General features: G+C 46.9%; 1 protein-coding gene across 1 annotated transcript; it reads right to left on the bottom strand.

Moving 5' to 3' along the window:
* Nucleotides 1–42464: 42464 nt before the first annotated feature.
* Nucleotides 42465–124449, bottom strand: LOC146177593 (uncharacterized). Its single transcript, XM_084581596.1, has 2 exons — nucleotides 123742–124449; nucleotides 42465–43542 (listed from the first exon to the last, which is right to left on the bottom strand). Exons 1-2 carry the CDS (start codon nucleotides 123888–123890, stop codon nucleotides 42465–42467), a joined length of 1227 nt encoding a protein of 408 aa, XP_084437722.1. The 5' UTR covers nucleotides 123891–124449.
* Nucleotides 124450–144179: the final 19730 nt, after the last annotated feature.

The following is a 144179-nucleotide window of genomic DNA, read 5'->3' as shown; positions in this document are numbered from 1 at the left end:
AAGTATGGACAGGTAAGTAAATGACTTCACTGAACCGATCATTTATGAAGAGAGAGATGAGAATCATGGCAGCGACGCTTGCATATCGGGTAATGCACGCTTATTCCCAGTGCTTGCGGAAAGACTGCATCCATAGCTACGTGCTGCTGCTTTTCAGAAGGAGACCTTTTTTTAGTTGGATTGAGGAGGTATTCCTGCACAAGATGGTGTTTGCATCGGCTTGTGTATTGCCCCTGCATTCAGTGATATTTACCTTGCGAGTCTCGACAGGTGACTGCCCAATAGTCATATTGGTGCGTGAGTCATTGGAACCTTCACATTTTGACATGACTACTTAGGAGTTCTTTCTAAGAGCCATAGTGACGTTTCTGTGATAGCCGCAAACACTATTTTTACCTCACCGAGTGCCTGCACCTTTTGAAGATTACCCATGAGCTTCCTGTTCAGGGCACCATTCGGTACCCTGACTTGGTTTCTATGAAGCGCGTTTGCTAATGTACGAGCCTAGAGCTGAGAAAACCTTATTGCCCGTTTCGTCAGTGCATACGGACCTAGTCAAGAGAAGAGCTGTGAATGCGTGCCTTTCAAATGCAGTTAGCAAGTCTTGTACATGCGTGATGAAAATTAGTTTTGACAAACAGGCTGCAGGATTCCCGAAACATTTACTCCTCCCTGTCTCTGCACCAGCAGGAAAGGGCCACGAGGAGTGAAATAGAAGGCGAAAAGGTAACAAGATAGTTGCCGTGCCATTATCCGCAAGCTTTCACAGTACCTGAAAAATTTCGCACAAAAATTGTGAGTAAAGGTGTGTATCTCTGCACCTGAAATACTGTCCCGCATATGCAAGGCCACCTGTCCTGAAAGAGGGGTTCAGAATAATTGCACGGTTCGGCATAGAAACGTCTTTGCGCGGTGCACCGAGGAAATAGTCTACAACATGTGCAACACAACGCGCAGGCACAGAGCAGCACAAAATAGTCAGTCATATGTCAGAATGTAAAACAAACACAAACCAGGAGTAAAGCACATAAAATGCAATCTTTAACATACATCAAGGTAACAGTGTCAACAGTAATTGGTATTACACCACGGAAATAAAAAACAAATAGTCAGGTATGTTCCAAAACGAACATGTTAATTTTTTTTACGTTAACAACGAGGATGAATATTCAAGTAGATAAAATATGTCAGGATAACAGTTCAAGAGGTTAGGGATTTGCCAGTAATTAACTGCATTCCATACCCGGTCCTTAAGCGAGCATTTATAAAGTGTTCCCATTTCTAAAGACGTAATATTGATCTGTGTTCATAAACGTACTTAAAAACGCATTACTGTCAGTGATGTATTGTCGGTATATACATTCGGATAGTCGGTGTTTATAGAGGGCTGTAATACTTAATATATTACGTATTGTAAGGTATGGAGACGCAGAATCATATCTAGACAGATTGTAAATAAACCAAAGGCCTTTCTTTTGCAAAAAAATTTGGAGGACGCTTAAGCTTTGCCTTCAAGAGTGGAACGCGATAGCGTTATTGCCCCTCGTCGAGAAAACTTACTAAACGCAAGGGTATTGGGGCATCCTCGCGCCGGTACCCGCGCGGCCCGAAGGGGAGAAGCGGGTGAGCGAAGATAGTGATCTAAAGAAAGGAAAGACGCTTGATATTACAACCTGTGAGGGTGCACGGCGAAACATCAGGGGCGAGTGGCGCGCCACGTGTCGGGGCAGCGCCGCACATTGCGAGGAGGGGTTCTTCTGTGTTTGCCGCAAGATGGCTCTGCATGTGCGCAGAGCGCAGAAGAAATGTAGCGGAAACGTACTTCGCTACTCGTGTAACTGCGACTTCTGTAAGTGACATGCTCATAATTACCGATATACACTGCAGTATAACGTTCTACGGCATGTTTCTAAGGCAACACCGCATTCACTAGAAGCGCTTTTGTACCGCTTTCAAGCATCTAACTCGTGGCTGAGTGGTAGCGTCTCCGTCTCACACTCCGGAGACCCTGGTTCGATTCCCACCCAGCCCATCTTGAAGCTTGCTTTTTATTTATGAAGTGCATGCCGGGATTTATCGCTCACTGGACGCCGACGACACCGGCTTTCCTGCGACACGAGCTCCTTAACGCTACCGCGTTAAAATTTGGAGGACGCTTAAGCTTCGCCTTCAAGAGTGGAACGCGATAGCGTTATTGCATCTCGTTCGCACCGCCCACGCATTCGCACGGTATGCTCTTGAGTCACACAGCGTTCAACGCGGCAACGAAGCGTGCGCCTGAGCAAGCGGAATGAACCAAAGAACTCAGTGTCTCGGAGGGAGAAAGCCGGGCAGCGACGCGCCATGAAGGCGGACGCAATGATGGGGCTGACGCCTTGATTGGATCGTCCTCTATCTCGCTTGGGAGCACCACGCAGAAGCATGATTCCTCGGAAGCAGCTCGGCACACATCGCAGGGGACGCTTTCCCAGCAGAAGCGCTACGGCGCAGCGATCACGTCAGTGGCGTCCGGCATCAGACGCTGCACCTAGCAATCGCGCTGTGAGCGGAAAGAGGAGCCGCGTCGCCTAAACACCAGTGTTCGAGGGACGCACGCTGGATGTTGGAAGGGGAGAGAGCGAGAAAACTTATTAAACGCAAGGGCATTGGGGCATCCTCGCACCGGTACCCGCGCGGCCCGAAGGGGAGAAGCGGGTGAGCGAAGATAGTGATCTAAAGAAAGGAAAGACGCTTGATTCTACAACCCGTGAGGGTGCACGGCGAAACGTCAGGGGCGAGTGGCGCGCCACGTGTCAGGGCAGCGCCGCATATTGCGAGGAGGGGTTCTTCTGTGTTTGCCGCAAGATGGCTCTGCATGTGCGCAAATAAATGTAGCGGAAACTTACTTCGCTACTCGTGTAACATGCTCATAATTACCGATATACACCGCAGTATAACATTCTACGGCACGTTTATAAGGCAACATCGCATTCACTAGAAGCGCTTTTGTACCGCTTTCAAGCATCTAACTCGTGGCTGAGTGGTAGCGTCTCCGTCTCACACTCCGGAGACCCTGGTTCGATTCCCATCCAGCACATCTTGGAAGTTGCTTTTTATTTATGAAGTGCATGCATGAAGTGCATGCCGGGATTTATCGCTCACGGCCAACGCCGCCGACGACACCGGCTTTTCTGCGACAGGAGCTCCTTAACGCTACCGCGTTAATATAAATCTTTTCCATATTGGTCTTTGTACCCACTCCCCCTACCAACAGGCAGCACTGAACGCGAGACTGGACAGTGGAAAGATATAGTTGCTTCCTCAAGTGCATTGGCAGAAGCGGGCGAAATTTATTCAGTATACCTATGTATCGGGCTGTTTTGCTGGATACAAAGTCTACATGATAACACCAGCGGAGGTTTTCGTGAAATAGAACACCTAAATGCTTGTGCACTGAAACACGTTCTCAGGAGATAGATTGGAACGAAAGGGTGATAATTTTATTTATTAGTTTATTGACAGTTGAAAAAATTATATATTTCGTTTTATTAGCATTTAACATCAGCTGGTTTGCAAAAAACCATCTCGACAGATCATCAAGCCATTTGTTAGCTGCAGACACTAGAGAAGGTAAGCTTGGCGAGGAAACGAAGGCGCTCGTGTCATCAGCATAGAGCAATATATTGGAAGTTCCAGGGATAGGAATGATATTTATATATATAAGAAATATTAAAGGGCCTTGGATGGAACCTTGAGGAACACCGTACTTCGTGAATTCAGGATCCGAGGCAAAATTATTTATACCGACAAACTGAGAACGGTTTAACAAGTAGCTTTGGAGCAGTTGAAGTGCAACGCCTCTTATTCCGTAGTGTGGCAGCTTTTCAAAAAGTAGTTCATGCTTAATTCAGTCGAAAGCTTTGTTGGAATCCAGAAGAAATCCATTAGTACACACCTGCATGTCTGTATTATGTGCTATTTTATCTTTAATGAATAATAGAGCAGATTCAGTTGACTTACCTCTCTGGAAACCATACTGGGCTACAGAGAGCAAGGCATTTTCAGTCAAGTGCTTAGTTAGCCTTAGATTAATTACTTTTTCTAATATCGTGGAAAACAGTGGGAGGACTGATATTGGGCGATAGTTACCGATACAATCGATGGCACCCCCTTTGTGTAGAACTATGACTAACAATTTTCATTTTATATGGAAATATTCCTATAGATAACACCTGATTAGTAAATGGCCATTACACTTCAGATAGAATATCAGAAACTGCTTTGATTGGTGCCGCCATAATACCATCGAAACCACATAAACTGTTATTTTTAAAGTCATTAACTAGGTGAACAATTTCGGTTTCTGTGACTGGATAAAGAAACATGGACTTAGGTTACACTGAATATAATTATTGAAATCATAAGCACCAGAAGTATAAAAAATCCAAAAGGTAAAAAATGTCTATTGAACACATTACTGAGAGCCACACCACCATACATTTGGTTATCAATCTTTTATCCGGCAGGTAAACCTGTATGGTGTTTACCAAGTAAGCTTTTTACAACACGCCATGTCTTTTGAGGATCATAATAAATGTCAGCAAATTTGTTGGCATAGTAGTGGACACGTGCTTTTTTATATCATTACCTGACTTGTTACGAATCTTTTTGTTTTCCTGAAATAATGTCTCTCTGCACGATAGGAACTTATAAAAGAAAGCGTTTCGCGCTTTTATTCTTATCACTAAGTTGCATGTAACCCAAGGTTTCCTAGCCCTTTTGCTCTTCTTCATTGTGACGGTAGGGAATACCATATTACACAATTCAATTATTTTTTCGAGGAATCGTTCGTATAAATAATTGGGGTTTACGACTGATAGAGGCTCGTGCCACTCAACAGCGGCTATAAAAAATCGGGATTGTGCAATGTTGACATTTGTTATCATTCGTGTAGTGTGTGTTCTGCCTGTGCAACGAAAAACTTTAGACCGCCCTCTTGGTATAAAGCAGAAAGAGACAAATGCTCACTGACGTCGCTAGCAAGGCCTCCAGACATCGTGTTATCGAGAACGAAGCTTATAAAGGTCTAATAAAGATTCAGTATTACCAGGGACGCGGGTAGGGGTTTTGATAACATTGCAGAAGCCATAAGAAGACAAAATGTCTAAGAAAGTGTTTCATACATGAGAGCGTCGAAGCAGATTGATATTAAAATCACCCATAATGATAATAGGAAGTCCTAATACAGAGAGTTTGTCCAACTTAAAATCAAGAATCCGAAAGAATTCTTCGTTAGAGCTTGACGGCGGTCTGTAAATAATGCCATACATGAATGCCCTAGTTTTGACAAAAAGCGATTCAATGTTCTTGTTCAAAACAGTAGAGTCAGATACGACTTCATAGGAAAGGCTTTGCCTAATGTATACTGCAACACCCCCGCCTATTTTATCTTTTCTGCATAAAGCTTCCCATTCATAACCTTTAAAATATACTATATCATCAAAATTCCTGAACCAGGTTTCTGAAAATCCCCCGCAAAAAACACTCGTGCTGAAAGAAAAAAAAAGTGCTACCTTCATCCTTGTAGCGCAAATATTGCGCATTCAGGTGATAAAAGGAAAAGTACTTCGCCTGCTTATTGTTTAATGAAGGAATGCTACGAAAAGATTCTATGTTATGATAAACAAAACCAGATTCGACACCTGCCATTCTTGTGAAGAACGGGCCGCAACAGAAAATGCTTGCCCCTTATCATTACAGTTTATCCAGATCACGCTCGTCGTAGATCCTAAGAACTTTATCGCCTTCTACCTTTCGAGCAAAGATGCGTCCGTCTTTCTGCCACACAAAAGCATAGTTAAGTTCGGTTCCCTTCAAGCGGCCTAGCCATTGCAACCGTTTGTTTTCCGGAGTTAACTTGTCACGAAGCTTCACGTCTGAGTCTTTTTCCTAGAGAAGAGCATGGCATTCCGTCCATTTCTGTTTTAGGGATACCGGACGAAATCGAGCAATGATGACTGCTTTCTTATCAGACTTTGGTGGCAAGCGATGGAGAGCTTCAAGATCCGAGTCTTTTAGCGTTGGGAGTTGTAGGGAAGCCGCTCATTTGCTCAAGAAGGTTTTCATGCTGTTCTTGAACAACACCATGCACTTCCATGTTCAGTCTGCGGTTGTATTGCTCCAGTTCATTCATCTGAAGCCTTATTTGTATGTTCACAGGGGATTTCACAGTTTCAATGTTTCTTGCCCTTTTACTAAAGGCAGTCATGTCATTCGTTTCTTTCTCAAACGAATAACATGACTGCCCTTAATAAAAGGGCAAGAAACATTGAAACTGTAAAATCCCCTGTGACCAGACAAATAAGGCTTCAGATGAATGAACTGGAGCAATACAACCGCAGACTGAACATGGAAGGGCATGGTGTTGTTCAAGAATGGCATGAAAACCTTCTTGAGCAAATGAGCGGCTTCCCTACAACTAGGCATCGACGGGTGCAACGAAGACCGCGGTGAGCGTCCGGACTCGAGAAGCGCAGCGGGCGGAGGAGGTGGCCATCGCCTTGGCCGTTTCCGACCCCGGATGCGCTACAGTGTTGTGTGACTCTAGAACGGCAGTGAAGAACTACGCCAAGGGTAGGGTATGTAGTGAGGCCGCGCGCATACTGCGCAAGGCCGAAGACATCGGACGCAAAAGTCCTGTGGTGATCAAGTGGTTTCCGGCCCACATGGGCAGTGACGTGTCGGAACGCGGAAACGTTAACCACAACGAGACGGCCAACTCGGCCGCGCGAGGACTAACCAACCGCGCGGCTGCAAGCACGGCCGACTCGGAGTCTTGGCCGCGGCGCAGTGCCAAGGACAAGATGACCACCTTCAACGAAAAAGTGAAATGGTACAGACTGAACAGACAGACTATGCCGCCACCTCACCCGGGGCTTACCCGGAAGGAGGCAGTGCTATACAGACAGTTACAGACGGGGTCCCTGCTCACCCCAGTGCTAGCTAAGCACATGTGTCCGAGTGTGCACGCGAGCGACATGTGTAGACTGTGCGCGAAGGAGAGAGCCACCGCGGCTCACATCCTTTGGGACTGTAGCGTAAATCCGCGCGATGCCAGCGAGAAGACGACGATCCCGCCGCAGCTAGAGGCTGCAACGAGGAGCTGTGATGAAGAGACACAACTCAAGGCCGTCCAGCAGGTCTCGGCAGCTCTAGAGAGGCAGCGACCGAGCGAAACCGAGGAGAGGGGGGCAGCACACCCAAGAAGGGGGCGGCGGCCCTCTCGAACCCGCGGAAGTAGCGAGGGACGTAACAAGACCTCAAGGAGCACAATGCACGAGACTGACTTAGTGGCCGCGTCGCGGTAAAAGTTTGTCCTCCCTGCTTGGAGAGAGCCTAACCGATTCTGCAGGCATTTTAAATAAAAGTTGTTCTCTCTCTCTCTTCTTTCTCAAGACTTTCTCGCGGAGTGTCATACTGGTCGGAAACTAGTTTAATTGAACTTTCAATACCGTCAACTTTAGCAACGAGTTCACTGAATGCGTAAACCATGGCAACGAGGGGAAGCAATGAAAATTTGTCATTCAGGTCCTTTAGCAGGCGTTCAACATTTGCATTTTCAGCTGTTGAAGGAACACTCCCCCCCCCCCCCACGGTAACCCCAACTTTTGTTCATTGCTGACTCACAAGTTGCGCATTTCCAGGTTGACCTTGAAGGCCTCGCGTTCAAAAAACGGGTCCGCGAGCCATGGTCTCGCCCGACGAGTGACAAATCAAGTCTCTCAAGAACACCGGTTTATTCCGGATAAACAAAAAGCAAAACAAAGAAACATAATGCGCTACTGCGCTGAGACTAGGCTGTTCATGTGCGCGACAACTGAACACCAACGGAAAGCGGGAAGAATGCCAGTGTCTTAACGGGGCGAAAGAAAACACACTGCGTAGCGAGAAAAAACGAGCAATGGAGCCAAAGCGCTAACGGCGACACAAGAAACCTTGCTCCTCGCGGCACAGCAACTCACAGGAATACGCCTAGGCTGTTCCTGCAGGCACTGCTTCCATCTTCGCGTCGGCGATCTTCTTTCGGCCGTCTGTGCACACCCTGGTGACTCATGACGCTCGCTGGTTACCCCGCGCCGGCCTTTCCGCCGCGCGAAAAAGGCCCGCGCCTCGCTTCTGACGTGCTTATCTACCCTCGTCTGTCGCCGCTAACATCACGCCCCCCAAGATCATCTGCTTGCTCATGCGCACTCGCGCTGCCCGTGCAAACACAATACAAATAGAAAGACGCGCGCGCGGTTTAAAACACCTAAAGGGGCTGCGGAGCCCCACAACCTAAAAGAGTCACCATTGTTACGAAAGCTCGACGCAGACACACCGGAACACTTTCCAAGGTGGTAAGAATAGTTACAATTGGAGCATACTAACATCATTTCATCATCAGCCACATTGTCATGATAGGCCAAACACTGCGACATGTTCTCAAAATGGGGGTTCTTTGAAGAAACAGCAGGAAATATAAAAAATAAAAAATTGATAAAACAATGGCAGCAGCAGGGGCCGCAACAGCAGTTACCCAAACGACGTTTTAAAAAGATATGCTAAAACCACCAACCTGCAAGAATATTGCGTAGTAGTTAGAGCAGATCACCGGAGCAGGTTACCGCGTGCTGCCTGCCACCGCTGCTGTGTGCAAATGTCAGCGCAGCCGGTGGATCCCGCCTTTCAAGCACGGCAAGAGCACTTCGATATTCTGCAAATCCACAGTCGTGTAGTGAAAGTGAGTAGTCCCTATCAGAGGAATGATGGGAAAATCAGACGAGAGCAAGGTAGGCATTTTCTGCAAGAATATTGCATAGTAGTTAGAGCAGATCACCGGAGCAGGTTACCGCGCACCGCTTGCCGCAGCTGCTGTGTGCAAATGTCAGCGCAGCCGGTGGATTCCGCCTTTTAAGCACAGCAAGGGCACTTCGATATTCCGGAAGTCCACAGTCGTGTAGCCAAGTGAGTAGTCCTTATCAGGGGATTGATGGGAAAATCAGACGAGGGTAGGCATTTCTGCAAGGATATTGCATAGTAGTTAGAGCAGATCACCTGAGCAGGTTACCGCGTACTGCCTGCCGCCGCTGCTGTGTGCAAATGTCAGCGCAGCCGGTGGATCCCGCCTTTCAAGAACGGCAAGGGCACTTCGATATTCCGGAAGTCCACAGTCGTGTAGCCAAGTGAGTAGTCCTTATCAGGGGAATGACGGGAAAATCAGACGAGAGCAAGGTATGCATTTTCTGCAAGAATATTGCATAGTAGTTAGAGCAGATCACCGCAGCAGGTTCCGCGTACTGCCTGCCACCGCTACTGTGTGCAAATGTCAGCGCAGCCGGTGGATCCCGCCTTTCAAGCACGGCAAGGGCACTTCGATATTCCGGAAGTCCACGGTCGTGTAGCCAAGTGAGTAGTCCTTATTAGGGGAATGATGGGAAAATCAGACGAGAGCAAGGTAGGCATTTTCTGCAAGAATATTGCATAGTATTTAGAGCAGATCACCGGAGCAGGTTACCGCGTACTGCCTGCCGCCGCTGCTGTGTGCAAATGTCAGCGCAGCCGGTGGATCCCGCCTTTCAAGCATGGCAACGGCACTTCGATATTCCGGAAGTCCACAGTCGTGTAGCCAAGTGAGTAGTCCTTATCAGGGGAATGAAGGGAAAATCAGACGAGAGCAAGGTAGGCATTTTCTGAAAGAATTTTGCATAGTATTTAGAGCAGATCACCAGAGCAGGTTACCGCGTACTGCCTGCCGCCGCTTCTGTGTGGAAATGTCAGCGCAGCCGGTGGATCCCGCCTTTCAAGCACGGCAACGGCAGTTCGATATTCCGGAAGTCCACAGTCGTGTAGCCAAGTGAGTACTCCTTATCAGGGGAATGATGGGAAAATCAGACGAGAGCAAGTTAGGCATTTTCTGCAAGAATATTGCATAGTATTTAGAGCAGATCACCGGAGCAGGTTACCGCCTACTGCCTGCCGCCGCTGCTGTGTGCAAATGTCAGCGCAGCCGGTGGATTCCGCTTTTTAAGCACGGCCAGGACACTTCGATGTTTCTGAAGTCGACAGTTGTGTAGCCAAGTGAGTAGTCCTTGTCAGGGGAATGATGGCAAAATCAAGTTAATCCAGATAGGCGGAGACGAGAGCAAGGTAGGCATTTTCTGCAAGAATATTGCATAGCAGTTAGAGCAGATCACCGGAGCAGGTTACCGCGTACTGCCTGCCGCCGCTGCTGTGCGCAAATGTCAGAGCAGCCGGTGGATCCCGCCTTTCAAGCACGGCAAGGGCACTTCGATATTCCGGAAGTCCACAGTCGTGTAGCCATGTGAGTAGTCCTTATCAGAGGATTGATGGGAAAATCAGACGAGAGCAAGGTAGGCATTTTCTGCAAGAATATTGCATAGTATTTAGAGCAGATCACCGGAGGAGGTTACCGCGTACTGCCTGCCGCCGCTGCTGTGTGCAAATGTCAGCGCAGCCGGTGGATCCCGCCTTTCAAGCACGGCAAGGGCACTTCGATATTCCGGAAGTCCACGGTCGTGTAGCCAAGTGAGTAGTCCTTATCAGGGGAATGATGGGAAAATCAGACGAGAGCAAGGTAGGCATTTTCTGCAAGAATATTGCATAGTAGTTAGAGCAGATCACCGGAGCAGGTTACTGCGTACTGCCTGCCGCCGCTGCTGTGTGCAAATGTCAGCGCAGCCGGTGGATCCCGCCTTTCAAGCACGGCAAGGGCACTTCGATATTCCGGAAGTCCTTAGTCGTGTAGCCATGTGAGTAGTCCTTATCAGAGGAATGATGGGAAAATCAGACGAGAGCAAGGTAGGCATTTTCTGCAAGAATATTGCATAGTATTTAGAGCAGATCACCGGAGGAGGTTACCGCGTACTGCCTGCCGCCGCTGCTGTGTGCAAATGTCAGCGCAGCCGGTGGATCCCTCCTTTTGAAGCACGGCAAGGGCACTTAGATATTCCGGAAGTCCACAGTCGTGTAGCCATGTGAGTAGTCCTTATCAGAGGAATGATGGGAAAATCAGAAGAGAGCAAGGTAGGCATTTTCTGCAAGAATATTGCATAGTATTTAAAGCAGATCACCGGAGGAGGTTACCACATACTGCCTGCCACCGCTACTGTGTGCAAATGTCAGCGCAGCTGGTGGATCCCGCCTTTCAAGCACGGCAAGGGCACTTCGATATTCCGGAAGTGCACGGTCGTGTAGCCAAGTGAGTAGTCCTTATCAGGGGAATGATGGGAAAATCAGACGAGAGCAAGGTAGGCATTTTCTGCAAGAATATTGCATAGTATTTAGAGCAGATCACCGGAGCAGGTTACCGCGTACTGCCTGCCGCCGCTGCTGTGTGCAAATGTCAGCGCAGCCGGTGGATCCCGCCTTTCAAGCACGGCAAGGGCACTTTGATATTCCGGCAGTCCACAGTCGTGTAGCCAAGTGAGTCGTCCTATCAGGTGAATGATGAGAAAATCAGACGAGAGCAAGGTAGGCATTTTCTGCAAGAATATTGCATAGTAGTTAGAGCAGCTCACCGGAGCAGGTTACCGCGTACTGCCTGCCGCCGCTGCTATGTGCAAATGTCAGCGCAGCCGGTGGATCCCGCCTTTCAAGCACGGCAAGAGCACTTCGATATTCCGGAAGTCCACAGTCATGTAGCCATGTGAGTAGTCCTTATCAGAGGAATGGTGGGAAAATCAGACGAGAGCAAGGTAGGCATTTTCTGCAAGAATATTGCATAGTATTTAGAGCAGATCACCGGAGGAGGTTACCGCGTACTGCCTGCCGCCGCTGCTGTGTGCAAATGTCAGCGCAGCCGGTGGATCCCGCCTTTCAAGCACGGCAAGGGCACTTCGATATTCCGGAAGTCCACGGTCGTGTAGCCAAGTGAGTAGTCCTTATCAGGGGAATGATAGGAAAATCAGACGAGAGCAAGGTAGGCATTTTCTGCAAGAATATTGCATAGTAGTTAGAGCAGATCACCGGAGCAGGTTACCGCGTACTGCCTGCCGCCGCTGCTGTGTGCAAATTGTCAGCGCAGCCGGTGGATCCCGTCTTTCAAGCACGGCAAGGGCACTTCGATATTCCGGAAGTCCACAGTCGTGTAGCCATGTGAGTAGTCCTTATCAGAGGATTGATGGGAAAATCAGACGAGAGCAAGGTAGGCATTTTCTGCAAGAATATTGCATAGTATTTAGAGCAGATCACCGGAGGAGGTTACCGCGTACTGCCTGCCACCGCTGCTGTGTGCAAATGTCAGCGCAGCCGGTGGATCCCGCCTTTCAAGCGCGGCAAGAGCACTTCGATATTGCGGAAGTCAACGGTCGTGTAGCCAAGTGAGTAGTATTTATCAGGAGAATGATGGGAAAATCAGACGAGAGCAAGGTAGGCATTTTCTGCAAGAATATTGCATAGTATTTAGAGCAGATCACCGGAGCCGGTTACTGCGTACTGCCTGCCGCCGCTGCTGTGTGCAAATGTCAGCGCAGCCGGTGGATCCCGCCTTTCAAGCACGGCAAGGGCACTTTGATATTCCGGCAGTCCACAGTCGTGTAGCCAAGTGAGTCGTCCTATCAGGTGAATGATGAGAAAATCAGACGAGAGCAAGGTAGGCATTTTCTGCAAGAATATTGCATAGTAGTTAGAGCAGCTCACCGGAGCAGGTTACCGCGTACTGCCTGCCGCCGCTGCTATGTGCAAATGTCAGCGCAGCCGGTGGATCCAGCCTTTCAAGCACGGCAAGAGCACTTTGATATTCCGGAAGTCCACAGTCATGTAGCCATGTGAGTAGTCCTTATCAGAGGAATGGTGGGAAAATCAGACGAGAGCAAGGTAGGCATTTTCTGCAAGAATATTGCATAGTATTTAGAGCAGATCACCGGAGGAGGTTACCGCGTACTGCCTGCCGCCGCTGCTGTGTGCAAATGTCAGCGCAGCCGGTGGATCCCGCCTTTCAAGCACGGCAAGGGCACTTCGATATTCCGGAAGTCCACGGTCGTGTAGCCAAGTGAGTAGTCCTTATCAGGGGAATGATGGGAAAATCAGACGAGAGCAAGGTAGGCATTTTCTGCAAGAATATTGCATAGTAGTTAGAGCAGATCACCGGAGCAGGTTACCGCGTACTGCCTGCCGCCGCTGCTGTGTGCAAATTGTCAGCGCAGCCGGTGGATCCCGTCTTTCAAGCACGGCAAGGGCACTTCGATATTCCGGAAGTCCACAGTCGTGTAGCCATGTGAGTAGTCCTTATCAGAGGATTGATGGGAAAATCAGACGAGAGCAAGGTAGGCATTTTCTGCAAGAATATTGCATAGTATTTAGAGCAGATCACCGGAGGAGGTTACCGCGTACTGCCTGCCACAGCTGCTGTGTGCAAATGTCAGCGCAGCCGGTGGATCCCGCCTTTCAAGCGCGGCAAGAGCACTTCGATATTGCGGAAGTCAACGGTCGTGTAGCCAAGTGAGTAGTATTTATCAGGAGAATGATGGGAAAATCAGACGAGAGCAATTTAGGCATTTTCTGCAAGAATATTGCATAGCAGTTAGAGCAGATCACCGGAGCAGGTTACTGCGTACTGCCTGCCGCCACTGCTGTGTGCAAATGTCAGCGCAGTCGGTGGATCCCGCATTTCAAGCACGGGAAGGGCACTTTGATATTCCGGAAGTCCACAGTCGTGTAGCCAAGTGAGTAGTCCTTATCAGGTGAATGATGAGAAAATCAGACGAGAGCAAGGTAGGCATTTTCTGCAAGAATATTGCATAGTAGTTAGAGCAGATCACCGGAGCAGGTTACCGCGTACTGCCTGCCACAGCTGCTGTGTGCAAATGTCAGCGCAGCCGGTGGATCCCGCCTTTCAAGCGCGGCAAGAGCACTTCGATATTGCGGAAGTCAACGGTCGTGTAGCCAACTGAGTAGTATTTATCAGGAGAATGATGGGAAAATCAGACGAGAGCAATTTAGGCATTTTCTGCAAGAATATTGCATAGCAGTTAGAGCAGATCACCGGAGCAGGTTACTGCGTACTGCCTGCCGCCGCTGCTGTGTGCAAATGTCAGCGCAGCCGGTGGATCCCGCCTTTCAAGCGCGGCAAGAGCACTTCGATATTGCGGAAGTCAACGGTCGTGTAGCCAAGTGAGTAGTATTTATCAGGAGAATGATGGGAAAATCAGACGAGAGCAATTTAGGCATTTTCTGCAAGAATATTGCATAGCAGTTAGAGCAGATCACCGGAGCAGGTTACTGCGTACTGCCTGCCGCCGCTGCTGTGTGCAAATGTCAGCGCAGTCGGTGGATCCCGCATTTCAAGCACGGGAAGGGCACTTTGATATTCCGGAAGTCCACAGTCGTGTAGCCAAGTGAGTAGTCCTTATCAGGTGAATGATGAGAAAATCAGACGAGAGCAAGGTAGGCATTTTCTGCAAGAATATTGCATAGTAGTTAGAGCAGATCACCGGAGCAGGTTACCGCGTACTGCCTGCCGCCGCTGCTGTGTGCAAATGTCAGCGCAGCCGGTGGATCACGCCTTTCAAGCATGGCAAGGGCACTTCGATATTCCAGAAGTCCACAGTCGTGTAGCCAAGTGAGTAGTCCTTATCAGGGGAATGATGGGAAAATCAGATGAGAGCAAGGTAGGCATTTTCTGCAAGAATATTGCATAGTATTTAGAGCAGATCACCGGAGCAGGTTACCGCGTACTGCCTGCCACAGCTGCTGTGTGCTAATGTCAGCGCAGCCGGTGGATCCCGCCTTTCAAGCACGGCAAGGGCACTTCGCTATTCTGGAAATCCACAGTCGTGTAGCCAAGTGAGTAGTCCTTATCAGGGGAATGATGGAAAAATCAAGTTAATCCAGGTAGGCGTTTTCTGCAACAATATTGCGTAGTAGTTAGAGCAGATCACTGGAGTAGGTTACCGCGTGCTGCCTGCCACCGCTGCTGTGTGCACAAATGGTGCCGAAGGCTTAGTCAGTTGACTTGTACGTCACATTTAGCCTCGTTCCACGGCAAAAACTGTATTTTGCTACAAACTACAATAAGTCAAATCAAAGGTAACGCTTTCGTGCGAAAAGGCTTACATAAGGCAGTGAGGCCGATGTCTTAATGATCGTTTAAGAGAGACCAGTCAGAGATGGCGGTTCCAGCAGTTTGGCGCAGCACTGCCGTGGTCATAAATGCTAGCCTTGTTTTAAAGTGTGCGAGGTGATTGGCAAAAATTCAGATAGAGTAACGAAAAATAATTAACGAGGCAGCGTCAATTGAAACAGCTGGACCTGAAAATTTTGTCAGTAGTCCGTCATGGTCGCTGACAAAAGGTGTGCCAACCGGTGAAACGCGTTATGTATATAAGGTTTACTTTTTCTTGACAAAGTACGTTGTCTAATCTCAGATGTACTGTTTTATGTTTATTTATAGATTTTGCGAATGACAAATAAAGCGTTAGTGGAAATTTAACGCTTGTGTTTGTCCCTTGTGCTCTTGCTGCGCTATGGAACATAACTCATTTTGGAAGCTGATACCTACCGCACATAAAACGTTCCTTCCATCTTTTTATCTTCTTCAATCTTCGGTTTTGCAGAATGCGCCGGTAATATTAGTTGACCAGGCATTCTATTTCTAACCTTCTATTCGTAACATATAGACGTGATCCGGCTGTCAAGAAGCGAACATGGTGGCCTGAGCTGCTTTCGTAGGTGACGGTGCAGATTGCTGTGCACGGAGAGTAGTGCACTTGAAAGGACAAGAAAACTGTCTGATCTCTCTTGCACAGGCGAAATATGATAAGCCTGGCATCTGTGTTCCCCTTGCAGTGTAGAGTCTAAATCGGTTGCATGTCAGCATTGCATAAGATGGCCGATATGCAAAATAGAATTGTTTTACAAGGGGTACGGATGGGCAGCTTGATGAGCTTTCCACATTGGACCGAAGCTTGCTTCAGTCACTTAGTCCACATTGGACTCATATCGGCTGCCCATATCTAATAAACGGGGCCCCTGTCTTTACGCTCCCTTCTTGCTTGTCGTAAGAACGAGATGATTTACCTGAAATGTTTTCTGTTAATTGCAAACATGAAATGCGAATGTAACCGAGACCCGTTCAGGAAAATAGGCATTGCGTCGAGGGTACAAAGGCGGACATTCAGAAGTGTTAACAAACCTGCTTTTCACTTTTTCTTCCCTCGGGTGAAAAGACGATGCTTCAGTACCGCGGTCTGAGCTCTTGTGTCGGAGCATTATTATTTTCTGATAGTCCAACCGCACTGTTCAAATAAAATGGGGAAAAAAACAGGAAAGTTCGCCGTCTGCCTTTTGATTGTGCTGCTTTGTCCGCATCAGTCTGTGGTTCTGAGCCATGACACGACGTCCCGCAGAATATGACCGAGACTCCCATGCCATTTGTTCAATACTATGATACGGTCACCCTATACAGTTTTGCATTTACAAGCCAGAGAACACGGCAAGAAAGCGAACGTGGCAACATTCGGTGAGGTAATAAGAGGCTGTCAAAAGACATTCGACAATGTTTTCTACTTGCTGTCGCTAATGATTGCACATTACGAAATCAGTGAAAATAACAACTATGTTTCTAAAGCCGGATTCAGAGTGTCGATGGCTAGTAGCAAGAAAAATGTTTTCGTTGCACATCGTTGCGCATGCTCGTCCACTCTCAAGCGAAGTAGCGTCACTTCGAATTTGCTGGAAAATCATACGCTTGTATTACCATTGGGGTGCTTCTAGAGGAAAGGCTTTGCGTTCAGAATGTCCTTTTTCAAGCTCTCTGCAGGGTGCCAAGCGGCGCATTGTCTATATGGTCCTTACCTTCACACCTTCTGTGTCAAGGGCTCCGACCAGCTCCATGGCATAGAGGTACCCCAGGCCGCCGTACAGCATTGCCCTCGTTCCACTGCTGTAGTAGAGCGGTGGTGCAAGGGCTCCCAGGGAGATGGAGACCTCGTTCAGCACATGCAGATATTCGAAGTACGGCTCTGCGATGCCGTCGCGGATTCGAAACTCTTCCACGCCAAGGGCAGAGTCAGCGAGGCGTCGCAGGCTGCGTCGGGTCTCTATCCAGAAATCGGCGAAAGAGGCGGCGGTCTCAGCGAAATTGGAGTAGTACTCATCGAGGCCTTGCGCCGTGAGAAAGTTCTCTGCGGGCCACAGGATGGTACGGACATCCATCAGTTTCTCAACGGCGGTGTTCGTAGTGGTATTGTCAATCCAGGTTGCTGCCCCAGTTTTCTCGACGGCCATCTGGGAGAAGGTGGCGCTTTCACTATAATACTCTCGGACACTACGGTAAGTGTAAAAAAATGACTGCTTATAATGACGCTTCTAGCTTTCGGTCATGTCGCCGGAAAGCCATTTTTCCGTCTCTACTAAATGCGATAGGGACACATCGGAAGTTATATTTTTCTGCCTACTGCGGTGTTTCTGCAAAATACGAGCCTTACTATTATCTATACTTCCTAGGGGCTCTCTTAATTTACTCCAGCAACAAACAGCCAAACGGATGAGCTATGAGCGAATCAGAAATTGCCTGAGGCCTCTCCCTGCCGATAATGCTAAACATTCTCAAGAGTAGACTAAGTTCAAGTTTCCTCACTGCATCAGCTGAGAAATCTTTCTCATGTCTAATAATATATTAACAATTGATTGTACAAGCATAGTGCAATTCGGTAAAATAGTGTTTTAAATTCTCAATACATTTCACTTTAATCTCGCCAAACTCGTCTTGGGAGGTTTGGAAGGCATATGCGAAGCAAAATAAACTTTAATTGCAAGCCAACGTCACCTTCATATACAACCCAATCTTCGTGGTTTTATTACAAAGAAAAGTGAATTAGGCTCAGTAGATTAGCTCGACAACGTGGTAATACAACAATATATTCTGAGTGCACATATTTTTCAAGAAGTATTTGCTGTGAATTTATTGAAACCGAGAAGTATAAAAGCTAGCGCTAAGTAGCACATTCAGCTATAGCCTTTATACGCTTCTCAGTTTACAAATATTCGCCATGATTATTAACTTCTGAACTTCAGGTCGTGAGTTCAGTAAACGCCGCTGCGGGTGATTTCAAAACAAGGCAAAAACCGAGGCGCCTAAGTACTCTGCTATCTGTGTGCCTTTAAAGATACCTAGGAAGAGGATTTCCCGCTGCATGCCATTACGGTGTCCATAGCTTGATTTGGTTCAGCCAGCTGAACTAGTTAGACCGTACAAACACCACAAAGCAATGCGCGATCCCTCTTACGTCGCGCTGGGGAAGGTGTCCCTCACATAGCAAGCGTGTGGCAGCTGCCGACACAGCCACTAAAAAGGCACGCCCCTACGCGGCTTTAAGGCGAAAGCCTTTAATGCCTCATCGTTGTGAGCAGCAGCTGTCGGCAGAGGTTGTCCCACTTTCGAGGGAGATAGTTAAATAAATAAATCTTGTTTCTACTGGGAAGCGAAACTCCACCCCTTGAATCCCCAGCCGAGCGCTTTACCAACTGCGCCACATCCCGGATCATGAAACGTTCATCATAATTCCCGTGTGCCGTGAAGATAGCGGGAATCCGCGAGTGACAGATACTACGCCTTTAATTTCCTGTAAGCAAACTATAGAACGCCGGTGAACTTTCATTCTTTCCTGCAACTGGGCATCCATAACACATGGGATGAGATCGTGGAAGTAGTGCGCACTTCACAGGTAGAACGGCTCCGCCTAACCGCCGCAGGCAGATCCATTCTAGAAAAACTGGGCATCGACACTTGGAGAGGCGCTCAGACAAAATCTGAAATAGACATGGCTGTACGGGACAGGCTATGGATACCTCCGCTGCCAAAAAACATGCATCGCGAACACCATACGGAGCGTCGGGAAAAAAGAGCTCAAATGCTCAGTAAGAAATTTAGCCGCTTGCCGCCGAAGGAAGTAGCGTTTGTAGATGCTACCGGAGGGGCAAGCCCCTTTATGGTTGCAGCTGTAACAAATTGGTCTGGTAGACCGATCACCGTGGTCACCCTGAAAACTAGATCTCCTAAGGAAGCTGAGGAAGTGGCTGCAGCTCTAGCCTGCGCCCAGACAAAGTCGCGTTTCGTGATCTGCGACAGTAAAATTGCCATACGAAATTACAGTCGTGGGTTGATTAAAAGTTAAATTGGTTCACAGGAAGGGAAAGGCGCAGTAACTGTCACACTTGCTCTGTGGACACCCGAACCGCGCCGTAAGGGAAGGGAGGAAGGTGGGAATGAAAGTGGAAAGAGAGAAAGAGGAGCCGTAGTGGAGGGCTACGGAGTAATTTCGACCACCTGGGGATCTTTAACGTGCGCTGACATCGCACAGCACACGACGCCTCTTCGTTTCGCCTCCATCGAAACGCAGCCGCCGCGGTCGGGTTCGAACCCGGGAACTCCGGCACAGTAGTCGGGCGTCTTACCACTGCACCACCCCGGCGGGGCAAGGGGTTGATTGCTCCCCAGGCAATTCGAATATTACAGCAATCACCAATCTCGCGAACTATACAGCTGATTTGGACTCCAGCGCACACTGGCGTTCCCGGCAACGAATCCGCCCATGCCATGGCTCGAGTGCTCTACCACCGAGCCGGCGGCAGAGAGGGGGGGGCTTGCAGCGGAGAGCATAGTGTGCCAAATCTTACACAGAAATTCTGCAAAATATAGACTCAGTAGACTGGTGGCTGCTGCGCCAGCCCCTACCCTAAATTGCAGGCAGGCCGTCGCCTGGCGTCGCCTTCAGACTGGGACATTCCCACACCCGCTCCTGGTGAGCCATATGCTCCCAGGAGAAAGATCTGAATTCTGTGCAAACTGTGACTCGAGATGGACCCTCGAACACATCCTGTGGGACTGCCCTTTTTCTCCCGGGAGGGGTCTAAATCTGACGCCGCAACTTTGGGAGACCCTGCTGCGCTGCTCGGACCCTGGGCTCCAGCTAGCCGCCATCCAGCTGGCCTGGGACGCCGCCGGCCAACAACGTCTGCCGGCCTGCTTCCGAGGCGGGGCACCCGCCATCCATCCCAAGCGACGGAGGGCCGGAGCCTCTGCATCCGCTGGAATAAATAAAAAGTTCTGCTCTCTCTTCATTCTTTCAATGGAATGCTGGTGTTGTTGTTACTGTGGCCGTAGGAAGAAGGAAAAGAAAATGCACGGGCCTCCTACTGGCTCTGTAGCTGATTGATTTATAGGAAGGGAAAGGCGAGGTAACTGTCTCACTTGTTTTCTGTGGGCACCTCAACCGCGCCGTAAGGGAAGGAAAGAAGGTGGGAGTGAAAGTGGAAAGGAAAGAAAGAGGAGCCGTAGCAGAGGGCTACGGAGGAATTGCGAACACCTGGGGATCTTTAACGTGCGCTGACCTCGCACAGTACACGGACGCGGAAGCGTGTGTCTCTGACACATCTGAACATCGATTGATCTGGCTCTGTAGCTGAGCCACCTCCGCTGCCTCATGCGCAAGAGAGAGAAAGAAAAAATCGGTCTGGCTTAGCTTATTGTTAAGCCTAGGATGCGAAGCATACTAGCCTAAAAAATTAAATATTACCTGGCTATACCTGGTTAGCCATTCATAGATAAAACATTATCTGGCTATACCTGGTTAGCCATTTCATAGACAAGAACAACTCATGTGTTACTCTGCTTCTTTATTTTTCTCAAACCAATAAATACACTATGACGATCAGTAAAGTAATGGCTCTTTGTTTAAACATCGCTTATATCATATTTTCTTGAAACGGACGCCACTTCGTTTCGCTAGGGGGCCAGATGGAGCATGCGCTCGACACGACCTCCTGCTTCGACGCCGTGTTTTACCCGGAAAACATCAACGTTACAGAAAGTGGGATACTCCATCGGCTTCCACTAATCAAGCTGAATCTGCTGATAACAAATTTTCATCTGTAAGTCCAGATTTCACCATCTTCTGGCCGTTCGCAGATCCGAAGCGGAGAACGCCACGCTAAGCCTAGCAGCTTCGGGCCATCGTTCCGACGAAACGCTGCTCAAGCTCACGCGGGAGTCTCTAAGGATGGCTGCTGACAACGCAGCGGCATCGAACGGAGCCACGACACCGACTCAAGAGACAAAACACGACGAGAACGCTACCAACGACTCATAGAAGACACTCGACAGCGGAGGATGGTTCGTCGCAAAATACCACAAATCGAGGCTGACTGCCGTTCCGGAGGCCGGGACCGAAGCGGCAGGCAAACCACCACCGAGCCAGCCCAAACAACAGGAAAATCTTATTCGCCAAGGCAAACTACCTCCACTGCCGAAAGCAGACTTCAAAATCATTATTAGGTTCGACATCAGCCAGCTGAGCCCGCATCAGATGGCCAGGGCTATAACTAAAGCATGTGGACACCCAGCCATCTGCAACGAAGGCAGCCTACTTATACGGCTGCACAACGGATCTAACATCGCCATAATCAGCAGCCAAGCAAGGAGACTGCCAACGTTGTTCAGAACATTCCGAGACTACGCTTCGGTGCAAAAGACTACGCTGTGACGGCTTACGTTGCCGCGCCGGACAATTCATGCAAAAAAGTGATCCACGGACTGGATGTCGGTACAACACCTACCGAATTGCTGTCTCATCTTAAGGTACGCACCCAAGGAGTGAAAATCCTTTATGCACGAGTGCTTGGAAAATCTCAAAGCGCTGTTATAACATTCGAAGGCAAGATCGTTCCCCGCTACGTTTATTACTAGGCGGTGAGACGCGTTGCTACCTCTACCGATCATCGCGCCAAGTTTGCTATATATGCTTCAAGCCTGGTCATAGGGCGAACGCATGCCCGACACCTGACGCCGTTGTGTGCTCGAACTGCGGTGAACCAGTCATCGAGGACGGTCATTCGTGTGAGCCCAGGTGTGCGCTGTGCAAGGAAGCGCATCCCACAGGTGCAAAGGAGTGCAAGCAACGCCTAAGAAAACCGAGGAGTCCACGGACCAGAACGAAAGAGGAAACCGACAGCGCAGCAAAGGGCGATGGCGGCACGGGCGGACGCGGCCGGGCTCGGAAACACTGGTTCAGCTCGGATGCTACTTCGCCATCCAGGTCCAGGTCGGCGTCGCGCTCGAGATCAAGGACCAGGGAGCCACCAGAAACAAAAAAGGGGCAGCAGCAGAAGAAGATAAAAAAGGAGGAACAGAGTAAGTTGAGCTGGGCAGCGCAGCTTTTCTCTACTTCTCCCACTGTTCCAAAGAACACGAAAGCGCAGGTACAATTCAGTAAAAACACTAGTGGACAACTTAACGAAGTGCAAGAACTAAGACAAACCATAAAGACACTCAGGGCGGAAAATGCTGAACTGAGACAGAAACTTAACGACCTTATAGAAGAGCTCAAAGCCCAGAGAACAGGGCAGACCGACACAAACACGCGAACAGATGAAACTCAGCCAGCCACCATAGGGTGGCAAGAATTCGCAACTGCCATGGCAGCCATGAACAACTCACAAGCTAATCTTAGTAATCTCATTTCTAACATCCAAGCAGAGGCGCAAAGAGATAGAGAACGCCTAGTACAATTCACGAGCATGAAATCTAGAGGCAAACCCTATAATAGGCCATTGACCGAGCATGGCGAGACACCGTAAAAGCTCGGTCAAGTTGGAAGCCCTTGAAATATGGCAATGGAACTGCCGAGGGATCAGCAAAAAGCGGGGTCTTTTTAAACAACATATCACAAATTGCACGGTACCGCCAGACATAATCGCCCTATAGGGAACCGGCTGCTCACCCACTCTCCCGGGTTACTCAGCATATGAGGGGCAGGGGGAAAGCAAGGTCACCACGCTGGTTGCCAAAACTATCACCGCAATCAGACTCGACATCGACGGAACGGACATTGACCACGTTCTTATCAAAGTCATTACCCAAAAGAGAAGCCAAGAAAGTATCTTCCTGCTTAACGTATACAGCCCGCCCAGCCAAAAGAAAGCTAGCTTCAGCTACCTGCTGGGCAAGGCAGAACAAGCAGCAGGCAAGAGGGGTCTTCTCATCCTTGGGGACTTAAATGCCTGGCATAAAAGCTGGGGCTATGTCAGAGAAACTCCGAAAGGCAAGGATCTAGCGAGAGAAGCTGATCGCAGGAGCCTCAGCCTAATCACAGATCACACCCAGCCTACGCGAGTGGGAAATAGCATCAACCGCGATTCGTGCCCAGACTTAGCGTTCGTCAAAGGAATAAGGCAGGCAAGATGGGAAAACGACGGGGAGACGCTAGGCGGTGACCACTGCATCTTGCGCATCCAGATAGAAACTCTTCCGATCAGGAAAAATTATGGCCAAGCTAGACTCACACAGTGGAAAGCCTATAGAAAGACCAGGGCGGAGTCCGAGGATACAGAGATCAAGGACATTAAGGATTGGGTAGAGGGTATCAAATCCGACTGGGAAAAAGTCACTAAGAAGGTCACTCTCACCAACAAAACGCCCAACGTGGATAAACATCTCTTACACCTCTGGGATGCTAGACAGGGGTTGCTAAAGAGATGGAAAAGGCAGAAGCACAACAGAAAGCTCAAGCTAAAGATCGCCGAGGTCAGAAAACAAACCGAAGAATATGCGATGGAGCTCTCAAAACGGGACTGGGACCAAAAATGCAACGATCTACAGGAGATTCTAGGTTTGGCCAAGACGTGGGCATTGCTAAGGGCTCTCATAGACCGAACTAAGACCAAATGTAAAAACCATAGGACAATCCAAAGGATCGCGCACCAATACCAAGGTACAGACCGGGAACTGCTAGAAAACATCAAGCAGCGATAGATCGGTGACGAAACGGGCGCCGACTACAGCTCGCCATACACGGGAGAAGCAAATCCCATTCTTGACGAACCCATTATTATAGAAGTCAGACACGCTATTATGTCTGAAACAAAAAACACCACCCCAAGCAAGGATGGCATTACCAACGCCATGATTGGGAACTTGGACGAGAATTCAATCTACAGATTTACTGAATTCATCAACACACAGTGGGAGCAGGGGACCATCCCGAAAGACTGGTCTCATGCGGAAATAGCAATGATTCCTAAATCCGGAAAAACCCCCAGCCTGGAAAATCTACGACCCATTTCATTGACGTCATGTTTGGGAAAGGTATACGAAAAATTGTGCTTCAGAGTTTGTAGACCCACCTGGAGGACAGTGACCTCATGCCGCACACTATGTTCGGATTCCGAAAACATCTATCAATACAGGACCTCCTCCTGCAGATCAAGGAGGAGGTGCTTAACACGGTCTCGAAATACGGAGAAAACATCTTCCTCGCACTCGACCTCAAAGCGGCATTCGACAATGTCAGTCACCGAGCAGTGCTAGACGGGCTCTGCAACTTAGAGTGCGGGCAGAGAATACACAGCTACGTGAAAGCCTTCTTGAGTAACAGAACCGCTACCATTGGAATAGGCGGCATCAGGACAGACACCTTCCCGACCCCCAAAAAGGTAACACCGCAAGGCTCAGTGATATCCCCTATGCTCTTTAACATTGTTATGATCGGCTTAGCAAAAAAACTCGAAGAAACTGAAGGAGCCAGACATGCTATCTATGCTGATGACATCAAGATCTGGGTGAGCAGTGGATCCTTAGGAGAAAAGCAAGACTGTCTGCAGAGAGCAGCAGACAATATCAACGCATACGCTCGACATTGCGGCCTTGACTGTTCTCCGGAGAAATCTGAGGTGCTCAGAGTCCACAGAAGAGGGTACGATCTGCACAACTCCATAGATATCTATATAGGGGAAAAGAAGATCCCGGAAGTGTCGCAAATAAAAATCCTAGACATGCGCATACAAAGCAACTGCTATTTAGATCAAAAACTCAGGCAGCTAGCAAGTACCATCGCGCAGATCACGCGAATGATAGCAAGAATCTCCAACAGAAGACGAGGCATGTCCGAGGAGGGCACATGTAGGCTAGTACAGGCCCTCGTTGTAAGCCGAATTGTATATGGCGTCCCCTACCAAATTCCACTCGAACAGGAAAAAGAACAACTGGAGGCAATCCTGAGGAAAGCCTACAAATGCGCTCTTGGACTACCTGTCAACACCACGACCGAAAAATTCAATAAACTGGGCATAAACAACACAGTGCAAAAGCACATCGAGGCCCACCTTCTCGCGCAGAACATAAGACTCATGCAGACGCAAACGGGAAGGAACACGCTAAATATACTGAGCATGAGAGATGCTTGCAGAGAAATAAACAGAACGGGCAGCATACCGAAAGAAATAAGAGAGATCATTAAGGTCAACCCGATTCCGAAAAACATGCATCCGAAAATACACAAGGCCAGAAGAGAGGCAAGATCCGAGGCACACGAAAGAAGCCTCGCAGGAAAAAAAACACATATTGTACGTCCACGCGACCACATACAAAACCTTTCTTGAACCAACATTTTTGGTTCATGGCCCCTTTACCCAAGCATTTCACCCCAGAAGAGCCGAGCACCAGGCCGGGGGAAATCTTGTACCCATTGGAAACCGTGGGTACCCGGCGGTACTGGGGATCGAACCCCGTACCTCCCGAATGCGAGGCGGATGCTCTACCACAAGGCCACCGCTTGAAGATTCAAGTGAGGAGGAGGAGGACGTCGTCGCCGTTTTATGTGCGCTGCGGCCGCGCGAGCAGTTGCAGCGCACTCGGCGCAGAAACAGTGACGACGGCCCTGGAAAAACTCTTTTTGAGCGCTATAAGCGCCACCTGCCTCATGCATGTTCACCTGGGTAGCCAGTGTGCTTGATCACCAGCTCAAAGAAGTCAACTGCGCCTCGATCAAGAGCAATAACATTCTCGAGGCAGAGGAAGCGGCAATCGCTCTCGCTATCACCCACTAGGGTGAGGAGGCTACCACAAAAATAATTACGGACTCGCAAGAAGCATGCAGAAGGTATAGCAGCGGACGCATATCCACTGTGGCCATCCGCATACTCAAGGCAAGAAAAATCTGCTTTTCGAGATGCTTCCTAACGTGGACACCAGGCCATGAGACTGTCAAAGGTAACCAACGTGCCGACGCCAATGCCCGAGCATACGCCAACCGGGGAGCGCACAACGACGGGGAACCGGGCGCTGTCACTAGGCGCTATGGAGCCATCCTTGAACATCAAAGAGCCTTAAGGAGGATCTATCCACCTCCCCACGAAGACCTCAATAGAGAGCAGTCGGTTGCCTGGAGACAGCTACAGACTAACACATACCCCAATCCGAGTCTACTCAATAAAATCCACCCCACTACATATGAAAATAAATGCCCACTATGCGGAGAACCCCTTACACTCTACCATGTTACATGGGTCTATCCACTTTCACTCCCACCTTCATCCCTTCCCTTACGGCGCGGTTCAGGTGTCCACAGAGCAAGTGTGACAGATACTGCGCCTTTCCCTTCCTATGAACCAACCAACCAACCAACCTGCCAAGAAACACAGGTAGCACCAATAAACACCACACCAACACCGGAGCAGTGGGAGGCTGCGCTGTCCTGCTCGACGCCTGACGACCAGCTCAAGCTGATTGACAGAGCGCGCAAGACGGCAAAGGCCACTGGGGCCCTGGACTGAGGGCCCCACCAACGCCGGGAGAATTCCCTTTGTGTAAATAAAGTTTTTCATTCATTCATTCATCATATTTTCTTCTCCTGTTTCCGTGGCTGTTTGTAACTTGCGCTTTGCGGTCTGGCGAGCCGCCCTCTCCCTGGCCGACATCTCGCTGCTCAACTGACTCTACGAGTGCGTGACGTCAGTATCTCCTAGCGGTAGTAGCGGGAGTTAGGCCGCCGGCGGAAGCTACGCGTCCGCAAGCGAGCGCACGAGTTGAGCCCGAGCTTTCACAGCTGTTGTGACGTCATATCACGTGGTGCGCCGATGTAGGTCAAGTGGTAGCTACGCGGCCGCGCGCGGCGCAGCAAGGAAGAGCTCGGTTGTGCGGCTAGTAGGCTTCGCATAAAAGAAGAGGGAGAGAAAGACACGCGCCGCAACAGCCGTCGTCCATCACCTGAGTGGTGGCGGGTGCAACAACGGCCTACAACAGATAAAATTCGGCGGCTGGCTAGCCCTCGCAGCGAGCGGGGTTGCCCTACCGTCCCAGCCCCGTAGGGCCAGAAACGGCCACTCTTCACCTCCTCCGCCCGGGTTGTGTTCGACAACGGCCGCGCCATGTACCGTCACAACTGGTCATGACGTCATCAGGCGATTCATGCATAGACGAAGCTGACCGCACCGGGCGTGCGGTCCAGGGGTACGTGTGGCGCCTTTCATTTGGCGCTTCCTCAAACGCCGCATCACACAGCAAACAGAAGCAAGCCCAGATGTCTAGGAGCCGTTAGTAGAAAAGGCACCAGCGGCATTTCAAATTGATTTGCAGAATAGAAAAGGCGTCGTATCCCAGACTGCCACTGACGTCCGACGGACAACCGAACTCGGCCGCAACTCGGCGGCCGATTTCGGACGTCCGCCGGAATTCCGGCGTACGTACGAAAGCGGATGGTCGAATCCGTTCGCCCAGCGGACAGCCGCCGTACGTCCAACACTGGATTTGCTTTTACACATCTATGATATAGTTTGTAGTCGTCGTGCTCGTCTGAACTGCGTATAAATCAGTAATGCCGTCAAGTCTGCATTATATGATGCCAGAGCGAATCGATGCGATAGAAAGCGTTTCCATTAAACAGTTTTTTTTTTATTTTCCGCATGTTTCATCGTTGAATTCTTCCATCAAAAATTTTTGATTAAAAGTTAAATGACCATTAGACATTTTTCTATCATGATACTTAGGTGAAATTTTAATCAGTGGCTGAATAGACGCAGCGAGCAGCAAGCTCAAAAAGAACGAAACCGAACCTATCCTATAAAAAACCTGAAATGAGCCAATCCAATCCACCTGACAAGTTGAAGTTTAGTCATGGAAGATGGCTTCACGTTTCCGTGTTCTGCATTTTCTGCGCAGTTACAAATACCTACGGCTGTAATGCACTGCTAGCATTGTTTTTGCTGTGGCTTGGTGCGGCTGGTACACTTTGCTCACCCGCCGATTCCAAAGTATTTCACCGAACTTTTGCTTCTTTAGTGGAACTTTTCGATGCACCGATGATGCTGATCTTTTGGGTAAGGAAACAGCTATGTACAGCAGCCGAACGGTCGAGGGTTTTAGGCGAGACTGACAGGATGGCTCCGCGCCGACTGCACTGCGAGTGCAGCCTCAAGTCTGAGGGCCATCTTTCTCGGCATTACTGGACGCTGCGCCAGTAGGCCGCGCAACTTCTCTGTCTCTGATAAAAGAGTGCCTGCCTGAGTTTTTAAGGAGTTAATTTGTTAACCATGCACAACGTGCTGAGTTGTAAAAACTATACGAGAAAACTTTTGCACTCGAGCCTATCGTGTAACATGCCTACACTTGTGAAAACGTCGCGAGTTTTTTTGTTTTTTTTAATAGACAGCCGCTGATCTTTCTCTCTTGATTGAGCTTTACGGCAACTAGTTTCTAGAAGGAACGGCTGTAGCTACTAAATAACTAAAGGTTTAGTACTCTCCTTCAGCTTTGACAAACCAGGACAGCACCTTGCGCATGTTGGTTATGCATGTGGGACCGAACCGCGCAGAACAACCGCACAAGGAGATGAGAGAAAAAAAAAGTCAGCACTTGTATTTTTCTTGACCCGTTGTTCTGTGCTGTTCAGGCACGAATTCGACATACCGCCGCCGCGATACAGTTTGGCTGTGAGCTCTGGTGCCTGCAACGCCTTCTTTTATGCAAAACAGGCATACTGGGAGGCCATGCAAGCCGCGGGCTCAAAAGTGAGATGAAAACAAAATTGTTGTTGCTTTATCCTTACAGATATTCAAAGGCTCCTCAGAACTTCACTGCATTATTGACAGCGAGATAATGCCAAAGCTACACTAGAGCCATGCAGCACCTTATAGTGCATGATACTGAGCTTATGTCTCGCACTGAAAGCTCTTACCATGTTCTTAGATTATCATATTAAAGTAGCTTTAAACCCATGCTTGTTAATACAGTGATAGCCATAAATTGAATCTAGGGCATCATGCTCACATACAAGGCTTCTAATAACCTCTGGTCACATGATGTGGGCTATAGCAGAAACCTGTACCTGGTCATCTTACAAGCATTTGTGTAATTGATGCTTTTAATGTGTTGTAAAAGTTTTTGTGTTCTGTTTCTGTATGGGAATGCTTTCTTTATTGAAGACTAACATTTGCCTTGCTACAGCAAAACCTGTACCCAGTCATCCTAAATACCGCACCGCAGTTGGTGCTTTTAGTGTGTTGTAAAAGTATTTGTGTTCTGCTTCTGTATGGCAATGCTTTTCTCGTTGAAGACTAGCATGAGGTTTCCAAAAATTTTTCAGATGCCATTTGCAATAGCCGATTTCGCAGGCCACCAGGAAGCAGCACTTTGAGCATGGAAAACTGTCATCCACGGGGAAAAAACAGCAACACCCCTTTTTGCATTCTCATTTCTTTGGGATGGCTAAAAGTGAGTATTGTATCATTATCTATATTATTAATATTGAATCATGATTGTGAGTGTTGAAGTTCTTTGAGCGTGATGATTTTAAACACACAGGGCATCTCTTAAACACACAGGGCATCTCTTCGACAGTAATGTTTTTAGCTTGTTTACATGTAGGATGTAGAACTGGTTTCAACAAACTTTATGCAGCAAATTCTTTTTACATTGTCCACCATGTTACTTTTTGTCATTGTCCATTGAAGTAAATAACCAGTATTTTACGTTTACACAGTCGTCCACTGTTAGCTTGAATAGGAATGTGTGGCATGCAGTTTGCAAAATAGCAATGTATCCATCACAGCCATGCATCAAGGCTAAGTGGCTTGTGCGTAGAGGGACCAGCCGCTCCAGCTTCACGTCATCTGCCTCTTTACTCCGGTGTGCAGACGTGCATTGAGGCAAAGTGGTTTATGTGTAGAGAAACCAGGAGCTTCTTTGTCACATCTGGCTGTTTGTTACGGTGTGCAGATGCGCCTCGAGGCAAAATGGCTGATGTGTGGAGGGACCAGGAGCTGCTGCTTAAGACCCTTCGCCTCTTTACTACAGTGCACAGCCGTGCATTGATGCTAAGTTGCTTGTGCATGGAGGGCCCAGGAGCTGCAGCTTCACGTCTGCATCTCCGCTCAGGTACGCAGGTGCGTATTGAGGCAAAATGGCTTATGCATAGAGGGACCAGGAGCTGCTGTGTGGCGTAGTCTGTATATTTGCTATGGTGCGTATCGAAGTACAGTGGGGGGGCTCATGTGTAAAGGCACCATGAGCTGCTGCGTCATGTCGTCTGCCTCTTTGCTATGGTGCGCAGGCATGCATCAAGGCAAAGTGGCTTATGAGTAGAAGGATCAGGAGCTGTTGCTTCACATCTGCTATGATGCGCAGATGCGTATTGTGGGTGGTGGTGGAAAACATTTCCATCAGATAAAAATACAGGAGGTTACTCACTAGCTGACCCTGAGGGGGCCTGTCCTGACAAAAACAAGGGGTCCCTAGTTTGGGACCCCAGTGGTGGTAGAGGGACTAGAGGCTGGTACTTCACGCTGTCTGCCTCTTCGCTACAGTGTGCGGCTGCGATGGATGCAGTGGCATCTCAAAAAGTGCATGCCACGCACTCGCATGTTCAGCCTGAGTGGACGAATGTGTGCCTGCTATAGCTTTGTTATTCATAGAATAAAGCTAGGCAAAGTTGGATAAACTATAGCTCACCTCATATGTTGTCAGCAAAGAAAAGCCACTCCAGAAAATCTGATGCGTTTACTGTCATAGGATTCTTATTCATATACTTGCTACTGATAAGTCAGATTCTTCACCCTCAGATATGCCAGAAAAACAACCAATTGTGCGTCTGTAATAGTCTAGCTTGCTCTTTCTCTGCAGAACTTGAGTCAGATGTGTGTTGCATTGCTGTGGGTGGGACAGGTGTGAATCTTTGATGTTAAGCTTGCAACAAGTATGTTATAGTAGTTTAAAGGCAAAACGGTACTAATAATCGTAGCCCCCGTGGCCTTTATCCCCTTTTATTAGTGTTGCTAGACACTGAATTATTAGTTTACTCTGCACTGTTTCTGTCTAGTTAATGTGCGGAGATGTACATATATTGCCGCGAAACCTTCAAAACAGTATTTGTTGTTTTTTAACAGCCGCCGGCATACAGGCTTATCACTCTGATTCTGGACCGCGTATCAGTTCCGTAATCTTTGTTTGTTAATGCTCGATGTCGCGAGTCACACCTTTATCAGTTTTGTTGTAGCGCAAGATGCACCGAGATCTGTCTCGAAGGTTCCGGCCACTTGGGTGTCTTTCCACAATGTTCCAGCCCGTGCTGGTAGCTGTTTGCGACGTTATCTAGATTGTTCTGTGCAGCCTTTAAATTGAGCGTTGCCGAGTGTGACCAGCATTCTTGTTCGACGACCGACGAGCGCGTTTGTTGCTATCGCCGCCGCCGAGTTACTTAGTTCTTTTGAGGGCGCAAGTCAGCCCAAATAAAGGTTTGTTTAGTCCAATCATCGACCCCTTGATTTGTGTCGTCGACCTCGTCACCACTACGTGACATCTGGTGGAGGTGCTGCCTTTGATCCTTCAAGCGAAGACCCAAGCCGTGCTCCTGTCACCCTGGAAGACCAGCCTACAGGTCACCGAGCCAGCCGCAGACTTCAAGGCCTACAACCCGAACACGGTCTGCTGCTTGACCCCAGTCGATCTCGGAAGGCATCGACGCTGACAATAGCCCAGCCTACAGCACCGGTTGTTTTTGTCCAACCCCGTGAGCCCCCCTGCTTCCATGGACGATCGGATGAAGATGCGGGTGACTGGATGGACCTGTTCGACCGTGTGGCAGAATTCAGCGGTTAGAACGACGCTGCGAAACTCAGGCAGGTCTACTTTGTTCTTCAAGGACATGCCCGAGTTTGGTTTGAAAATCACGAGATTTCTTTCAAGGATTGGGAGATATTCAAAGCACAGTTCTTGATGGCCTTTACAAGTTCTGTCAGAAAAGAAAGAGCTCAGGCTCTCCTCCAATCAAGAATTCAACTACCAAACGAGCCCGTCCTGGCCTACGTTGAGGAGATGAAGCGCCTGTTTCGCCGCGCCGACCCTAACATGACCGAAGATGACAGAGTGAAATTCTTAATGCGAGGCGTTGAAGAGTCGCTTTTTGCGGGGCTTGTCCGGAACCCGCCAAAAACTGTGGAAGAATTTGAGAGTGAAGCATCGACCATCGAGAAGACGTTGGATGCCCGGATGCGCCACTACGAGCGACCACTTCAACCAAACTACTCATGCCACTACCCCAGCACATCTGCAAGCGAAGAGAGCCTTCGGGACCTCATCCGGGAGATCGTGCGAGAGGAGCTCCGCCGAATGCTGCCATCATCGCAACAACCCCAGGTAGCGACACTCGCGGACGTCGTCCGTGAAGAAGTTCAGCAGGCGCTGGGCGTTCCTCAAGCAACGGCTGCTACTGTTCCAGCTCAAGAGGCAACAGCAATGAACTACGCTGGTGCATTACGTCGCCCTCCGTCCCGACGTGATGACTTTCACAGCCCTCGCCGCTACCGTCCTGTTCCTGAAAACCACCCCTTGGCCCCCGCCCGCCAAGCCTACCAACGACCCCCAAACCCCAGGAAGTGCGACGCCTGGAGGACTGCAAACAACCGGCCATTATGCTTCCACTGCGGTGAGGCCGGCCACATTCTGCGCCACTGCCCGTACCGACGAATCGGTCTCCGTGGATTTGCAGTCGACGCTCCTCGACCACGCCCAGGTGAACGACAACAAGAAATTGACAACTACCTGCGTAGCGGTGAGATTGCGCCACCAAGCCGTCGGTTCAGATCTCCATCGCAGTACAGGGCCCGCTTTGCGTCGCCAGACAGTACCTATGATGAGAGTATGCGCGGAAGGTCCCCAAGCCCGCGCAGGGGAAACTAAACAGAGCAACCTTTGGAGTTGAGGTTGCTCAACGGCGAAAAGGCGAACATCCTCCGCAGCCGACGACCACTAACGACGACGCAACCATTTCATCGCCGCTCCACACGACGACATCGACGACAACACGACCAGAGTGCAAGCAGACACCGCCGCCCAGCGAAGTAACAATGGTATGCCCCGGCCATGACCTGAAGAAACGACGGAGCCGAGATCGGACACTAAGGCCCACGTGCAATGCGAGGACGAGAACAAGTGACCTTGAAGTTGATGTCGACGGTCGCAGAGTCACTGCCCTAGTAGACACTCACTATTCAGTCATTAGTTGACCGTTAGCCTCTCAGCTAAGAAAAGTTACCACTGCTAGGGATGGCCCGCTGATTCGCACAGCAGGTGGCAACCTGATTACTCCATCGGGACGATGCAGCTGCAAGAATAACCGTAAATGGGCGTACTTACCCCACCAACTTTGTGGTCTTGCAGCAGTGCTCCCGAGACGTGATTTTAGGCATCGACTTTCTAAATGAACATAGGGCTATCATCGACCTCCGATCCAAGCTTATCAAGCTCTCTGCACAAAAAGCCATTCCTGCTACGACGACGTCGATGCAACCCATCGCTCTAAATGTCCTCGATGAAGAATTGACCGTCCCACCCCGATCAAGCATCGCAGTCTGCGTTGGTAGCGCAACCATCGAAACCGCTGAAGGCATCGTGGAAGGAAATATCCAATTGCTCTTAGAACGAGGTATCGGCATCGCAAGAGGCATTACGATGTTCCGGAGAGGTCAAGCTCAGGTTCTGGTAACAAACTTTACCGAAGAATACCGGCATCTCAACAAGCGCACGACGATAGCTTTTCTCGACGAATTAGCGGACCTCAAAGATGTATTCGCCCTCCACGACCAAACGCTGGAAGACGCACCGCACCTATTCCGTCTGCCCACATTTGACATCAGCCCGGCATTGACCCACAGTAGGAAAGACCAGATTCTCAGTCTGCTTCGAAGCTACGGGGAGTGCTTCTCATCGTCATCGAAGGTACGACAAACACCACTGGCCAAGCACCGCATAATATCGGATGAACACGCCCGACCTCTGCGCCAAAGCCCTTATCGTGTATCGCCGCGAGAACGCCAGGCCATTCGCGATCAAGTTGAGGAAATGGTGCGTGATGACGTAATCCAGCCATCGAACAGCCCCTGGGCGGCACCAGTCGTTTTGTTGAAGAAGAAAGACAGCACCCTTCGCTTCTGCGTTGATTACCGCCGCTTGAATAGCATAACGAAGAAGGATGTCTACCCGCTTCCCCGCATCGACGACACTCTCGACCGGCTCTGCAATGCAAGGTACTTCTCATCGAATGGACCTGAAGAGCGGATATTGGCAAATTGAGGTCGACGAAAGAGACCGCGAGAAGACCGCATTCTTCACACCGGACGGCCTTTATGAATTTAAGGTGATGCCAGTTGGCCTCTGCTCCGCACCAGCCACGTTTCAACGAGTAATGGACACAGTCCTGGCAGGCTTGAAGTGGCAAATTTGTTTGGTATATTTGAACGACGTTGTTTTCTTCTCGTCAAACTTTGAAGACCACCTAAAACGACTACAGACAGTGCTGGAAGCCATCAAGTCATCGAGGCTAATGCTAAAAGCAGAGAAGTGTAATTTCGCCTACGAAGAACTCCGATTCCTAGGTCACATCGTTGGCAAGGACGGTATTCGCCCAGACCCGGAGAAAACAGCTGCAATCGCACAATTCCCACCGCCTGCCGACAAGAAAGCTGTGCGCCGATTCCTTGGGCTGTGCGCTTATTATCGACGATTTGTCAGAAACCTTTCGCGGATCGCCGAACCGTTGACGCAGCTTACAAAGGCTGACCTACCTTTTAAATGGGAAGCGCCGCAAGGAGAAGCCTTCGACGAACTTAAGCGCCGCCTGCAATGCCCTCCTGTGCTTGGCCACTTTGATGAAAACGCCGAGACCGATATTCACACCGACGCGAGCAGTGTAGGCCTAGGAGCCACTCTCGTCCAGAAAACTGCCGGACAGGAAAAAGTAATCGCCTACGCTAGCAGGTCTCTCACAAAAGCCGAAGTAAATTACTCGACGACAGAGAAGGAGTGCCTTGCGATCATCTGGGCTACTTCTAAGTTTCGTCCTTATCTATACGGCCGACCATTCAAGGTGGTAAGGGACCATCACGCGCTCTGCTGGCTGGCTAATTTGAAAGATCCTTCCGGCCGCCTTGCCAGATGGAGCCTACGACTTCAAGAATTTGACATGACTGTAGTCAATAAGTCGGGCCGGAAGCATTCCGACGCAGACTGCTTATCCCGCGCTCCCGTTGATTCTTCCCCGAAGGACGATGACGCCTTTTTGGGACCGGTAAGCGCCAGCAGTTTCGCAGAACAACAGCGATCAGACCCTGAGCTGAAAGCGCTAGCCGATTACTTGGAAGGAAAGACCGCTTCCCCTCCTGGTGTGTTCAGGCGACATTTATCATCCTTCACGTTAAGCAATGGCCTCCTCGTGAAGAACTTTGCACCCAACATGACCGCGCAGCTTCTCGTAGTGCCTAAAACCCTTCGGCAAGAAATTCTGCAGGCGTTGCACGACGAGCCCACAGCAGGCCATCTCGGATTTGCGCGCACGTTGCGTCGAATCCAGGAGAAGTATTACTGGCCGCGACTGCCTGCCGAAGTTTTCCACTACGTGAAGACGTGTCGTGAGTGCCAACGACGCAAGACGCCGCCGATCAGACCAGCAGGACTACTAAACCCGATTCCGCCCCCAATCCTGCCCTTTCAACAAATTGGGATGGATCTCCTCGGCCCCTTTCCATCTTCGTCTATGGGTAACAAGTGGATCATCGTGGCCACTGACTACCTTACCCGTTACGCCGAAGCAAGAGCACTACCAAATGGTTGAAGTCTCCAAATTTTTTGTCGAACAAATTCTCTTGCGACACGGCGCCCCAGAAGTGCTCATCACGGACAGGGGAACGGCGTTTACGGCAGAGTTGACGGAAGCCCTCCTGAAATACAGTCACACAAGCCATCGACGAACAACTGCGTACCATCCCCAGACCAATGGCCTTACGGAGCGCCTGAACAAAACGATCGCGGACATGATCGCTATGTACGTCGACGCTGAACACAAGACCTTGGACGCCATCTTGCCGTACGTGATCTTCGCGTATAACACGGCAGTCCAGGAGACGGCCAGAGCGACCCCGTTTGTGTACGGCAGGGAGCCCACGACGACGCTCGACGCAATGCTGCCGCACGTAACCAACGAGGAGAACCTTGACGTCGCCGCCTACCTGCAGCGTGCAGAGGAAGCCCGACGACTCGCACGGCTGCGTATTAAGGACCAACAGCGCACCGACAGCAGACGATACAATTTACGACGACGCCTCGCAGAGTACAATCCAGGAGACCAAGTGTGGGTTTGGACACCAATTCGCCGTCGCGGATTAAGTGAAAAGTTGTTGCGTCGATACTTTGGGCCGTACAAAATCCTTCGCCGCGTCGGACCACTGGACTATGAAGTCATTCCCGACGGAACGTCAGCATCACAACGGCGACGCGCACGCCCAGAAATTGTACATGTTGTGCGGCTGAAGCCATATTACGCGCGTTAAAGGATCTGTGGTGTTTAAACTTAGCAGTGTTTATGTTTAAGTTTCTTTGTTCTGGAACATCGAGGCGATGTTTTTTTTAAGGGGGGAGTAATGCCGCGAAACCTTCAAAACAGTATTTGTTGTTTTTTAACCGCCGCCGGCATACAGGCCTATCACTCTGCTTCTGGACCGCGTATCAGTTCCGTAATCTTTGTTAATGCTCGATGTCGCGAGTCACACCTTTATCAGTTTTGTTGTAGCGCAAGATGCACCGAGTTCTGTCTCGAAGGTTCCGGCTACTTTGGTGTCTTTCCACAATGTTCCAGCCCGTGCTGGTAGCTGTTTGCGACGTTATCTAGATTGTTCTGTGCAGCCTTTAAATTGAGCGTTGCCGAGTGTGACGAGCATTCTTGTTCGACGACCGACGAGCGCGTTTGTTGCTATCGCCGCCGCCGAGTTGCTTAGTTCTTTTGAGGGCGCAAGTCAGCCCAAATAAAGGTTTCTTTAGTCCAATCATCGACCCCTTCATTTGTGTTGTCGACCTCGTCACCACTACGTGACAATATTTATATGACTTGGAGTTGTCGACTTTGCACTTAGAAACATTGTAGCGTTATCTGATGTGTTGCTTTCATTTCTTTAATGATTTCTGTAAGGGATCGGTGGGCATGCTAGGCACCATTATTACAGTCTACTCTTTTTGGGTCACCTGTTCAATGCCCAGCTGCGGCCGTCTCCCACTTGCCCTTGGACAGGAGGCGGAGAGACGCGCACAGAGAGGCAGCTACAGCAGCTACAGTGCTTAACGGAAACGTAGGCAGAGAGGGAAAGAAGTCCCCTCTTCCGAGGACTTTGCTGTCGCACTCGAAGACGCGGGGACAGGCAGTTTGTTCTCGTTGCTGCGTCATGTAGGGGGCTCATTTTTATTTAAGGAGCTTTACGAACAGTATACAACTAAGGGGTCCTTAGTACGCTGACTGGACCCATCACCCGGAGCCAGCACAGCTTTGAAACGAGCACCTCTTTTGGAAGAACTGCTTATCGTTCAAAGAAAAAACACTGTCAGGTTGAAAGGTGTAAGGCCCTCTTTCTTGTTAGGGAGCCCATAAAAGTGACAATTATTCGGTACAGGCGCGCTGAGTGGGGTCTCGTTGAGGATTCCAACCCTGGATGTCAACAATTGGTGGGAGATGGCGGCGTTGAAAAAGGGCAAGTGTGTAACAGTGACGGTATGATGCGGAGCGGGAGGATGTGGGTTGGCACTTCTGATGTGGTCCGCAATGGTGCTGACTCGGACGCCAATAATTGCCCTGTAAAAGGAGCCGCCAAGGGTGCAAGCTTTGGGCAATGGTTGCGCACGTGGGACACCGTTTTGATGGGTTTTAATTTTTTTTTCTTTTTTTTTTTTTACCTAGGGGAGAGAGTTTGGATGTGACCTAGTGAGCCAATCATTTCGAGGACCATTCTCTAAATTCCGTTTGTTGTGAAACGAATTTGTTGTCCCTTTTGCATTGTTTGTATTAGGAGAGGGTGAAGAGCCTTATGAAAGTGAAAGACATGCCAAAATGTTTGTTAGCCAGTCATGTGTGAGTTCGTTGTTATCGGGGATGAGAAATGGGGGCGGAGTCCCGAAGTTAATGAAACGGCCCCGCGGCCTGCAGAACTCGTTCTGAGCTAGATTTTGATCTCTTTCCTCTTCGGCATAGATCATGGTCATTGTTTCACCTGTTGTAAATACGTACATTCATGTATAAAGTTTTCAGTTCATCTTCCTCTCCGTGTGCAAGTTGTGGCCAGATGCAGTAAATTCACTATTTTCATTTCTATATAACATGCCTTTCTGAAGATGGTGAGCTTTTGTCCAATCTTGTAAGAAAGCAGCAAAGCGCTCCCAAATCTTCGACAAAACTGTGTGATATCTTTCATGCTAACTGCGGCTCAAAACATGTAGTTGAGGTAGATTTCTTTCCCCCCCCCCTTCGTTTTGTTCGTTCAAATGAGGACCAGCGGACACTAACTCTTGCTTTTGTAATGCCCTAGGCCCCGCCTTAAGGCAGTACTCCAATGTCAATACCATTTTTATAGCTATGTATGTCCAACAGCACTAATGTCTTTTATACACTTCTTTTACTAATCTCTTACCCAAGTGGTGGCTTATACTGCGGGGGCGAAAGTCTCCGGACAGTATGTCTGGAGATTTTGGACTACAATCGCGATGTAAACGAATTGTGACCTTAATTCTCTTGCACACATGAAAGAACTAACGTTCAACTTTCACATCGACAAGTATGCTCCGAGTTTTCTGGTCGATGTGAAAGTTATGTGCTTTGATTGCAGTTTGTGTAGTCTACACACTTTTGTCGCCGATATTACATATGGGCAAATTTTGGGCCTTGGACAGCGGCAGTTTCTTTGGTGCACACTACCTTCCCCATAAAAAAAGCTACAGTGTTTCTTGTGAACAGCTGGCTGCATTTATAAAGAACATTATTTTTTTGTAATTTGTTGTGCGTAGTTGAGAAATCCATGACATACATGCACAGCTGGTTGCCAGAATTATGCAACCATATTTCAGTAACTAACATCCATGCTGCATGCTTCCGGTAATACATCAGGAGCTTGTGTTTGTCAGCTTTTTGTGTTTTGTGTAACTATAAGCCTTGCTATTGTAATGTCACATATAGCGCTGTGGGTAAACAAATAACTTTACTTTTAACTCTTGTAGAAGCATGAACACTGCGCAATCACTGCGGTGGGCTATGCTTCCACATTGGGCTTTAGCCACATGTCAAATGTCTATCTTTATTCTGCTGCAGCAGCTTGCATGTTATCAGATAAGTTACTTCGTCGCAGCTGCTCTAAGGAGACGCTTTCTAGACGCTTGTAGCCTAGATGTTGATGTCGATATATCCCTGACATGCCCAGGAAATGTCTTCGGTAGAGGGTACATGGAAACCAGCGAAACGTGCAGTTTACAGATCAAAAAGGTAACAATTTTAAATGATGTTATTATTGATCACTTCTTTTCAGAGCAGGAACAATGACTTTAGAAATCTGCCTGTTAAACCACTCAAAATGCAGGTTTCTGCCGCCAATGCGTACCTGTGTAATACTGCAATGCTCTGGCTGTGCTTTATGTTCATATACAGCATCTTTTATGCTTAGTTTCTCTGCATGTGCACTCCATGTCTTGGGCATTGCTGAGGGCGCATAGCAGCAAGCATAACATGCCATGTTTGGTCAGAGTGGCATGTTCAAAGAGACGACATAAAAACATTAAAATACTGAATGCCAGGTTCAGGTCAAACTACGTTTGTATCTTTTGTTATTCTGCATGGGTTTTGCTGCAGTTATATGACCTTTCTATATAGTATTTGACAGTTCTGAATGGAGATGCATGAGTTCAGTGACATATGGAAAAAGCAATTGATTGAAACTGGCAGTTGCCCTTGGAGATGTGTAATCAAAGTTCAGCACAGATAACTGGAATTTCATTTTGCCTTCTATTGCAGGAGGAGCCCAACCTGCTCTTTCCATCTTAGGCCTGAAAGACCAGCAACAGCTGATCGAGCAAATGCACAGGATAGTAACTGCTCCTGGAATCCCGGCCTGCGGAGGCCGCCCACAGAGAACTCGATCATCTCCTCACTAATTCCGAAATATTAGGTTTTAATAAATACCTTTTCATCCACCATCTCCCCAAGGGAAGAGCTGTCACGGCCAAGGATAATTTAAAAAAATTATTCAAATAGATTCTTAATACTCCAGTTGGCCTGCATTTTGCCATGCCATTCCTTAACATTGATATTTTTTTAGTGTAGACTATTTATGCATGCAGTTTTTGCAATAAAGCAAAAAAAAACAATGCTTTTTTTATAACCTCGCATACTGGTATGCCTATGCACTTCGCATGTTTTCAGGAATGGCGCATTTGTGTAAAGCTCAGCTAGCATATGTGCCTCTTTGATGGAAGTTTCAATTGCACACTGCTGTTCAGTGCTTTGTGTATGAAAGTAATGCCGGCAACAGGAAACTTGAACCTGTTGCATATTCTATTGTCTGCTTTACTCGCACGACAAAGGCATTGAGTACTAGTATGTGAAATTTCCATGGCACATGCTTGCTGAGCTTTACACGAATGTTATTTGCAAGTTTTTACACCAATAGCGGGCCCTGCAAGCAAGTTCCGGGAAACGTCCGCATGTCCGCCTCCGGCTGTCCATCGGACGTCCGTGGGACGCGATCCGGATCCACGAACGATAGTCCGACGGACGTCCGCTGTACGTATATCGAACATCACCGGACTTCCGTCGGATGTCCGAAGGTCCGAAAACGGACGTCCGTCGGTCGTCCGTCGGACGTCTATGGCCGTCTGGGATCTGTCACAACTCTCCGCGGACACATGTACTACGCCATAAAGAAAGGTGGGAGTGAAAGAAGATAGGGAGAAGTGCCGTACAAAAGGGCTACGATCCACCGCGCTATAATGGCTTTCGCCTCATCACACTTTAGTGGTCCAAAGAGCCCTTTAGATTTTTTATGGCGAAAGCAATACTACTTTCACTTTTCAGCCCTTCGCGTAGCGAGGCGGTAGCTACCATTGACCTTTAGCGTGATCTTTGGCTCGCCGCCAAGCACAGCTGCGCAAAAACAGGGGCCTCAACTCGCGCCGTCAACTCGCGAGGTGGTAGCCACCAAACGCCGCGTAACTCCCGCTCCCTCCGTGAGGCAGCGCTGCAGCCAGAGTGACGTCATCCCATCTGCCGCAAAAACAGGGCCCCCAACCCGCGCCGTCAACTCGCGAGGCGGTAACTACGAACCACGGCCTAACTCCCGCTCCTACCGCAGCTACCGCCAGGGGTGCAACGTTGGATACTATAGAGGTGTCCTAGCGCCAGGTGGAACCAACGCAGTCTCCAGGGATGCTTTCATTTCTGCTGGCGTAAAGAATGCCGTTGCAGCCGGTGCCGGAGCGGCAGTTGTACATTCTGCCTTAACCTCACCTCCAACCAAGTGTATCGTTGCAGCCACGGCACTCCTTGCCTCGCTTCTAGTTATAAATAAAATAACCAGGTAGCACCCCGCAATAAACAATAGTTGAACCATATGCCGTGGCCAGAGTGAATCACTGCGTAACATAAGCATAAACACAAGCATCACAACCAGCTACACCACCAGCTGAACCTAGGCGTAGCTATAGCTATTGCTTTCGCAATTACCAGGCTTAACCAATCTAAGCCACTGCCATTTTTTTCAAAGCCAAGAAAGCAGATATTCTTAGCGCAAAGGCATCCGTAAAATTCAGTTGTTTGAAACGTCTCCTTTTTCCCTACTTCCAATATACACACATAATTACCGCCTAGCCATTTGACTGCATAAATGTTTCAGGGAACACTGGTCTACGTGAATATTAGCGAGTCACGGGCTAATAGATCGGTTAACAGAAAGCGCGCCGAGATTCGTGCGACCGAAGAAAATCGACTGTGGCTCAAGAAAACGAGTAGGAAAGCGGCTCCGCCGCAAATGGCCTGGCCCCTCTACGCTTTGATAAGCGTTAGAAGGTGAACGCCAATAAAAGTAAAAAAAAAAATCGTTTTCTTCCTATTTCAGCGCGACAGTTAGATGTCTCTGTTCGTCTATGAAGTAGATATCGGCTTACATTATGATACGAGTCATTAGCTGGCAATTCGCAATCCAGATTTGCAACAAATGTAGCCTAAGCGCTTTTATGCAACGAAATGCAATGTGCACCTTACGATACATGCAGTATTGGACTTGGTACCAAGGGCTCTAAGATAGCAACCAAAGTGTATTTACAACTACAGAACTATACCTTTGGTAGTAACAAGCCTGGCTAATAATTACAAGAGCTTGGTATGCACCGTTAACACTCCGGCCAGGTGGCTGTCGATGCGCTGTCGCTCCTTCTGTGGAAAATGCGCAACCGTTGTCATAGCTGACACGAGGAGCCTGTAGCTGGCTTCCACATGGCTGGCGCAGAAGATGGGCCGCTGCTCCTCTGCGCGGTGCTTGCTGCCATGCAAGACGAGCAGAACCGCCGCAGGGTTGGCCACGGCCGCGTACGCGTGCAGGAACAACCATGTGAGGTGCTGGCGCACGGCGTGGTCGTCGACGTTTTCGAAAATGTGCCGAACAGCCTTAAGCAGGTTAATATCACTGAAAAGCAACAAGTCGTCCAAAGTAACAGGCGGCTGGACCCGCATCATAGCGCCCAAAGAGTATATGACATAAGCCGCAGTCATGGTATCCGTGTGCTTTTCCAGGTCACGGAGTGAGAGCACAGTTGGAGCACGAGCTTTCGAAGCCAACGATGAAAGGACATCGAAGACATAATTTAGCCTATTGAAGTCCTCAGCTATTCTCTTATGGACCGGCACTTTATTTACGTCCGTATTGAAAAGAGCGAAGATGTTACTGTACACTTTCGCGAAATATGCTCTTGGTATTTGTCTGAACACAGCCCTCCACTGTAGTATGAGGTCGTTCACAGTAGCGAAGATGCGTCGTTTTGTGTGGCCACCCAGACTGCTTGGCAATAGCTTCAAGGAGAACCAAAGGTCCACGTTCCAGTTGAAGGCCAGGTCAATAAGGACTTCAAGTGGGCCAAGACCATCACTGGGATCCTCTGGCCATACAAGTCCGTGCTCACGCATAAAATCTTTCAATATCCCCACTTGCGATCCCGTCTGCGTCATGCAGCTATAGAACATTGCTGCCGCCTTGCTGCCTACGGGCAGCAGGTGAAGGCTCCTGTCAAAGGTGTCACGTAACTTCTTTTGCCACAACATTACCAGGTCCATCAGCGCAGATCTGGAAAGCTCTGAGAACTCCCGGCGGGGAGACCAGCGGCCACAGACATGGGCGGCGAAATCATCGCAGGGGTTGACGCTTGCGTCAAGATGTGCTTCTATAAGACCCCTGCAATGAAAATCGACTGACTTAAAAGCAGAAAAAGCGCAGAAAGATCGACAATCGGGTAAAAGATTCTCGGCTCTGGCAGGCACGTGACTGCTTCTAGAAAGACAATGGGAGTCTACTACGTTAATAGTACAGAGTGAGGATAAGAGCAACTTGGTGACAAATCATTCTTGTGGTGCTGATTATCCTAGGGATTCTGGGGGTGCCCCAGCACGGCGGGGCCTATACGATTTGAAAAGCTTGAGTTGGCCCCTGCTGCAAAATTCAGCGTATCATGTGGTTGTTTGATGCTGCGAAAACCTAACCACGAATCAGTGCACAGCTAAGCTGCCGGCTTCTACCTTTCAGAACAATCCCTGTTATTTTTCGCTCAGAAAGCGGACGCCGAAAACGACTGTTCAGATATTCGGATGACCGCCCTTCATGTCGCGTTAAAGTTTGCATTTTTAATGATTTCTTTAGATAATCTCCTGTTCTCTCTTTAATTTTTTTTGTATTTAAAAATACTGCAGAGTCGCTTGACGCCAAGCAGGGGTGGAGACAAATAAAAACTACATTAAACGAATACATTAACAAAGACAATCAGAATCAATTACAGAAAGTCGAAGCATAAAACATATCAAACAACAACAACGAAAAACAATGCAGTAAAACTTCACCAAAGCATTTTCAAATTTGCGACGAACTGTTCGACTCTGTTACTGTCCACAATATTCTTAGGCAATTTATTCCAAGCGTGTATGGTTCTAGGAAAAAATGAATCATTGAAAGTATTGTTCAGGGAGTATATCCCTCAATCATTTTCCCGTTGTCAAAACGCGAGCTCAATCACAATAAAACTGTGGTTGTTGATTTGTATTATGTTGTTATATAAAATTAATACAAGAATTTTAACCTCCATTCAGAACGCCTCGCTCGAAGTGTATCGAGACCAAGATAGTCAAGCTTTTTCGTCACGTTATCAGTGCGTTTATATCTGTTGCAAATAAATCTGGCCGCTGGTCTTTGAACTCTTTCTACTTTGTGAATATTTTTCGCCGTATAAGGGTGGCTGGACTAACGCTTTATGTGCTGCTAGCTTCACATGTATGGGTGCTTTTGAAAGCTTGCGTCGAATGAGCCAGAAAGATTTAAATGCTTTAGTGCAAATTGAATTAATGTGAAGCTCCCAACTCAGATTGTGTGTAATAGTAACTCCGAGGTATTTAACAGCAGGCGATTCCTTGCGTGCGATGCCATCCACAGATTAAAAATGTTTTAAACTGGTTTTGTTCCTTGATATAAGGAGGACTAAACATTTGTCAGCATATAAAAGCATGTTCCAATTTGTGCACCAGCCTGAAACAGCAGCGGGTGCTTTGTTAAGTTTATTTTGGTCAGCTACACATTTAATTGAGGTATAAAGAACGCAGTCGTCTGCGAAAGGTTTTATCTTAACATCACATAGTATGACTTTCACGATATCATTAGCATAAATAGGGAATAAAATTGGTCCCAGAACCGATCCTTGTGGTGCCCCTGATGTTACCTGCAGTGTTTCCGAGCAGTACTTGTTAACTTGGACGTACTGGTACCTGTTTTCTAGATAAGCCCTAATGAATTCGATAAGTCTGCTATTTATTCCGATCTCGTAAAGTTTGTGTATTACTTTATTATGAGGCACTTTATCAAAAGCTTTCGCATAGTCCAAAAATATAGCATCGATCTGTTCCGTTCCTTGTAATTGTAGTGTTGTAGTGTAGTTTTTATAAGCCGAAGTCCGTATCATGATCATCCTTCTTTGAATCGGTGGCTTAACTCTCCCTACTACACGCACTATTTCTTTTTCCTCGCTTACTCTGAAGTGTAGATAATCAATATACGAAGTTGCACACCTTGTCATGGCAGAGAAAATGATCTCAACCACCGTGGGCAGTTCTCGGTAGCACGTACTAAGACTTTCTTGACATGGACTATAGGTTGATTTTACTTCGGATATGCCTTCAATCTGCTTCTAGGAGCAAGCTTTACAGCCACATAGAGACCAAATAGTGGAAACTTTGAATTCAGAACCTTGAAGGCCTCATGTCAAAGGTGCCTTCCGTTGATTTTATGGATGCATTTTAGCCACGCGCGTTCCGGGAAAAACTCAGGGCAGTTCTTCAAAGCCGAGCTCATGGGTAGAGACCTATATTTGTGAATGCTTTTTTTAGTCTTATACAGCTCCTCAGAATCAAGAGAGGAATAAATATTCTTTAATATTGTCATGTAGTGATGACAAGGCCGTTGATACCAAAAGAAGACACAGGCTTGATGGTACTGAAATTAACTCCTTATTGGGCTGACTTGCGCCCACAAAAGAACTAAGCAACTCTGCGGCGGCGATACTAACAAACGCGCTCGTCGATCGTCAAACAAAGAATGCCCGTCGCACTCGTCAACGCTCAATTTAAAGGCTGCTCAGAACAGTCTAGATAACGTCGCAAACAACTACCATCATAAGCTGGAACACTGTAGAAAGACACACGAGTGGCCGGAATCTTCGGGACAGATCTCGGTGCATCTTGCGCTATAACGAAACTGATAAAGGTGCGACTCGCGACATCGAGCATTTACAAACAAAGAATACAGAACTGATACGCAATACAGAATCAGAGTGATAAGGCCGTACGCCGGCGGGTATTAAAAACAACAAATACAGTTTTGAAGTTTTCGCGGCAGTATTTAAGAGATCTAACTGGTGAGCTATTTGGTTTTCAGACTTGTTAAGTTTCCGGTGAAACATTTTTCCCTCAATTCCAGTATAAAACGGTATATTTAATATAAATAAATTTGCTTGATAACAAGGTGTATATCAAGCTAAGACGGTCACAAGAAAGATGACATCACGGAAGTTTGCTACAACTGTTACTCAGATAAAAGTAGCATACATAATAGCCTTTCCACCCGATGCATATGCGTAAAAGGCAGAAAGCCAATCTTGTCAAAATTGTCTTGAAACTGATTCGTACTCAGTCTAATAAAGAACAAGTGACGCGTCACTGAAAGAGCTATTTTTTGATATAAAACTATTCCAGGGTTTCACGAGATGTATTTTGTCCGTTATTACCCAGAATCTTGGCGTCGCGGAACAGTGGTGGTGTACAATTGGCACAGGCCCGATAATGAAAGAGGGAACATGAGTAAGATATATATTACTAACTGAATAATTGTGAAGTATTTGGTGGTTGCTTGCTGGATAACGGCTCAGTACTTATGTCCTGCCATCCTCCTCTCGATATGGACTCTAGCTTTGCGCTTTCTGAGACACCAATCACCATGTTACCCGAAGGAATGTTGGCATTCCACCCGAACACGGACGTTTAGAGAAGATGTCAGGGCCTGCCCTCCGAGAAGCCATGCAAGGTGCGGTACCGAAGCAACCCGAGTCAGCCAGTGCAGCTGCCCTTCAAGCCTGCGCAAGGTACTGTTCATTACCCTGCATATTCCGCGAGTATCGGAGTCATTCTACGGTAAACCAGAGAAAGACTAAAGTCTAGCTCTTCCAGGTCGAGAGAGTCGCCTCTCCTAATAACTGAGATGACACTGCCAACGAAGACAGCACTTGTACGTGGTACAGGAACTGCTAATCCCTTTAGACTTCCGAGTGTGTTTCGCCATCGCATTGTCGAGGACTAAATTCGTCCAGACCGCCGAGAACGAACTGAGCGGTCACTCCAGCCTCGTTTTAGATGCCCAATGAGACTGTCACAATGTACGTTGAAGACATGACGCGACTGCTCCGCCGTGCGCATCCCGCCTTGTCGGAGGATAAGGAACTGTGCCACTTAATGCGCGGCCTAAAAAATAAGTGGTTTGCTGGCCTTGTGCGCAGTGCTCCGGCTCAAGTGACCAAATTCCTTCCAGAAGCATCGACAATAACAGACCTTATTTCGCTGCATCCCTTATGATTTGCTTCCGGCTTATGAAGGAACAAGTGAACCGTTCCGCGAACTCCTTCGGTCTCTTGTGCGAGATGAACTGCCCTTTGCAGTGTGCCTCCACCGCAGGTAACATTTTTTGCCGATATCGTTGCGCCGAAGTACGTGAAGCCATGGGGCCTCAATCCCTTAGTGATGACCTACAGTATTACACAGCTGAGGTCAGGCCCTCAACATACGCGGATATTTCAGGACGTCCAGGCCCATCATCAGTGCCATTTCTATCTGTACGACAAACTCCAATGACCCCTTTGTCTACAATAGGTCCGTCGCAGATTGCATCGGTGCCTTATGATCCTCTGCCATGCGTGCTGTCGGCCCACTATGCTTCAAATCAACGAGCGCATCGGCGCAGATCCGATATCTGGAATGTTCCCGATCGAAAACCCCTCTGGTTTCACTGTGCCGATTCTGGCCATCAGTTCAAATATTGTCACACATATGTATTCTTACTGTGTAAAATGGTAAGCGCTGTGCGCCCACTGGCTTAAACAAGCTGAGAGACGTCTTCCAGGGAAAAGTCAAGACGCCATAATTTATGGATTACTGAAAAAACAAAACATCCCACTACATATACGCGAAAATAACTGCAAAACATCGCAGTCCAGCTACACTAATCGTCCGCACGCGTAATCCACAAATTCACACTCATACCGCACTGTTACTAAACGCGGGTAGTTCTAACGCTATCTCGGACGCGTAGTACAGACCAAAACCCGGTGGTGCCTTGTCTCAAGAGACACCGGTGTTCCACAAGGGGAGCGTTCAGGAGGACAAAGTGAAGGGAATCGGTGCTGTCACGTCACCTTAGTTGAATGTCGATGTTCGAGCGTCCTCGTACCGCTGTCGAGATCTCGGAACTAGCAGCAACCGCTGGCTGAGTCGGCGTTGCGGAGGCGTTGACACAAGGCCCACGTTTCGAAGACTATCAGCGTCGTGATTGAAGAGACCGGGGTCACCAGTCGGCGGAAACCACCCTGGTCAGTAGGCCTAACGAACTAACACCTCCTCAGCAGCTGACGGCTGCACGCCAAAATGTGCACCTAGACCGTTCCTGCACTGTACACGTCACCACTCCTCCTTTTATACGTTCACTTCATTTTCTTCTTCCTCTCATTTCCGGATTCGTCGTCGTGTTGTGCATCTCTTAAAAATACCACTGCGCTCTCCTTTCTTACATCTTCTCTTTCTCCCGTGACACCATGTCTTCTGACACAGCGTCTATCGTGAACTGGGCCTGCAGGGTTGTCCCCCAACTCGCGATGACCATCCTACGCACAATCTAAGGAAATCGAACAGTATATCACTGAACGTGCGCTTACGGTGCTAGTTACCACGTGCAATGAATCAATAGATAACCAATCAGCCCAAACGTTCTCTTTAAAAACACTGAACAGCGCCGGATCTCACAATCTCCTTCTCGTCGCTGCCTCTCCGCATCATTCAAGAAATTTTAAAGTGGGACACATGGACGATACGCTAGCCCCCACCGGGGAAAATGAAGATGGCGACCTGCGGGCGGTGTCGCTGGAAGTCATCGCGATGAAGTCCTCCCAACGACGAGAACGGCCAATACCACCAGCCCTACAAAAAATCACAACATCACTGATTCATAACAGCCTGTCGCTTGAAATACTAGTAGTTTGTTTTTGGTGGGCACAAGTTAAGTGCATGAGTGGACATCGGAGAATACTTGTATTTCGAGTTGCAAACTAGCAACGTTACTTCGAAACGTTACGACTCCACGCTAAGACGCATAAAGTACACCGCTGGTGGACGCGTAATCACCTCCATAAGACAGTGAGCGGCTCGGTTGCAAATTCACGACGGCATATTTGTTCTTAGGTGCTTCATGGTCCGGGAGTGCTCGAGGGATGTGATACCTGTAGATTTACTGCGGAATAATGGACTGTTGTTGAACTTAGGCGGCGCATCGTCACAGAGAACGGGGATCCTGACTCGGTCATTCCGCATCATTGTTCGGCGCTGAGAATTTCCGTGGAAAAAGCTACAATTCCTTCCGGGCCAATGTCTTTGTGCCTATCGCTTGCGAATGTCTACGTGTGGGACAGATGTCACCGAGAAACATCATCCACTTTTCTTTACACATGGTATCTGCGCAGTGCAAAGCGTCATCCACTTTCGTCAAGGACAGTCTAAGGTCGCGCTTACTAACTTTTTGAATGAACACAGACACCTTTTTGTGCTATGGTGATTGCCTTCGTCAACCAATTCCAAGAACTTTAAGCCTGCTCTGCATCTAAAACCGTGATCCCTCCCTCCAGACCCCTCGATGACATCGATTAGTTCAGTGCTTTCCGCAGATCAGTATCTTGATTTAAGAGTTCTGCAAAAAATAAGTATGAAGCCTGCTGTGCATTTTCATCAAGGTGCGTGAAGTGGCCATTGCCAAACACCGTATTATTATGTCCGAGGATTTCCTACTCATCCGGCGGTAACCTTAAGCTATATCCCCTAAGGAAAGCGAGGCCGCCCAAACACATGTCAAGGAGATGCTTACGATTGGTGTCGTTCAACCTTCACACAACCCGTGTTCGTCGCCAGTCGTGCTAGTGAAGAAAAAAGACGGAACTGTGCGGTTTAGTTATGATTATTGTGATTTACTGAATAATATATCTACCCGCTGCCCTGCATCGGCGACTCCCCCTAAGACTTCGCCTGGCTCAGTATTACTCATCCCTTGACTTGAACAGTGGGTACTGGCGGATAGAAGTTGATGAACGGGACCATAAGAAGACGTTATTTGGTACCCCTGATGACCTCTACGAGCTTAATCTATTGCCCTTTTGGCCTATGTTCAGCACCGGCGACTTTTCTGCGGGTGATGGAATCGGTCCTCGTGGGCCTTATATGGCAAATTTGCTTAGTATAATTGGATGACGTCGATGTGCTCTCCAAATCATTTGAACAACACCTTGGAAGCTGAGAAGTGTTCTGAATTCTTTTCGATTGGCTAATTTGACATTCAGGTCTGAGAAATGTCACTTTGGTTATGCTGAGCTGAAGGTTCATATCCATGTAGTTTGCGCAGACGGAGTCAAGCCCGATACCGATAAAATTAGCGCTATAACGAAATTCTCTGTTTCCACGAGCAAGAAATGTGTAAAGCGTTTCCTGAGTTTCTGCGCCGACTGTCGCCGCTTCATATCTGACATCTCCAAGATTGCGGTCTGACACCGATGTACTGTTTTTCTGGTCTGCCGAGCAGCAAGAATCTTTCAAGGAGTTCCCAGACGGCTGCAAACATCTTCTGTACTTAACAATTGACAAGGCAGCTCGCATTGAGGTTCACACTGATGCCAGCGGCGCTGGATTCGTTGCTGTACTCGTCCAACATCAAGCTGAAATCGAAATGGTGATGGCGTACGCCAGCCGCACTGTTTCTCGTGATCACCGGAATTATTCTACACCGGAAAAAGAGTGTCTGGCTGTTGCCGCCCTTTAAAGGTAATCATCGATCATTATTCCCTGTGCTGGCTGGTGAGCCTTCGAGTTATCTGGGCACCTGGTTTTCTGGAGTCTATGGTTACAGGAATTCGATTACACCATTGCCTCTAAATTTGGGAGAAAACATGAAAACGCCGCCCGTTATCATGTGCCCCTATAGAGCGAGGTGATGATGGGATGCAAGATGAGACAGATGAAGGTAGTTTCCTTAGTGTGGTCAGTGATACATAACTGATGGCACGAGAACGAGCAGACGACGAACTTTGACCGGTTATTAACCACCGGAAGGGTCGTGCTGCTGGCGTGGCCCGTCATCTTTACCGAGCTCTTCGTTTTATTTGCGAAACGATGTTTTCTGAAAAGAACTCAAGTAGTGAAACCCGACCCTACCTCTTGTTCCTTCAGATTTGCGCGACGACATCCTACTTCCTTGTTACGATAAACCATCATCCATCCGCCAAATATTTAGGTTTCACCCGCACACTTAGCCGAGTTCGTCTGGACTACTACTCACCGGAACTTGATGCCACTGTTCACCATTACGTCATGGGTTCCTGTCAGTGCCAAAGCTACATGCCACCGCAGCTAAAGCTTGTAGGTCGGCTGCAGCAAATTTCACCGCTCGATATTCCATTCAAACAAGTTATTATCGATCTTTTGGGTCGCTTCCTTAGGTCTGCAGCCAGTAATAAATTGGTGAGAGCTGCAAGGGACTATTTAAGAAAGTATGCGAAAACAAAGGCAGTGGAACGGGGTACTTCTGAGATCGCCAATTGTTTCATGTGCCAAATCATCTTGAGGCATTGTGCCCCACCGTATTGTCATGCAGTGGGGACAATGCCGTTGGCAACAAATGAGGAGGCTTGAACCTCACTCGAATAAACTCTTTACTGGGCTGCCTTGCCCCTACAAAAGAACCAAACGATCGGTGGCGACGACAGAAACATGCGTTCTCGGTGATCGCCGACCTACAAATGCCTATCACCCTCGTCAACGCACAATTTATTAAGAAACACATAGATAAAGCCGCAAACAGTGACTAGCACCACCTAGAAAATTTGCGAATAATATGTGAGAGGCCGAAATCTTCGAGACATATTTTGGTGCATGTTGTGCTACAAATAAAGCTTGTTCTCGAGACAAGCGGGAACAAAGAATACAGAATTGAGCCTCGTCCCAGAATCTGAATGATGGGGCCACATGCCGCTAGCTGTCGAGAAACAACAAATAAAGATTTGAACCTTTCACGGCAGCGCGTGAGTTTTGATAGGACAGTGTGCTTACTGCACAGCTCATTCGAAACGTGTTCGAACTCGGTTACACAAGCCACTGCAGTACTATGGCTTATCACCGTCAACGTAAAGGGTTGATGGAAAGGATATGTTCATCGCCGATATGATGTCGAAGTATGAGGGCGCGAAGCAGGAGACTTGGTATGAGATCCTTATGTGACACGCGCTTACAACGACGTCGTGCAAGAAACGGTTCAGTTCACCCCTTGTAGTCTTACCTACGGAAAGGATGTTCAGACTATGTTGGATGTCATGGTGCCGTGCACTCCTCACGAAAAGCCGTTGGCGCTGGACGCTGAGCTATTCTCCCAGTGCGCTGAGGAAGCGCGTCAACTTGCACGCCTCAACTCTCAACACCAGCTGACCGTGGATGCGTTCCGGTACAGCGTTCGGGACCGGCACGTCATTTATGCACCTGGGGAACAAGCTTGGGTTGGACCCTTGTGAAGCGCCCGGGACTGTCGGAAATATTGCTGGGCTCATACTTCGGTCTGTACACAACACTGCGCCGTGTAGCGGACGTCAGATATGAAGTGGTTTTTCGCGGCGATATTAGCCAACCTAGCCGTCGCAAACCTCACTCCAACGCTGTGCACAATGGCCGACTTAAACCTTTCTTCATTTGATGCCGTTGTGGTTCTAGCCCTTTTACATACGCCACTTTTGTTATTGCTCTCCGCTACCACTCCCACCGCGCCTTGATTACCCTCTACTGCCGCACCTGATGCTTCCGTGCTTTTTGTGAGGAAAGGAATAATGCCACCTAGTTTAACAAGCTGTAGAGAAAGAAGCTCACGCAGTTGGGGTCTACGAGCGTTAACTATACAGGGGTTGAACTGAGCTGCCCCTATTTGAATATTTGTGAAAATTGTGAAAACAATGAGGTTAAGCGACTTGTCTTGCACTGTGAGACAAGGTTTCGCGATGTGATGACAATGCGTAAAAGCAGAAAACAATGTCGGAAAGTTTGGGGGAATTTTAAATACGTAAAGTAGGTATGAGCTGTGGCAGTGATTTTTTGAATTTTGCTCACCACACTGAGCAAAAATTTCTCCCACGCTTAAATTGGTAAGCTTGGTGCTGTTTCCTCGTTGCATTGCAAGCGTGCGCATAAGCCAGGAAGGTGGCATGTGTCGGCTGTTTTCACCAGAATAAAACGTAGCAAGCAGGCACCGTGTGTTGTTATCTTTGCGTTGCGCCGTATACCCTTTCAGCCTGTAAATGAATACAGTGATTTCTATGATGAAAGATCTGAGCGAAAAAAAGTGACAGAAGGTGGACGACCAAGATATCTTTATGCAGGTAGCGCATATTCTCCGAGGGCATTTGAAGGCGAATGCCTTCTAGGGTCATCGTGAAAATTTCGCGTTCACAAGAATTGTTCGCGAGATGTGTCCGTGAAACCTGGCAATACGTTGCTACCTCGACAGTTTCCCCCTTTCGGATGGTTAAGAGATAGTTCTTCACTCTCGCATGTGAAGGAGACGAGTTCTGAGATAGCGATGCTCCCGACGACCCAACCAAAGAAAAGAAAGGAATGAAACTACAACGAGTGCACAAATACGCAAGATAGAGATAGAACAGAAGACGGAAGAGGTAGAAGAAAATAAGGAAAGGTTTTCGCCATTAAGTTTTTAAGGGAAGCTCAGTGCAATACTGCAATTTCGTTTGGCTATAGATTGCCTTCCAGTGCAAGTACATTGAGCCCAATACAAGTTTCGGATATCAAAAATAACTTCTTGTGTGGAACAAACTTGGCCCGAACAAGAGTCCAGCGCGAACCTCAGAAGCCGCTCACCCTCTATTAACTATAATCGCTCGCGTTTTGAAATTACCGATGCAAGTTTCTACCTGTGTGGTGTCCTGCTTTACCCTTGTTTGGTTGGTTAATTCCCCCCGAATAAAATGAGTCAATCACCCTATTCAGTGGACGTGGTGGGCAGTCTTATGTTAATACAGTATAGCCCTGCAAACTAGAATTTCAGGACCCTTATGTTATATCCTTCGTTTTTCGTCTCATTTTCGCAGACTCCCGTGTGGCGGCAGGGTCCCAAACAAGCAACGAGCAGCCAGTCACTGCAGTCAGAAGCTAAAGGCTCCTGCAGTAGGCAGTAGCCATCCTCACTCGCGCAGTCGATTATGGACCAGTAATCGGTGGTCTCAGAAATGCTTGAAAGCCTCAGCTTCGTCACAAGTTTATTGTCATGAGAAGAAGAGGATTCATAATGAAAAACAACTGTCTATATAATCATCATCATCAGCCTGACTATACCCACTGCAGGGCGAAGGCCTCTCCCATATTTCTCCACTTAACCCAGTTCTGTGCTAGCTGCATCCACTTGACCCCTGCGAACTTCTTAATCTCATCCGCCCACCTAACTTTCTGCCGCCCCCTGCTACGCTTTCCTTCCCTTGGAATCCAGTTGGTTACCCTAAGCGACCGTCGGTTATCCTCTCTTCGCACTACATGTCCTGCCCATGTCCATTTCTTCTTCTTAATGTCCACAAGAATGTCGGTAACTTGAGATATTTCTCTGGCCCACTCTGCACGCTTCCTATCTCTTAATGTTAGCCCTACCATTTTTCGTTCCATAGCCCTCTGGGTTGTGCTCAACTTAAGTAGAACTCTCTTGGTTAGCCTCCACGTTTCAGCGCCATAGGTGAGTACAGGTGAGATGCAATTGTTATATACTTTCCTCTTAAGCGATACCGGTAAGCTGCTAGACATAATCTGCAAGTGCTTGCTAAATTCGCTCCATCCCAATCTTATTCTTCTTGTTATTTCCTTTTCATGGTCCGGATCTACGGTTACTATCTGTCCTAAGTAGACATACTCGCCTACTACTTCCAGTACTTCGCTACCTAATGTAAACTGCTGTTCCTTCCCGAGGCTGTTGAACAATACCTTAGTCTTCTGCATATTGATTTTCAAGCCTACATTTCTACTTTTCCTGTCTAGGTCATCAATCATTATTTGTAGTTCATCTCCCGCGCTGCTTAGCAAAGCAATGTCATCAGCAAATCGCAGATTACTGAGGTATTCTCCATCTACCCTTATCCCTAACTTCAAGTCTCTGAGTCTCTGAATACTTCCTCTAAGCAAGCTGTGAATAGTACTGGGGAGATTGTGTCTCCTTGCCTAACACCTTTCTTTATGGGAATTTTGTTACTTTCTTTGTGCAGAATTATGGTTGCTGTGCAGCCACTATATATATCTTCCAGCCCTTTCACGTACGGCTCGTCTACCCCCTGATTTCGCAATGCCTGCAACACCGCCGAGGTTTCAACTGAGTCAAATGCTTTTTCGTAATCAATGAATGCTATGTATAAGGGCTGGTTATATTCCGAGCATTTTTCTATCACCTGATTGATGGCATGGATATGATCGATAGTAGAGTACCGTTTCCGAAACCATGCTTGATCCTTTGCTTGACTGAAGTCTAAGGTTGTCCTGATTCTATTAGCGATTACCTTAGTAAATACCTTATACGTAACAGACAGTAAGCTGATTGGTCTGTAATTTTTAAGGTCCTTAGAGTCCCCTTTCTTATGAATGAGGATAATGTTTGGATTCTTCCATGGTTCCGGTACCATCGATGACACCAGGCACTGCGTATACAAGGTGGCCAGTTTTTCTAACACGATATCCCCCCCGTCCTTCAGCAAATCCGTAGTTATCTGATCCTCAGCAGCTGATTTCCCCCTTTTCATAGTTTCTAATGCTTTCTTGACCTCGTCCTTCGTCACTGGTGGAACGTCTGAATGTTTGTCCTACCGCCAATCTCATTACGGTCCTGACTACTTTGGCTACTGTAGAGATTTGTATAGAACTCCTCAGCTACTTTCACTATCTTATCCATATTCGTGATGACGTTGCCCGCCTTGTCCCTTATCGCACACATCTGGTTTTTATCTATGCCCAATTTCTTCTTTACCGATTTAAGGCTTCCCCCGTTCTTTACAGCATGCTCAATTTTCTCCATGTTATACTTCCTTATATCGGCCACCTTGCGCTTATTGATTAGCTTTGATATCTCGGCCAATTCGATCCGGTCTGTTGGATTGTAAGCTTTCATTCTCTGGCGTTTCCTAATCAAATCTTTCGTCTTCTTAGACAGCTTACCAGTATCCTAACTGTCCTACCGCCTACTTCTACCGCGCACTCAGTAATGATATCTCTGAAATTATTGTTCCTTGCTTCTAGGGTAGTGTCGCCATCCTCGGTTAGAGCTGAATACCTATTCTGTAGCGAGATCCTCAACTTCTCTGCCCTCCCCCTCACCGCTAATTCGTTGATGGGTTTCTTTCTTACTAATCTGTGGCGTTCCTTCTTCAGATTTAGGCTAATTCGGGACCTCACCATCATGTGGTCACTGCATCGCACTTTCCCGATTACCTCTACATCTTGCATAATGGCGGGGGTTGAACACATTATGAAGTCGATTTGATTTTTAGTCTCCCCATTCGGACTTTTCCATGTCCATTTCCGGTTCTTCTGTTTGCTGAAGAAGGTATTCATGATTCGTCAGTTATTGCGCTCTGCAAACTCAACTAGTAACTCCCCCCTGCTATTCCTAGAACCAATGCCATAGTCACCTACTGCCTTGTCTCCTGCCTGATTTTTCCCTACCTTGGCACTTAAGTCGCCCATTAGTACAGTATACGGCGTCTTTACTTTTCGCATTGCCGATTCTACATCTTCGTAGAAGCTTTCAACTGCCTGGTCATCATAACTACTTGTAGGCGCATATGCCTGCACAACCTTCAGTTTATACCGCCTGTTAAGCCTAATTACGATGCCTGCCACCATCTCATTAATACTATATAATTCATCGATATTACCCGCTATATACTTATAGACAAGGAAACCTACTCCTAGTTCTCGCCTCTCCGGTAAACCTCGATAGCACAGTACATGCCTATCCTTCAGTACAGTATATGCCTCCATCGGCCTCCTAGCCTCACTAAGCCCTATGACATCCCATTTCATACCTTCTAGTTCCTGCAAGAGCACTGCTAAACTTGCTTCACTAGCTAGGGTTCTAGCATTAAACGTTGCCAGGGTCAGTTTCCAATGGCGGCCTGTCCAGCGGAGCCAGGCTTTCTTAGCACCCCCTGCTGCGTCACAGGTCTGACCGCCACCGTGGTCAGTTGCTCCGCAGCCGCTGGTGACTGAGGGCCGGGGTTTTGTGGAGCTTATCATGAGAGGTTGCGGCCAATTAGTGCACCAGAGTAGCCAACTCCTGTTCTGGTTAGGGAGTGCGTTGCCGGAGGTGTTCACCGGCATCAGGTCACACCCCAAACCTGTTTATGCAATTCCATCGACACGCGGATTTTATTTTTTTTCTTCTTTTTAAATCCGGTGGAGAATTGCGCGGCACCGGGATTTGAGCCCCGGTCCTCTTGCATGCGAGGCGGATGTTCTACCGCTACGCCACCTGTGCACCCTGTTTATTGAAAATCACTATCTGTATGCTCGCTTTACAGACCACCTGGAAGTCAGCTTAAAGCCATGAGTGACCTAACTGACATGACTGAAACTGTTAAAGCTGACTGTTTAGTCGTTGGAGGAGATTTTAACATTCCTGAAGTAGAATGGAGCTCAGAATGTCTTCCATCTGGAGCCAATACTGCACTAGGCAAAAATGTTAAATCTATGCAATTCATTCAGTTTATCTCAATTAGTGCTGCAGCCAACTTGTGGTACCAATGTTCTGGATTTATTATTGACAGGGGTAGATGCAGGCTCCAGCATTTTCGAGCAGCGTTGGAAGCAGTAACAGTCATTTTTTAGCAACTTTAGAGCAATAAAACGAGAATTATGGAGCGTTTCTTTTTCTTTTTCACCAATGAACTCTATCAGTATAGACTGGGTTGGCATACAAAAGCTAGTTGGAAATTTGAAAATATCTTCTTCGTCAGGTGAAGATGCAATCAACTCTAAAATGCTGAAAATCACTGACCCATATTCTTCCATTTTGCTTTCGATGCTCTTTTCCCAGTCTCTAGGTTCCTCGGTACTTCCAAGCGATTGGAGGGTTGGCAAGGTTGTTCCAGTACCTAAACCATGTAGCGCTCATTCCCCCGATAACTATCGTCCTATATCACTCACAAGTATACCATGTAAAATTTTGGAGCATATTATATATTCTCATCTGATTGATTTCCTTGAGTCGAATTGCTTCTTTTCAGCACAACAACACGGTTTCAGGAAGACATTTTCATGTGAAACACAACTCATATGTTTTACTAATGACTTATTTGCCCACACTGACTTGAACATTGGCGTTGACTGTGTTTTTTTGGATTTTGCGAAAGTTTTCGATACTGTTTCTCATGACCTCCTAATTCTTAAACTTAGCATGCTTAACATTGATCCTAATGTACTCAACTGGATTAAAAGTCTTTATCAAATCGTACCCAGTATGTCTCTGCTAACGGCTGCTCCTCCTCTCGCATTTCCGTAACATCAGGTGTACCACAAGGATCGGTACTGGGTCCTCTTCTCTTTCTAAAATACATTAACGACCTTCCTGAATGCATTTCTCATTTTTCTATTAGGCTTTTCGCAGACGACTGCGTCCTCTATCGCCAAATATCTAACCAGACTGATTCTACTTATCTTCAGGATGATCTCACAAGCATATCTAACTGGTGTGATAAATGGCTCATGCGACTAAACATTATAAATGTAAAACAATGCATGTATCGCGTCGCACTAGCATCACTGACAACAAGCGTACTTATGTTCTTCACGACATTCGCCTTGAATCTGTTAACTCTTACAAATACCTAGGTGTTCATATCTCACTTATCATGGCATAGACACGTCGAACATGTCACCAATAACGCCAACAGGACTCTTGGATACTTGCGTCGAAATTTCTCTACCGCGCCTCTGCCGATAAAACTAACCCTTTATAAAACATTAGTACGACTAAAGTTAGAATACGCATCTGCAGTTTGGGATCCTAATATAATCACACTGATAAACACACTAGAATCCATTCAAAATCGTGCGGCACGTTTCATCTTATCTAACTTTTCCGGTCACGCTAGCATTACTTCCATGAAAAACACACTTCTCTTACCCGACCTTTCTTCGCGCCGAAAGTGTTTTCGACTGTGTATTTTCCAGACAATGTATCATCATAACCCTCTGTTAAAGAATCATCTTTTTGCGAGCCCTTCATACATTTCATCCCGTTCCGATCATGTATTTAAAGTTGGTGTTTCATTTTCGAGAACAAAAATGTGTCATTAATCTTTTATTCCTAAAACTAGTGTTGACTGGAACGACCTTCCTCCCTCCATCGCTGCCATTACTGATGTTGCAAATTTCAAGAAAACTGTATTTTCCGCCATCATATAACTTGATTATTGTATAGCTATGCACGGTATATTTTGCTTTTGTCTGTACCACTTTTTTCTGTAATGCCTTCGGGCCTGGAAAGTATTTGAAATAAATAAATAAATAAATTTGAATTATGATTTGGGGCAAGTTTCTAACGTCAAACGCCTTTGATAACGGCACTTTCCTCTTCCCAAAATACAAAATCACTAATCAGATTCCTTTTTATGCAAGGTCAATGCCTTTCCAACTTTGCACTCATCTCTGACAAGACAAGCAGCCAAAGCATGTGAAGATATATAACACAGGCTCACCTTAGCAACGACTTGCAATAGACTAGCTGCAAAAGAAATGCTTGCTGGCTCGCTTCATAACTGAACTCAGACTTAAAGCCTATTTCGATGGGCTCAAGTTCAGATTAATGGGCACGACATTTGCGCTCTCTATCTTGTGTATATCCTTCTTGGTCCTATGCCTGTGCTGATAAATTCCTGAGCACTGGTCAGTAGTAGCTTCAGGAACGATAGATGGCACTAAAGGGTAGCCTTTTCATCCTTCAGCTTTTTTACTTCACTGCCAGTAGTTCATCATTCTTTGCTTGAACAATGCTGAGGCTCATTTTTAACATCTTGGCATAGGCTAGCAGTCTTCTGACGGGATGAAATTCATTCATCTTCAAAAAGGCCCTACATGGCTTTCCAACACTTCCTAGTGATCAACATTTTTGCCATACCAATGCACAACACTTCAAGCATGATTTTGTCTGCCGTAGACCCAACAAGCTTCTCATTGAAAAAAAGAGGCTCGATGGTGAAGTCTTGTTTTCACAGCAGAACCATTACAATAACTCATGCAGTTAGTCGGACAAGTTTCCTAATGGCTCACAGAACAAATATTTATTATACTCCATGCTTCCCTCCCTTACAAAAATTAGATTTTTATTAAGCCCAGTGCAAGATGTATTCTACAGTGTTACCCTATTCATACGTTTTTCAGGAGACCGGGAAAAAAACAACAGCGGGGAAAACTCAACAGTGAGGAAAGTACCGAAGATGAATGAAAACACTGCTTTAACTTGAAACTATATATTGAGCTTAAAAATAAAAAACTTACTGTAAAAAATCGAGAATGATGGACTGCAGTTTCTTTTGCTCGCTAGAAAGCACAATGTGTTTCACAATAGCCTGGAAGGCCGCATTGGTGTCAGTGTCACTTTCAGGTGTGACATATCTGCGGAGAATGGTTGAAGGTGAAAGCCAGCGGAAAGAGGACGCGTTAACAAGGAAGTGGACAAGGACTGTTTTTCACCTTCAACTGTGCACCAACTGGCCCAACAAGCTACGCTTCTTGAAACCTGTGGAGAAGGTCCACAGCCACGATGGCTTCCCCAAAGCTCAGTTCTGTCAACTCCTCGGAATCTTGCAGCTCGTGCTCCTCGTCATCGCAGTCAGCGTCTTCGCTCGTGACCAAATTCGCAACAATCTCGGCAACGCTCTGGCACTCTGACGTCACGACGGCAGCTCCTAAGGCGACGTAGTCGTCATATGTGACTCCCGTGGCACCCAGCTAATTCATAGCCTCAGCAAGCTCTTGCTCACAAGATACTTCCGACTCTTCAGCCTCCGTAGCAGTTTCCCCGTCTATGCAGAAGTCGCACAGAGCGAAACAGTGCTGTGCAGTTAACGCGCTCACTGTAGTCCACGCTGAAGCGATGTAGTGCAAAGCGTCAAGTACTGAAATAGCTGTAGGTTGCTATCCGCGATAAATATGCATGAGACAGCACTTCACAATGCAGTTCCTTTACGATGACGGCATCCAATGACTACAAATGGCTTGTAGGGTTAGGTGGGAAGAACACAAGCTTCATGTTTCGAAGAGGAGGCGGATCTCTCGGGTGGGCAGCAAATTTGTTCAGAAGAAGAACATTTCTTTCTGCACTGGGAGCCCATCTTCTTGTCAAAGTACTTAAGAAATTCTTCGAACAATGACCACGTATACCATGCACAACTTGCTTTTGTAGCGACATGGCAGCAAGCGAGTGTTCTTCGAGCACCGTGGGTTCTAATATTTTCCAATTAACCATGGCTTTATCTTGTCCAAGTCATTCAGGTTACAACAAAGGAACCCCGCCAATAGTTCTTTGCTGCATCTGCCTCCGAGGTATGCTTAGCCTTTCAGGCTTAATAACTTTGACGGCTGCACCTGAAAGAAAAGGCCCGCTTTGTCAGCGTTATAAATGTCACGAGACTCGTACCCCTCAATTGTGGCCTTCCGATTGTCGACTGTTTAAAGTTGACACTTGCTGCTTCTCCGCTTACTGTCTTATAAGCGATGCTGTGCCTCTCTTCAAAACAATAGATCCAACCGTTTGAAGCCGCGAAGTCTGTGATGCCCAATCTTTCGGCTATGTCCATTGCCTTCTCACGCGGAATGCTCCGCCGAAGTTGACACTGGCAGCGCAAGGTTGCTTAAACCAGGTGAGAAGAACATCATCGAGGTTCGCATACTTGGCGCCATGCGCCCGCTTTAGCCTTTGGACCGAAAAGCACAGCATGCCCTTCCATTTCAGCCCAATTCAAGATGATGCTGTTAAGCGTAGAGGGTGGCAGACCAAGGTCTTTTGCAATATCCACTCTCTTCCGAGCTGGCAGCCTGTTGACTGTGTTCAGTATGGCACACTTTTCTTCAAGGAAGGCGCTTCGCCTTCCGCTTGCGTGACACCATTGATGCCATCAAAGCATGAAAACCGTATGAAAACGTAGCAGTGAGCAACGTAACAGCAACGTTCCCAATAAAATGCATCCAATGGGAGCTATGCCAGGACCAGATGAAAACGCAATAGTGGGGAAAGTAACAACGGGGTTCCCAATACATTACATCCTATGGGAGCTATGCCGGGACCGGATGAAAATGTAGCAGTGAGGAACGTAACAGCGAGGTTCCCAATACACTGCATCCATGGGAGCTATGCCAGAACCAGACAAAAACGCAGCAGTGAGGAATGTAACAGCGGGGTTCTCAATACACTGCATCCACGGAAGATATGCCAGAACCAGACAAAAACGCAGCAGTGAGGAACGTAACAGCGGGGTTACCGATACACTGCGTCCATGGGAGCTATGCCAGAACCAGATAAAGATGCAGCAGTGAGGAACGTAGCAGTAGTATTCCCAACACACTGCATCCTATGGGAGCTATGCCAGGACCAGATGAAAACGCAGCAGTGAGGAAAGTAGCAGTAGGATTCCCAACACACTGCATCCTATGGGAGCTATGCCGGGACCGGATGAAAACGCAGCAGTGGGGAAAGTAACAACGGGGCTCCCAATACATTACATCCTATGGAAGCTATGCCGGGACCGGATGAAAACGTAGCAGTAAGGAATGTAACAGCGAGGTTCCCAATACACTGCATCCACGGAAGCTATGCCAGAACCGGATAAAAACGCAGCAGTGAGGAACTTAACAGCGGGGTTCCCAATACACGGCATCCACGGAAGATATGCCAGAACCAGATAAAAACGCAGCAGTGAAGAACGTAACAGCGGGGTTCCCAATACACTGCATCCACGGAAGATATGCCAGAACCAGATAAAAACGCAGCAGTGAGGAACGTAACAGCGGGGTTCTCAATACACTGCATCCATGGGAGCTATGCCAGAACCAGATAAAAGCACAGCAGTGAGGAACGTAACAGCGGGGTTCCCAATACACTGCATGCTATGGGAGCTATGCCGGGACCAGATGAAAACGCAGCAGTGGGGAATGTAACAACATGGTTCCCAATACATTACATCCTATGGGAGCTATGCCGGGACCGGATGAAAACGTAGCAGTGAGGAACGTAACAGCGAGGTTCCCAAATCACTGCATCCATGGGAGCTATGCCAGAACCAGATTAAAACGCAGCAGTGAGGAACGTAACAGTGGGGTTCCCAATACACAGCATCCATGGAAGCTATGCCAGAACCAGATAAAAATGCAGGAGTGAGGAACGTAGCAGTAGGATTCCCAACACACTGCATCCTATGGAAGCTACGCCGGGACCAGATGAAAACGCAGCAGTGAGGAACGTAGCAGTAGGATTCAAAACACACTGCATCCAATGGGAGCTATGCCGGACCAGATGAAAACGCAGCAGTGGGGAATATAACAACTGGGTTCCCAACACATTACATCCTATGGGAGCTATGCCGGAACCAGATGCAAACGCGCCAGTGAGGAACGTAGCAGTAGGATTCTCAACACACTGCATCCTATGGGAGCTATGACGGGACCAGATGAAAACGCAGCAGTGAGGAACGTAGCAGTAGGATTCCCAACACACTGCATCCTATGGGAGCTATGCCGGGACCAGATGAAAACGCAGCAGTGAGGAACGTAGCAGTAGGATTCCCAGCACACTGCATCCTATGGGAGCTATGCCAGAACCAGATGAAAACGCAGCAGTCGGGAATGCAACCACGGCATTCCCAATACATTACATCCTATGGAAGTTCTTCCGCGACCTGATGAAAACGTTGCAGTGAGGAACGTAACAGCGAGGTTCCCAATACACTGCATCCATGGGAGTTATGCAATAACCAGATAAAAACGCAGCAGTGAGGAACATAACAGCAAGGTTCCAAATACACTGCATCCACGGAAGATATGCCAGAACCAGATAAAAACGCAGCAGTGAGGAACGTAACAGCGGGGTTCCCAATACACTGCATCCATGGGAGCTATGCCAGAACCAGAAAAAAAATGCAGCAGTGAGGAACGTAGCAGTAGGATTCCCAACACACTGCATCCTATGGGAGCTATGCCGGGACCAGATGAAAACGCAGCAGTGAGGAGCGTAGCAATAGGATTCCCAACACACTGCATGCTATGGGAGCTATACCGGGACCAGATGAAAACGCAGCAGTAATACTGTAGCTGAAAGATAAAAAAATTAAAGCTGGCATTTTTCACGAGTCTCGGCAAGAAAATTCAAAATTTCAGTCTTCATTCTTCGCCACTAGTGTGGTGGAAACGTCTATCCGCACTCACGCCAAAACGCTAGGGTGTCTCATTTCGTTTGCTGCGAAATCAACACTACGCCAGCCAGCTCGGCTCGTTGCGTATGCTCGTATGTCGTAGCCTGAAATGGCACGAGTTGCCAACTTGGGTCTCTCGTTGCACATGGGACGGTTATGTCAGAATCAGCCTGCCAGGACCCTTTAGTTCACGTTACCTCTATAGGCCACTACGGCACTTTCATACGGCTCGGTTAAAGCGGGTCTTTAAATTTGGGCTGGTAGCCTACACTATCGCGTCATACCCTTAAAGGCGGAGCTTAAGTGTCCGCCCTATTTCATTCAATCGATCACGCATTTATTTCCTTTGAATTCAATAACACGCCTCTACCTTGAACATTCAATAAACGCCTCTACCACCACTACCTAAAACGCCGGTGAATTTGATGCATTCAACGGAATGCTGGTTGTGTTAGATGCAATGCTCGGTCGCCCGCTGCCAAAGGTTTCGCTCCACACTCGTATGCCGTAGCTGGTCCGGGCTCCCTCTCTCTTTTACATTTTTTTCGTCATATTCTGAGAGGAATAATAAAAGGTGAAAAAGGTATGCCGTAGCCACAAAAAACCGGCGTAACGAAACTCTCAGGGGATGGCGCGAAGAGGAAATGGATGAAGAGCGCGCTGCCGGTCTCTGGAATCGAAGGAAGAGGACTTTGGACGCTTGATTCGTTGAGCCTTGAGAAGTGGAAGGTGGTCGGTGCGCAGACTTTGCACAAAGAGTGGCAGCAGGAGTCAGCCACGCGAGAGTTTCACCGCTGTTTCACGAACGACCCCTTTGGAAGTGGATTTTCTGTGTGCGACCGACTGTAGCATAAAAACAAACGATCTAACATTGTTGAAGGAACGTATGCATCCGACTTTTCATTTGGCCACAAGCGTAGCCATGCATCCGTTGCTTTTGAAATTCAACTAGGGTCAACCAGAGCTCAACCACACCAACGTTTTTATTCTTCGACGCTAGAACAGCGTACTTTTAATATCAACGTGCAACATTTCATTACTTATTTAATGAGAGGTAAGCACCTCTTTCTGAAACGACTGTTGACGGATGCACCTGGGAACGACATCTCACACATTTTCTTTACTGCCAAGCCTAAAGACAGGTATTCGAATTAATTATACAATTCTTACCTACATCTCTGCCATCGCTTTCAGCTTTGTTGACATAATAACGTTAAGCTGTGTGCAGCTAATGAACTATAAAATATATTAAACACCTGTAGGCAAATTTCATAAAAAACTAGAAATTGGAATATGAGAAAAATCGAAAATTCTCAAAGGCCCTCTGTTTACATAATATGGAAACTTAAAAGCCTACTATTTTCACTGATGTACACAAATTCATGTTCATTTGTTCTTAAAAAAAACCCGCGATGGTTAATTGAAAACAGGCTCGAGTATTCCCAATGCAAAACCCATGAAGTAAAAACATTTCAGATCTATAGCTGATTTCACTTCAGTTCAGTTCAGCCGTTCAGTCGTGTCCGATTCTTCGTGGCCCTATAGACTATATCATGCCACGCTTTCCGGCCTCCCACTATCTTCCTAACATCAGATAACTTCATCTGCAGCGCCTCGACAATGCCATCCAACCATCGCGTTCGCTGCCTACCCCATCTCCGGTGACCCTCAACGTTTCACATCAAATCTTTCTCCAGCGACTCCTCTCTTCTCATCAAATGACCAGAGTAGCTGAGCTTTAAGTTTAGAATTTGACCCTCCAATGAGCAGTCATGGTTTCTGGTCGACAATATCGACTGATTTGATCTTCCGGCCGTCCAAGGAACTCTCACGAGTGTCCGCTAGCACCACAATTCAAACGCGTCAATTATTCGGCGATCAGCCATCTTCACAGTCCAACTCTCGCATCCATACATCACAACTGGAAATACTATAGCATGAGTTATACGGATCTTGGTTGGCAGTATAATGTCTCTGCTCTTTACTAGGCGGTCAAGGCTAGCCATGGCTCTCTTTCCCAGAAGCAGGCGTCTTCTAATTTCATGGCTGCAGTCTCTTTCCGGGGTAATCTTGGAGCCCAAGAAGAGAAAATTTGTCACAGCTTCCACGTCTTGTCACTTGATGCTCCAGGACTTGATAGGTCAAGACGCCATAATCTGTCTTTTTAATGTTCTGTTTAAGCCCAATTTTATCACTCTCTTCTTGCACGCGCATCAGAAGTCTCTTGAGTTCCACTTCACTTTCTGCCATTAAAGTGGTATCATCCGCATATCTAAGGTTGTTGATACGTTTCCTAGCTATCTTCACTCCAGCTGAAGACACGTCCAGACCGGCCTTCCTCATGATGCACTCAGCATATAGGTTAAATAGGCAGGGCGACAGTATGCAGCCTTGTCTCTTCCTTTCTTTAGTAAATGAGAAATAAAGGCAAAGGCCCATTTCCTGATATAAAAAGCTGCAGCTGAAGAAAATAGGAATATTAGATAGAAACGATTCCCTTTTAGAGCGGGTAGGCCCTTGATTGCCTCAGAAATTCAGAAAATGGCTTCTAGAAAGGCTTGAGCTTGCTTTTCGTCATTTCATAAAAATATTGACGCGAACTGTAAGGTACAGGCGGCATTTAGGTAATGCGCGCATGATTGGTTTGTTTCGGGGCAATATTCGGAACGTCATAAGCTGGTATGTATTGATGTCACAGGTCGGTCGAAACCTACTTTCGCTTTCAGTTTCGTGGTTTCTGTTTGAAAATACGTTTCTTGATGTATAAAAACAATGTAACAAGAAGAGAGGCTCTAAGGAATGGTATGTAATTATGAAATCGAAATGCTCAAAAATTGCCGGGGCGAGCCTTCAGGTATCGTCCTAGTTTTCTATTGAGCCATTTCGCGCCGTAGGATGTCGCAGCAGGAGGGCGATGGGCCATAATTTGCCGGTGACACCCGCTGTCACCGGCAAATCAGACCTCCGCCAAGAATGCAAAAATGCGACAGCAGGTTAGGGGGGCTCTATTTCGAAGGAAAGTAAGTACGTTAGCTGCATGTTCGCCTCCTGGTTCGCTACGATAGTCGGACAAGTGTCTCTGATCTCTGGCGCGAAGAGCACTAAAAAATGTCAAACTTGTAGACGGCTTCAAAATTCAGCTCAAGGGCGATGACAAAATCGGACGCTGTTTCTCCTGTGTTCGACGCAGGACTTTGTTGTACAGTGGGCGCGTGGTATTCGGTGGGCTCTACGCATCAGCAGCAGAGTGACGACCACCAGACCAATGGAAACCAGCGCCGAACCAAGCACCTTTAATTGCAGCCACCTTATCTGCTGCAGGCAGCGAGCGGCTGTCCTGGGCATACCTTCCTGCGTCAGTAAGGCATGAGAATGTTGCAAGGTCATGTTGGCCACATACCCTTGTGTTTTGCTGAACCTGCACTTAGCAAATATCTCATTTGAAGAACGATGATAAAGTAACACAAGGGATAACCACATCATAGTATTTGGCTTCACCTCCGTTCATTACTTGTTCATTTCAAGCCAAACGTGCGTAATTTGGCTCAAGAGCACTCCAGCAATCACACGCGCATACGGTGTTTTTGTTCAGTCGTATATTACTATACTGCGAAAGTTTCTTATGCTAGCTGGAGATATCGAATGTAATTTCGGTCCTTACTTTGCTGGTATTCTTGGTGTTCTTACAAAAATTGCAGTCCGGGAAAACAGGAGTACGAGAGTGGCTCAAGTCTATCTAATCAAATTAGCTGTTCATAAAACATTTGGTTTTGGGGCTTCCCTGGAAAAAATTCGGACCATCTCGGATATTGTCCGCGGAAAAAATGATTATTTAAAACAATCAGTCTTCGCAAAATACGGCGTCAATGAGTGAATGCGATGATGTTGGCTATGCTGTGTGGATAAAGAGGACATGTACTGTTAAGGATCCAAAGCTAACTTATGGTTAAGTAAAGAATAAAGAAACTCAAGGCGATATTTTCCTCTTCGCGTTTCCAGTGATTCAATATTGTCAGTCGCCATGATATCAGTGGGGGAGTCGATGATTTTAAATTTCAAATAGATAAACCTAACAGCTTTTCTTTAAACCCTTTCTAATTTATAGATGTTAAGCTTAGTAAATGGATCCCATACAACCAAAGCTTACTCAAGCTTTGGCCTGATGTAAGCGTTATACGTTAGCAGTTGTACGTGAGAAGCAGAATTTCTTAGTTTATGCCTCAGAAAACATAGCTTTTTAAATGCAGAGGAGCATATGTTATCTATATGCGAGTTCCAGGAAAGATTGCTTGTTATTGTTACACCTAGATATTTGTAGCTATTAACCTGCTTTAGTGTTGATGATCCAAGGGTATACGCCTGGTTAATCGGGTTATTTTTATGCGTTATTTGCATCTAAACTGTTTATTCAGTGTTAAGAACCACGGAAAACTCACTGCACCAATCAAGAACATTTTCTAGACACCGGTGAAGTTCATTTTGATCGTTAGTACACGTAATTTGACGGAATACAACACATTAGTCTGCAAACAAGCGAATATGCGTTCCTGGAGTAACCACATTGACAATATCGTTTATATAAATCTGAAAAAGCAAAGGTCCCAAGACGCTTCCCTGGGGCACCCCAAAGGTGACTGGGAGACAACTGGAGCTGCACCCATCGACTGAAAGAAATTGCACTCTATTCGTGAGGTAATCTGCAACCCATGATATTAAAATGTCTGGAAAATTAATGTTTTTTAGTTTTTGAATGAGGTTTCCGTGCTGAACTTTATCAAATGCTTTGTTAAAATCCATAAATATGGTGTCTATTTGACCATTCATATCCAGTGTTTTAGCAAAAGTATGTACTATTGTAACTAATTGTGTTATTGTAGAATAGCCCTTTCTAAACCCATGCTGACAGTCACTTAATACGGAGTATTCAAGAAATTTGTTAATATGTTTAGCAATACTGTGTTCGAGCATTTTACAGCACGCAGAAGTTAAAAAATATGGGACGGTAATTTTGTAATAATGTGCAGTCGCTTTTTTTAAAGATCGGAACAACTCGAGCAGTCTTCCATTCAACCGGAAGTTTTGATGACAACAGACATTTTTTAAACAGCACAAAAAGGAACTTCGCAATTATATCGGCATAGCGCAGCAAAAATTCATTAGGTAAATTATCAGGACCAGAAGAAGTTTTAGGCTTCAATTCTAAAAACAAAGCAAATACACCACGGAGGCTAACAAAGTGCACCTCCGATACAGAAAAATATGACGCTCTTTGTACACATTGTGTACCTGCTTCAGAGAATACGCTGTGACAAAAAGAATTAAAATTACGTGCAATGTCAATCGGATCAGTCAGTGTATCTATCACTCAGGAAGTTCCAAAATTTACTTGGGTCATTTTTAACAAAATTGGGTAACGTTGTGTTAAAGTACAAGTCATTTGACTCACGAACCGCACGTTCAAGATTATTTTTAAGCGTTTCAATCTGACTTAACTGGCGGTTCTTTTTCTTAGATCGTTTTAGTTTTCGCTTCAGTTGAATAATCTTCCGCGTCATCCAAGGTGTGCGTTTGTGAACTTTTTTGCATTTATTTGGAACGAAGGTATTTAGACAGTATTGACACATTTCGACGAATCGCTCCCACAGCTTGCAGACATCATTTTCATCGAAACTGGATAAACAAGTTTCGATATGTTCAATCACTGCGGCATCATCAGCCCTAGAATAATCCTTGAAAGATCGTACGTGACTGCCTTTTTTGTTGAGGGGAGAGAACTTGACTAAATTTATCGACACGCTTACCAGGTGATGGCCTGAAATGCCTGTTTCAACTGACACAGTATGCATAGAATATTGACGGCTAGCAAAAACTAGGTCTAGTAGGAAGATGTACCTTGTACGCGAGTAGGTTGATTTACAATTTGAGCTAAATCATGAGTAAGCATGATATCAAACATAACGTCTGCACTGTTCCCAGATTTAGCAGCGCCCTGGAAGCGGTCCCAGCACACATCTGGCAGATTGAAGTCACCTATTAGCAGTATTTTCTTATTTCGGAAATAAGACAGGTGCTGTTGTAGCTTAATAATATAGTCGGGGGTGGCATCTGGTAGCCTGTAGCAAGCGTACAGGATAAAAGAATGACCCCAGCAAGAAACTGTCATGCAAAGGCATTCAAGGTCAGGAACGTCATATACGAGGTCGCATTCTACAGAGTCTTTTAAGAGAACGGCTACGCCGCCACCCCTTGAGGTCCTATCCTTGCGAACTTTATAATGAGGAGGAAATACCAGGTCATCTGCTAAGTCGTCACGTAACCAAGTTTCCGTCAGGACTGACATGTTTGGGTCGAACTGCAGCAGTTTAATTTCAAGCGAGTCTTTCTTGTTTGCAACGCTGCGTGCGTTAATGTTAACTATTCTCAAGCATTTTTTTACTAAATTGGATCGTGTTACTATGGTAAAACAAGCTATCTGTGCTAGTGAAGAAAGAAGCTGAGTTAAATGAACTGCTCACTTTTTCGGTGAGCGGTTTCGCAGCAGCGAGCAACTTCGCGTCACGGACCGATTTGCGGCGACCTCTTCGTTTTTTTTTTTGAACCCTCACTTTATCATTTTTTTCGCAGTCTCATACGTAAAGGACATTATTGATATGTAACTTATCAAAAACCAAAGAAACACGTTCTTTTTTATCTCGATTCAGCTTCAGGCTGTCCCATAGTTTCTTTCTTAGTTCACGAACTTTCTTTGAAAAGTCTTCGCCAATTGAATAATATTTTGCCTTTAGTTTCTCTCCGTTCTTGAGTATCGCAGTTTTATGTCTAATGTCTAAAAGCGTTATGATTACAGGACGTGTTTTGTCAATTGCCGACTTACCTAACCTATGTATCGGCTCAATAGGGACAGGGTTGAGTCCTAAAATATTATGAAAAATATCTTTGTTTACGGTTTCTTCAAGTGATTCATTTGTTTCCTCTTCAGTTTCCGGGATGCCATAAATGATCAAATTTGATCTCCTACTATAATTCTCAAGCTGCTCAACCCTTGCTTCAAGCTTTTCAATCGTTGTACTCGTACAACTAACCTGTTCTTGACAGAACGTTACTTGGCTTTCAAGCCTGGACAGGGCATCTAATTTGTTCTCTATATTCAGTAATCTGTTCTCTTTTATATTCTTTATGTCAACTGCGATTTTATTAAGTTGTTGCAAAATTAGGGTCATGTCAGGGCCGGGGTTCGATTCAATGTCACCTGCTAACAATAATAATTTCCTCAGACAAAATGTAAAAACCTCTAGCAAGCAGCAAAGCCAAGGGCACGGCAGCACCAACCGGAATAGGTCATTAGAACGGAAGTATTTTCCGTACTTTTTGCTCACCTGCACAAAGTAGACAAACGGATTAGTGCTCCGCATTCTGTCGATGCTGCCATGCCCAGTGGCTGCGAAACAAGCGTGAGTCCCATTTATAGCTTGAGTGCCCTGTGATGCCCCCTGCAGTCCAGGTTCCTGGCAATCAGCACGTGTTAGCGAAAAACGATGATACAGATGCCAAGATTCCAATGCTGGTGGGCGTATTTTTTGATCGATGTCTTGATGCGTTCAAAGATGGACATGCGCAGAGAGGTTCAGTACGCTGATGTCCAGACAGCCAACGTTGAAACATCCGAGAAGGCCACATAGCTGAACAAGGTAGACAAACGGATTAGTGCTCCGCATTCTGTCGATGCTGCCATGCCCAGTGTATTTTAAGAAAGTGTATCATTAAGAAAATGTTTGGGCTCTCTTTGCACGACGTTCAGCATGGGAATCTGGGTGCATGCTCCGAGGTATAGGTGAAATGACCAAGAGCTCTCGTATATGTTTCGGAAGATCAGCTGTCCGTCCGTCTTGTCGTTCGTAATTTATGCCTAGTGGGGACAGAATGTATTTGCCTATTGATGTGCCCGATAGCTGTTCGTAATGCGAGATGGTCCCCGCTTCTGTAATCTCACTTAGCATGTTATGAGCATCGAGACCTAAGACTCTTTCTGTCGCTGTGTGAATGGGAAGCCCAACTGTTTGTTTGACGCATTTTCTTATTACGGCCTCTATGTTTTTTTTTTCAGCTGACTTTAGATTTAGGTAAGTGCATAAATAGGCTACGCGGCTGATCACAAAGACCCGTACTTAGCGGAGAGTATTCTTTTCGCTCAAGCCGGAGTGGCGGTTGGTAATGCGGCAGATGAGTGGCATAATTTGCTTCGATGTTCCTTGAAGAATTTGAATTGCCTCACTATTGAAGCCGCGTTCTTGTAAGGTTAGGTCTAGGAGTTTAATTTTGGGTACTTGAGGAATGGTGACTGCACGAATATCGAGTTCAATGGCCGGTGGAGGTTGCACAAAAAATCTTGTTTTGCGGAATATAATAAATTCAGACTGACGGATAGAATCGCAGCCGCCTGGGGTCTACATAATACACTACAATATCAATGGCACGCTGTAGTCTCTCCTCGATGTGGGTATAACTGCCCTCTGCGGTCCACAAGGTAATGTTATCCGCATAGAGGCTGTGATGGAGCTGCGGGACCTGCGGTATTTGTTTTGGAAATTGAGGACTGCGATATTAAAGAGAAAAGGCGAGATGACCGTGGGGCGCCCTTGTTGCCGAGGGGAAAGCCATCCGAGTGGAGACCTTCTATTCAAAAGGAGGTGTTTCTACCTGAGAGAAAGTATAGTTGTAGGTGCGGGCTCCGATCGCGAATTCGTGGAGACTTAATATCGCTTAAGTCTGACATTATCAAAAGCCTTCTCCAGGTCTAGTCCGAGAATGAGTCTGGTATGCCGCGTTCTCGCATCAATAATTCTGTGTTTTAGCTGAAGCATTACGTCCTGTGTGGAACGTTTTGGCCGCAAGGAGGGTACAGTTCTTGCTGCTCTATAAACAAGTTGAGGCGGATCTGAATAACAAGCTCCATGAGCTTACCTACACAAGAGGTGCGTGAAATTGGCCTACGGTTTTCAAGGCTGAGGGGTTTGCCTGGTTTTGGAATTAGAATGATATCTGCCGTTTTCCATGTTTGGTATTGAGCCCTCCGACCAGCATTTCAGCATGCACTTACTTAGGGAGCGTAGCGGATCTTCATCTAGGTTACGGAGTACTTTATCGGTAAATCCATCTGGGCCGGAGGCTAATTTAAAGGTAAGCTTGGCAATTTCTGCCCTTACCTCAGCCAGAGTAATGGGGTAGTCGAGCTGCGTGTTTTCCAGACCGGCATACTCTGGAAAGGCTTGGCTAGGAATCTGTCTTTCAGTTCAAGAAAAACATCCGCTGATGAGTCTGCATATGCATATGAATTTTTGTAGGCACTGCCTCTGAGTTGTTCTGCTACCTGTAGGGTCAAGTAGATGCGACGAAGAAAATTCCATGTCTTAGAGACTCCCATGTTGCAATACATAAGGCTGCTTATGTCATCCCTCCACTACGGCACCTGTTTCTTTCTAACCACTTTCACAACCACTTTTCCCATTCCCTTCTTTATAACGCGGCTCAGGTGTCCACAGACAAAAGTGTGACAGATACTGCGCCTTTAACTTTCTGTGAAGCAATTATTATTTTTATAAACGGCTTTGGATAACCATCGCCGTGTATGATTTCTGCTCGCTAACATTCGAAGTGCTGCTTCAAAGCATGATCCGTTGTGCGGTTATTAGACTCACCTTCATGCGCTTACCTGTTAGAAACTGAAAATTACTTTTTTGCATCAATTTATGATAACGAGATTCTCCATTCCCCTCACATATCATGTTCCGGAAGTATAGACTTGGACGTTTACACTGTGGCGGCGCACTAATAGCTACTAACCGGTGTGTGAATTTTTAGTATACAATATCTGGTCGCAACTGAAAATGGTCTGGCTTCGCTGCATCGCTACACGCCCGCACACTCTCATAGCTGCTTGCTATTGACTTCTTATGAGATAATTCTTTCACGCCTTTATTTCATGATGCTGTACAGGATAAAACAAATTTGTCCAGAGCCCTATCCTTCTGTTGAGTGATTTTATTTTCTCACCATAGATTGGTCCGACTTTGCCTTTTCGTTATTAGGAATCATTGTGAGCACGTTCTTCAAAACGCGAATAATATTTGCATTTACTCAGTCATTAACTGACCCCAGACGGTGGCGCTAATCGGTAAGTTTCTATCCGGGGTTACCAACCAATCCTGATAACTTTTCCTCTGTCACCATGTTCAGTGGTTTAGGTTAGTGATAGTCTAGCAGAGTATACTTATTCTATTGTAGCGCACAAAGCAAACTGTAGTAATCCCGATCTCCATTAGCTCGCGAGCCAACCCGAAGAGGTAGACGAAGTGGAGCCGGAGCCTTGTTGGCACTGCACTGTTGGCAAGCTGTTGATTCGAACGCTACCCCCGTCGCTTTGATTTGCGGAAGTTGCCTACGGTCTTGGTGCTCCAATAAACACCTTACACTTGGTGGAGGTGTCTCGGTCGTCGCCCCAGTCCTGCTCGCAAATTTCACCCTGGAACTTCGGAACCGCACGCTACCGCCTTCGGTCACAACCATACAGGACGCTCCCAGCCAACCATCGGCGCCCATCCCTGCCACTCCTGCCACCATCTTTTGTCCCGGGGCACAACGCCCGCATGACCCACCTATCTTCAGTGGTACCGACAATCATGACGTTGACGACTGGCTGGCCTCTTTCGAGCGCGTCATCACTTACAACCGCTGGGACGATTCCATAAAACTGAGCAACGTCCTGTTCTACCTCACGGACGTGGCAAATCTGTGGTTTCGAAACCACGAAGCCGATCTTTCGACGTGGTCTGTCTTAAAGAACTTCGCGGATGTCTTCGGCCGTCCTAAGGTACGCAAACTACGCGCCGAACAACGCCTCAATGCACGGCTTCAACTTCCCGAGGAAACGTTTACCAGCTACATTGAGGACGTGGTTGACCTCTGCAAGCGGGTCAATCCGTCCGTGCCCGAGCCCGAAAGAGTCACACATGTTCTAAAAGGTCTCACTGATGATGCGTACTATATGATGTCGGCCAGGGACCCTACTTCCGCATCCAACATTATAACCCTGTGCCAGAGGTTTGACGAGCTACAATAGCAACGCACTTCCACGCGGCGGGCTGCTGCACCTGCGAGCATTGCTGGCTTGGCACTAGCTACGTCGTTGGCGGAACAGTTTCAATTTATGCAGAATATCCAAGACTTCATCCGCGAAGAAGTTGCACGCCAGCTGTCCCTCCTTCATCCAGTTCAGCCGACCGTCTGCACTTCGCAATCAGCGCCGGCCAACGCGCCATCCATCTCGCCGGCTATCCGCCAAGTTATCGAGGAGAAAGTCGCCGAAGCGCTGCCTTCTAGTGTTCCCTTCGCTCCTGTGCAAGCCCCACTCATTTACGCTCCAGTAACCGCTGGAACGCGCTGTCCGCTTCCTATATCGTCTTACCAGGACGGCCCTACATTTTATGCTCCACCTCGTTTCATGGCCCCTCAGTCTCCGATTCCTCGACCGCGACGCCGCATTACGAACCCATGGCGAACCGCCGACAATCGCCCAATTTGCTTTGCTTCCGGGCTCCCAGGTCACGTCGCTCGCCTTTGCCGTCAGCGCCCGCTTCATCCTGAGAACGCAGTCCGTCAGTACCACTACGATCCCGAGCCTCCCTTGAGCAACGTCTCTTCTGGATCGTCTCCACCTCGGGCTCAGTACTCGACACGCCATTCGCCTTCGCCTCGCCGACGTTCCATTTCGCCGATGCTCCGGCGACAGGGCCCTACGCAAGGGGAAGACTAAGTGCCGCAGTTCCGGAGGCAAGAACTGCGCGTTTAACGAACTCGTCAAGTCCTCCGCCTTCTCCCGCCAACGTTATTGAAGTGTTCGTAGAAGGTTTTCTCGTTCTTGCTTTGGTGGATACAGGTGCTGCCGTTTCCGTAATTAGTGATGCCCTTCGCCGCAAAATTCGCAAGGTCACGACGCCGCTTTCTGCCTTTTCGCTTTGTGCGGCCAGTTCAGAGCGCATCACCCCTGTGGCAGCGTGTACGGTACGAGTTTGCATCAAAGACATTACGTATCTCGTCGAGATGGTGGTGCTTTACGCCTGCTCCCACGACATCATCCTCGGCTACGACTTTCTGTCGACTCACAGTGCTGTGATTGATTGTGCCCGTGCTGAGGTTGAGCTTTCCACTGTGTGTATTGTTTCCCTATGTGACCCGCCCGCGCGCCCTGCTAAACTCCTTGTAGCTGCAGACACCGACATTCCTCCTTTTTCTTCTGTTCTTGTTCCCCTTATTTCGACATCTGCCCTCCCTAGTCTTGTTCTCCTTACGCCCAAACTCGCCTCCGCCCACCATAACCGCCTCCTTCTTCCTTTCGCCGTTCTAACGATTCCTGATGGCAGCTGTGTCATCTATGCTTCCAACCTTTTTTCCTGCCCGACGGTTGTTCTTCGCGGGGAGTGCCTCGGCTACATGGAAGAGCTGGACCCTGATTGCACTTACATGTTCTCCGAACCTGAAGTTTTTCCTCACATCGCTGCCTTGACGTCCTGTGCTGCTACGAGTGATGAGCTTCCTGTCGACGCTCTTCATCGAGCTATCGCGACCGACCTTCCGTCCGCCCAACGGGACCAAATAGTCGCCCCCCTTCAGCGCTTCAGTGCATCTTTTGACGTGTCCCAGCCTTCCTTGGGCCGTGTCTTGACCGTTTCTCATGAAATCGACACTGGTCCACGTGCTCCCCTGCGGCAGCGACCATATCGTGTGTCGCCCACTGAGCGCCGTGTCATTCGTGACAATGTCGCCGATATGCTTCAACGGGGCATCATACGACCGTCTCATAGCCCTTGGGCCTCCCCCGTAGTGTTGGTGACGAAGAAAGATGGCACGATCCGCTTCTGTGTGGACTACCGGCGTCTGAAAAGGATAACCCGCAAAGATGTTTACCCACTACCACGAACTGACGACGCGATAGATTGTTTGCAAGTAGCGGAGTTCTTTTCGTCACTAGATTTGCGCTCTGGGTATTGGCAAGTACCGATGGCTTCCGTTGTAAAGGTGAAAGGTGAAATTGCAAAGGGGAAGAACGTTCTTGTGAAGAACTTCTGAACGTTCTACTGAGTGCCATTGCTATCGCGTACGTTTATCGCGAACGCCTTCACAAGAGACATCAATCTCTGTGTACCGTTTTGTATTATTTCAGAAATGTAAACAATGCCTATGACGTTTTATGACACCCAGGATTGAGAAAGAAAGTTAGCACCTCATTGCCAGTATGCATTTATCAATACAACCATTTTCGGGATGTCAGAACAGTGTATATGACCGCAGCGGGGGCTCTACGGTTAGGGCGAACAGCAGTTTAACCTAAGTACGCGGGATCGAATTCTCGCTGTAGATGGTGGCGAAAAATAAGGTCCAGATGTAGTGCTTGATGTCAGTGTACGTTAGAAAGTTTCGGGCGATGGAAATTCCAGGAGCCTTCAGCCACGGCGTCCCTCAAACCATTTGTACTTAAACTTTGTAAACCCAAAATCTGAACCTTTAAGCAACTAAGCAGGTACGCTTCGCGCCGATACAGTCTCACCGTTCGATTAACTGCGGGAGCTCGCTCTTCCGGCAGCAGATTGGTCAGTGCCCTGATGGACTCCTGCGTGCTCCGTCGGCTGGAAGTCTTCAACGCCAAGGAATGCCATGGAAATGTCTTGCTCTCTGCATCGGCCATTGGGTCCTCTGTCACTTTTCCGGCAGCGGCAACCGAAGTTGCTGCGTGGGGAGCTTCCACGCCTTCTTTAGCCGCCTGTGGGAATGAAAACAGGCTTCCGTGGGCGCCCTCTAATGACGTATGGAGTTAATGTAAGGCTGGTAAGAATAATGGTACTATACCAACATATACTATGTACGACTTTTTCTGAATTGAATACATACATATAACAGGTTGCAGCGCTATAGCACTCCCAAAAGTAGTGTCCTAGAAATCCAAACCAGTAAAAAGTTTCCAGGGTTGTGCGCTGCATAAGGAGCCACGCATCCAGTGGCCAGCAGGCCCCAATGACTTCAAGGTCATTCTTTCAAGGTCATGTTCTAAAGAAATACAGCAGGAACAATGGCTGAGGCTTCTTCCCTTCAAAGGTTACGGTATGTATGTTAAAATGAGTAGTACCGAAAAGGGTGCCAACCTTCTAGCAGAGGTAGGGGCCAAGCCACATAGCCTACAGAAAGAATGAACGCATTACTGTACAGAAGATAACCACCGTCTTTGCCTGAACTGGCCGATCTATTATTTTTGCACAATATAATTTTAAAGCGGAACCCTTTCTAAGCCAATGGAGTAAAATAGGATCGCGGTCCCTGCCCTTGCACCTAACCCAAACCCCACTCGGAAGGACTGGGAGGCGACCCCACCCGCCCGCTCCGACCTAAAAGACCAAGCGGCATCGGTCTAACTAGCCATGGCGGCAGCGGGAGCCACTGGGGCCCCGTACGAGGGACTCCACTTAGTGTTTGTGAGAGGAAGGGCACTAAGCCTGTCCCCAGAACAACGTCCATTTCGAATCGAAACGCTTCACTAGGCGAGTCAACAACGGGTCTGGGGTGCGTGTGATCACTTTCAGCCATAGCTCCGCAAGCAGCTCCGCATGTACCGTGATGATGAAAGAAGGATTCAGGGCGACATATACTGCGATTGGAGCGCATTTTGCAAATACCGAAGACTAAAATAGTTGTCACTGAATTAGGGTGACGTCAAGGATGTGAAATCACTCATCTGGCGTCAGCTATGAGGACTGAGCGGGAAGGAGTGCGCTCTTACGCCGTCGGGCGGCACTTCTTGCCTTCCGTATTGTAAAATGAACATGATGGTAACTGCTACCACCCCGTTTCAAAGAGGACGCTCCTATATTCCATACATCCATTCATCGAGTGACAGATGCTGCCCCTTTCCTGTTAACGAATTATAGAACACCCGTGAACTTAGACGAGTTCGACATAATATCCAAGGGGAGTTTAGCTGCTGACGAACGGCGCAGAAGACTGGAGAAATTAACCTCTTCTGATCCCGAGTCATCTCCAGAGGCTTTGCAAATAGCTGAGGAAAGGAGGATGGCAAAAGTTATGGGGGAAAAAGAAAGATACAAGGTTCTCAATGCGGATTTTCAGAAAATAGCAAGAAGAGATAAGGCTGCCTTTCTTTAGCAGTTGAGGACAACAGCCAATTGAGGAACACAAGAGCTCTGTATAAGACAATCAAAGATATCAAAGGAAGCTTCTGAGCTAAGCTGGGCGTGATAAAGGACAAACGAGGCAGGGACCTCACGGAAGCCTCAGAGATAAAGAAGAGGTGGCAGGAATAGACAGAACTGTACAAAAAGGACCCGGATGTGCAAACCCAACATAAGACGGCTGTGATTACTGATCTCGAGCCGGGCATCCTGAAGAGAGAAGTTAAATGGGCCTTAGCCAGCCTTGCTAAGAACAAAGCTAGCGGAATTGTTGGCATTCCAGCTGAGTTGCTTCAAAACCTCAACCATGACGACGCTGTTAACGTTCTGTATACATTATGCCAGCAAGTTTGGACAACCCTGCAGTGGCCACAGGATTGGAGGAGGTCAGTTTACATCCCTATTCAAATAAAGGCAGTGCCAAATATTGTTCCAACTACCGCACGATCGCGCTTATTTCGCATGCTAGCACAGTGATGTTGAAAATCCGCCAAGGTAGGCTGCAGCAGTATGTGGCTCGGGAGCTTCCGGACGTGCAAGCTGGGTTTCGCAAGGGCAGAGGAACTAGAGACCAGATTGTCAACCTTCGCTGGATCATGAAAAAAGCAAGAGTTCCAGAAACCCATCTACATCTGCTTTATTGGTTATGCGAAAGCGTTTGACTGCGTAGATCACAGCAGCTTGTGGGAAGCTCTCAAAGAGATGGGAGTTCCAAACCACCTCATCTGTCTCCTCAGGAACCTGTATGAAGGGCAAGAGGCCACAGTCAGAACAGGGCATGGTCTTACTGATTGGTTTTCGATTGAGAAAGGAGTAAGATAAGGCTGCATAATGTCGCCCTGTGACCTATATGCTGAGTGCATTATTAGGGAGGCCGGTCAGGACGAGTCTTCAGCTGGAGTGAAGGTTGCTGGGAAACGCATCAACAACCTTAGATATGCGGATGATACCACTTTAATGACAGAAAGTGAAGTGGAACTCAAGAGACTTCTGATGCGCGTACAAGTAGATAGTGAGAAGTTTGGGCTTAAACTGAACATTAAAAAGACGAAGATCATGGCGTCTTGCCCCATCAAGTCCTAGAGCATCAAGGGACAAGAAGTGGAAGCTGTGACAAATTTACTCTTCTTGGGCTCCAAGATAACCCCAGAAGGAGACTGCAGCCATAGAATTAGGAGACGCCTACTTCTGGGAAAGAGAGCCATGGCTAGCCTTGGCCGCCTAGTAATGAACAGAGACATTAGTCTGCCAACCAAGATCCGTATAACTCGTGCTATGTTCTTTGCAGTTGTGATGTATGGAGGCGAGAGTTGGACTGTGAAGAAGGCAGACCGCCAAAGAATTGAAGGATTTGAATTGTGGTGCTGGCGGACACTCGTGAAAGTTCCTTGGATGACCAGAAGATCAAATCAGTCAAGATTGATGAACATGAACCCTGACTGCTCATTGGAGGGTCAAATTCTAACGTTAATGCGCAGCTACGTTGGTCATCTGATGAGAAGAGAGGAGTCGCTGGACGAAGATTTGATGTTGGAAAAGGTTGAGGGTCACCGGAGATGGGGTAGGCAGCGAACGCGATGGTTAGCTGGCATCCTCGAGGCGCTGCAGATGAAGGTATGTGATGTTAGGAAGATAGTGAGAGACCGGAAATCGTGGCGTGATATAGTCCACAGGGTCACGAAGAGTCGGACACGACTGAACGACTGATCTGAACCGAACTGATCCCGAGGTAGTCACTGCTTTTCGTTACGTATATCCAGGCATAGCAGAGGTCTGTTGACTTGAAGTCCTTTGAAAGCTGCCACACTATAGTACTGTATACCCACACGGACGTTTTCAATGACCATTGAGTCGATGTCAACGGAGAGGCTGAGACCTCTATCGAGATCTTGAAGGCCTTCGAACTTCGCACAAGGTTGCTAGCGTTCACCCGAGGAGCACCAAGCACACACGTGCACAGCGCGTTTACGATACAAAAACATGAACAAGCGGTATTATTTTATATCGTTATTTACGCGATAAAATATTCATGTCTCTAATATATTTAAAATAGAATCGCTAATTTTAAAGCGCATTATTCATATAGTCATTGCAAATGTAACGTGCGCCGCCGATAAAAGCAAGCACATTGAAAAGCACAGCCATACGAATGTCGACGCGTTGAAAAACAACAAGAGCTAGAACAAAGTTGTCCTTGAATAACAACTAAATACCTGCAGTTACTACAAAAAAAGCTAACTGCTGTATTTTATTTTGCATTTATTGAGCGATTTTAGAAGCAAAACCCAAAATAACGATAGTGACCTCACAAAAGTTTAGTGCCAAACACCAGTGGTATTTCAACAGCCTACAAATTTTACGGTGTAGCAGCGGCACAATTCCTTCGAGTTCGATCGCGATAGAAAATCTCTAAGGCTATCGACAGGGATTAAGTCATGTTTCATTTTTATAAACCACCACCATTGGTAGCTGCGCGTGTGATCTGTGCGTCGTATATGCGCGTTGATGTGGTTCACAGGAAATGAAAACGGCAGTATATGTCACACGCCGCTGGGGTGGCGCAGTGGTTACGTCGCTCGACCACTGCTCCCAAGAACGCGGGATCGAATCCCGGCCTCGGAGGCCGCTTTTCGATGGAGGCGGAAATGCATGGCGCCCGTGTGCTGTGCGATATCAGTGCACGTTAAAGAACCTCAGGTGGTCGAAATTTCCTGAGTCCTCCGCTACGGCGTCTTTTATAGCCTGAGCCGCTTTGGGACGTTAAAGCCCACAAACCAAAACAAAACAAACTTTTTCTGTGGACACCTGACCAAAGTTTTAGGGAAGAAATAAAGGTGAAAGAGAAAATGGTAAGAGAGAGTGGAGGGTTCCGGAGTAATTTCGACCACCCAGTACTATTACAGGTCTATCCTAAGCACACTACTATAGCTGAGCTTGAGCTTTTGGCCCCTCTTTCACTGCTCGCTACCATCGTTTCAGAGTGACAGACGCGTCATCAGATACGTCTAGTGAACACTGTCCAAAGGCGTCGCCTGCTTGCCTGGGATGAACAGCGTAACGACACATCAGCCCTATATGCATCTCTTCCCCCTTGGGAGATGCCAGTGGTCCCATGCCTCCATTGGCGACCTATAAACCGCTATTTTGTCATTCCCCGGGAGCTCCTCGCTGCCCGTCACCGACAAGAGCGAATCCCTGATACGACTGACATATACACCGAAGTTTCGATTACAAGCGAATTTGCATCTATAGGCTGGGTATGCGTTGAAAACCCTTCACTTTAAGGCGCTTATGCCTGCCACCTGAATCAAGGTACCCCTCCTCATGTTGAACTCTTCGCGATTTGCGGAGCCTAGTCAGGAGGGCCTTGCACCGGAACTGGTTCAATATGTATTCTTACTGATTCCTATGAAGCTTACAAGGAAATCGCTACTCCGGGTTCACATGATGCAACAGCTACGGCTATACAGCGTCTCCTTAAACGCCACCAACTCTCGACCAGACCTGTCGCTATTCACTGGACCCCAGGTCACTCGGACGAATCAGGGGGCAATGCGGCGACACACGCCGCTGCTACCTTGGCAAGTGGGATGTCCACGTTTACTTCCCCACCCCCCTTCCTTCATCCTTACTCGACCTTGGGCGGGCAACACGCCCCTTCTCATGCTCTTATGCCCTATACACGGACCAGTCTTCCCAGCCTCAGTCAGCATCGCATCCAGGTGGCCACACCAGACCCACGTCTTACGCCAAAAACCCACCTCACCCGAAATCAGGAAGTCTTCTTGAATAAGGTGAGTGATTTACCGTGTGCAGCAGCAGCGCTGAGGGTTTTTCTGTTCTTCACTCCAGATTCTGCAGTGCTCAGAAACTAATATTTATGCTGCCGCCTTAGTGTCACGATAATAGGCTGGTGGGAATCAAACCCTTTTGCAATACATCAAAGGTAAACAAGCAAGAGACGCCTTTATCTAGGTGACTGCTTAGCCGCAAGTATCTGTCCCTGTGTATAGCTAGCGAAAATCTTTGATGCAAAATAGTAACCGGCACCAGTGGTAGCGGTTTTTGAGTCGCTTTCTTAGGAGTGCCTCTGTGCAAAGCAAACATGTAGAAATACGTCAAAGGTAAACAAGCAAGAGACACCTTTAGCTGGGCGTACGCAGGACCGTCGAGCATTCCGCGGGGATGCGAGTAACGAGCGTGCATGGGCAGATAGCGTAACCCGGCACGACCGAAGTGCGCATGAACTTTTTAAATCCCGGCGTACGGCCGTTGCTGCGTACGTTGCGCGATAGATTGACAACATGGAGTCGCCCTGGTCGCCCGCATCGGAACTAGCGCATCTAACTTGTGCTTTCTCCGACTGATTACTTCCAAAATAAGTAGTTCACCTTTTTACGCTAACCTTAGCCAAAGACATCCGCTGTGTTCAAGATAACTAGGCGAGTTTCATGTCGATAAGCTTAGCTCTGTTCTGTATACGTGATCGTCAGAGAAAGGACCTAAATTTTAATGATTTTTGTCATCGTTTTCATTTTCTTCAGTTTGTACCTTTTATAGAAAGGCTCATAATACGACTATTCTTCTCATCGGTAATTAAATATAAAGCTTTTTTTTAGCCCACCGCTCCTTTACTTTCCCTTCTTGCCAATAGACGGCGCCAATGCGCACGCTGCACTTGCAGGCTGGTTAGGATAGCAGGCTGGCAATACAGCGGCGAATTTGATATTTCAGTAATGGGCAGAAAGTAAGGAGATACACTGAGAACTGCAGAACGGCTTAAGAAATGGGAGGCGTTAGATGATAGCGTGTTCGCGCTTACGCAATTAATAGAAACAGCTAGGGAGGAAGACAGAACTTTAAATTTAGACATCCTAGACCTAAACAGGGATTCGATTTAGACAGGAAACTGCTTCCTTGCTTTTTTGCGAGGTTTAATGTCCCGAAGCGACTTAAGCTAAGAGATGCCGTTGTGGTGGACTCCAGAAATATCGGTTGTCTAGGGTCCTTTGTCGTGCATTGATATCGCGCAGCAGACGGACGCTTTCCTTTTCTCCTCGAAAAGCAGCCGCCGTGACCAGTATTCAATCCCGCTTACTTGAACACAGAGCGCCATGACCACTGCACTACCACAGCGGGGCAGGACAGGTATCTATTGTGGCACATATTAAAAGACAATGTATGGGTCACAAGGAAACATATTTCTTACTGAAAATATACAGTGATAACAAAGTATGAATTGGACGGAAAGGGACATTCAAATAATAGTTAAAGATTTTCCAACCACTCTTTTTTGTTTTAACGAAACCCGACATTTCGAAGGCGGCTCGGCTTCATATTCAGGGGTGCATGACGCAGGGTTTGGTGCAGCTATAAGTAAAAGAACGGAGAGGCGAGGAGGAGACGAAGAAGATGGGGAAGGTGGGAATGGTGTGAAAAAAAGGAGAAGTAAATCCCATGACTAGTAAGCGTGCCGCTGCTGCAGGGGTGCTCGCTGGCGTCTTTTTCTTCTGAGGAGTGGCCAGGAAGGAGCGATGACCCTGTAAGTATACAGCAAGGAGGTAGCCTGTTGTCCGGTTGACATTTTGGGGGTCATCGGTATATGCCGTGATTCAAGAAGGCGTCTCTTCCGATACTTCCTTCCTTCTCGAATCATGACATGCACACACGACCCCCAGCAATGTCAACCGGACAATAAGCAACGTTCCTGCTGTATACTTACAGGCTCCTCGCTTCTTCCTGGCCACTTCACAGAAGAAACAAAAGGAGCAAGCTAGTACCCCTGCACCTGCAACACAGTGGCTTATCATAGGTTTTACCCCCCTCCCCCTTTCTCATTTCTTTCACACCCATCTCACGTCCCCCCTCTTTTCCCTCCTTCTCGCCTCTCCATTCATTTACTTATAGCTGCACCAAGCCCCGCGTGAGGCACCGCTGAAGAAGGAGACGAGCCGGCTCCGAAATGTGGTGTTTCTTAAAATAAGAAAGAGCAGGTTAGAGAATTTTGAAGTTTCAATTAGTTATCAACCCAACCAGACAAGCAAATCTGTCAAAATTTTTCGCTTTCGACGTGATAATTAGAGCGGGAACTGTCTTGGTATGCAAATTATTAAGACAGGGCTGTTCTCTACAACAACTGCTGCTCAAGCTCTATATAGAAATTATGAAAAGGAGCCTAGAAGAGAGTAATCTGGGTCTTATTCATTAGGTGGAAATGTTCTCCAGCAGTACTCCACAGGTTTAAAGTATGCATAACGATGTTGCACTGCAAACAGAAAGCCAAGAAAAATTGTTTGGAAGACAAAAGTGTGTCTGTAGGGTTTGGTTCTAGAGCAATTATTTGGGGTATGATGAATAGCGACGGTACAACAGATGAGGTACCTAAAACACTAGGTCATAAAATGCCCAGAATAGCAGAATATAAATACTTGGGGGCGTGGATAACCTAATGACTGACATACATGAAAAGTACGAACAGAATGTTTTCACAAATGAGCGAAAAGATGCCAGTGTAATAAAACACACATCATTGTATGAGCATGAAACGTATGAGGTACTTAGGGGTATATTTGGAAAGGACTTATCCCAGGTAGCACAAAGTGGGCTATGAAGGGTGGGCCCCGGTGGACCCGATGTAGGCAATGCAGGACAGCCCCGGTAGGCTCAATGTGGGTGCTGCAAGAGGGGCCGACGTAGGCCCGAAGGGGGCTGTCGACAAAGCCCCAATGGGCCCCACTAGGTGCCGATGGAGGCAGCCCTTGCGGGGCTGCCCACATTTTTTCCGGCATTGTTAAAAGGGCCCATCCAGCCAACTCCCCGCGATAGTCCTAATTTGGACCGATTTCGGCAGCCGCTTTCGTGGAACATTTTTTTTATTTCAGTTAGCCCCTCAGATAGTGACATAGGACCAATGCGGGTTCTATAGCGCTAGCCGCACTTGGGCTTGCCAATATTATTCTCATAGGGGTCCGACGCAGGAAATTGATGGACAGCCCTAGTCCAAGTTTTCCTAATCAATATTTATGCACATAATAAAGTAATTATTTTATACATGTCTGCTCTTTCTAAACAGCCACAATATTAAATTTTACAATAATTCATAACATTCATCTAGCCGAAATGACTTCATGTACATCTTGTTCAGGCTACGCAGATGTGTGTTCTGAACAGTAATATTCTGCTGGGAGTTGCCGGCTGTCCAAAGCAGCCACATAAGAGAGCGCAATTTGCATGAGCGCGAGAACTAAAGTCATGTAATTTTCTAATCGACTAAACATGGCAACAACAGTTATATAAATCATCTATAATAGTAATTTAGGGCAGCATCTAATGCAAATAAAGGTTGGAAACAATGATTACGGAATTGGATGCACGCCTTCTACCCCCATTACGGCCGATGTGGGACATACAGCGGTTTTGTGTGGGCAGCCCCAATTGGGCTGGGTGTTGGTTTTGAACCTAAAGCCCACTTGCTGTTGCACGTGCCTTCAAATTCCCCACAAGGGACCTATTTTGGTATCATGCGGCCCTCCCGCCTTCCAGCCCCATTACGGCCCATGTGGATATAAAGCAGTTTTATGTGGGCAGCCCCAATTGGGCTGGACGTTGTTTTTGAACCTGGAGCCCACCTGCTGTTGCACGAGTCTTCAAAGTTCCCACAAAGGACCGATTTTGGTACCATGCGGGCACGCCCGCCTTCCAGCCCCATTACAGCCCATGTGGGACCTAAAGCGGTTTAGCTAAGGCTGCCTCATTTGGGCTTCACGAGGGCTTGCCCAAATTGAGCCCTTATTCATATTTCACCTGCCCTCAAGTAACCTACATGGAGCCGATTGGGGCAGCATGTGGGTATGTCCATTTTCTTGCCCCACTACGGCCGATGTTGGTCCCACAAAGATTTAATGGGGGCGGCCTCATTATGGATGTATGAGGGCTTTCGCATAAAAAACCCACATTTAGGTTGAATTACCCTCAAATATCCGGCAAGGGACCCTTGTGTTCTGGATGCAGGAATGTGCTCTGCATTAGCCCAAGAAACGCCGCTATGGGATCCATGCAGGAGGAGCAGGGGCAAGCCCAAATGGGGCTTGCCCACTTTTGCCCCCTTGGGGACCGATGCAGATTTTATGATGGTTGCCCCAGCCCCACTTGCCTACATCGGACCTACTGGGGTCCCACATTCTCTGCTACTGGGGATGGTCCGAGGGCTTACGTTCGGGAATGCTCTTTTGAGCCTAAAGGCAGAAATATATTCGAGATTAGAAATAAATCACAGATCAACTGGACGATAAGCACCAGGTGCCCATGGCAATTAAACAAACGAGGCGGTATAGAAAGCTTTCGTCTGGGCATCTTTCAGCGCACGGGACGCTCAGAGCAAAATCATATACGAGGAACGCCAAATAAAAATGGACTGTAAAATTAGGACAGGTATTTAAGTACGTATACCTAAAAGGCGTCGACCTTAAATGCCTCAATGGAACAAGAAACTAACCAGTAAGTATGCAGGCCACTAGGACAGAGATTTAACGTGCGTTAAACAACTGTTAAACAACCCTTAGATAACCGTTAAAAACGTAAAAATTGAAAAGTGAACCAATTATATGGAAAGGAAGCAGAGTGTAGAAATATGTCGAAACTTGAAAAGGGGGATCTAAATTGAACCTTCTTTTCTGATAACTGATTAGGCAGTGCCCTAAATCACGAAAATAGATAGGGGTGTCTTAGAACACGCAGCTAAAAAAATAATCAAGACCACTTATGAATAGTGTGGGGCAAATTCGTAAAATCAGTTGAATATCTTATACTCGAATGTTATGGTATCCATCCGGATGTCGATGTATGTGCAGTCTCTCTCCTTGTGTTCCTAAGATTTAGAGATATCAGTGGTCGGGTGCAGGTTAGCAAACAGCAACTCGAAGACTGGCGGCGGAAATGAGGAAAGATGACAAAAGTATCGAACAATCTAATGTTGGGTTAGTAGGTACACGAGTAGTAGATACTGGGCGCAAGAATGTAAAGGATGATACAGGCGTCTAGACCATGTCTATTCTTTGTAACGACTTTTTTATTTTAATAAATTGTATCTATTTAAATAAACAGAAGGATAGAAGTGAAAATTTGGTAACGGAAGTAAAGAAACGGTTAATGAATACATAGCCATACTCGTGATACACAAAAAGAAAAAAGCGCACAATGGATGAAAGCTCTCCGCCAACAAGTTCAAAAGGAGATCGATCCATCTACTTGTTGGGTGCTGCGGTACGGCGAACTAAATGATCACACCCTTTACATAGTAGGCACTCAACTTATAGAGGGACATATCAAACAGGAAGTGAAACAGGAAATACAGAGAACAGTGAGCCCGCTGCGTTGGTGCAGGAGTTAGGGCGCTCGACTGCAGTGCCCAAGGATGCGGAATGGGATCACGGCCGCTCTGGTCGCGTTTTGATGGTGTCTTCGACTGCGGCGCCTGTATAGGGAGCTTGAACAATTTCTGAAAGCTCCATTTTCTTTTACAGGGCGGCAGTCGGCTTTCACTATTTGCGCGCCGCGCAAACAGTGCCAAAGCGGTGGTTTACTTGCGGTTATGAGGTGTAACAGCTGAACGCAGACTGAAGCGCAAAAGGTGAAATCCGAAAAGACGACTGCGGGTTTTTCAAAATACCAGAGGTCCGCCTGCACGAATGCGACAACTACGTTAGCGATCGGAACGTCGGCGGCGGGAATTGCTCGCACGCATCAACAGACTCGGCATTCACAACAGTCCGGACAAATACAAAGTGTGTGCACGTTATTTCCTGTCAGGTACGTAAATGATTATCGATGTACGGCAGCACTTGTCTATTTATTTATTTTTTCGCAGCCGCGCGTCTTGCGGTTTAAATTCGGATGATCCGCAGCGGCTCCGCGGCTGCTTTTATTTTATGCGTGCATCCCAAGAGCAGCGATGGGGCCCATTCAAGATTGAAGTCAACAAAACGTTTACACGGGCGATCTGCAAAATGAACATGTGAAGCTAGAAGGGTGAGCATGGAGCGACTCGTGCCTCCTATGCCCATCATTCTAAGTGCGTGCATAATAACAATGTAACTACGAAGCGGCTCCCTACTTAAACAGCAAGACACGCGGATGCGACAAAGTTAGCCAATTGACCCGTACGGGCTATCTTATATTGGTAATCGGTTACGTACCTGACATGAAATGATGTGAACAAACATTTGTCGCAACTGCTGCGAATGCCATGTCTGTTGATAAGTGCATGCCATTTTCGCCGGTGACGTTCCTTTCGCTCCTCGGTCTTCTAGAATTTGTGCAACCGCACTTTTGGTATTATAAAAATCTGTCATCGTCTTATTCGGACTTTAGCTTTTGCGCTTCAGACTGCTTTAGGCTGTTACAGCCAACGACTGCAAAGTAAACAATCGCTATTGAACTATTTGCGCGGCCCAGTCCACGGTCGACTGCAGCACTGTACAGGAAAATGGCGGACTATCCAATGTTACCCAGAATGCATAGCACTTTCAACATTCGGGAAAGCTCCTTATAGCCCGAGTTGCTTTGGCAAGTTAAACCCCATAAACTAAACTAGAGAGCCGTAAAGCTATGAATGCAAAAATATTTTGAATCTCTGGCTGTGATTACATTTTCTTTCGATTCTTTGCTTATATGATTATTGTGTCCATTTCAGCAGAGCCATTCTTCTTTACAGCGTCAGATGCTGGCCCCACCTGCTCCCCATCCACACACGCCGGGTTGTTTTTGCCCTAAATGTTCTACCATTGCGAAGAATTGAGTGACCGTGGCTCTACTTGGCTATCACTATAAACCCTATGATATTTCATATTAGACTCGAAAAAGTACCTCAAAATCTGTGTGCAGCATATGCTTCAAGTCTGCATCAGATAGATAGCCAAGGGCCATATAGAGGCTGAAAGGACCGTACCTCTTGCACCGAGGATTTTCCCGCGACAGACGAATCTGGCTTGGCCAAGAAGGTCGACACCACCGAGGAGAGCATGCTTGAGGACGCTGAGGGTTGACTGGTTACCACGCCAGAACCGGTTGAGGAAACCGAGAGCGAAGATGCAGCACTCTTGACTGAGGTCGATGTTCGTCCCGACTCAGAAGAGTTGAACACCTGCCCCTTGCTGGGCTTTCTGCGACGGCGCTGCTTGTGGTGGCTGTCTGTGGTTGCTTGTTGGTCCGCCGACACCAGGAGCTTTGAAGACGAGCGCGTCTCCCTAGGAACCCCGCCGGCCGAATCGGCAGCCGAGCCGCTGTTTCGGCGTCCCGTGTCGACCGCGGTACCAGAAAAGGTTGGCGCAGCGCTCTCGACGTTTTTATTCTCCGGCGCCGACATGTGTGGGGCAGATTTGCACTTGGCGCACGGCTTCACTAACCCAGAAAGGGGAGCTGGAGCATAAAGCTGGCTTCGAAACAAAAGACGGTCTTCTTCTTCGTCCGCGCGAGCAACCGTCACGCGGTAGCAGCGGCTACGAGAGACGGGGACAATGCGTAGCTGAGAGGCAAGCTTTCGAAAAAGCTGCCCTCGTCCATTGCCGGGTTTTCGAACCATTTATGTTTATCTCGACGCAACGTCCGCATCCTTTGATTTTTTGGCACATGATAATTATTTTGTAATGGCTTCGTTCTTCGTGCGCAATGCTAATCACAATTCAACTTGTCCTGGCGCTATCAAAATTATCTACGTAGGGCTCAATGCTGGCCGTAAAATCCAAATATTAGGCATAAAGTCCAATCCAAATACTCGACTGAGTACACATGTTGTCATCCCAATTGTAAGGGAGGGGAGATCGCATGGCAGATAAGCGTTTCATACTATGCAATGGCAAAGTATTAAATACAACATGCTAAAAGCAAACCAGGTCTATTACTTCAAATTACTACAGTTGATCCACCATAACAAACCGTTTATCACCCTAGGCGAACATAGCAGTGTATATCCGATCCGCGATCCTAAAAGGAGAGTGCCCATAACACAAACTAATTATGGTCTCCAAACACTAACCTTTCAGCCTACCAAACTATTGAACAACTCTGGAATGAGCATCAATTTGAACAAATTGTTTACTGTTTTAAACATGAATAGACGCTTTTTAGCTGCTTATGCAATTTCATACACGACTCATTGAAGTGTATGTTATAACTATGGTGTCAACAAAACAGTTGAATCGCCAATCACAGTTTTTTCAGACTACACGTGAATGTTGTACGTAATTTTTGTAATTAGATGCAAAATTTTTTCTTTGTTCTAGTATTACTTCTCGTGTATGGATTTTGATGTTTGTCGTGCGGACTTTGCACTTAAAGTTTTCTGTAACTTGAGAGCCTACAGGTGTTACAAGAATCCACATTTTCCTTCGTGCATCCACAATGTGTGTCATTTAGTCTATGTACAAGGATGCACAATTTTCCCTTTTAATGAGTTTGTTAGGTTGTATTCCCCCTACTGACCGAAGTGTTGTCTTTAGTTCTGCTCTTGATGCAAAAACTTGTAAAAGGGGCCAAGGCCTTGTCAGGCTTTTAGCGTTTAGCCTTGGCCTCCTCTTACACACTGTCTGAGGAGCAAATAAAGGAACAAAATGAAAATCCATTAGACACGGTTGTCCGCTGAACGGCATGAAAACCTCAATCTTTTACAACTGCATTTATGCAAAAACTTTCAATAAAGATAAAAGGTTCTGCAGCGGAGTGGTTGCGTACTCGCCTCGCACGGCGAAAGAACCGTGTTCGACTCCACGGGTTTGGGCAGAAGTTTTATTGCTTCTTTACTTTCTTCAGATTTTTGCGTTACGACCACAACGCCGATAGCGGCTTTTGCGCGGTAACAGGTCCTTCGTGCTATAGCCTTAAAAAACAAGTTACAAATTACCGCTGTGATGTTCTGACGATGTTTGCTGTTGTCAAACTCACCGGGTTCCAAAAATATAGCTGTCTTCGATTAAACATGCTGCGAACTGCTCTGCTGCACCACATATACCCCATAATTAACCCGAGCCTATGAGCACTTCTCTACGGGCTCCACCGAAAAAATATTCCTAGGATTAACGAAGTTAAACATGGCATAACATGTACAAACACAAGCTGGGCGAAGTATATTTTGCTAGATAGTCAATCAAAATTGCACTTTCGCTGTAATGCTCCACGCGGCCATCCACGCAGCTTGGTGCGGCGTAATAGCCTACGATAACTGCCAGGAGGACCCGGGCTCGCTATATATTTCGAATAAGACTGAATTCACCTTGCTCATCATGTGAGATTTGTCGGTTAAAACAAGCAATATAAACTTCTCAGATTATGTTACATGTATGTTTACTGTAAGGAAACAGGCAGAAAATAACGTAAAGATCAAATGTTGATGTTTCAAACTTAGCTCACAGTTATTTGAATTGCACTCCTTGATAAAATGCGGAAAAATGTTTTCATCTTTACAATATAACTCATGGTACGGGATTTTCACAATGAAACCTGAATGAATCCTGCTTGCTCTACAAAATGCCGTGTGGGTCAATGCCGAAGAAATTCTGCGAACCCAATACGTAAATACGGGGCTTCAGAACGCTACGCATTGAACCGCATTTAGAGAACCACTGATTTAACGATTTAAGAAGCATGAACAAAAATGGAACAAGAGTATGAAAGCTTCCAATCCAACAGACTAGATAGAATTGGCCGATATATCAAAACTAATCAATCGGCGCAAGGTGACCGATATACGGAAGTATAACATGTCCAAAATTAAGCATGCTGTAAAGAACGGGAGAAGACTTAAACCGGTAAAGAAGAAATTGGGCATAGGCAAAAACTAGATGTATACATTAAAGGACAAGGCGGGCAACGTCAACACGAATATAGACAATATAGTCAAAGTAGCCTAGGAATTCTATACAGATCTCTACAGCAGCCAAAGTAGTCAGGACCGTAGAGAAAAAGTCAGACGTTCCACCAGGGACAAAGGACGAGGTCAAGAAAGCATTAGAAACTATGAAAAGGTGGCAATCAACTGGAGAAGTTCAGATAACTATAGATTTGTTGAAGGAGGGGGGGACATTGTACTAGAAAAACTGGCCACCCTGTATACGCAGTGCCTGGTGTTATCGACGGTACCGGAACCACGGAAGAATGCAAACATTATCTTCATTCATAAGAAATGGGACGCTAAGCAACTTAAACATTACAGACCAATCAGCTTATTGTCTGTTACGTATAAGGCATTTACTAAGGTAATCGCTAATAGAATTAGGACAACCTTAGACTGCAATAAAGCAGGTTTGTGGAAGCGGTACTCTACTATCGATCATATTAGTACCATCAAACAGGTGAGGCTCGGAATATAACCAGCCCTTATACATAGCATTCATTGATTACGAAAAAGCATTTGACTCAGTTGAAACCTCGGCGGTGATGCAGGCATTGCGAAATCAGGAGGTAGACGAGCCGTTCGTGAAAGCGCTTGTAGGTATATATAGTGGCTGCACAGCAACCATAGTTCTGCGTAAAGAAAGTCCCAAACTTCCCATAAAAAAGGTGTTATGCAAGGAGACACGATCTCCTTAGTACTATTCACTGCTTGCTTAGAGGAAGTATTCAGAGACTCGGAATGGGAGCAGTTAGAGATAAGGGTGGATGGAGAATACCTCAGTAATCTGCGATTAGCTAATGACACTGCCTTGCTAAGCAACTCGGGGCATGAACTGCAAATAATGATTGATGACCTAGCCAGGAAAAGTAGAAAGGTAGCCTTTAAAATGAATATGCAGAAGACTAAGGTAATGTTCAACAGCCTCGGGAAGAAACAGCAGTTTACATTGGGAAGCGAAATACTGGAAGTAGTAGGCGAATATGTTTACTTAGGACAGGTAGTAACCGCAGATCCGGACCATGAAAAGGAAATAACAAGAAAAATAAGATTGCGATGGAGCGCATTTGGCAAGCACTCGCAGATTATGACTAGCAGCTTACCAGTATCGCTCATGAGAAAAGTATGCACCAGTGGCATCTTACCTGCACTCACCTATGGTGCTGAAACGTGGAGGCTAACCAAGAGGGTTCTACTCAAGTTGAGGACAACGCAGAGGGCTATGGAACGAAAAATGGTAATGATAACATTAAGAGATAGGAAGCGTGTAGAGTTAGTCAGAGAAATGACTCACGTTGCTAACATTCTAATGGAAATGAAGAAGAAGAAATGGGCATGGGCAGGACATGTAGTGCGACGAGAGGTTAACCGATGGTCGCTTAGGGTAACAAACTGGATTCCAAGGAAAGGAAAGCATAGCAGATGGCGGCAGAATGTTAGGTGGGCGGATGAGGTTAAGAGGTTCGCAGGGGTCAAGCGGATGCAGCTAGCACAGAACCGTGTTAATTGGAGAAATATGCGAGAGGGCTTCGCCCTGCAGTGGGTATAATGAGGCTGATGTTGATGATAATGATGATTTAAGGCAAGTGCAGTCATTATGTTGTATCGCATGCCATTCTTACATGTTGTCTTAATAAGACAATGTGCAGCCTTTCACCGCTAGAGCGGTTGCGAAAGTGTAGAAAGTGAAACTTTATCTATATGCAGATTCACTTACGCGACAACTTCAAAGCAGCATGCCTGAAAGTGCTTGCTTCACAAAGGAATTAGCACTGCTTATAAAAGCAGACACTTTGTGTGCACTGGAGCCTTAACATGATGGGCTTTGCGATGAGTTACGTTTATTGTACACGATCCTCTAGGCACACGGCTGGCTAGGGCGTAGATTTCGACGTGATCATCACTGTGATTCTTGGTTATGCTCAGATAGAGGCGTTTGGCCGTTACAATTAGCTCGCCTGGGAAAAAATATCATAATTGAAACCACAACCCAGATGTGGAAGGAAAGGCCAAGCGAGGGATGATGCCTCTGAGGATAAGAGGCTCTGCTGCTAACCGTTTTAACCAGTTCAGAAGAGACCGCGTTGGCGGCGATTCGATGTGGGCGAAAAGCGAAAGCGTCCGTGTGCTGTGCGCTTTCGGTATAAGTAAGAGAGCACAGGGGTCGAAACTATTCCGTTTCCCTCAAGTCTGCCATTCTCTCTGTCTTATACCTCGTCCTTTTTTTCTCTATCCTTGCGGCGTAGCTCAGGGGTCCACTAGGAAGTGTAACAGAGAGTAGTGTTCTTGTAAACAATCCCAAAATTGCGCAAGCAAAATCTCCGCCGCGAACAAAAACTGTGTAGTGTTACCATTGAGTTAGAGTTTCCTCAGGCAGCCGCGAAGTGAGGTATTTACGACATGGGACTTCGTTACCACTATGTCAAGCACAATCGTGCGTCTAAAGAGGGCTCTGCATTGCCCCAATTTCTGCCCTGATGGTTTTGATTACGAACGGGATGTTATTTGATTTACAACGTGCGAGGCACTTAGTAGTTCTACAGAGAAAAAAAAATAGCCGAGATAGTTTAGCTAGGCCGCAAGATTAATATGTTATAACGGCCTGTGCGAAAGCGGCACTAACTTTTCTCATAGTTACTACCATGCCTTGCTACCCCAATATAGTTTGGGGCTGTAATAGCGGGAAATGCGTTTTGCCTGCTTAATCGCGAATTAGTTTTAGGCCGCTGTCCCCTACCCGTACTAACCCACACGAGCATACAGTATTTCTGCAACAACAGCTTCGGCTAACTACATTAGCAAATCAATGTAGTCTAGGAGCTGAATGACGAGAAGCAGACGATGTGAGCTTAACAAGGAAAAGAAACTGGTTTGATAGTTTAGAGTGAGCTAAAATGTATGACGGGATATAGGTATACAAAGACATGGCAGAGAGAAAGATTGCAAGGGAAGGCCAGGAGGCGAAAAGCGTGCTCTCAAGCCATAGCCTTTTGTACCGGCACAATTTCGACACTCTCAGGCAACAAAGGATGGGTCAGCTCGCCTTCACCTCAAATTTCCTGCTCTCCCACTGTAAGAATGTCTTTATCTCCGTCAGCACATGTGAGTCAAAATTTTCCATTGTATGACGTAGACAACGCCTTTCGACAATTTATAGAGCTCATTTATAAAAAAAAAATATGTGAAATGGCTTTCTCTTGCCGGAGATGCCTAGCGCTAGGTTACGACTAATGCCAATAATAAAGGAGCAGTGGCTGTAGAATGCAACACCTATACACAGGCGATGCAGCAAAGTTCTTTCAAAATTGCGTGGTAGGCCTGTGGAAATCAGTCTCAAGTCAGGGTGCAAGGATTGTAGACGCCAGTTGAAAAAGTGGCGCACTCAACAGCAGGGTTCGCCCACGCCAACTCCGAAAACGTTGTGTTGCTTGCAGCACTGCACTCCCAAAATAAAGAGGATCGCCCGATTAAGAACCATGGCAGCAAGTTCACTTTGTGCTGCACTTAGAGTTCTCTTCTTTTGTGACTACGTGCGGAGTTTTCTTGAAAGCGAGCGGGACGGAGCGGCCATCCATATAGTATTAACCTTGCGCTCAATAAACTGGAAAGAAAATGCACACTCGCTGCTGGCCTTCCTGAAAAGTGCAGGCACGTACAGCGTCTTGCCCATTTATATGCGCGCCGTTCAATGCTTCACCCAGACATTCCGCTGATCCGTAGCATTTGAAATTTCACACAGGAATAGCATTTCGTCGTCAATATTCTTAATCCAAATTTATTTAAGGTACTTGCCTGGTTCCCTCAGAACTGGGGCGAAGCTAAATGAGGAGCTTTCCCAGCGATGGCATCGGTGGTACAAGCTCGTTTTGTTTGAAGCAACAATGTCACACAAATGCGGCGAAGGAAAGAAGCTGAGCGGACATGTTTTGCGGAAGGTTTGAAGAGCTTCATCAATTGCTTTATGAATAAGATCAAGCATTTGACGAAAACCGCGCTAAATTTGAAGACTTGTTTGTGCATGGCAATAAATCTTTTCGAGCTCGGAACGAGACGAGGTGGTGCCGCCGCTTCAGCCACTGAGACAGTGGCATTTGTTTCCTTTGTCGCCGCTCAGACTATGCGAACATCCGACTGCCCATCAAATCACGCAAGTACAGCAATGAAGTTTGGCATAAATATACTGACGACCCAGTGCCACTTCTAAGCGAAACTTGAGCAGCGAGGACTCAGCAGCTTTGGTAGCAGCAGCATTCTACGGCCTGCATATAATTGCGCAACAGGCTTTACGTGCAGCCCTGATTTCTTCAACAGGTACGCTGCTCTGCGGTTGACTTCAAACAACTTCGCTAGATAAACGATCCAATAGCCTGGGTGGCAGCAGGGTCCGTGGGCGTAAAATAGTTGCAAACTGGGTGCGGATGGTGTAGACACAGAGCTGCCTGCATCTCGTTCACCACGGACGGGATCCAGAAGTTCTCAAAACGCAGTTTGAGACCTTAAAAAGGCATTGAAGCCATAAAGTGTTCATCGATGTAAGCGGTTACATATACATGTTGTGGAAAAGTGAATGTTGTGCACGATACACCGATTGTAAAAAGTGCACTTCAAGAAAAAGATTAAGAAGTTCCTTTGCGTTCACTCTGTTTTAGACCAGTTATGTTCCCCCTCCGCAAACTAATCCGGCGTCTGTTTTTGACCACCTAGAGAGCGAAGCATATCAGCCGCACAAGCATGCTGATATGGCAGCCTCAATCATGGCTACAATCTCGAAGGCACATATTAAACTACAGAAACAGCGCCATGGGTGACACCGCAAAATCAACGGAATGGTCAAATATGTGGATGAACGTTCTAATCGGGAAAGAAGAAATCTTCCTTATTTAAATGCTTCGAGCAAATTGCGTATAAGCCGTCGTTTCTTTTTTCAACCTGGCGTTTTTGATGCATACCAAGATGTGGTTGGAACTTTTTCCTGGTTACATCCTGCTTCTGCAGGAAAAAAATAAAATGACGTCATGCGGACTCTTTTGCCAGGCAATATACAAGGCAGAGCAGTTCATATCGTTTTCAACTTTCTCTTCGCCGTTTTTTCCCCTACAGGTTGCGACATTAGGAGGAATAAAAGTCAGAAATTCCGTATCACCAAGCACGGCTAAGGGTACCTGCCATGTATAATAAGCTACTGCCGGACGACCTTTATAATCGTGCAGTTATAGAAAAAAGTGAAAAATTAGACCCCAGGAAAAATATTCACTTGTGTCAACAATGGGAGCGAGGTAAAGCAACTTCAAAACTTAAAGCAATATATAGGCTGCCTGTGAAAGGGATGGAATATATATATAAAAAAAAACAGAACAGGAGCTAGAATTAATGAAAGAATAATACTATTGGGGAGCGTTAGTATGGTCATTTGCAGAAGACACAGCAGTATGGGAGACGACATACAAACGAGCACTTGCTCAGCTAAAAGCGAACGTTGAAAGATACTCCATGGACAAAATAGTATGGGGCGGGGTTTTGTCGGCCGACATCAATCACATCAAAAACGTTTCAGCGAAAATTATCAAGCAATGGTGTCTTCTCATAATGTAGACGCTATAAAATTTAAATATAAGTTTATGGAGGGGATACAGCACCTTGACAGCAAAATGAACAAGCGAGTAGAGCAGCCAATTGACAGTTTATACCCCGGGAAATCGCGTTCTCTAGATGAGTTTAGCGCGGTTTTTTTGCAACCACTTTAAACACAAAATTGAGCCTATTTTTCACTTGAACCTTCACGAAGCGTACAAGGTTAATCCATTGCCTCCTTAAAATGCGTCCTCTCAGACGGTACCAATATCTATAACTGGCCAAATAGATAAATTACGACTGGTTACCGCATACAGACCCATGTCGCTGACAAGTATCGAATAGGAAATGTTTATTGTTTATGAAGTTACTGGCTTGAAGGTTGTATACCATGAATAAGCGCTTAGCTGGACACCATCAGACGTGTGTTATAAAAAGAAGGTGGATTATTTTCAAGATTCATAAGATTCGAAGTGTTTTTCAGGGTTGTGTTGACTGGGATGATTGGTTGGTTATACTCCAGACTGACTCAGAAAACGTTTGATTGTGTAGCCCACGAAATACTGTTTTCTATTTTAGATTCTGTGGATGACGAATCAGTTATGCGCAAGGGCGTTCCGAAACTGTACGACAAGATTGATTGTAAGCAAGACTCTTGGGCAGTCATTAGCATACAACGATCAGTGTGTCAGGGCTGCCCCCTCAGCCCTCTTCATTTTTGGGGTTACATTAATACTTTGTATTTGTATTACGAAAAACGAAAGTAATAATGGGCAATTTACAGCTAGCCGAGGTTAAGCTACTGGCCTAAGCATACAATGTCGTAGCTTTTATGGTGATATAGACAGCATAGCTAAGGCTGAGAACTGTTTCTGTGACTTCTACAAGCTACCGTTATTGAAGTTATCTGGCAAGTGGCTTGAGCTCTGGCATGAACAATGGTCATCGAAGTCTCTCCGCTTTGCCAATATGATGCGAGCGAAGCCACCTACCAAGTACTTGGGTTTAAAGATGGATGGTTACCGCCAAAGTAAGTTACATTAGAAAGGGAAAACAAAAGAGCTACGGAGAGAACAGAGAAGTGCAAAGGCGTCTTCCTATCATCTGTCGCCTGTGCTACTGCATGTAATCTTGTTTTCGTCACCAAGTTTTATTTTTATTTATTTATTTACATTACCCCTTAGGGCCAGAGGCATTACAGAGGGTGAGTGGTAAATACACAAAAATGAAGAGAGTACAGTATGTACATGAATATCAAATAGCACCTGAGTTAGCTAGAGCTACGCTGAGCTGCTCATAGTTAGTAATGCCAAATATTTCTGCGGGAAGGTGTTTTAGTCTCGTGAGGTTCGCGGCAGGAAAGATTGCGAGAAGCATTTCGTGTTACACGATAAAATTCCCACTTTGTGTTGATGGTCAATGCGATTTGATACATAAATTGGACGGGGAATGAGGCGATCACGAAGAGCAGGATGATGGTACAACTTGCGGAACAGGGTTATGCGGAAAACTTTCCTGCGCGATGTCAGTAGAGGGAGGCACAAATTTAGTCTTCATGGCTGTTACACTGACTAGTCGGTTGTAGTTAGCAAGAATAAAACGTACAGAGTTATTTTGGACCATCTAGAGATCAGTAATTAAGTTCACATGAGTAGGGTCCCATGCCGGTGAAGCATACTCGAGTTTCGATCTTATTAATGTTTTGTATAGTATCAGTTTCAAGTGAGAAGGGACATAATAAAGGTTGCGACGTAAGTTGCCTAGCATGCGATTAGCATTTTTAATTATGTTCTTGGTATGGAGGGACTAGTCGAGGTTTCTAGTATTGTAGACGCCGAGGTATTTGTATGACGGAACTGATTCCAAGGAAATGTTATCGAGGTAGTAGCGGGGTGGGGAGGAAGTTTTTCTAGATACGCGCATGCCTTTGCATTTGTTAATATTAAGCTGCATTAGCCAATCCTTGGACCATTTACCACTAGCAGAAAGGTCTGACTGAAGTAATGTAATGTCGTTAGCATTGGTTATTTCTCTATAAATGACACAATCATCAGCGAATAGGCGAATATGAGAATTTACAAGAGAGGCAAGATCGTTAATGTAAATCAGAAACAAAAGAGGTCCAAGAACGGAACCTTTTGGAACTCCAGAACACACCTCTGTAAAACTAGAATTATAACCATTAGCAGAGACGAATTGTGAGCGATTAAGTAAAAAACATTCAATCCATTTCAATAAGTTACAGTCAATGTTCAGATTTGATGGTTTGTGAAGTAGTAGTTTGTGACAGACCTTGTCGAACGCTTTAGACAAATCTAAGAATATGCAGTCAGCTAGTGATGAGATGTCTAGAATGTGATGCAGAGCATGTATAAATGATATTAACTGTGTTTCACACGAGTAAGATTTCCGAAAACCATGTTGCGCTGATGTAAAAAGCGAGTTCGATTCGAGGAAATTCACAAGGTTAGTGAATATTATATGTTCGAGCATTTTGCAACAGGTACTAGTAAGGAATATTGGACTAGGGGATGCTTTACTGCCGGATTTGTAGACTGGAACCACGTTTCCGATTTTCCACTCATTAGGAAGTGTTGAATGATCAAGTGATTGCTGGAAAAGTTTTGATAACATTATAGAAGAATAAGCCGAAGTGATTTTTAAGAACTTTGAATCCATACAGTCATATCCCGGAGCAGAGTGAAAACTGAGACCATCAATAAGCTTATTGACACGTGGCATATCAATGGTTGTTGGGGGCATGATAATATAGTTTGAATAGCGTATTGTTGGCATAAGTACATCAGATATGGCTGTAAAGTTGCCAGTAAATGCGCGGTTCACAATCGTAGCACTAACGTCCTGATGGATAAGTTAGGGCGATGTTATCATCAGTGAAAGGATTAATGACACGCCAGAATTTTTTCACATTTGTGGTTAGCATAGAGGGCAGTACACGCGAGTAAAATTTCATTTTAGCTTTTTTGAGCGCATGCACGTACGTATGGGACGCAACTGTATATGAAGCCCATCGCTCGCTAGTTGGGGAAAGCTTCGCAATACGGTAGAGGCGTTTCTTTTTGTTAGATAGACGCTTGATGTGATTATTATACCAGGGAGCGCTTGAGTGATCGGTTACCGTGAGAAGGGGAATGAACTGTTCGGTTAGTTGGGTCACTATAGCTGTGAACATGCTCCAGTTAGTTTGCACACTACGGTTGTCAAAGTTATCAAAGGAAAACATTGATAAAAGAAGATAGCTCGTTATTTATCGCCTCAAAGTTTGCTGTGTTGTAGTCACGTATAACTTTTTTCTTTTTAAGGTTATTCCTAGGAGATAGGTTAATGTCAAGGTGCAGCAGCAAGTGGTCGCTGATGCCCGGAAGGTATGTTATAGGTGATACTATGTCAGATCGATTTGTTAAGACTAAATCTAGTATCTTCGCTGCGCTTGCTGTTATTCTAGTTGCTTGTGTGTACAATTGTACTAAAAAACTGTTTTGCATACATTTATGAACTCGCGACCTTCAGAAGAGTACGGGGACATTGAAGGGGGGTCCGAGATGCATGTTATGTTCGGAAAATTAAAATCACCAAATAAGAAAAGCGGACATCAAGGAAAACGTGTAGTGACCGTATTAATAGCATCATAAAGTTCTTCACTAAACGTAGGCAACGAGGAAGGTGGACGGTAGCAAACCCCTATCACTACTCGCTGGTGATTAAGGGTGATCGCGGACCAAACTATTTCCAGGTTAGTCTGGATGTGTATGCATGATGAAGGAATGTCTTTGGAAATAGCTAGGAGCACTCCGCCGCCTCGCTGCGTGCCACGATCACAACGAAGGAAATGCAAAATGTTCAGCGTTTAAAAAGATTTCACTGTCATGAATATGCGCAGTGAGCAATGTTTCTGTCAAGGCGATTATTTTAGCGGAACAAGTGTGGATAGCTGATGTTAGATTGTTATACTTGTTCAAAGCGCTTCTGACATTAGTGAAGAGAACAGATACTGAAGCTGCGATTGCCCGACCACTACCCCTCCCGCGTACCTAGGATGTGTTATCCGAGACAGCGGCAGAGGTAGAACCAACTTGTGCGCTGCGTGTATCAATGTTAATGACTGTCAGTTTTAGTGTCGTATATGTAACATGACTTGTTCATAATTAGCTTATTGTAGCGCAGCTTATGGGTGGGGGAACCAGGTTGGCTCTTAGCAAACTCGATAAGCTTTTTTCGTGCCAGACGTGTTGCCACCGAAAAGCTTCAGTAAGGGAAACCTGTTATCTTTCAGGCTGTTACGCTTGGTGAGGATGAAGTCTTGTTTTAAAATTTGAATTTTGCAATGACAGGACGACATTTCTTGGTTTTGAAAGTCCCTAATCGGTGGGCACGTCCTATTGCGTTGGGAGAAAGGGAACCAAGAAGACAGTCGGCAAGAATAGCGGTTAGTTTTTCTTCAGATTCCTGCCAGGTTTCATCGGAATCTGGAATGCCGTGGAAAATTAAATTACTGCGCCGGGATCTATCATCAAGCATATCCTGCCGTGAGTTTAACGAGTTGACAAACTCTGAAAGTTCGTCTTTTTGAGTGTGAATGTCGGAAATTTCCACGCTCAGTTCATTTATTTTTTTTTTACAGTTGTCTTCAAGCCTATCTAAGCGGGCCTGAATGGCAGTGATTTTTGTTTCAATAGTTTTCTGGCCGGATTTAATAGCTTTAACGTCGGCTGCTAATTCCGTCTGCGCTTTAGAACTCTGCAAGGAGCGAGTATGGGCGTCTTTAAGAAACACAAATGTAACTTTCATCTGCTCTGCGGGGTCAGAGGGCAAAGATTCAATATCTAGGAGTGATTCCGATCGTAAGGTAGGAGGCCCAGGGTTCATCTTGACATTACCAGCGCGCAATAGTAAAAGGGTCATAGAAAAGCACTCAAAGAAAACATCCCACCACACCTGTGGACACGGAAACAGTACTAAGCAGACGTTGTTACTTTTCTTAGCGTATAAAGGAAGCTTTGTACACACCTGCATAGCAAAATGGGAGCGATTCAGTGCCAGAATGCAAGTACTGTCGCCGTGTCCACATAGTACGTTAATGGAAGTACTGCAGTTTTTTACTCTAAACATACAGAAGCTCCATAGTGGGTGTGCCTTCTTTCTTTGGGTTTCGGAATGGGAATGCTGCAGCAGGGTGAGCCTGTACCGATATTGCTTAAAAAGGGAGGAGGGCAAGGACATCACCTTTTACTCAAGGGATCAGCAAATATTTTTTTTTCGCGAATTATCTTGCCCATTCGTTCAGATCGCCTGCTGTGTTATGCTACGTCGCCTTTTGCCGTAGATTATTGCCTCCGCCGAAGAATTAGCTTGTGGAATTTTTGATTATTAGAGGGTGGTTGTCAGTGTTAATTTCTTCCAGCGCATTTCTCTATGGAAACTTTTGTCGATATAAAGCGGATAACGCTATAACGCGATCTCTATGAGATTGTTTTCTAAGAACCCTTGCACGGCGCCTTAGAAAGCGGATGCCAATGTAGATATGTCATAAAAGTGTGAAGAAAATGCAGGTACCGCCAGGAGCTAGGAGCTTTTGTAGCGAAAAGCTACACTATGCGGGCCAGAGTAGACTTTCGAGTGTACGGGCGCCGCAAGTTCTGCGCATGCGCGCAAACCAATAGACGTCACGAGAGGCGCAGGTGCGTCGCCGACTCCGCCGCCTGACCAACAGACGCGTCGCGCGCAAATGCGCATGTACGTCGCCTCCTCGCCACGGCCGCCGCCGCCTCCTGTCCTTTATCCGGGCCGCGTGTCTACAACAGATACGCTGCGCGCTATTGCGCATGCGCGAGAAAGGTGCGCCGCCAGTATATAGTGCACCTGACGGTGAAATGGCGGGCGCGTTCCACACGGAGGCCAAGGAGAGGGCGGCTGCTGCTAAACGATACAAAAGAGTGGCAAAATTCCGATTCCGATCCAGAGGTAACCACCTGGGAGCTGGCCGCCGAAACTCTAAAAAAAGATCGAGCCAAGGCGAAACGTGCATCTGAATGCCTCGCAAGAAGACGGCGCAAAGAAGCCGAACGACGCGCTATAGCCATGAAGAGGATTCCAAGACTCACTGTTACACCGAACACGTGCAAACTGAGAGCGCGAGTGCGTCCAGAGTGCTTACGTCGTACTTTGTGAACACACTTGGCCATGTTGGTGATGTTTGTGAGAGACTATAGCACTTGAGAGACTTGACTCCGTAAGTTACAGTATGCGCGAGATGTTTAATTTGGAATCTGTCGAGTTGAGTGGAACCGTGGGTAGGGTTTGCTCCATACAGTGAAACAGAAAATTCCGCTCTATACTGTTACCAATGGGTATCGCTATCCACACATGCCTCCCTGTTTGCTACTGTAAATTAGGTGTTGGAACGTCTGATTTCCCCTCGCTTTTCGCTACGTATATCCAGGTTTGACCTTAGCTAAGCCCTATGGAGGCGAAAAGCAAGGCGCCCGTGTGCTATGCGATGTCAGCGCATGTTAAAGAACCCCATGTGGTCGAAATTTCCAAAGTCCTCCACTACGGCGTCTCTCATGCCCTTAGTCGCTTTGGGACGTTAAACCCCAAAAACCAAACCATTTTTTTCTTTTAAATACATAACGGAGGGCTACCAGAAAAATAGTTTTGAAGCAGATGTTTTTCAAAGCGAAGATATTGCCTGCTCCATTACGCCAAAATCCTATCGACGGCGTGTGTATTCAAGTTACCCCAAAACCACTTAAGGTGCCCACGGCTCCCTCCGTGGAGAGCTGGGACCAATTTTTTACGCGCTCAGACAAGCAGACGCAGCTGGCGCTTGTCTCGTGGGCCTAGAGCGTCACCCCCACCTGGGGGCCACGCCAGGTCGACATGCCTTAATTATTACTCTTTGGCATTAAAAGTTGCTTCTTTCTGACAAATGTCGCGCCTTTCGCTTCATGTGAATGTTGGTGTTGTGGCTGTGGGCAGAAAGAAAATAAAATGCATGGCCTGCTACTGTTCCCGTAGCTGAGCCCCCTTCGCTGCCTAATCTGGCTGTAGGAAGAAGGAAAAGAAAGTGCACGGGTCTGCTACTGGCTCTGTAGCTGAGCCACGTCTGCTGCCTCGTGCGAACAGAAGAGAAATAGAGAAGAAAGGAAAAAGAAGAGCGAGAGAAAAATGCACGGGTCTGCTACTGGTTCTATCGCTGAAACACCTCCGCTGCTTTGTGCGAACAGAACAGAGAAAGTAGAGAAGAAAGAAAACATTGCCTACCATTACGTTACTTCCTAATGCGAAATGTGATCGCAGCTCGTCAGCTGTGTAACCTTTTCGATAGATTGAGGCAAAGATTTCGCGCAAGACACATATCTATAATTACAGACAGCTTTTTTTTTTATTTTTCACACGTATTCCTTCAAGAAACACTCCACTAACAGCTCTTAGGCTGTCATGAAAGAAGTTTGTGGTCGGAGAAATGAAGAGAGCAATTGAGTTATCGGGCAAGCTGCGGGAGGCTGCGGGAAGCAGCGCGTGGGGCCATAGTCAGTGGGAGGTGAAGCTCCGTGACAGCAACGGCCTCACGCTGGTCTTTGTTCTTTGTGCAGTTTCTCGGCGCCGTCCTCACCACCTACCAGTCCTGCTTTGCCTCGTCCACATGTGGAAACACTGTCTTGGACTGGTCTTTGGATCCTTTCTACGGCATCCCTGATGCAGCGGCAGTTCTTTCACCGAGTCAAAAGGCATCATCGGCTTCAAACATGTGACAGCACAAAGGCACTTTGTTGCAATCGAGGCATCCGGAGTGACATTGTTAATACTGAGTGTGCCGCTGACGTCAGCTATAAAGCCAAACATCTCGAGTGCTTTCTTCAGTGGGCGTGGAAGCACCGTGACAGCAATGGCTTCACGCTGGTCTCTGTTATTTGTGCTAGTCAAAATTCATGTGCAAATTTTAAATCCGATGTCCGGTATATAGTTGTGCTTCCTCGCCCCGGAACACTAATACAGCCGTTCAGTGATCTTTTAGTGTTGATATGCGTTGACATCGAGAGCAACCCTGGTCCGGATGGAGAGTCTCTCAACATTTGTGAAATGCTGCAGGACATACGCGAAAGATCCATTCCCATGGAAGCAGCGCAGGTTGCTATGTCTAATGATATATCAGAGTTGAAACGAGACCAACAGACGGCAACACGTGACATTGCCGACATTAAGAAATGTCTTGGAGCTGTCGAAAATATAACGTCTGGTATTGATACACGTAAAGCACTCGAATGTGTAGAAATGGAAACACGCGCGTTGCGTGCTCGTTTAGACGACAGCGAAGATCGTTCCCGGCTTGACAACCGTATCTTTGATGGGTTTCCTGACAGCGCTTCTGAGACTCACGAAGAAATTGAAGAAAACGTTGTTGGTCTTATCAACAAAAAACTCGAACTCTCTTTAACGAGTGACTGCATTGCTCGGGCGCATAGAATCGGTAGATTCGCAGAAAACAAAACTAGGCTGTCGTGGTAAAGTTTTAGACCCACAAAACAAAAACACTCGTTTACTCTAAGCGATCTGTGCACAAAGGCCCAGTTTATAAAGTAAGAATTTTCCGCATCGACACGTAAGGCGAGAAAGCGGTTTATTGAATACGCTAAACAGTATGTTCTACCAGTAAATTTACGGCACAACAAATTAATTGCCAATGGATAATGCTACAGCTATAATGTGGAAACTGATGTATTCGAGTTTGGGCCTGCACTGTACAATGCCGACAGTGAGCACCCACGCACCCTCTTGTTCTTGTCGTATTCTACCTGATGTGGGGAAGTAGGGATTCGCCAGGGGTGGCGATACTACTGTTCAGAGCACTGGCCCGAATCTTTTCTTCACTAACATACGCAGTATCTTGCCCAAGAGAGACGACTTGTGTGGTCTGATAATGATTGTAAGGCTGATATTATTGCTCTGACTGAGACATGGCTGTCTGATAAGGTAGTACATAGTGAGCTCTTTCTGTGCGAAAAGAATTACAACATATTCCGATGCGACAGATCTTAGATGCACGGTGGCGGTGTATTGCGTGCTAATAATCAACAAATCGAGACCTTTTTGTTTTACCTTAACAACAAGTTTACAAATTGTGTGGTGTTGTATAAAGTTATTTTTCAGAAAAAGTATTTTTGGTGTGTACTATCGACCACCGTCTTGCCCAGCCAGTTTCTGTGATGATTTGCACGATTGCTTCAATCGTGCAAATCACTTGGCAGTAGCGACGACGCAAGGGAAACAACGCCAAACACTCTGCTTTGCTTGGCTCTGCAGACTGCTCCTGCCCGTTGCATTGGTAAAGTCCCACGCCGACTGAGCCCCCTCGAAGCTTGGACGCACGGCCTGACAAGACAACCAGTACCAGGAGACGTGGCTATCAACGGCACAGGCAATCTGCAATCACCGGCTGCAGTGACGTACCACGGCCTGACTATATAACTGCTATCGCTGGCTACACTCCTCACTTGGCAGTAGCGACGACGCAAGGGAAACAACGCCTAACACTCTCCTTTGCTTGGTTCTGCAGATTGCTCCTGCCCGTTGCATTGGTAAAGTCCCACGCCGACTGAGCCCCCTCGAAGCTTGGACGCACGGCCTGACAAGACAACCAGCACCAGGAGACGTGGCTATCAACGGCACAGACAATCTGCAATCACCGGCTGCAGTGACGTACCACGGCCTGGTTATATAACTGCTATCGCTGGCTACACTCCTCACTTGGCAGTAGCGACGACGCAAGGGAAACAACGCCTAACACTCTGCTTTGCTTGGTTCTGCAGGTTAGTGCTTGTGCTTAGTATTCACGCACTCTGCGAAACGTCTGTTCTAGATCGTCGCCGCTGCTGCCAAGTTTGTGCTTCGCTTTTGTGTGTACTCTATTTTATTTTTTGGAAATGTCAAAAAACGACTTGTTGAAACTGCAGGAGGATCTTAAGCAGGAGCTTAAAACGTCGCGAGAAGCTTTTGAACGAAGCATGCGCAATGAAATCCGGTTACTTCGAAACGAGCAAACAGAAATGAATAAAAGCATTGACCACGCAAATGCTGAAATTGAGGACTTAAAGAAGCAACTAGAAGATGAAAAGGCAAAAAGTTCTCAGCTGGAGCAAGTAAATGAGGAACTGCGCCTGAAATACTATGCTCTTGAAAAGAACATTAAAGAACTTGAAAGGAAGGTTAATCAAGGAGAACAGTATTCCCGAAGGTGTAATATTGAAATTAAAGGTGTCCTGCAGCAGGACGAGAATAATGTCGTGTCTTGTGACTAACCTTGGAAAGGCTATTCATGAGCCTATCACAGAGTCTGACGTAGAGCGTTGCCACCGTGTGCCTACCCGCAACTCAGAGAGCCCCAACGTTATTGTTCAGTTTAAATCCCGTGTTAAACTGGACGTAGTACTACAAAAGGCGAAAAAGCTGCGTCTCACAAACAAGGATGTCGGCACAGATTGCCTATCAACGACACCGATCTTTGTGAACGAACACTTAACCCCGGACAACAAAAGGCTCCTGGGCGCTGCCATAGCAAAAAAGAAGGAAGTCTCATGGAAACATGTGTGGACAAAGAACGGCACTATTCTGGCCCGCCAAACTGACGTCTCCTCCATAGTACAAATTCACTCGCGAGCAGATTTGTCCAAAATGACGGCAGAAATACCGCACAGCGACATATGTTGAAGTACCTCCGCTCAGGCTTTCAATGGAAGAAACACCACTCTTCACACTATCGCAACTCAGCGCATATTTCTTACGAAACACGGACAAATACTGCCAGATCTTACATCTAAATATGCAATCGGCTGTTAACAAAGCTGACCAACTAACATACTTTTTAGACAGCCTCGCCAGTCCTTTCGATGTTATTTTACTAACCGAAACGTGGTATCGCTCAGATAGTGACGTCATCCACCTTCCTGGGTACAGATCATTTTTTCTTATTCGTGTTAAGAACCGGGGCGGAGGCGTAGCAGCACTGATAAAAGAAAAGTATTCTTCTGATATCTTATACGATCACTGCGTAACTGAGGAGAACATAGAAATGCTGACAGTTACATCTGGCTGCCATGCTTTCTGTGTAGTTTATCGACCCCCACATGGTAATATAGCCCAGTTTCTTTGTAGCTTCGAGCATGAGTTATCTTTGCTTTCTGAAAATTTCCTTACTTGTATCGGGGGTGATTTTAACATAGATATGAGCACGAAAAGCTCAGTGCAAGAAAAAATGCTAACCGCCATACAAATGGCTGGTTTCCGAAATGTGATTCACGGGCCTACACGTGTCACTTCCCATTCATCTTCTTCTTTAGATCTTCTCATTATCAATCATGAAAACGCGTTTCTTGCCGGTCGCATTGCAACCGACATAAGTGACCACCTTCCTATTTTCGTTCTCCTTCCTAAAGAACCAAAACATAAGCCTGCTGTAAGTGTGTCGGCAGCTCGTTTCCCAAAGCCGCCTCGATCAATTCAGCAATCGTATTTCACTTGTGAATTGGAATCCTGTTTTCCAGAAGACAGCACCCGATGATGCGTATGAGCAATTCCTTCAGCTCTTTCTCCCAATCTATGATTGTTTTCCTGTTGTCGAGATAGTTCCCTCACAAAAAGCGCGAAAATCATGGATGACTCCTCGTCTAGTGCGCTTAGTACGAAAGAAACATAAGTTGTTTGCAACTTTCATAAAGAGTAAAGCTCCCGAAGTCTTAGCCAGTTATATATCCCTGCGAAACCGCTTAAATTATGAAATTAGATAATCTCGTACCGCTTATTATAATGACTTGTTCAATATAAACTTCTCCCATAACCCTAAACAAAAGTGGAGACGGCTAAACATCCTTCTAAATCGAAATAACCAACCTCAGGATCTTATGAGCCTAGTCATTAATGGCAAGGAAATAGGCGGCCCGTCCCTCGCTAATGCCTTTAATAAGTATTTCTCTGAAGTTGGAAACAATGTTCATAACCCAGGAATTTTTCGGTATATGGGTGACAGTCTAGGGGAATCTATGTTCTTGGAAGCAGCAGGTGAAGCTGAGGTTTATTCCGAGATTATAAGCTTAAAGAACACGTCCAGTCTAGACTCCTGCCATATTCAGAGTAAACCTGTAAAATACGTCCTGCACTTAATAGTCCCTTGTCTCACTCATATATACAACGCTGCGCTAAGAACAGGACATTTTCCGGCGGCCATGCAGATAGCTAAAGTCGTGGTTACGTATAAAAAAGGCGATAAAAACAATCTCGGAAATACAGACCTATATCTATACTTCCAGTTTTTTCCAAGGAGTTAGAACGAATAACGTACCGACGTTACAACTTTTTATTGAAGCACTCCGTAATTGCCAACTGCCAATATTGTTTCACACAAAACAAAGATCAGCTGAGCACGCATTAATGGATCAAAAAGAATACATATTAAATAACTTCGAAGATCAGCTTCTCACCTTGGGTATCTTCGTTGACTTTAGCAAAGCATTTGACACGCTTAACCACGAAACTATGTTTAAGAAACTCGACCAATATGGTATACGCGGGCACGCCCTCTGTCTCATTAAATCATATCTCAGCGCTCGCTATCAGTATGTGCTTATAAATCAGTTCCCTTCTGATATGGTTCCAATTAGGAATGGAGTACCACAGGGCAGCCTTCTGGGACCTCTTTTATTAAACATATATATCAATGACATATCCAACATAAGCAGTTTATTTAAATACATCATATATGCAGACGACACAAGCTTGTTCTTCTCTTCGCGGGACATTAAAGAACTAACCTACAACGCAAATACAACTTTGACGTCATTATCAGACTGGTCATCGCTAAACTCATTAAAAATAAACAAGGAAAAAACTAAGGCTTTATTATTCCATCTAAAGGGGCAACACATAATCAATGTGTCAATCCTCTATTTAGCTAAAGCTCCCATTGAGTATGTACAAACATATACCTCACTTGGTGTCGTGTTTTCAGCCACTATGTCCTGGGATGCCCATGTGAGCAAAGTCTGCGCAGCTCTCTCTAAATATGTCGGGATTATTGCACGGAATAAGTATATTCTTCCTGTCAAGACAAAGCTGCACCTCTACTACGCGTTCTTTTATTCCTATCTATCGTATTGCTTCCTTGTTTGGGGAAAAACTACAGCTTCTAACATCTTGAAGATCTTAATTCTGCAGAAAAGAGTACTTCGTGTGATTGCTAACGTGCCATATACCGCACATACAAGTCCGATCTACCTGCAATACAAAATAATACCGATCAACAAAACGTTTGACTACAGGTTTGCATCCTTCTATAAAAAAACAACGGCCAATAACAACACATTCTTTTCTAACATGGTGGTACTTACCCGACACTAAACGCCGTATACGACACGAAAAAGCCCTACCTACTCGTTACCGCGATGCCGAAAAAATTACGGTCTTTCTACACTAAAATATATATTCCCCAAGTATTTAAACACGCCGTTTTATGACCAGTTGCAGAGTATGTCTTCCGCAGCTATTCGGAACACATCCCTTGAATAAATTGATTGTACTGTGCTTCTGCAAACATGTATTGAATTGTAATGTTATGTAACCACTATGTTTCTTTTTCCTTTCTTTTTATTCCTGAACGTCCGATATACCCTGATAATTTTGAGTGTATGCGTCAGATGTACCCAGATAATTTTGAGTGTATGCATCTTTTACCTTCTATTTCTTCCGTGTGTAACAACAAGTGAATATAAATCTCGCCCCTTCCAGTCGCTACAAAACTGCCTCTTTGTAGGGGTGGCGAGGCTTGTCAAGCGGTCGTAACGACTGCTTTTATCTTGCCGCCCTCAGTTTTTTGTAAAGAAAACTGGAAATAAACTGATTCACTGATTGAAATCTCTGTTCGCTTTCCGGGTGTGTCTGTCTTTCTGTTAGGGGATGTCAACTACCCAGACCTTCTATGGAAGCAAACCAAATCAGTCTTGGTTTCGTGATGTTCGCATTCTGAAAATTTCCTTTCCATATGTTCTGATTTTGGGTTGTCGCAGCTCGTTGAACTACCAGCACGCGTCACTCCCTCCACGTCATCCCTTCTAGATCTTGTCTTTACGTCTTCGCCAGAAATCATGCCAACTATTATCACCTTACCTGGTTTAAGCGATCACGAGATAATCCACTTTACCCTCTCTCTCTGCCAGTAACACGTTCGCGTAGGCGTTTCAAACATATCAGAGATTACAGTAAGTATGACGTTCATGCTATTAGCATCAATCTGACCTCATTTGTAGATGAATTTTTGCATGCGTACCTTGACCGCAGTGTTCATTGTAGTTGGGAATTATTCAAAAACGGCTTCTGAGCTTATAAAGAAGCATATACCTCTAAAGAGAGTATATACGAACTTTGTTGTTCTGTGGTACAACCGGTACCTTAATCGTCTTTACAATAAAAAAAGACTACTCCGCGCAGCTGTTTTCAATGACACTTTCATCAAGGTTTTCTCCAGCTCCACCGGTCCTTCAACGGTACCTTCACAGCAAGCATATCACTTCTTACCAATGGACGCCATTGTCATTTCGTCAGAAGGAATTCGGAGTGTCATTAACCAACTTAGTGTCATCCTCATGCGGCATCGATGACATCAGCATCAAATTCCTTAAAAATACTGTTGAGTATTTTTCTATTATACTGCAATGTCTCTTCTCGCAATGCTTCGATTATCACATCCTTCACTATGACTGGCTTACCGGAAAAGTCATTAAGGTGCATAAATCTGCAGATACTCACGATCCACTTATTTTCGTCCCATTTCACTTACTTCCGTCTCATGCAGAGTTCTTGAGCACATTATATTTATTCAAGTTATTAACCTTTTAGAAGCTATCCAGTTCTTTAATCCAAAGCAGCATGGATTTCGCAAATTCGTTTCGTGTAAAACACAGTTAATGGCCTTCACTAACGACCTTCATACCTCTCTAACTCTGAATTCAGAACAGATTGCCTATTCTTAGATTTCTCAAAAGCCTTAGATAAAGTTAGTCATTCTCTTTCTCTTTTAAAACTGAGCCACCTTAAACTTAATCTTAAGATACTCAACTGGATTCGTGCCTTCCTTAGTAACCGAACTCAGTTCGTCTGTGTAAACAATCACTACTCACAATCAGCGCCTGTGCATTCAGGCGTCTCAAAAGGATCGGTTCCTGGGCCATTATTATTTCTATCTACATAAATGACTTGCCTCGTAACATATTCGTAACTCCGGTTCCTACGTCACATCGTTAGCAAGGACGGTATTCGCCCAGAACCAGAGAAAACAGCTGCAATCGTACAATTCCCACCGCCTGCCGACAAGAAATCTGTGCGCTGATTCCTTGGGCTGTGCGCTTATTATCGACGATTTGTCAGAAACTTGTCGCGGATCGCCGAACCGTTGACCCAGCTTACAAAGGCTGACGTACCCTTTAAACGGGAAGCGCCGCAAGGAGAAGCCTTCGACGAACTTAAGCGCCGCCAGCAATGCCCTCCTGTACTTGGCCACTTTGATGAAAACGCCGAGACCGCAATTCACACCGACGCGAGCAGTGTGGACCTAGTAGCCGTTCTCGTCCAGAAGAGTGCCGGACAGGAGAAAGTAATCGCCTACGCTAGCAGGTCACTCACAAAAGCCGAAGCCAATTACTCGACGACCGAGAAGGAGTGCCTTGCAATCATCTGGGCCACTTCTAAGTTTCGCCCATACCTATACTGCCGACCATTCAAGGTGGTAAGCGACCATCACGCGCTCTGCTGGCTGGCTAATTTGAAAGATCCTCCGGCCGCCTTGCCAGATGGAGCCTACGACTTCAAGAATTTGACATGACTGTAGTCTATAAGTCGGGCCAGAAGCATTCCGACGCAGACTGCTTATCCCGCGCTCCCGTCGATGCTCCCCCGAAGGACGATGACGACGACGCCTTTTTGGGACCGGTAAGCGCCAGCAGTTTCGCAGAACAGCGATCAGATCCTGAGCTGAAAACGCTGGCCGATTACTTGGAAGGAAAGACCGCTTCCCTCCTGGTGTGTTCAGGCGACATTCATCATAATTCACGTTAAGCAATGGCCTCCTCGTGAAGAACTTCGCACCCAACAAGACCGCGCAGCTTCTCGTAGTGTCTAAAACCCTTCGGCAAGAAATTCTGCAGGCGTTGCACGATGAGCCCACAGCAGGCCACCTCGGATTTGCGCGCACGTTGCGTTGAATCCAGGAGAAGTATTACTGGCCGCAACTGCCTGCCGAAGTCGCTCACTACGTGAAGGCGTGTCGTGAGTGCCAACGACGCAAGACGCCGCCGATCAGACCAGCAGGACTACTAAACCCGATTCCGTCCCCAATCCTGCCCTTTCAACAAATTGGGATGGATCTCCTCGGCCCCTTTCTATCTTCGTCTATGGGTAACAAGTGGATCATCGTGGCCACTGACTACCTCACCCGTTACGCCGAAGCAATAGAGCTACCAAATGGTACCGCGGCAGAAGTCGCCAAATGTTTTGTCAAACAAATTTTCTTGCGACACGGCGCCCCAGAAGTGCTCATCCCGGACAGGGGAACGGCGTTTACGGCAGAGTTGACACAAGCCTTCCTGGAATACAGTCACACAAGCCATCGACGAACAACTGCGTACCATCACCAGACCAATCACCTTACGGAGCGCCTGAACAAAACGATCGCGGGCATGATCGCTATGTACGTCGACGCTGAACACAAGACCTGGGACGCCATCTTGCCGTACGTGATCTTCGCGTATAACACCGCAGTCCAGGAGACGACCAGAGCGACCCCGTTTAAGGCCGCTGTACGGTCACTATTTGGGCGCTGCGCCCGTCCGCTCGTGGACGCATCCGCCAGGTCTTAACAATGGGGCGGATGGAGACATGCGTCCTCAGCCCGGCTGCCGCACAGAGTTCGTCAACTTCAACTTTTGTCGCATGCGTTCTGTCGCATTCATTCGTCGGCGTGCAGCGATCGCGAGCAATCACTGATATCAATCGTGTTTCGTGTATGTGCTGTGCTTCAGAACTGCCGTGGGTGTGAAGTGCCCTTTCTGAAAACTGTGTCTTACGTGCGCGAAACGATTTTGGCTGCACGGAGAAGCGTCGGGAAGCCGGCACCAATCTGTTGCTTTGCTTCGAGAAGTATGTTTGCGATGGTTGCTTGTTATCGTTGCTTCGTGTGATGTCTTGACAGATGTGTTTATTGGGATTAATCGTTGTACTCAGAATGCTCTCATTACAACCGTGCACGGACGGCATTGTTGTTAGTGTTCTTGGCCTCTTTATATATTGGTATGAGTTGTGGGCACACAACCACGGTGGGCTTGTAACCAAGTTTTAGTGCCGAGAAAAAAAACAAAAAAAAAAAACGACGCATTCTTGTTCTGTGAATGGAACGATTACCGTAGAAATGATGAGAAAGCTAAGAAGGTGTGTAAGATTTTTTAGGACAAGTGTAATAGATTGGGCAGTGTTATATGGTACAGGAAGAAAAGTACAGACACAATCTGAAATGAAATGCCATCTTATGTGTTATTCAGTTTCCCCATTGGAGCAGTATAAGGTTAGAAGGATGGAAGTTTTCTGCACATTGTGCAGGACAGTCCTCATGATATTCTCATTAAAAAAAACTCTCACTGTGAGCCATAATAATAAAAGAGTAAGAGTACCGCAAGCAAGATCTCAGTAGAAAACCACCTGCACGAAAGTATATAAAGCCCCATGGATTCAGCTTTATCATGCGGCTCACAGAGCATAGTGTGAACCTTGTGGTGCAAATACATGGCACAAGCCAAATGTTTACATCTGGCATGCCTTAAGCTGTATGCAGTAACACTCGAATGAAAGCTAGTACTCTCAAGTATGAATCAAGGAGCAAAAATTTACGGATATTCAATGCAGAAATTAATAAGTAGAAGGTATGTAACACGGTCACACAAACACTTTCGATCCTCATTGAACTCGATCTGCATTCAACTCGTGCAATCGTGCCCGAGCCTGCTTGGATCGAAGCTGTTTCTGAGCGCTCGAGTTTTGAAGCACATCCGAGAGCGGGCGTCGCCACCCTCGATGTCACCTAACGCTCACGAAGGAAGCTTCTCGGTGGTCATTCAAAACGGCCGTGCAGCATCGGATGCTTCAATGCTTTCTGAAAACCTCAATGAGGATCACAAGTGTTCACGTCGCAGAGGTGTAAGAAGGAGCAGCTAATTTCAGACTGAGTTTGTTAAGAAATGGGCTGCTACCACAGTTCTTTCAAGTGCATTACAATGAAAAACCAAAGGTATATGCAGAAAATAGCATCTCATAAGCTTTTGTACTCACAAGACTTTCAAGATAGGCAGTTTGCACATGTAAGCACTTCAGACGTCACGTGAAATCCTGTGAACATCTGACCAGCGGCATTGTTTTGCAATATATATTTCCCTCATTGTCTTATGAACAGCCAAAAAAAACGCTTTTCATAATGGCAATAACATGCACCTATTATTTACTGCAGATTTCCTGCTCTCAGTGATTCATTTTTTTTAATTTTTACTTTTTAATTATTTTGTGGTTGAAATTGCCTGCAAGTATTTGATTCGTTTGAAAAGCTCACTACACATATCTTGCATTCTGAATGCTGAAATAAAGTTCGATCTGTGCAGGTAGTCGCGTTTGTTCTTCCCCCTGTAGTGACCATGCATGCACGGCTTTTTCCCTGCAACGTGTCCATCATAAATCTATATTGTGGCTCGTGTGTACTGTGCCTGAAAACAGCCTTGGGTGCGATGTGACCTTTCTGGAAACTATTTTGTATTAATGAAATGATCTCCCCTGTCTGCTTTCTGATGTGACTACAGAAGCATCGGCACCACTCAGTGGCTTGATTCTTCATGAAGTATAATTCTTGCAATTATAGCTAGATTATAGCAAGCCTGTCTTGTCTGTGCCACGTCTTGTTCTGATTAATCATTATGTTGTGGGTGCTGGGTATCATGATGGTGTGCCGACAAAACTGTTTTCTTGCCTCTCTCAAAAGGGTACATATCTATGATGGGTACCGAGGGTTTGGGGCTGAGCCAAAAACAAGAGGAGAGATTCATGTCCCAATAGAGCAAATGCCGTGTAATCAACTTCTGTGGCTCTATCTTTAGCTCAACAGATCAAGCTGCCACCAAATGAATGGCTAAGAAAGATGGTAAGGCCCATTATAAGACTGTAATGAATTGGGCAATATTATGGTGCAGAATGAAAAAAAAAATGTACAATCTGAAAGGAATTTTCAACTTGGCTAAACATTCTTCCAGTTGCAATGATACAACAATATACAGGTACACTTGCACACTTTTACCAGGGCAAGACCCTTGATCACACTGAGGGGAAGACGAATTCAAATAACGAGTTGCAACTGAGCAAGATGAATTTTCAAACAAGTTTCCTTGAGACTAAACCGTGAAGGTTCGATAGTGTCAACCCTCTACAGCATGATAATTCGGGTAAAATCCCGTCGCACAAATACATTACCTTGCATTGCCTTGAGCTGCATAAAGTGATGCTTCTTGAGAATGTTAAATGCTGCTGCTTAGTGTAGCAAGAAAATGTAAATTACTTGGCAAGAACCAAATGTTCAGGAGAAGCAGAATGGGGAGGATAAACATTTATTTTCTGGCTTCAAAGACCACTATACTGGTAACAGATGCGTGATGCTACAACTGGGGATATGCATATAACAGCTTAAGTTTGCTGCTACAGACAGGCAACATTCATTTTTTGTTCATGGTATAGCATGCAGAAATCTGGATAAAATATCCTTTGCTTTGTTGAATTTCCTGGCTTCAACCAGACCAGTGCAGCATTACTATCAGGCAACACAAACAGCTTGAAATCTCAAAAAAGCCATGCTATACACACCTAAAATCATTGGAGTGCTTCTAACTACTCCAAAGATATGGTTGTCAAGTGAAAATTCATGCAGTTGCGTCAGCATGTACCTAGTTAGAAATCTCGGACTGACCGAAGGCTTAGTGCGCTTCACGACTCTGGAACACAGCACCTTACAACATGTTATGTGTCCTCTCAGAGCAATGTACTTCTCTTTCCCTGTTGAGCTCAGTGGCTATTTTTATAATGTCCCCCTAAATGAAGCTGTCACTGTATACACTCATTGCAAGGACTCCTTTGTATGGAAAATTCCACAGAGCCTGTCTCCCCATGCAACACTGCACAAGTGTGAAGAAGTGAGACTACAGTACAAGGCTGCATGCTTGAAGAAAACACAGTTGTAATGAATGAGCAAGAGTAGTGCTTTGCCAACTTATCTATTTATTCAATGTTCCCAAAGACGCGGGATCAAATGACGCGGGATCGAATCCCGGCCTCGGCGGCAGCTTTTCGATAGAGGCGATAAGCAAGGCGCCTGTGTGCTGTGCGATGTCAGTGCACGTTAAAGAACCCCAAGTGGTCAAAATTTCCGGAGTCCTCTACTACGGCGTCTCTTATAGCCTGAGTTGCTTTGAGACGTTAAAACCTACAAACCAACCAACCAACCAATTTGTGATAGAAAAGAAACCAGCAATATAGTCATCCACACTGCTCAAAGGCAAGGGGAACAAAGTGGAGACGAAAAGCACAAAAACAAGGCGCACAAGAAGCAGTAGTGCTGGCCACTGTTATTCGACGCAACCCAAAGGCCTGGAGAGTGAATGAAGGGAAATGACAATGGCAGAGAAGGAAATGAACACACTACAGCACAGGTAGGAACGCATCCACAAAGCTTCACAGGAATTTGTGCATGATCCTGGAAACATCTAAAAAGTAACATTGAAATACAGACAAAAAAATAAATCAGGAATGCATATAGAAACCTACACGCATCTAACACGTGACAGGATGACGTATCATGCAGCATGAGCTCTTCAGGCGAGCAGGATCTGGTGGGGCGATCTAAACTAAGGGCTATTGAACCAGGCACAAACTGGAACCTTCCAGTGACAGTGAAGCGAGGGCGCCGTTACGCATTCAAGAAGTAGTAACCCAGCATAACATGATCAATAAAACGGCACAAGAACACGATCACAGGAAAAGAAAAGGGATTGAAAGGCGCTCTTTCTTTCCATCTTCTTTTTCTGTGATCATGTCCTTGCGCCGCTCAAATGGTCAGTGTGAAACAACTAGCATTACAGCAAGTACTACAAGCATAAAATGGTCAGCACATGTAGCATTCTAGTGGCATGTTTCCATTGCAAGGCAGATGCTGTTTGAGTTACTAAATGGCACATATGGATGAGTTGCGAATGACTATTGCATATGCATGCATCCTCTGGTAGGTATGTAAAGCTTCACTGGTCCATACATTTACATTCAATGCTTTTGTAGAGACAGACTCCCTGACGAAGGATCCTGCAGCGGTTGACCAAAGCATGAAATGTGTTTTTTACGGTACACCTGCTGCTTGGTGATATTGTAAAATGACCCAGAAGCCTCCATATGTGCCTGTAAATACACAAAATTCACTGAGATGAGCAATCCAAAACACAAAGCTACATTAGATGGGTTTTTAAGCATAGGTAGCATTGAGGAAAAAAACACTGCCAGTTTCAGTTGATTAAGGAAATAAGTAAGTATACAAAATGCAACCATAATTTCAAACGGTTCGATGGTGGGCATAGCCAGCATTTTTTTAATCAGTCTCAAACAGGCCAGGTGATTGTAAACAGTAAATAAAAGCATTTTGCTTGGATTGACAAGATTATCCAGCAGCTTTCTCACTATATGCAATTATAATATTGACCTAGTAAACATCTTGCAGTTCAGGGCTGCTTTCCCTGCCTCTCTGTCTTTGCATTCGTTACTTGTTACATGAGCCACCGAGTATAAAACATCCGGGTTTGCAAGGCATTTAGCCTCCCGTGGCAAGGACTCCTAACATCCACACACACTCGCTTTCTTCCATTTTTCTTTTATTTGACAGATCAGAGTTCCGAGCACAGTTTTCTTTCTCAGAAGAGTATTGAATTCTCAGAGGGGATATTTTATTCAATATCACAAGGTACAGTTTTGTCGTGACTCTTTTGGAGAACTGCACTGTGTTTACATGCCACTACAATTGGTTTCTGTTCCTTGAATTGTATTGAGGATCTGTGTATTCACTCCACGATGAACTTGATGTATGGGCTTGCAGGATAGTTATGTAAACAAAGCAAAGGAGTCGGGTAGGTAAGTACACTAGTCATAGAAGTATAGTATTTCGTGTTCACAGACAAGTCAAAATTCAATGAAGTCTGCATGCTGTCCTGGCAACTAAGTGACATGCCATTACACTAGGTCACTGTTTTACAATTAGCCCCTGGACAGTTTTCCTCTACAAGTGGGGACCCTTAGCTGATGCAAGGCAGTGGGCGCTAAGTATTTCTTGATCCCAACTGACCGCTCCGGCCATGCACTATTACTCTGTCGTGCAGTGACGCGACTTTTCAGTGCTTACTCTTAGCTGTATTGTTTTTAAGTATGAGAAACAGCGAAATAAAACTACAACAGAAGAATAAAACACTCATTCCACACAAAACATCCAATATATACATATTTGTACTTAGAATAGTCACTTCATATCATGCAATGTTTCGAAAACTTAATGGACCCTTCCTTAGCAGCAGCACAATTGTGCTATAATTCTTGTTTATTTGTGCTCAGCACTAACTGTACAAATATTTCACTTCAAATTTGACTCGTAGAGGCTGTCTCAATCGGCAACAATTCTCTACATGCCGCAGCTGAGTAGCTTGAGCTGTGTTGCATGTTAACAATCAATCGCCAGATTTCACCTGCTACTTTCTGTGTCTGAATGACAAAAGCAGTGCACAAACGTGAAACCTAGGAAGACCAAATGGCATAGGTTAAGAAAAGGAAGTGTATGCTGCACTTGACACGAAGGCACTTATTAATACAGGCAGCACTGAGCACAGAGATGGAGAAACTAGTATTGCGTACTGGGGGCATGCGAATTGTAGTTTTGCCAACCAAACTGATTATGAATAGCATAGTCTTGCTGCTGAATCAAATATAAATAGTGCTGAAAACCAAACTGAATACAAATAAACTAGTTGAGCAGCTATTTTGAATGTCTTTGAAGGAGTAAACACATTGAATTTTAGAGATAGTTTGAATATGCACTGTTTGAATCATTTGCTATGGCATGGATACCATAACAAATGATTCCATGCACTTTTAAAGATTTGTTACTGTCATGAACCTCGACACATTTTCTGCGTGCAAATTCATCTCATATGCAACACCACAACTGTACGTTGCAGCCAGAAATGAGGATTACGTGGCGAAATGTACGCCACTAAGAGATTGCTACCACCGGGGAGAACCGCACGGAAAAGATTGCTTCTGTACATGTTACAAATGATGTGCATGTTTGTTTATGCTTTGCAGTCTATTTTCTCACAGTAAAACAGGCGTGTTGTGAAATGTGTTTAGGCTGTAATTTCGGATGAAAACATTAAATGACCAGCTCCTGCATCTTTGCCGCGAGTGCTATACCGAAGTGAACGCGCGAACACAGGCAGGAGAGATATGAATATATACACTTTACCTTTCGATGTATACGTCCGGGAGTACTTAAAAAATTCGTGCCGTCTTCTCCTTATACTAACATAAACACACCAAGTAGAGGGCGAAAGCAGGCGCCGCTGGAGCATGCCTGCGTCTACGCTGTTGCTGTATGATTGCATCGCCGGCGACTTAATCGCTCTACTAATGGTCAGTTTATACTGTTTGTGCTGTATATTCGGGGGCTCAATAACTCTACAACTAGGGGGCAAATTAATTTGATAGCCGACGATCGAGAGCCACCGTGAAGAGGAAAAGTTTCCCCAAACCAGCGCCGCAGCAGTCATATGCAGCGTTTCGACGTTCGAAGCAGCGCGCGCCAGGCGCGCCAATCAGAGCGCTGGAGAAGTCCGCCACCCAAAAGATGCCCCAAAGTGACCGTATAGCACCATATGCACCACCCGTGCCGAACGCGTCCGCCAGCTGGCGGAAGGCGGACGAGCGCAGCGCCTCTAAAAACGACCGTACGGGGGCCTTTAAGCTTTTGTACGGCAGGGAGCCCACGACGACGCTCGACGCAATGCTGCCGCACGTAACCAGCGAAGTAACCGGATCAACAGAAAAGTATAAAATAGAAAACAAACAGCATTGGTCCAAACTGCGCTGGAAACATGCCGTCGAAGTGCGCGACAATGGACTATGCTGAATAAAACGGAACATGGGTCAGGGCTTCATCGCGACAACACAAAACACACTGCGGCGCGGATCGGGCGAGTACAAAGCGTTGATTTACGGTACAAAAGCATTGCTACTTGCGTGGCAGCACTCACGCTAACACTCCTAAGGCTTTCTTGCAGGCGCCGCTTCCGTCTTGGCCTCGCAGGACTCCGCTCCGTCGTCCGTGTGCATCCCGCCGGCTTGGGACGCTGGCACGCCGCCCTTTTCTGGCTGGCCGCCCGGCGAAACAGCCACGAGCCATGCTTCCGACGCGCTTATCTACCCTCTGTCTCGCGCCGATAACATGCCGCCCCCGCTCCGGGCAGCTCGCTAATGCGTACTCGCGCTGCCCGGGCGGAAACCAACACAAACAGAAGTAAGCGCGCGCGGTTTGAAACGCTAAAAGGGGCTGTGGGGACCCACAGTCTATAGGGTCACGAAGAGTCTGACACGACTGAACGACTGAACTGAACTGAACTGTGGTTAACCAAGTGATATGCCAAAGAAACTTGCTTAGCTACGCTTAGGATTCTCATGTGATTAGGCGTTGTCTCTGGCTGCCTTCAGAGTCGCCGAACTTGTAACATCGTCTTCGACCATTGTCACGTTCACTTTCCGAGGCTAAGCGAGCTCGTCTAGCCGCGTCGTCTTTACGACGCTAATCTAGCTGTTTGATGCGCTCTTCTTCGGCACGCTGTCTTCTACCGGTTTTGTTCCGACGCCGAAGTCTTTCAGTCTTGCGGACTCATCTCATGGCTCATCTCCCGCCGAAATATACACCCACTGACACATTTCCTCGTCTGTACCACGCGTGCGCACAACTGGCGAAGCGAGCGACAGCAACTCCGCAGCTGCCATCCGCTCGGCGCGCCGACAGCTGAGGCGGTTGCTAGGAAACAGCTCAAGGTCAGAGTGCGACCACGGCCATCACGCCGTTACGCGACGAGGCGAACTGGAAAAATAGGCTTGGTCTTTGCGTCGAAACGAAAACATGAATGATTCTGCAGCCATCCGGGAGAAGTTAAAGCGCCAACGCGCCACGCGCCTCCTGTACAAACAAGCACTAGATGGTCAGCTGCATTTTTTAGTCCTGCTTTACTGTGGCTATGCTGCAACAACTGGTCGACTACTATAACAGAATAATCCTTTTTCTTCATCCCGGCTGGTACCTCCAGCGAAAGCACAGTAACGTCATCATGACCCTATAAAAGCTTAGGTACAAACCAACGAATCGCTTCGGTATCTTAAGTTCACCTTTAAGCGCACCCAAGGCCAAATCGGGGCTTCATTAGCCTAGCAAAAAGTGTCGCTTGCTACAGTATGCAATGGTGAACTGGTGTTTGACCACGTGCCTGACTATTTTACTAATTGCGTGTTGTAATGAATTTCAATAGCTAAATATTTGCGAACTAAATTTGGACATTATGATACATAAAATCATACAAGTATACGTGGATAGCTTTTATTGCGAAAGCAATACTACTTTCACTCTTTAGCCCTTCGCGTAGCGAGGCGGAAGCTACCATTGACTTTTAGCGTGACGTTTGGCGCGCCGCCAAGTACAGCTGCGCAAAAACAGGGGCCCCAACTCGCGCCGTTAATTCGCGAGGCGGTAGCTACCAAACGCGGCCTAACTCCCACTCCCTCCGTGAGGGAACGCTACAGACGGAGTGACGTTATCCCATCTGCCACAAAAACGGAGCCCTAACTTGCGCCGTTAACTTTCGAGGTGGTAGCTACCAACCGTGGCCTAACTCCCGCTTTCTCCGTGAGGGAGCGCTACAGCCGGAGTGACGTCCTCCCATCTGCCGCAAAAAACGGCCCCCAACTCGCACCGTCAACTTGCGAGGCGGTAGCTACCAACCGCGGCCTAACTCCCGCTCCTACCGCAGCTACCGCCGGGGGTGAAACGTTGGATACTATAGGAGGTGGCCTAGCGGCAGGTGGAGCCAACGCAGCCTCCAGGGATGCTTTCATTTCTGCTGGCGTAAAGAATGCCGATGCAGCCGGTGCCGGAGCGGCAGCTGCCTTAACCTCACCCACAACCAAGTATATCGTTGCATCCACGGCACTCCTTGCCTCGCTGCTAGTTATACATAGAATAACCAGGTAGCACCCCGTAATAAACAATAGTCGAACCATATGCCGTGGCCAGAGTGAATCATTGCATAACCATAAGCGTAGCCACAAGCACCACAACCAGCTACACAACCAGCTGAGCCTAGGCGTAGCCATAGCTATTGCTTTCGTAATTACCAGGCTAAAACCAAGCTAAGCCACTGCCAATTTCTGTTCGAGTATAATTACACTGTTATAATTGCTGGAGTTGGTTCTCGCCATTAGTTGGTTAAAAGGCATTGGAAAATGAGCTTTGTTTCAGTGATTGTAATATATTGTTGCATACCTTTTATAAGGTACCATTTCACAACACTAATTGCAGGTCTTAATTAGTTACTTATTTAACTTCAAATAAAACAGAATTCTAGGCTAGAATTTTAATTCCTATACCATCTATAAGGTTTGAGGGATTTGAATCTTAGGAAATTTGTTGCTCCATTTTGGATGTAAAAAGATGTTAACCTCAGTGATCGTTTTCGTTTTTGTGCAGTTAAATCGCCCATTTTGGCAGGTTTACACTTGTTGGAACAGTAATATTTCAGGATGCCGGAATATTTTTCCGTCTGTAATCTCCAACTTCTAATAGGCGGAATAAAGGCTGGTAATGAGCAAAGCAAATTTGATTCGACATATTTGCAGATTGGTGATTCAAGATTTGAAAAGAACGCACACAATGTAATGCTGGATAATTGAGGTACAAAAGAGAGGACGAACCGTTAGCCAGAAGACAGCCAAATCATGGCAAGATGAAGATTCACATTAATATAGTCCATGAAATACATGGCTCTAACGGGACGCTTCTCCTTGTACGCATCAACCACTCTCTTTTGCATAGAACCAAGAATCTACCTTTGCAATACTGACATCATGAAAGGCTGTCCATTGGCATGTGTGACTGCCACATTTTTTCGTGATTCTGAACGGTGCGTTGGTGTTGACGTGCTAAAAGTCCGAGTGTAAGCAGAGGCTTGTCAAGCCCTAGCATTATCTTGACCTTCGGGCAAGTTTTATCCGCCATAAGACTAAGGAGCACAAAAACGTGCCGTCATGCATGCCAGTTAGATTTGACGCGGCTGTACGCTGTCGGTAAATGTAACATCAAGTACTGTGGAGATTTATCCAACGCACCATTCTGTCGGAAATCCGATAGTAAAATGGCTGGCTATGGGCACTAACACTAACGAAACGCATAGCGACATAATCGCAATGTCGCGTGAAGATTGACGTCGATATCAATTAAAATTCGGCTGGGCACTTTTGACCAGAAAAGTGCGATGAGGCGAAAGCCTATAGACTATAGAAAACCGAAAATGCGCTGAGCAGACTTTAGCGCGCGCAAGTGCCCGGGGAAGCGAGCACGACGTACATGAAGACGTCTTAAAGCTTTGCAAAGCAGTAGATCTCCGAATGTCTGAGGAAGACAGAGTTGGTCACCTCTTAAAGGGCATCGCTGAGGCCTTATATAATTTTTTGATCACAAAAGATAATTTTGAATCTCGCACGGCCGTCATCAAGCACTGTCGCATGTTCGAAGCTTCAAAGCTAAATCGCGTAACGCCGAAGTTGTGCCGTTTGTCTAATGTGACCCCCGTTGCAAGTGTGGATTCTCCCGAGCATTCTCAGGAGCCTCCGAATTTAGCCGACATGATTCACCACATCGTTTGTGATGAAATCTCTCAGCATAAAAATATTGTTAGCCGCAATGCAGTCTACAGTAGCAGCAGCTCTCTGCTGGCAGCTCCAACCCAGCGATCCACTTCTTGGGGTACTACTGCTCACACTCATCCTGTTCGTGCACTCCGGAACGCCTCATACGGACCTGCTCTACTCTCTCGTTCCAACCGCAGTGCGTCACTGCCGCCGCAACAACACAAGCGGCCAGATTGTGCTGATCGCTTCGATCCTGCTTCCAAGGACTATTATTTGGACAGTTCTCACGAACCACCAGTATGTTATCGCTGTGGTATGCTCGGCCACATATCCAGATTCTGCCGTCGATAGAACCAGATTACACGTTACCAGCGCCAATGGTCCAACAGTCGATATAATGTGAGTTCAGAAGTCTGTGACCAGACCGTTCTACCCTCTTCGGGCTCCTACCGCTAAGCGCCACCCTGAAATTACTCTCCAGCTTCTGACCACAGTCTGACTCCCTCTTCTCGCCGCTTTCGACATTCGCCATCTCCCTCTTTAAGAGAACTTTTAGACGGGCTAGGTGGTTTTCAGTCAGCTTCAGACGGCATTCTTAGCGCAAAAAAACTCGCACGCACATGAGTGAAAAGGAGGGACATGGAACAAGCGCTACTACTTTCTTATATGAAGCTTTTCATATAAGAAAGAGGGGGTAGGGGTGTGTTAGTGACACGTCTGTTGCTCTGTTGGGGGCAGAAATGCGATTTCTTGAGCAGTTTCGGTGAAGGGGGGTGTTTTGGTTGATCTACGCATGTGTGGTCTTTCCTATATAATGCAGGTCTTTTCAGTGCAATAAACCAGATGTAATAGCGCTTGTCCCATGTCCCTCCTTTTATCTCGTGTGCGTGTGAGTTTTTTTGCGCTAAGAATGCCGTCTGAAGTCATCTCCCTCCCAACTCTCACGGACACCGGAAAACTAGCGTGTGCTGCCGATAGAGGTGCGGTCGTCAGGTCATGAGTTCACCTCGAGCGCGCACCGAAGAGCAGACGTGTTTCCTTCGGCTCCGGTGTCTCCCCTCGCGAACCGCGATCCGCCGCCCCAAGCGGGACTGAAATTCCTCGAAAAGCGTCTGCTCCAGCCCGCGCTGCCGCGGCTGCTGCCTGTTCCTCCCGGTGGCTGACGTCGTCTCCGTGCCCGCGTCCCGCACTTTGCTGCCTGCCCGGTTTCTGCGATGGCGACGACGATGTCTACAAGCCACACGGCTACCACTCCGCTGCCTGCTGCCTCAACCAGTTCTGCGATGCACACAGAATACGACTTTGCAACGGATATAGACGACGACGACGACGACGAGGAAGTGCTGCCCAACTCGCCGGAAACTCATTTCGCCACGTCGACCTAGTATGACAACCACATCGATGCCGCTCGAGAAGACGATGGCTGGTTTAGAGCCCATTACATGGGATCGCACTTCCGCCCAGTCTCCGGAGCTTCGGACGCAGCGTTACCCCCTCCTCCACCCCCACGTCGCCAACCCCGGCCACCATCTTTCCCTCACCTTCCGGAGGCCGACTACAAGGTTATATTTCGACCCCGCGAAGGTTTGAACCTCGCCCGCCTTGCACCGCACTCTTTCGCTTGTGGCATCGCTGCCACTTGCTAACTGCAGCTGACGAAAGTTCAAGCTGAAGCTGTATGCCGTGTACGCCATCGAACCAACACGGCCATTGTAGGCACACCCTCTGCTCCACGGACAGACAGGCTCCGCTAAATCACGTCTGTCACTTTGGACAACAAGAGCTACAACGTTACGTCTACGTCGCTGCCTCAGATGACTCGTGCAAAGGAGTCATTCACAATGTGCCGCCGAACATCACGCCAACTGAACTCCAGGAGTACATTCGGGCACGCGGCTATAAAGTTCTCTACGCTCGGCGCATGGGATCCTCCAGCACGGCATTGATAATTTTCTCTGGCCGCCGGGTTCCCTACTTCGTCTAACTTTAAGGCGGCGAAACCCGTTGCCGCCCTTTCAAATCCCTACGGGAAGTGTGCACACTGTGCCGCCAGGAAGGCCATTGTCGAGATGTATGCCCTGGCTCCGAGACTCCGCTCTGCCCTATGTGCTGCCCCGAGACCCAGGCAGTACAAGAGCCCGGGCCAATATTGTGAGTGAGTTGGCAGAGATCAGCCTTATGTAGGCCCAGCGCTGCCATCTTATGGCTGGTATTGGTTGTGCCATTCTATAACATGTCCAACACTGGCCCTGAGGATTCCATTGGTAACCAATATTGTTCGTACCTATGTATAATAATAACAACATTGGCCAGTCATATCCGACGCCCTCACAATATCGGTGGTACCATTATACGAGGATGGCAATGTTGGGCCTGGATATCCGGCGTATCACCGGTGTTGGCGCTGCCACGAGATAACGGTGGCTATAACGGACAGCATTAGCCGTCAGTCCGCGGATGTTGGCCAATATTCGACATATGCTGGACAATAATGTCAGCTCTCTTACAATGGCCCGCCAATGTCATATATACACTGGCATACCTTACATATCAACGGTATTGGCACTGTCCTTTCATAAGGATGGCTACATCGAACAGCGTTAGCCATTACTCCACTGATGTTGGCTAATATATGGCATATGCTGGACAATACTGTCAGTTATGTTACCATGTCCCGCCAGATGCATTGGCATACACTTTAGTCAACATTTTCTTGTCTATTTCACCTACTGGTCAAATTAGATGCAAATTAGCATGTGGCTGGAAATATTCCGTGGGAAACCGCATTAGCATGTTTTTGCGGTTGGCAGGCTCATTTAATACTTGGAGTCGTTCACCGTGCTGTTATAATCGATTCTTTCAAGTTACCTATGCAATTTTAAAGGCTTCGGAAATCTTGTGTCTAAATAGTTATAATTCCGCAGTGCTGGTTTCCGTCGTGTTTGCTTTGATCCCACCGAGCTGTTGTTGATGTTGCTTGGGATTAAACCATGTTCTTTTACACTAGATCTTCAATGACTCAAGCTGGCACTGTAATCAATCCACATGTATACTGTGACAAATTTGGATGAGACCGACGATCGGTCAACGGCGTCAAGTATCAATAAGTTCACCACCGTTTGCTGGTCCGTCAGGGCGGCGGCGGCGATAAATAGCTCCACGCCGACCGGGAGATTAGAAAGAATCAAAACGACATGTTACATATCGTGCATAGGCAATGGTTGGTATTTTTTGTATTCTATTCGGCAATGGTCTAGGTTTTTCCATGGCTGCTCCCGTGGTGATTCCTGCTGCTCTGGGTGAAGAGAATTCCAAAAGTTTTAGCAAATTTCTCTGCCCCCGAGGGTATTAGTTTTAACAACAGTAGCTTCAAACAGACAATCACCGCAGGACACGCATGCAGTGCGATGCAAAAAATGAGCGATAAGCGTCGGCCTATTAAGGCTCGGACGTGACTCAGATCGACTATGGCGAGCGCGCTTCCATCGAAAGGTACTTTAAAAATGCACTAGGCCGTTTAAGCTATACGAATACGAAGCATCGCAGCACATACTTTCGCGTAAATGATTTAAAAATAGTGATTTAAATTAAAGCTGGGTTATTGAGCTGTAAATTAAACGTCGGTCCACACATTCATGGACGTTCCCACTTATGACAAATCGTATTGACGCTTCCTGCTTCGTTGTCGCTCTAAGAAGTGAAGTATTAGAAAAAACATGAAGAGAAAACACTGCACGTACAATCTCAGTATGAGTATTATTAAGGTTATGCTGAAACAAATAACTGGGTTACAGTTTCACTTGTCTTCATCGCACTCGTTCGCACATTTGTTTTTTCTCAAGCGTCCGCCCTTGTTGACGACACACCGCACACTTCTGTTCCAGTCCACTGATGACACTCACTCGCGCCAAATCATGGACGCTCTGTTCGCTGCTTGCTAGGTGCATTGAAAACATCACAAACAAAGGAAGAAAAACATGGAGGCACGGCGCCAGCAACAGCGGCGCCGACTTGCCCGAGTGGATGCGCTCTGCATGTGCGGTTGTCGGGTTACACGCTGCGCGATGCAATCCAAGACGCAGGCTCTGACCCTCCACGTGTGGTTCAAGGTGCACACTGCCGCCGCCCGGGCGGGAATTTACTACGCAATGCGTCAGCCGCTATAGTTTAAGGCTCTATTTCTTTCATATACCTATTTGACATATGTAGAGCTAGCGTAACTTACGTCTCATGATAAGCTCCACAAAACCCCGGCCCTCAGTCACCAGCGGCTGCGGAACAACTGACCACAGCGGCGGTCAGACCTGTGACGCAGCAGGGGGTGCTAAGAAAGCCTGGCTCCACTGGACAGGCCGCCATTGGAAACTGACCCTAGCAATATTTAATGCTAGAACCCTAGCTAGTGAAGCTACTTTAGCAGTGCTCTTACAGGAACTAAATGGTATGAAATGGGATGTCATAGGTCTTTGTGAGGTTAAGAGGCCGAATGAGGCATATACTGTACTGAAGGATGGGCATGTACTGTGTTATCGAGGTTTACCTGAGAGGCGAGAACTAGGAGTTGGTTTCCATGTCAATATATAGCGGGTAATATCGATGAATTCTATAGTATTAATGAGAGGGTGGCAGGCCTCATTAGGCTTAATAAGCGGTATAAACTGAAGGTTGTATGCACCCACATGTAGTTATGATGACCAGGTAGTTGAAAGCTTCTACGAAGATGTAGAATCGGCAATGCGAAAAGTAGACGCAGTATACTGTACTAATGGGCGACTTCAATGACAAGATAGGGAAAAAGCAGGCAGGAGACAAAGCAGTAGGTGACTATGGCATTGGTTCTAGGAATAGCAGGGGGGAGTTACTTATCTTAAACTACATGATGCTGAATGGGTTCCTTGCGCATATGCCGGCAGTGAGATATATATGCACTTTATTCTGCACAATAAATCAGTTGTGAATGGCGCTTTGTCCCGTTCTTCTTTTCTTGTTTGTGTGCATGTTGGTCTGGTGTCTTTAATTTATAATGAGCACAGTATGAAAACTATTCCTTGGTATATTACAAGTAAGGCAACTGTTTATAGTAGAATGCAGCAAGCAATAAAGCTGTGAAAACTAAAAAGCTGGAACTTGAAATGGTACGGTTATCTTAAGAATATTGTATGCGTACACAGCCTTGAGAATATCTGCGATGTACACATCTTCCTCAGTTAGCTGATTGAAAATAGCTTGATTGATTCTGTCAGGGCAATTATGTCTTTATTCTGGTCGCAGTAATGTATGCGTGCCTGTAACTGGTGTTCTGCAGAAAAATATTCTTTAATGTGGTCTTTAATATCATCCAGTTTTGCATGCTTAGTAATCCATATTGTCTATTGCAGGAATGTTTAAGAATATTTTAAGAATTGAACGTTCTGGAGCCTGAACTGTCATATTTTCAGAAACTGTAATTCTATATGAACACTAAGCATCCAACTGAAGTTATCGGTTTGCCGGAAGCAGGTTTTTCCTTCGAAATATCTTTCTTTTGTATCTGGAATGGATATTATTTTGCATATATGCTTATTATCCCTACGTCATAACATGCTGCATGCCCCTGCAGGCCCAGAAACCCGTCGCAAAGTGCTCTAAAAGAAGAATGTGTGGCATAATAGGCTTTCAACATATACAGTAGAACCCCTTTATAGTAGTCACTGAGGCCAGCGAAAATATTTACTATATCATGATCTTTACTGTATCAGTGGTCTGTGATGACATGGTCCTGAAAGTGCTGTCTAGTAGTTAAATAGGCACATACTGAACCCGTCTTGTTGCTTAATGAAAAAAAACCCTAAATACCTTCCATCTGGCTTTTATCATCTCTTTGTGTGATTTTTTCATTATAAAATTTCTCTTCATCTTGTGGAAGTACCTCTGAAGCATGAATACGTGATTACGAGTACAACCAAGTTCGATTTCATGTAAAAACTGAAGCCTTGCATGAAAATGGTGTTCCTTTTTGCTCTTTCTGTCTTTTAAAAGGCAATAAATGATAAATTCTCATGGCACTCAAGTGCTGTAAGACCTTACTCGCTGCACCTCCACGTTCTGCCACCACTGCCCAATGATTTGTACTGCACATTGCAGTGACTGTTGACCCATTTCGTTCCCTTCCCTATTTCTTGCTGCACTTTTACTCCTTTACTTTCTGAATGGAACACGCCGCCTCCTTGCTATGTTTGTAGACTGCTTTACTTTTTTCTTCTTCGCGCTGCGCGCTTTCCCTCACGGCTCCAAGGCTTCTGTAAAGTAGGCTTCTTCTGACTGCTGCTACGGCTAGTAGTAACGCCACCTAAACGAACACTCGGGTTTATTGTTCTGTTTTCAAATACAAAACGTCTTGGCCTCGCGACTCTAGGTAGTGCTCGGGAGTCGTTGCCATGGCCAGAAGCACTTTAAACGATTTTTACCAAAAACATCTTTACTATAAAGAGGTAAAATCTACAGTTGCCTATGGAAGATGTAGTGGGACAGTTTCACTTTGCTATATTAGAGGTTTTACTATAGCGGGGTTCTGTATTTTGTACTCAAGACTTCAAATATGTGTTTGGATAAGTGTTGAGAAGGTGAGTTTAGCTCTTATGGTGATATATGCTTGTCTTGTGTGCAGATGTCATTTGTAAGACCCACGGGCCAATCTCCTCAACAAACTCTTTCTGAATGGTTGTTTCCTGCGGGATGCCGAGCTTACTACCTGGGCCACGCGCTTCCCCCGCCCCCTCAACCTCATCACTTGATCCATCGACCCTTCACTGCCAACTATCATGCTCAACACAGTCCACTGCCATTTTCCATCCATGGTGGACACACGCCCTGGAATGCACCCATGCTCAGCCTCATATTCCTGCAAAACCTCTAGCACTACAAGGCTATAGTGCATCAACCCTGTTCAACATGTCCAGCCCCTTTCATCATGACAATGCACAATGCACCCCATCACTTCTACCTGCACTACCTGGTCATGTGCTGCTTAGTGCCCTGTTTCCAATTACACCTACTAGCCTCTCCCATATTAACCCTGTACCCAGTGCCTCCTACCCTGCATTTGGCCCTCTGATGTGCTTGTGGCATGTACATGTATATGAGCTCTCAATAAAATGTTTTTGGAAAATATTTTGCTTGCCTCATTTAATTGCATGGTTTTTATGTCGCCTTAAGGAGATGACATGCAAGGTGGTATTGGGAAATGACTGCACAAGAAAACCACAATTGTCAGAGTGACAGTTAAGCAAATGGCAGCAGTAAGGGCAAGGGTGAAATAACTGCATGGCTAAAGGTGGCTTAACAGCGGCAGTGCCAATGCCACGTGTGACGACGAATACTTGTTGCATGCGAATAAATACCACAATGTGATACTAGCGGCACGGCAGGTTTATTGCCAATGTCACATGTGCCAATGAATACTAGTGGCATGCCAATACGTGACACTAGGGGCACGGCCAGCTGATAGCCTATGTTGGCACTGCCAAGACAGGTGCAATGTTGGCACATAAGCCGGACCAATATATAAAAATGTAGTAATTTCTCAAAAAACCCATGTTACGCCAATGTTGGTACCAATTTTTGTCGACGTTGGGCCGGGGTTGGTGCGATGTTGGTGTGCTGCCTGTTTATGCGGCCAAACAAACGCTCCGATAGGGCATCCCTGCCAGCCCCGCTGCGCGTTGTGCTATGCCGAGCACAAGACTGGAGACCTCCGGCGCCGCGAGGACCACCCATTGAGCAACGTGCACAGATCACCGTCTCCCACCCACTAGTCGTTCTTCCGGCCAAAAACTCAAGTACACTGCCAACTCCAGCTCCACGCCACAGCGTGGGAGAACGTCGATCCCGCCGGACACCCCAGCAGGAAGGTAAGAAGAATTCTTCCCCATCATCCCAAAGTCGCTCTCCTTCCTTGCGTCCTGGGCTCAGATGGGCGGATTTGGCAGCGGCTGCTCCACCCCCAGCCCCAGCACCCTCAAGTCCCCCCCAAACTCCCATCGTGGTCCCACAACCCGCCCACACTGAAATGCGGCAGCTACGCCAGGAGATCGCAGACCTCCGGCATCAAGTAATGTCTGCGGCAAGCCCAACCCCCACCCGCTTCACTCCCCCCTCCGGTCCACCCAGTGGCGCCTATTGACCCCTCCATCATGAAAGCCATCCAGGCACTCACCACTGGTCAGCAGGAACTAGCTGCTACAGTTGGCCAAATGACTCAGCTATTCGCGACAATGCAGGCGTTGCTCCAATCTTTCCAGGAGAAAGTAGTCCTACTCGAGGCGTCCACCCCACCCGCAGCGAGACGCGAGCGCAAAACCCGGCGTTCAGTCACGACAGTGACGCCCCAACAGACTATGCCGGCGCTCTCGTCTCCGGTCTTGCGGCCCCCAACTCTAATATACCCACATGGCGGCTCTGCACCGTAACTTTTGCCGTCCAGACCGCCGACCGGACAACGAGCCCCTGGTGGTCTGGCAGTGGAATTGCCGCGGATATTGCCGCAAAGCTCGTCCCTGCTACAGTTTGTGGCATCAGCTCCATTCGCACCAGCCGTCATCGCCCTTCAGGAGTCCGGCTGTTCGCTTACCCTCCCAGGATATGTGTGTTGCATGCCATCAGGGGCTAGCCGCTGTGCAGTGCTTGTGTCGAAGCAACTTGTGCCGGTGAATCATGACATCGACGGCACCACCACCGACCATATTCTTCTGGAACTGCTACCGCCATCTAGACAGACCCCCAGCGTTTTTGTGCTCGCAGTGTACAGCCCTCCTAGGTCCCGTGCCGAATCTTTCTCTTATCTCTTTGAACACGCCTGTCGTCTTGCACGCCGCTCCCCTCTGATAGTCGTCGGAGACTTCAACGCAGCCCATCCCGCATGGGGTTACACCCGGCCTACAGCCAAAGGTACGCGACCGTACATTTTAGTCCAATCACACGGCTTCTCTTTACTTACAGACCCTTTGACGCCTACCCGCCTTGGTAACTCCGTCACCCGCGATACCTCTCCAGACCTTACTTTACTGCTCCATGTACCGCACCATGACTGGCGGAACCTTCTTGAGACGCTTGGTAGTGACCACTACATTATTGAGACTACGATCCACACAGCTCCGCTTCGTGCCCCGCTCCGGAAAACACGCTTAGTCGATTGGCCTGCCTTTCGTACCGCTCGAACGGAATCCCCTCGTCGGACTCTATCACTGATATCAAACTCTGGGTCCACGCCCTCCATTCCTACGTCGATCGCTACGCAAAGACCCTCCAACTCACAACCCAACATCCGGAGACCGATCCTCATCTGGTCCATCTGTGGGAGGCGCGCAGGGGCCTAGTGCGCCGGTGGCGCCGGCAACGCCATAACCGATGCCTTAAGCAACGTATCGCCAACATTATGGCCCAGGCAGAAAGTAATACGGCCCTCTTGGCGCAGCAGCAGTGGAACGGCATTTGCGACTCACTGAACGGCCACCTGGGTACAGCCCGTACTTGGCATCTTCTCCGCCATCTCTTAGATCCCAACAAATCCCGCAGACACACCTCCTAATCTGTCTGCCGCTTAATCCAGACGTTTTCAGGTTCGGATGACGCTCTCCTCGCCCAACTTCTCCTTCAAATCGCTCCGCCTACCGTCCCGCTTGTTCGCACACTGCCCCCATACACCGGCCAACCAAACCCTGATCTGGACTCCCCGTTCACGATCGAGGAAATATCCACAGCGCTGCAATCTTTCCAGCGTAAATCTGCTCCCAGGGCGGACAGGGTTACCCATACCGTACTCTGCAACCTCGATACCTCTTCCATCGCTGCCCTTACGACATTCTTTAATACACACTCGTCAGCGGGAACCTTGCCTTGCGAGTGGCGCCATGCCGACGTCAATTTCATTCCAAAACCCGGAAAACCTCTCGACCTTTCCAACCTACGCCCTATCTCCCTTGCCTCGTGTCATGGTAAGCGCTTTGAACACGCCGTTCTGAGACGTCTCCAGCCATACCTTGACTCAAGCTTTTTCCTCCCCCATACACAATATGGCTTTCGTAGTCACCTTTCCACCCACGATATCCTCCTCCAAGTTCGCCACGATATTCTCGAAGGCCTCACTCAAGTGCCCAGTAGGGCTGTCCTGGCATTTGATCTGCACGCCGCTTTTGACAATGTATCCCACTCTGCCATCTTAGACGGTCTAGCTGCTACCCACTGTGGTCACCGTACCTTCGCGTACGTCAGTGCTTTCCTCGCTGATCGCAACGCTACAGTCGGCCTCGGGCAACTTCGGTCCCAACCCTTCTCTCTACCCGGCCGCGGCACCCCCAGGGCTCTATCTTATCTACGCTCCTGTTCAACGTTGCTCTGGCAGGCCTCCCTGCGGCACTCTCCGCAATTCCTGACCTTCATCATGCCATTTACGCCGATGATATCACCCTGTGGGTAAAAGCCGGCTCGGCGGGACATATCTAGTCCACACTACAAGACGGCCTCGACACTGTCTCCTCATACGCTACCTCCTGCGGCTTGACTCTTTCTCCTTCCAAGTCCGAGCTCCTCGTCGTGCGCGGTCGGTCTCGCACTGCCCTCAACCCTGCCACAACTATAGTTCTTTTTGTCCATGGCAGCACAATCCCAGCGGTCACATCGCTACGAGTCTAGGCCTTCACCTCCAAGCCGACGGGCGTGCCTGTTCCTCACTAAGCCGCCTCTCTACACAGACTCCGCAGCTTCTGGGCCTTTTCCGCAGCATCTTACACCGTCGAGCGAGTCTCGCTGAAGCGGACGCTCCCCGCTTGGTCTAAGCGCTCGTCCTGAGCCACTTTCAGCATATTGTTCCTTACCTTGTTCTTACCCCTTCAGACCACGATAGACTCAATATCCTCATCCGCAGAATCTACAAGACTGCCTTAGGCCCTCCCGCCGTCCACGCCTACCTCGACACTTCTCGCACTCGGTCTTCATAACACATCGCGCGAATTGGTCGAAGCCCACTCCCTCGCACAACTACAACGCCTAACCCTGTCCCCCGCTGGCCGTGCCCTCCTGACCCACCTCGACATTCGCCCTCCAGGCTTTCTTCCCGACAATCAAACTCGCTTCCTCGGTCACTCCAGACTTTCTGCAATGTGGCCCCTATCCCACGCCATATGCAACCCACTCTCCACACTGCGCGTCGCACCGCACGGGCAGACTATCTCCGCCGCCGCTACGGCTCGTCCAAGTCCGCCATCTACGTGTATGCAGCCAAATATGCCTAGCTAGCTGCCTTCACAGCGGTCGTGGTGGACCACACGGGTCGCCTCCTCACTGCGGCCTCGCTACGTACTAACAGCGCTCAGTCAGCAGAAGAGTTGGCCATCGCTCTGGCTCTCAATACCCCAGACCCACCGACATCCCGTACAGTCTTTACCGACTCGGCCTCCGCCTGTTGTGGGTACCGCGACTTAGTCGTAGACCACACCACCGCTACCATTCTTCAACATGCACCGACTCCCGCCCCACCGACTACGCTAGTCTGGACCCCTGGACACGACGTTCTCGATGGTAATCAAGAGGCACATGCCTGGGCTCGCGCTCTTGCCTGCCGAGCTGATTCGCTGCCGAGTTCACCTGGCCCTTCTTCGGCAGCGTTTAACGCTGTACTCCCTGTGTACCGGGAGATCCCTGAATACTATCGCGCGGCACGTTGTGCCTTCCCACGACCTCACCGCCGCCTCTCGCGGACCAAGGCGGTCTCTCTCCGAATGCTCCTAACTCAGACTTTCCCCTGCCTCACTCCTCTACACCGTAACCATCCAACTCTCTATCGTCCTGAGTGCCCACTCTGTGGGTCTCTAGCAACCCTCTACCACAGTCTGGGCCTGCCAAGCTATTCAAGCGGCCCCTCGTACACTCACGCCAAGTGAGGCGGACTGGGAGAATGCCCTTCGCGCACCCGACCTAGAGGACCAGCGTCTGCTCGTTCGCCGGGCTGAAGCAGCTGCGAAGGCTATTGGGACATTGGACTGAGTGTACCACTCCTCGTATCTCAATATGTAATCGCTATATCAGAACTAAACGTTTTCACTTACTCGCCAGGTTATCGATGCTGCCAATTCCTCTACCTGTCGTTATGCTAAAGAACCGCCTGGAAGTGTTGGTGGTGTTTGTGTTATGGCCTTAGTGGATACAGGTGCTACAGTTTCCGTGATGAGATTAGATTTTAAGAGTCGCTTCGGCCTTAGAACTATGTTTGGTTGGGACAGAAGTGTCACGTTTCGAGGCGAACGTTTTTCAGAACTCCTACAGCGTTCTGAAGAAGTTTTAATTGCGACCTCCGGCGCCACCCTTCAGCTAAATACGAATAAATGTCGGTTTGGTTAAAAACTATCAAAATCTTTGGAAATACTGCAAGCAAGGATGGCATTAGGCCTGATAGAGGCATTTCTTTTATATCCTGCCATCAGGATTACCGCTTTCGTCGGGGCGAAAAGTGTGATCACTTATCCTGATCGTCATGAACAAAAACTGCACAAATGTTAGTTTTTATTCTTCAACAAAGATGTAGTGAGTAGCGCTTGTCCCACTTGTCAGCTGTACGCCGTACATTCTGTCGCGTTGTTTTTCTCATTAAAATAAGGAACCAACTCGCTCAGCAGATAGTTATATTGACCTATTCTGCACTGCTGCACAGAGCCGTCGAATTACAGCCCCACCTTATTTCTTTCGCCCAAACCATAGCTTAAACCAGCACGATCATGGCGCGCACATTCATCAATCATGTCTTTTTTTAAATTTCTGCGTTTGTTTTCTATGTGATAAAAAACACTAGGCAATGTTCTCCTTGAAAATATTGTGGGGGCTTATGGAGGTGCTCTAAACCTAATGTAATTTACTGTCAAAAGTAAATATTTAGTTTTTTGTATGGTAATAAAATTGTTTGCAACAAATCATTGTGTGGTTCTCAAGGTCACTACCTGCAAAATGCAACTGGGTTTCTTTGCTTGCCTCTGAAATGTAATTGTAACCCATGGATTAAGTTAGCTGTGACACCCGGCATCCGTGTAAAATGTATATACAAGCGTCAGCAGTGACTTTTGTGGTGGAGGCAAAAGCATTAGGCCGTGTGCATTGGCTGCGCGGCGCTTGCTTCGTTTTCAACATAAATCCCGATATTCCTGCAAGCTGTGGTGCGGTTGGTAGCGCCCCCCCCCCCCCCCCCAAGGCACAAAAAAAGAAAATTATACCTAATTTCACTAGCTTCTTGCGGTCGGATAAAGATGAGAGTAAATGACAGAGTCATTGAGCGCGAGAATTGTAGACCCTTCGGCGACAGATTGCCTTGGCAGCTAACGTGCGTTGCACTTCTGCATTGAAACTTGATCAGTCTTTGCAACGTCGCGATTGCGTTTCGGCCACACGACGAATAGCGCAATAACAAACGCCTGCAGCTCGTGCACGTTTTGGTGTTTGTACTACCTGGCCATAAGAAGTTTAGACGTGAAATTTCAGTGTGCGTATGATCCTAATCGAACACAGCTAGTAAACCGCACTATGAGTTCCATTCATCTGCACTAATGGCCGCGCATGCATGTTATCGTATAGAAAACGACACAAAAGCTGCAGCGAAGGTAACAGCAGTTACAGCGGTCACTTCAGCGCGATATTGCCGATACAGGCCCGGTCTTGCGACGTAGCTTTTCCCTGTTTTCACGTCCGCTAGTTTCAACGAGTCTCTCATCATCACCAGACTTAGAAAGCGATCGTAAACATCGTTAGAATACCGGCAAGGTCACGCAGCGTTGTTTACCAGATTAATAAATTTGAGGGTCATTAGGAACCGACGAACGACCTAAATATCCACGTACAACCAGCCCTGATCGAGCAGGATATTTAAGTATGGTATATATGAAGTTTCGTTTATTGTCTCAAAGTGAATTTGGTTGTGAAGGGGGCAAGATAAGCAGAATAAGTGGACGGGCATTTGAATAAAAATGTTCCAAGTATGTTTAAAAAAGGTCAGCAGGTCGATTAAAGTTCGCTGCAAGCGATCGCGGACATCGTGGAGAATATTGCATTTGCACCCATTGCAAAAAAAAAAAAAAAAAAAAAAAATATAGCATTCGTATCGGCCTTTATGTTATATTAACCTGTGAAACACCCCGGCGTGACCCCGGCTACGTCTGTCCGATTAAACAGACGTGAAAAGCATATTTTATCGAGCAGGATAAAACAAGCTGTCAGTGCGCACTAGGCGAATGTTACAAAGAGCGAGAAGATTGAGCTTTCTTATTCAGTGAAACTGTATGTCTTAATTTGCAGGTACAGTGAGCTAGAATTATGACTTCTAGTTCAGTAAAGTTGCCGGTAATATTGTTCTTTAAGAGTGAAGGTTCTTGGAGCAGCAGAAAACGTACCCATCAAAAAAGTGGTCATATGAAAAGCACATGTACTTCCAATCATTCATATAGTCGTCGACCTTGCATGCGCTAAAATTAGATCCTGAAGTAGAACTGTGGTGTCTATATATTTCTTTTTCTTATTCATTGTGATTTCTCGTTTGTATTTAATTTAATCAGTCACTACAGTTCAACGTTGCTACAGACGCTCACCGTAGCCGCATGCTGTTGACGACACGGAGAGGGAAGCCAATGCAACACTCTTCTTTAGGTAATTCCAGCAGTACTCGACTACTGAAGTGCTAAAAAATTATGCAGGCATAACCCAAACCATTTCCACGCATAGGCGAAGCTCACGCTTCAGAATATTTGCACACGCGAACTGGCTTCGAAGGCGGCGTCTCCTGGCACAGGGTAGGCACGCTGCATTTTTGTCTACACCCCGTGTCGCTGCTGATCACAGCGCCACCTTTGTTTACAAACATAAAATTTGCCTATGTCCTATAATTCAGTAGGCTTCAGGTATTATCCGAAGACTGCAAAGCCGCACTACACACTCAGCTCCATTACAACCCATGTAAACATCGCTTGAAAGGAAACCCTTTGGGGCTTACTTTTAACAAAGAAGGCGGTCTTTTTTTTTCGTGTATATCCTAGGCTGTGTCTGGAGGCACGGCATACCCCGGATTAGTAATGTGTCCATGAAGGCCTTGACAGTAATGATTTGGGCAAACACAACCTTCCGCATGTCACAAGCAAATAGGGCAAGGCAATGAGAGATCAAATCTACAGGTGTGGTCATTAAAATGCGGGGCACGTTTCTAGTCATAGAAATATTCCCCGTCTTCCTTAAAGAATATACGAAGGTTAGTTGGATCCTTACGTGCGTGTGCGCACCAGCAGCATATACAAAGTTGTTCCTGACATTCGCTAGATTACTCGTGATAAAATATTTCATTTTCGATGTGTGGCTCCTTATTATTATGACCGGCCCTGCTAGCTCTACGTCCACAATTACAGCGTCTTAATCATTCAACACCCTAGTAATGACCGCAACTAGCTACATAACAATCTGCATTACTACCACTATAAGCGGAGCATGAATATTTTATTACTCCACCATCAAGCACAACTACTCGATTGACTGCCCTACCCTACCATTTCTTCAGAAATTCTTTTTCATCTTCATCATCATCAGCTTGACTATACCCACCGCAGGGTTAAGTCTCCCATTTTCCTTCAATTAACCCAGTCCTAGGCTAGGTACATCCACTTGTCGCCTTAAGCTTCTTAACCTAATCCGCCCCCCCCACTTTCTGCCTCTCTCCCTGCTGCGCTTGCCTTCCCTTGGTATTCAGTTTATCACCTTAAGTGACCATCGGTTACCTTCTATTTGCACTAAATGTCCCACCCATGCCCATTTCTTCTCGATTTGCACTAGAATATCAGTAACTTGAGTCATTTCTCTGACCCATTCTACACGCTTCCGCTCTCTTAACGTCATCCCTAGCATTTATTGTCCCATAGCACTCTGGACTGTCCTCAACTTAAGTAGAATGCTCTTGGTTAGCCTCCACGTTTCAGCCTTATAGGTGAGTGCAGGTAAGATGCAACTGTTGTATACTTTCCTCTTGAGCAATACCGGTAAGCTGCTAGTCATAATCTGCAAGTGCTTCCCAAACACGCTTCATCCCAATTTTACTCTCCTTGTTATTTCCCTTCCACGGTGCAGATCTGCGGTTACTACTTATCTTAAGTAGACATATTCGCCTAATATTTCCAGTGCTTCGCGAGCTAACGTAAACTGCTGTTCCTTCCCGAGGCTGCTCAACATTACTTTAGTCTTCTGCACTAATTTTCAAGCCTACATTTAAAATTTCTTGTACAAAATACACAGCTTCAAAAAATGATCTTAAAACATCCACAATTGATGCAACTTGAAAACAAGCAGTTACAACTACACATATAGCAAATATGTCAGCAGATATTCGCTCGACTGACACCCTTGAGACAAAGCAGCGTTCCCTCGAAGCTTGTGTAGCTTTTTTCATAATCATTATCATCATCATGACTATACCCACTGCAGGGCGAAGGCCTCCCCCATATTTCTCCAATTAATCCGGTTCTGTGCAAGCTGCATCCACTTGACCCCTGCGAACTTCTTAACCTCATCCGCCTACCTAACGTTCTGCCGCCCCCTGCTCTGCGTCTGCAGAACCTCGCGACTGGGTCTCAAGGGTTAAATCTCTGTTGCCGTTGCAGGTGTTTTAATGTCACGAAGCCTAGCTAACACTGGCTGGTCATGATGTCCCTACATGTGTTCATAGCCATGTGATCATGATGTAATTGGGTCTTGTTTCCGTGAAATATTACTTGTCAAAAATAGGCAATAACAA

This window comes from Amblyomma maculatum, chromosome 10, assembly GCF_055883805.1.
Source record: "Amblyomma maculatum isolate TAMU_Amacu chromosome 10, ASM5588380v1, whole genome shotgun sequence".
Taxonomy (NCBI): Eukaryota; Metazoa; Arthropoda; class Arachnida; order Ixodida; family Ixodidae; genus Amblyomma; species Amblyomma maculatum.
Note: the sequence above shows the minus strand (reverse complement) of the source record. Positions and strands in the feature narration are given on the sequence as shown.

Bases quoted from the DNA above. Each gene is read 5' to 3' on its own strand.
- LOC146177593 (XM_084581596.1), bottom strand. From the start codon at position 123,890: ATGGCTCGTGGCTGTTTCGCCGGGCGGCCAGCCAGAAAAGGGCGGCGT. The intron at 43,543-123,741 runs GTGAGTGCTGCC...TTTTCATTGCAG, and splicing joins AAAGCCTTAGGAGTGTTAGC to GGGTCTTATAGAAGCACATC.